This window comes from Erpetoichthys calabaricus, chromosome 2 (assembly GCF_900747795.2).
Source record: "Erpetoichthys calabaricus chromosome 2, fErpCal1.3, whole genome shotgun sequence".
Classification (NCBI taxonomy): domain Eukaryota; kingdom Metazoa; phylum Chordata; class Cladistia; order Polypteriformes; family Polypteridae; genus Erpetoichthys; species Erpetoichthys calabaricus.
In genome coordinates, this window is record NC_041395.2 from 151,205,105 (window position 1) to 151,349,283 (window position 144,179).

At 38.4% G+C, this 144,179-nt stretch overlaps 2 protein-coding genes across 10 annotated transcripts in view; one reads left to right on the plus strand and one right to left on the minus strand.

The window, feature by feature from the left end:
• Positions 1-1,355: 1,355 nt before the first annotated feature.
• LOC114645444 (inner centromere protein-like) lies at positions 1,356-74,093 on the minus strand. Its single transcript, XM_051923030.1, has 12 exons — positions 73,846-74,093; positions 66,906-67,053; positions 62,277-62,390; positions 54,238-54,289; positions 53,095-53,203; positions 40,835-40,874; positions 35,135-35,255; positions 34,880-35,020; positions 10,901-11,010; positions 5,807-6,159; positions 4,879-5,029; positions 1,356-1,898 (listed from the first exon to the last, which is right to left on the minus strand). The coding sequence occupies exons 2-10, from the start codon at positions 67,043-67,045 to the stop codon at positions 5,982-5,984; spliced, it is 1,005 nt and encodes a 334-aa protein (XP_051778990.1). The 5' UTR covers positions 67,046-67,053; positions 73,846-74,093; the 3' UTR covers positions 1,356-1,898; positions 4,879-5,029; positions 5,807-5,981.
• Positions 74,094-115,702: 41,609 nt separating this feature from the next.
• agfg1a (ArfGAP with FG repeats 1a) overlaps positions 115,703-144,179 on the plus strand; it is a 153,564-nt gene continuing 125,087 nt past the window's right edge. For 2 of the 9 annotated variants that reach the window (XM_051923022.1, XM_051923021.1), the window contains exon 1: positions 115,710-116,259. In XM_051923022.1, the coding sequence (XP_051778982.1) occupies positions 116,093-116,259 (167 nt within the window). In that variant the 5' untranslated portion in view covers positions 115,710-116,092. Of the gene's footprint in view, positions 116,260-144,179 lie in introns of all 9 variants that reach the window. The other 7 variants (XM_051923027.1, XM_051923024.1, XM_051923025.1 and 4 more) reach the window with 6 other exon arrangements.

A 144,179-nucleotide genomic window follows, 5' to 3' on the forward strand; every position in this document is an offset into this window, starting at 1 on the left:
AGCCTCCTACAGACCTACACCTACAGTCCTACAGACCTACACGGTAAACCTGGCTATAGCGGACCCCGATAGTTGGTGGCTAACTGAATGTGGACTGGCATTCAAAAACTTTGAGTACCCCTGTACTAGAGGCACAATGAGTAAGAAAAGTCTAAGTGAATATTCTAGTTTTGTGTGCAAGTTGAACTTAGAGGAGCGACATATATTTAGTCTTTGTTATTAGATAATTGTTGCACATAGAGATAGATAGAGCATGTTATTTTCTCTTCCACTAAATGGCACAGTGCGACTTATTTTTTCTTTGAGCTGTCCTTTTCATTATTGACATTTAACAGACATTTTATTTTATATTAAAGTTAAAATATTGTAGTAGTAATATTAATGCCATGATGTGTGGGGAAATGCTAATCAGTAGAATTTAAATTGTCAAGAAGTGCATAAAATATTATGCTACAATCAAATGGTAAACATACGGTTATGTTGAACGGTTAATATGCCTCAAGCTTAATTGTGGTCGATTCTATAATTTAGTCGAGTGCTCAAGTGACTAATTTAAAGGTAAAGATATCTATGGATATAAGATCTCTATTCATGTGAAAAGAAAAAATTAGGTGAAAAGTTCACAACCTTATTTTTGTATATTGTTATTCCTCTCTCTGGACTTGGGGTGCCTCATCTACTGCTAACAGGTACCCCAATAGGGGAGGCACAGTGTAAGTCATATGCACACTCACTAGTACCACACTTCATGTCATCACAGTACATTATTGGTTTAATGTTGGAAAGCCTTCTGTATGCCGTAGTAACACTGTGATGTCATCTAAAAGAACAAGCTCTTTGCAAAAGTATGGTTTTTCATTTTGCGTTTATCTTGGTAACTTTTGGTGTTTAATTTTTGCTTGTTCTGCCATTTTTTTGTTGTTATTAACTTATATCAAGTTTACTTTTCTCAGCTTTATTTCATCCAGTTGGAGGACCAAAATGTCACCATAAGATGAAAGTGCTGTAAATCAACTGTTTTTTTTTGTTTATCCCTCCAATTCTATTAAGCTTTTTTTGTAGGCAACTTTAGGACAGAGTTAATAAAGTATCACTTTATATTCACTAGTAAAGTGGCCTATTAAGAAGGGGTAAAATTATTTAGTTTCTAAGTTTTGTTTTTGGAAAATGCAACCCTGATCTTTCTTCACTTAAAATTCTTCAAATTTGTCACCAATATTGTTCTTTAAAAAAATTAAACCCTGCTTTTTATTTTTCAATAATCAAATCCTGTGGCTCTTGTTAGTCATGTGTGTACCACAATTACTTTTGCAATAGTTAACCAAGAAAAAGAAGGCACAGTCTTGCATCAGCACCTTTGAGCATATTTTTTAAATGTGATTAAATCTGAAACATTTCAACCCACATTTATTAATTGTACAGATATGACCATAGCATTGAAAGGTTAACTTTTCCTGAAGCATAACACTAAAATACTTTTATTTTTATAAAAAAATGGTTTAAAACACACACACACAAAGAACTCTTGAAAAATACAACTCAGAAGCATCACTTTATTTCAATTATGTTTAAGATTTCTTTTCCCATTCTCAGATCATATATACAAAAAAAAACACAAACAAAAACATACGTACAGATTAACTTACATTAAAACTACACAAAAATGGAGAACAGCATGTCAATTGTTTTCTAATGGGTGAACTTGTTGATGGAGGCAGTGTTCACAGATGAGAAGCAACCTAAAGAGGTCCACACAGCTGAGCTTGTTCGCTTCAAATATCGGGGCTTACTTTTACTAAAGATTTCCTCCAGATTAGGTGGTTCGATCTCACCGAATAGTTTGTCATGATCAGCAGGATTATAGTAATGATACTTTACTGCCTGGATTAGCTTTCGCCCTGTAGGAGTTGGATATGACAGATAAAAAGAAGTCTCTGCTAAATGGCACAGCAAACAGAAATAGTGAATTTTAAAATCTGCTTCCTAAAAATAAAAACATACTGATCTGAACTTAGTGCAAGATTTATACTATAACTGAGTTTAAACATCATTATAGTGAAGATAATGTGCAAGTTGCATGGCTATATAATGAACTTACCAGAATTCATTTAAGTATTGACAATACATACTGTAAATGTCCTCTAAGTTGCATTTCAAGTGTATTTATCACATCCATTTCCCAACATATTAAGTCTGTTCTAATATTCTAACACTTATGATCAAAGGCTCATAACTACCATCTTGGTATTGAATGGTTTATAAAAAAAAAATCAAACTGGTACTTGCCTACTTCTGTTCCACAAAATCCTGTTGTGTAATGCACATTATACTCAAATTGGCCTGCACAATCATTCATTTGCTATAAAATGCGAGAAAACATCAATTTACAAGTATGGTTTCCTTATCAATTAATTGTGATCACCTGTCTAAATGTCTTATGAGATATATATACAGTACTCTAGAAGAATATTCTTCAAAACTAAAAAATGTATGCATTGCAAATACACTAGATATGCAGTAAAACAGCCTTAACGTAAATTAAATTCACAAATGCCAGGTGAACCTAAGTATATGACAATTTCATAAATAGTATTTGTAGCATATTGCAGTTATATTTTGCTTCTAGGTGCAACATTATTTCATTCTACTACTGGAATTTACATAACTTTCTATTTATAAATAGCTATTTTGAACATGTTTCTTGCAATCAGTAGATAAGTATTCTACATGGAGCGTTCTCATTCTTTTGCCGTCCTCCCTTTATGTGGTTGTTAATGCTTTTTTGCGCTAAACAATGAATAAATATGCTTAGGATTTTTGGTATTTAATACTGGTGGAAGCTTTAATACTGTACTTCTATTTCCAATACTTTGCAGTGTTTGGTTTAATTTTTCACCAGTTGTAAACTGTATAAACATGTACCTTCAGGTAGAAAAATGTAAAGAGTCAAAAGGTGTTCACTTCAACTCCATGATTTGCAGTATTTTGTAGTTAAAACAAATGAACAAACTTGTACTTGTAGAATAATTAAATTTTCTTAATGACAAATAATGAATACACAAGTAATGTGATTAGAAAAAAAAAATTACATTTTCCAGATTTCACTGATGTTTGTCTGTGACATTAAACTCTTAGCAATATTAAATATTGTGGAGTAAGCTTATTGTGTTTAATTTGTGACCTGAATGTTTTGCACAATATAAATATACCTCTCTTTAGCTTGCATCTTGTCTGACAATCAATATTCTGGCTATTAAAATTTCACCTATTAACAGTGTAAAACGTTACTTATATTTTATATTAATTTTTATATACTACACTTTCCAATAACAGTTCTTCTGGACCAAGCAAAGTTCTACATTTGAGAAATTCACTATGGACTGGTTTATATTAAATACAATTTGGTAATACAGGTATTTTCTATCAACTGAAATCTTCCTCACATTCATATAATGTTGCATGTATCAGACCAATACCTCTTCTGTCACAAGTACACATTTTGCGATTCTGAAATACTAAATATTTTTATTATATTAGAGTAGAATTTCGTAATACTGTACTTGTATTCAATGTAATGTTTGATTTCAAAAAGTTTCACAGTAAGGAGTGTTTCCCTAAATTTTGTACTGAAAAATTGTAAAATACAAGTACATCTTTTATAAAATCCCTTCTGTCTCAAAGCTTGTAACAATTCAAGTTAAATTATACAGTATTGTGTAATGTTTGCTAAACTGTAAAATTTTTGGTGCAGTGTAGTATCTGCTTATGATTACACACACACACACAAAGCATGGCTACATTTAGCAGAAATGCAAAACGTAAATAATTCCTGAACAGTTTAAAAATGGATCAAATCATTTCTATTTATTGACTATCATTATGGGAATTGTGTCAAGCTGTTGCATTGAATGATACTTATTAAACTATGTTCCCTCTACAGTACTTCTAATGGGACCTCCAAGTGTATTTGAGGAATTATTATTGAAGATTGACAAAATGTCAGAAATCCACTGTATTCCAACAAAACTACCAATTCCAGGGTACACCATAGTACACAGTAGAAAGCATTTTGGCAATCCACTACAGCATCAATCTGCCCTTACCCAAGGATTCTTATCCACTGTGTAATGGAATTTTGTCTAACTGACGTCCTGGAGGCTTTATTAAAAGTAGAATGATTCCCAAGTAAACAATGTAACAGTCAAATAAAACAAAACTGTCAGGTTAACATAAAACAAGATAGAAACGATGTCCCAGATACAAAAATCTGCTACTTTCCTTCAAGAGAGTAGAAATGCTGAGCAGAATTTGTATTCCATATTTGAAACGCTGCTTAGAAAAACAAAACAGGAAAATCTGAAACACGTTCAATCTTTCCAAATGACACATTTTCTAACATTTCCATTGTGATTTTTGTTAACCAGTATTAATTCCAAAATGGTCTTTTTTTTCTTTTTTAATACACAAAATACAACAGTAAATTAGCCTCAGTGAAGGCAACAACATCATATAAGAAGAATGATCCGTCACAGGTCTCACTTTTTTTTTTAGCCTTTACACATCCATCCATCCATTATCCAACCTGCTATATCCTAACTACAGGGTCACGGGGGTCTACTGGAGCTAATCCCAGCCAACACAGGGCGCAAGGCAGGAAACAAACCCCGGGCAGGGCACCAGCCCACTGCAGCCTTTACACATAAAGCAGAAAAAAATCTCAATTGCAAAATCTCAGTTGTCAGCTGCCTCACCATAAACTTCAAGAAACGCTATAATTTAAAAGTTACTGGTAAAATTTTATGCTGCATACACAAACACTTAAATGTATAATGCTTGTAAAAAAAAAAAAAAAAAATTTCCTCAAGGAAGGAAACTTACCTTCTGCCCAGGATGGAATGGGTTTTCTTGGAGCACTTTCGTCATCAGTTGAATCATCATTCTTTAGATCCATCCCATAGTCATCTGAGTCTAACTGCACAATAGTCTTATTATGACCTTCAGGAGTCATTTCATATGACTGAGGAGATTTCTACAAAGAAAGAAAGACAGCTAACAATGATTGGATATTAATTCTGAAACTCACTTAATCCAGTTCTGGGTCTAGAGCGGTAAACAGCCTTTCCCTGGCAATACTGGCACAAGTCATATAAGCCTGGATGAAGTGGCCTGTACATCACAGGACTTAGTTATGCAAACACACACAATGTCTCAAATAAGATTATTAATTCACCTGACCCAGGCAAAGTGAGAGAAAAACCAAGACCGGGTATTTCTAATCTAAAATTTCTTTTACTAAGACATTAGTGTTGCTATAGCACCTACCGTGAAATTCATTAGTATATTTATCAAGAGGAAAAATGTCTACAACTAAAACATTTTAATTCAGAAAACTGTAGATATCAAATGTCTTATTTTAAAATGGAAGATAAAAAAGTTTAGATAAAACCTGCACTCAGTTTTAAATTAAGGCAGCAGGGATCTACAATAAAACTCACAATTTTACAATTGGAATCAATGTGGATGGTTCCTTTCACTTGTGAATTCCATGTCATCTTTTCTTCTTTCCCTCTTAATACAAGTACACTTGTGTGTCTGTTTATGACTGCAGCTATTACACTTATCTTACCAAAAAGGTTTTTGAATAATTTAGTGCTTTACAAGGAAACGTAAACTTAGTATATTTGCTAAATTTTTAGTATTTCCAAAAATGTATTGAATCTATCCCTTGGTCATCTCCACGGAACCGTTTATTCTAACAGTAGTAGTTGAGTTAAAGCTAAAGAACATGAATTCTGTGAAAGCTTACTTCTAAATCAATAGTAATGTTCAACGTCTTGTGACTGCCAGAGGTATCTGTTTTTTCCTTTGCCAGTATCTCTTGCTTCTGTTTTTCTTTGAGTTCATTTTCCAAATTAGCCTTATGCAGTTGTTTTTGCTGTTGGAAAGATATTTTCTCATTAATATATGGTATACAAAAATGCCTAATTATTTAATTTATATGCAAGAGTTGGACATGCCCTTAATTTCTCTCTTTCCACTGTTTGTTTTTGTAGTTTATCCTTCTCTCTGGCAGCCTCCAATGCAGACATTTCTTCCACTGCCCTCTTAACCTTCAACTGTACAGCAATAGCCTTTTCTTTTTCAAGAAGTTCTTGTTCCCTGAAAACAAATATAGGATTTAGATAAAGATGAAGGGGTATACATTTATGCAAGTTTACTCCCTGGTAATATTTTGCCACCTGTTTCAGGAAATATTAGAAAATTAATATAAAAATTACAAACAAAATATTCCATAATTTCTTTCATAAACTTAAGTGTACAACGTGGACAGAGACATAGCCCTGACCTTTTATATTGGATCATTTATGAGCTCAGGGCTTCATGCTAATAGATCCAGCATGAAATGGGAAATGATTTAATAGAGGATTTGAATTAACAACATTTAAACAAAAAATGTGCATGTTTTGCCTGTTGGGAGTATTCAGCTGGATGTCTTTATGTCGATTATGAGATACAAGTAACGCAAGATTTTTTTTATGGGTGTTTTAAAATTGTTTGCTGCTTTCTGCATTGGTCAGTGTGCACTTATATTAAAGCATAAACGTTATTAGCTCCATTTGTGAATGAGAATGTGATAAATTTTGTATCAGCCATAACTACAAACCACATGGGTTAAGTAACATTTAATTAAAAATAACATCTTCAAGTGGAGTACCCCTTTAAAGCAATAAAATCTGAATACACATTTATTTAAAACGTAACCATAAGAATCTAGCTGGTGACAAATTGCAGTACTGGCTTTAGTAACAAAATTAGTAAATTCACTACCTGTATCCTTTATAACATACAAGGGGGCTCCGCCCCCTGCTCGCTTCGCTCGCCTACCCCTGGCGTTTTGAACTCGTACCCGCTGGGCAGCCGCAGGTTGCTTTTGTATTGGCCTCTGTAGAAGAAGAATGTTCTCCTCAGCACCATGTACTTTGTGTGTTTAGTAAATTAGAATTTTTATAATAACTATTTCTCTAACTTGCCAGTAAGAGACGCTTTGGCTTATGAACTAACAAAAATATGTTATTCCAGGGTTCAGGAGAAATAGTGTCCACATGAATAAAATGTAAGCTGTTTCTTGTTTTCCCTTTCTCAGAGTGAATGTTTCAGGGACAAAGTCACAAGGCTGCAGAAAGTACATGTAGTTTATGCAAAGGCGTCTCTCCTGTGCTTAGCATTGAAAACACAGATAATGCTTAGCTCAACAGACATATTGTTTAACTTTACTGTTTTGATAAGGATGTTCTTTCTGTCTTATTAATCATGAGATGCTGAAGTATAAAAAACCCCTCCTGGCTTTTGATCAGGGTTCAATTGAGCTTTGCGGCAACAAATTATGCTCTTTTGAATCTCTACTTACTGTGACTCCGAATGAAATAAATAAAGAGAATTGAGAAAATATTATCTGCCTGCTTTTCAGTGTGCCTTTTTCGTCCACACCTCTCTTTCAACCTCATGTAGCATTTTTATAGACTTAGCTAAGGGGTGATTGTTTATGACCTTAGTGACATTTCTCATTATAAGCTCCGTGCATTGTTTGTTTTCAGGAAGGTTCATTTGTTGATAGATTGCGTCATCTGGATCTAAGATGTATATTTCTGCAAATTTGCGTTCGTGATTTGTTTCAGGGTGAACTGTTCCAATGCGATGTAATATTTGTCCACATACGCGAAAGCAGTACGGGCCATTGCAAGCTGGTGGCCTGATATTTACTCCGGTAGATGCAAAAGCAAATGAACCATTGTAGTATCTAATGCAGTTCATAAAGTTTTTACTTTCAGGTACATCGTTAGTTAGAAGCTTCCGTAGATATTCAGGATATTCATGTAAAGGAGGCAGTCTAACTTGACCCTTTTGACAACAACATCTAAACTCATTAGTTGTATTGCCAGTTGTTTCTTCAGGGAAGTTAATGTCCAGTATTTGGGATGTGTTGTTTTGGAGCTGTAACTGCTTTGCTTGTGTTGTGTGAGAAGCGCGTTGTAGTCGCCGGCGTTCATTGTTTTTATGGAGCCGGGCCCGTTTTTGTATCCCGGTCAGTCTTTTTGTAGCCGTGCCTGCTTGTTTTCCGGCATTTCAGACGCGCGTTGTAGACGTCTGCGTTCATTGATTTTTTCCCGTCGGTCCCGTTTTTGTATGTCTGTCACTCGAGCTCTTTCCTTTTGAACCCGTGCCTGCTTCGCTTCCACAGTTTGAGATGCGCGCTGCATGTGTCTACGTTCATTGTATCTGTCCATTTGGGCTCGTTTCTGTACCTGTGTTAGTTGAGCTTTTCGTTTTTGGAGCTGTGACAGTTTTTCTTCCGCGGTTTCAGAAGCACGTTGTAGGCGCCTACGTTTATTGTTTTTTTTCATGCAAGCTCGTCTTTGTGGTCCCGTTACTCGAGCCATATCGTTTTGTACCCGTGATCGTGAATTCATGACTTGTCTGTTCTTTATCGTTAGTAATATGGGTAAGTAATAAGGATGATCGCACTCACTGTTAATAGGGAGCGTTTTCTGTGGTTGTACGGTTAATAGTGCATCACTGTAATGAGATTCACCTATGCTGTATAGTTTGTACGTGTTCAGATGACGTATGTTTAATACGGAGCGTTCGTTTCTTCTTATTATTACCCATCAGGTGTTGCGTCTGTGTTATCTGTGGTTGTGCTGTTAATATTGCATCACTGTAATGTGATTCCAATATGCAGTGTAGTCTGGTTTCTTGTTGTTTATGTATGACGTCGGGTGTCCGCGTGTGGTTTTTTAGAAGTGCGTGGATTATGCTGTGTAGTGTGTACGTTGATTTCAGATGCGCGTTGTAGGCGAATGCTCCTATCGTAGTATCTGCCGTTTTCCGTACCACAATTCGCTTTCCGTAATATCTCGGGGTTGATGTGTGACCCTTTGTGGACTCCGTAGTCTGTCCCATTTTACTCTGGTGCGGGGGGGTGACTCCTCTTTTTACGTACCATCTCGGGCTTAATTTGTGAACCTTTGTGGACTCCATAGTATGTCCCATTTCACTGTGGGGCGGGGATAATGTGATTCAAATATGTTGTTTTGTCCGTATTTGTGGGGTTTCTGTATGATGTCGGGTGTTTGCTTGCGGTTGCTCTTTCGTTTTTGAGCGGTAATCTCGGGCTTGATGGGTGACCCTTTGTGGACTCCGTAGTCTGTCCCGTTTCACTCGGGGGCGTGGGTCTGACTCCTGTTTTTTGTGTGCTATGGGCGCGTTGCCTCATTTCTTATTTATGTTAGTGTGTGTACTCCGTAGTCTGTCCCGTTTCACTCTGGGGCGTGGGTCTGACTCCTCTTTTTTGTGTGCTATGGGCTTTGTGTGGCGCCTGCGTCTGACTCCTCTTTTTTGTGTGCTATGGGCGCGTTGCCTCATTTCTTATTTATGTTAGTGGAGGGGGGCTTTGTGTCTCATTTCTTATTTATGTTAGTGTGTGTACTCCGTAGTCTGTCCCGTTTCACTCTGGGGCGTGGGTCCGACTCCTCTTTTTTGTGTGCTATGGGCTTTGTGTGGCGCCTGTGTCTGACTCCTTTTTTTTGTGTGCTATGGGCGCGTTGCCTCATTTCTTTCTGTTAGTGGAGGGGGGCTTTGTGTGGCACCTGCGCACTATGTCTTTTGCGGGCAGGTCCCTGCGTCCATATCCGGTTTACCATTCTCGTTTAGTAATATGGATAGTTTGCTAAAAAGATTTAACAAAAAAAAAAACTGTCAGCATGTAAATAAGAAAAAACTAATTGCACTAGCCTGAGAGTATAAGAAGCTCTTTTCTAATCTATCCAACAGACATGGGAAAAACTGATTAACAAATTAAAAAAAAAAAAAATGTTGACCATGTATGCAGTCTTTGAAAACATATCCAGTCTCACAGAACTGGGGTTGTGTGTATTATTTAATATTTACTAATGTTTGTACCTGTGGTTTATACTATGTTGCGACAAGTATCAAACTTTTAACAATTTCAGTACAGGCAGGTTAAAACAAATTTACTCAGGGCCAAACAGCACGGCACATTTGGAAAGCTGCCTTGGAGTTTGGAGAACAGTGTCTTAAGCCAGAAAATCATACTCTCTGCCTGTAAGCATACAAGGCTGACTGCTCTTGATATCTTGTATGCATGCAGTAGATTATACTGGGCGGGGGGGGTTGGGAGGAATCCCACATTTTAGCTGCAATTTTCCATTGATACGGTTAGATCACATATAAAAAATGAATCCCATTAGCAAAAAAATATAAAAACTGCTGATTAGTATATTGGTACTCAAACATTTTCAAACAAATTAACAGGTGTCTATGGGGAGGGTATAATAATTCATGCAGCTGTTTCACTGTCCCAGAGGTTAAGTTTAAATTCAGGCTTTGCAGTCATGTGCAATTTGCTTTTGTAATTTGTATTTATTTCAGTACTCTGGATTTCCTTCCATATCTAAAATACAAGAACATTAACTTCTTAAACCAGATTCACGATGGTGTGTGCACATAGGTGTGATGTGTGATTGACTAATGTCTTGCTCAGTGGTGGTACCTGACATGTGTTTGGTATTTCCAGAATGAGCCCCAACTCCCTAAGATTGTACACTTGAAACGGGTTTTTGAAATTTATAAATGTGTGAATAGAGATGTTCCAAAACCCTTTCTAGCATTTCCAATGTGCTGTTCCATCACATGACCACATCAATCAAAAGTTCATGTGTTGTTGTAATCTCTAAAAAAGCCAGCACTTTAAATATATCAGTGCACACTAATTCAATCAAGATAAAATCAATCAAACCGGGGACATCAGTGCCAATATCCAGCCACATACCACAGTGTGATTAAAAGAGATTTAGTTCAGATATAGAGTTTGGATTTTTACCTTTTCATTTCTTCTAGTTTCCATTTCTTTTCATCTTCCATTTTCTTTAGTCGCTTTATTTCTTGATCTTTTTTCTTTTTTAGCATTTCAAGGTGTTGTCTCCCTTTTTCCTAGTTAGATTACAAAAAGTATTAGAATATGGTTACAGCATGATCTAGACAGGCCAAAAAGAAACAACTTCCCATTTAATCAGGAAAAGTAACTTTCAGTGCTAAGTAACAGAACTATAAAACAAAGTTGCAAACAACTATGAAGGACAACATCTAAAACTTAGACTGGAGTTTTAGTTTTCCTCTCCTCTGTTGTCAACTGGCCACGGTTCAACAATCAATTAATGGACATAAATTGATGACTTCCATTTAGGTTAATACACTTTAAACTATTTCACCTGTCCTTTTACACAAAAATGTGTCTTAATGTGAACTTATTATGCAATTAGTATTTGATAAAGTCTGTATTTGCACTTTACCTGAGAACATGCTAATACTCTGTGCCTGCACTCAGTGAAGAGCGCTATAAAAAATAAACTAAATTGAACCATCATCACCATACACAAAACCATAACATTACAAAATGAATGATGAAAACAAATGGAACGACATAACTTCATAGTATGCAGCACTTCTCTGATACAGTCAGTGGTTGCATTTGGTACACCTGTTTGTAAATGTTTAGGTGTAGTATGACTGAACATCAGATGTTATGTTTGTAATGTTGTGAGCATACAACTTGGATACCGGACAGGTGCATTATATGACACAAGTAACTTCAGACTTTTTTCAAGGACATTTCGACATTGTTTGGCATTGTTCAGCTTTGGTCCCTAGTGTTGCTAATTGTTTCAAGAGTTGTCTGTTTTCTTCATAAAAAACAATCTCTCAGTCATCAGTATAAACACAGAGTTATTAATAGACTTTAATAAAACCATATCTTATTTTCCCATATATAACCTGCACATTTTGTCTCTTTCAGTAAAAAAAATATATTTATAAGCATATAACCTGAACAAATTAACTTGCAACCATTAACAGCCTGCATGTGCAAATTACTGCACCATTTGTAACTGTTGCATTGCTCACCATATGATGTTTATTGCTGAACAATAGTGTTGCTTCATGCAAATGGCATGCTGTAATAAACAATATTTTTGATCTAGCTGATATTTTGTCAATGCTGACGAATTCTGCTCTGGCATATCTGAAGCTTAGTGACACCTACTGCAAGCCATTTGTGAAACAGCAAGTTTCACATTACTAACCAACCAACTTAACCACATGCTGAAACAGGTCCTAACTTGTGGGTGAGAAGTAATTTTCCCAGTCTTCATCTACTGCATGCTCTTTGGATTGAATATCTGCTCCCACTTGTAGCACCACCTAGCACTCAACTGGCTTACGGAGTTAAAGGTTGAGGCCAGCATGTCCTGTCGATTACCAGCAGGTTATTTATTTATTTATTTTTTACTCCTTCCATTTATTCAAGGAACTAACTATATCCTATGCTTTACATTAAACATTTGTTAGATATTATTAACTAAATCTGCCCCTAGTAAACACAGACTTTTAACTGAATTGTAAATTGCTCTAAATAAACAGACTACACAAAAATCATGGCAAGGTAGCATTGCCGAGATTTTGTTTATGTAGAATACATAAAATTTAAAAAACAGCGAGACATCTGCAGCAAGTTACAGATAAGGCTCATTGTTAATTGATGGGTACTGAACAGGATGATTTTCTATAATGGAATATTTCTGACAAAATTAAATAACTCTGTAAATAAATGTATTGTGAAATGAAGAAGAAATCAATATGTCTGTATAAATAAGTAAAGGCATCACAAAATGTGTTTTTGTTGCCTATTTTTTATATATTTATTTCTTCACTTATTTCTGTCATACTGCACCCAACATGCAATTCTCCTTGAAATCTGAACTGTCATTTTCACCCATCAAAGTTTAGAGAATGGGTTCAAGAGAGTACAAAACAGACTAACTACAGAATAAAAATAAGTTTGAAAAATGACTGCATTTAATGTGTTTTAGCAATCATGGGTGATTTTATATGCCTTTCTTATGTAGACAACTGATTAACATCACTTTGTATTCACAATTTAAACCCTATTTTTGTGAAACACTGCCTTCTATATGATATTTTATTGAAAAGCTTTGTTGTAAAAAAGGTTTTGTAAATGGAATTTTGCAGACCTGTACAGGAAAAAAACACAAACATTTTCATATTTTTCTGTCGACATGGTGTCTGTCTGAATGAAACAGCTTAGCTCCCACTGATCAGTGTTATGAGTTTTACTTTGCCCTTTATTTTTTGATGATTAGAGCACACACAAGCAGCGGGGGCACTATAGGACAGATGGCAAGTACTTCATTTAAACCCAACAAGTGAGTACAGCAGCTGGAACTTCAAGCTATACCACAATTTGTTCCAGGGATCGAACATTGTTTCTGTAATGGAATGACACTAACCAACAAGAGTGAGGAAGTTGCAGAATAACATTAAACGTGTGTGAAAAACAAAAAGCTGTTCATCAATTAGTTATATGAATTGCAGTTGGTAAAGAAACTCTTACAGTGCTACGTTAACAAGCAAGTAGACTGCAAAAAGTACAGCGGTTTTCATATCTACATTTTAAATTTTAATTTAACATTGGCGCTATTCTCACTACTTTAGCCAAAAAGATTCACAAAAGAATAATATTAGGTATTTATTCTATTTAATATGTATAGGAGATTACATTTACATGTTAATTCCATACAATTCAGCTTTAAAAAAAACAAACAAACACAAAAACAGATCTGAGAGACAAGTGTCGTACTGGCATTTAGATAGGAAGCACAAGAGGAATAAGGGCATTCCACCAAACACTGAGTTAATCAGAACCAGGACGAAGTTCTGTAACTTTGAGCATTTCACAGGCTCTGGCATTAATTGTGTTCTCACCCCAACAGTCTTTTTTAAAATGCTCCAATAGCAGCTAAAAAAACAAAAAAAAAAACACCAACATAAACAATATATAGGGGATTTTGCTAGTTCAGAATTTCTTAAGATCTACAAGAATAGGTTCTTCTTTTGCCATATTCAGACATCATATACGTGTTAATAACGACCTACAAAGCTTACCTTTCCTTCTTCCCTCTGGAAAATCTGTTTCACAGCACTTAGTTGTACTTGGAGGTGTCATTTTCAATCACTAATGGACTGACAGTACAATTGGCAACTGTTCATAAAAATGACCAAACTTAAGGGGTAGACCAACAAAGAAATGGTTCAATAATTCAGTTACTTTGTATAACGTTATACTTTGTTTGTTGTTGAGGATTAGATATAATGATTAAGCATACTTCCAAAAGGAGCATCACAAATTTTCTGTCCTATAAAGTTGCTTTCTACCACATCATTTTGAAATTTCAAAGGTTTGCCAAAGGGTAATGGCAATAATAAAAGCTAGGAAGAAGAAGGTAAAAAATCAGTTAAATACAATATTGGGGATGAGTGGATTTGGGACATGAGAGACACAGTAATTTAGGCAGCACCCATGTGTAAAAGGTATTTAAATGCACATAAAGAGATTGCATGCTCCAAATTCATTCCACAACAAATATAGAAACATTGCATATGTATACTTACTACACCTTGAGTCTGCAAGGTGAGGGACCCAAAACAGAAAAAGTAAAATTAAACTAAATATAGCATGATAAAAATAAACACAATGGACAACAACTTATTCGAAACATTAAGTGTTACTTCACTTGGTTGTATACAGTATCGATCATAAAATTAACAAACCACCCCTTTATGCTAAAATATAGTTTTTGTTTCCCTTGCTTCCAGGGAAAAGTCTTGCACAAGGTGCTTGGTTGCTTTTAAAAGTTTTAGTACAGTAAAGAGATACACAAGACTTTAATTACCTTGGTATCAACTTTGAGTGGGGTAGTGTGTTTAATGAAAGATTTGACAATAGTTGATTGACCCAGTGAGCTTGGGGTAGACATCAACAACTGGTTTCGTTGAACAGTATGAATTAATGACTTCATGTGTGGTTTCGTTGCCTAAAAGACAAACAGTGGGATTGAGCAATACATTATTACACTTTTTATATTGCCTGCATAAAGCCTTGAAGTACAATAGTCAATACTTTGTACTGTTCATCACACATATACTTACCCTGTAGCCTTTAGGAACAGTGACAACAGGCAGAGATTTCATCACTGGCCTAACTGGCTTATCAGCCTGACAATCTTCTCCCTGACTCTTTAACTCCACTCTTGCTTTCTTGCTGTGTCTTGCGCTGAAAAAAATAAAGCAGTGTTACAGAACAGAACCAGGTAGACTTAATATTTTTACAACATACTATACAGCATGTCAAAATGCAGGATTGATAATGTAAGAGTTTTACCAGTGATTAGTTTAAATGTGGTTGTCTCAACATTAAGCAGATGAAAAACCAGGACATGAAATGGCCCCGTTTCCTTTTGCAATACAGTCGGACCTCGCTGAATCGAACTCAAAGGGACCCGAAAAAAAATTCGACTTACTGAGTTTTCAAGTTAGGGAAAACGGCATAATAGGCGCGGGTTAATCAAGGACATTATTTTTCCAGCTTAATTATTATATAACCGTTTATTATATTGTCGTTTTATACGTATATATGTAGGCTACATACCGGTACATGCATCTACAGTATGTACTATCGAACAGTGCAATGAAACAGGTTACCTTTAACATCTCGCTCGACAATCTCCTCAATCTCGTCAATGAACCGAAACACATTTTCCTCAAGATCCGGAGTAGATTCCAAGAATCTGCACAGTACGTCAATAGCCTGTCTCGCTTCTTTTCGGCTGGGGACAGGCTGAGTATCGACATTGTTGCCGTATTCTTCCTTATCCCCACTCTCATTTTCCTTTTGTTCCTCGTTTGCCACCTCAGCAATAATGTCAGCGTCCGTTAGTTCTCCACAAACATTCACCGCACTGTCGACTTCGAGAAAATCTTGAAAGGACACTATTCAAGGCTCCTCCCAACAAGAGACTGACAAAGGTGAAGGGAAAATGGGTTAAAAACGTCTTTCTTGAGACAATTTGGAAATTACAGACGCCACCCGGTTGGTTATGACTCATGGAGCACCGAAGGGACGCGGATTATTCCAGCCACTCCCTTTAGTTTTCGGACATTTTTGGTCTCAAAATAGACATCCTACCCTCAGAGAGTCGCTTAATCCCTTGTGGAATGCATTAAGGTAAGACTTTGCGTCCCTTTTCTTGGTTTTCCAGACCACGTGTTCTGAAATGTAGCCTCAGAATAATAACCCAAAGGCCATAGAAAATTCGACTAACGGAGGTTGGGAGCCGAAAAGTTTTTGAATTGAGGAGATCTAAAATACATTGGTCTTATGGGATTTCGTCCGGGGACAAACGAGTAATTCGATATAGGGAGGTTTTCGACCTTAGGGAGGGTCGACTTAGCGAGGTCCGACTATCAAAATCCATTTCTGCTTCTGGTTCCATCAGTTGTCATCACACTACTGATCAACTACAACGTGCAGGTTATATAGCCTATTCAACATATAGGCACTGACAGAAATGCGAACTGAAAAACTGCCGAATACCTCATTTAAGACATATCTTCTTTTTTGGCTTCCTATCCAGTAGATGTCAATAATGAGCCTGTTAAGGCGTTCTATGGAAAAAGCACTTTACTATCTCATTGGTGTCTTCAATACTTAAATCAAACGTATGGACTTAGTATGGATTCAGATGATGCGTTGGTAAAGAACAACTGGATAAAAGCAAAGCCATATGTAAGCTATGCAACTCAGAAGTATTGTTGTAACACAACAAACGTGAGAAATCATTTATCCCAGCATCACCCATAAACAAAATCTTGACATTCAAACGAATAGAGCCTAAACAATCTACTGTACATAGGAGACAGTGGATAGCTCCAAGCTACCATTCAATTTGCCTCGTGCCCAAAAAATAATCTATGGCAGTTTTTACCTGTAAAGATAATAAAGCCCTACACCAATGTTGAAAATAGATATTGTACCTACCGCCACATCTCTAAGGTCAGCAGGGAGAGTAGCCTTATATGTGACAGCTAAACATACAGGGTACCTGATTCTTACATGACTATCAGTTATCATTACATAAAAAAAGACTTGGCACCTCTGGTGGATATGTTGCTGACAAGCACAATGAATGCCAGTCACACTGGGAGCAACCTCACTGTCTATACAGTACGCAGAGCTGCTCAGATGACTGGCTGTTATTGAAAAACCTTTCCAGCATTTCCAAAGCGCTGTTCCATTTGTTTGTTGGCAAGTCCAATAAACATTGCTTCTCTTTAAGCTTCTCTTTGTCCAGCTGTGAAGTGAGTGTGTGCACAAAGTACCCGACATGAATATCTGCATAAGCTATACCACAAAGATCATATTAGTGGCGTTATTAGTCATGATGGCTGGTTCTTTCTTTCATGTTCCATTCATCCAATGCCACTATTTAACAAGCATCAGAACTAGATCTTCATTTTAAAATACTTCATTTTTGTGTGAGGAGGAAACATTTTCAATACCTGTTAACATGACTGCTACAAGTGAGCAACTGAAGATATGTGTAACTAGTAGAAATATAGAAAGAGTCTTCCCGCTGCATCTTTAAATTTGAATAATTCAAGATTATTTTAAAAAGTCTAACAGGTGAATAAACTTAGCTAACAGTTTATTTGAAGGATGTCTACATGGAAATTCACAACACATGAATAGGTTAATGAATAATATTTAATTTAAGAAGCAATATTTGATCATTTCATAATATTACATGCAAGCTGATAGATATTTAATAAAGTAGATGCCACTGTATTGTACTAAAACAAGGAGCATCCCATAATATGTGTGGACTCTGATGTGGCAATACATACGTTAGTTAAATTATGGTGAATTTTGAATGAGTGCTAAGATGTGACTTCTTAAAAAAAAAAAAAAAAAAAAAAAAAGCAAAGATATTTTGTTCCACATCTTCCAAATACTGATGTTTACTGTTCATTAATAATGAAGTACTTCTTCTTAAATGTCATTCTATGCTTATGCATATGTTATGAGGTTACTATAGACACCCTTCAAATAAAGTGTTACTGAAATTTGTCACATTATATTAATATTCTTTATCCATGGTTAAGTAATCTGTAAAAAAAGCCAGCACTTTTTTTTTTTAATTTTATTGATTTTATTTTCATCATTCCATACAAATGGAATGATGAAGATCAATTTTTACAAAAAACAGGATTGAAAACAAATCAACCCCCACCCCTGAGAAAGAGAGCATGGCCAATGGCGTAAAATTTAAAGCTAGTAAAAATAAATAAATTGATGAGTTTAAAAGGCGGATAAAGATAAATGGAGAAGAAAAAGAAATGGGAAGAGAATCTACTTCCTCAGTGCTTTAAGAGCTTATTCTAAAATATTATTGACCAGCAAGCCCGCGATTCTCGAAAGAATCGCAAATCCAAGAATGGCAATCAGTTTCTGTTCCCTCCGATATTTGGATGGATGAAATATCATGGAGGGTGGGTGCGTCCGGGGAAATGTCATTTAATTAAATAAGCATATCTGTACTAAACTGGTTTCGTTTTGTGGAGCCGCGATTCCTTTGCCTCTGCTGACACCGACTGCTGGCACAGTGGATTACAGCAAGTGTAGTTTACAGGTTGTGTTGTTCGGGTGCTACCCACTGACTCTGGGAAGCCGCTGGGTTTGACTCTGGGGCGTTGAGGGGCTGTGCGCATGTGCCTCGGTGTGTCCTGCGACCGGAATGAAAAGTGATGGAGGGTGGGAGCGTCCTGGTAAAGTTTTCATTGAATTATAGATATTTGTACTAACATTACCAAGCTATTAAAACAAAAATGGAATTGTAATTGTCACATCATGTAAGTCCAAAATGTCTTTGAGTTGTTGCACTTATAAGTAAAACCAGTGTCCACACGTTGGAATTTAGGTTGGTTGGTTCCATCAGGACGTAAATGCATGACAATATCGCGGTGAAACAGAGGCTCACCGTCTTTACATTGAACCACAATTGCTACTTCATTAACGATGGGAACTTTGTATCATCTCGGATCGCGTTCTTTGTCCTTTATTAGCACTAAGGCAATTTTAGTTGTTGCTACACCGTCCGCCTGTGCTTTTGTATTGGCTTCTTTTTCAACCTCATGTAGCATTTTTATAGAGTTTGCTAATGGGTGATTGTTTATGACTTCAGCTACGTTTCTCATTTTGAGCTCTGTGCATTGCTTGTTTTCAGGAAGGTTCATTTGTTGATAAACTGCGTCATCTAGATCTAACACGTAAATTTGCATTGGTGATTTGGCTCAGGGTGCACTGTTCCAATCCGATGCAATATTTGTCCTCACACGCGAAAGCAGTATGGGCCATTCCCAGTTGGTGGCTTGATATTTACCCCGGTAGATGCAAAAGCAAATGAACTATTGTAGGATCTAATGCATTCCATAAAGGTTTTACTTTCGGGAAAATGGATGGATGGATGGTACACTGTTAGTCAAAAGCATACGAAAATATTCAGGATATTCATCCAAAGCAGGCAGCTTAACTTGACCTTTTTGACAATAACGTGCAAACTCATCAGTTGTACTGCCAGTTGTTTCTTCAAGGAAGTGAATGACAATGACTGCAAATGACAGTCATTACTCCCAATGAATTTTCATAAACAGTGGACTCATTATAGAATGCATTCTCAGCTAACTGGCGGAATTGTTCAGCGTCTGTCCGTAGTTCCTGTCTTTGTCTTTTTCTTTGTTGGAATATTGTACGACTTTATAGCCCTTGTGCAGTTTCTTTTTGGATCCGTGCCTCTCTTGCATGTAGTGTTTCAGAAACGCGTTGTAGGCGCCTTCGTTGATTGTTTTCATCCGTACGGGCTCGGTTTTGTATTTGTAACCGTTGAGCTCTTTGTTTTTGTAGCTGTGAGTCCTTTGCGTGTGTTGTTTCAGAGGCGCGTTGTAGGCGCCTTTGTTCATTGTTTTTATCCGTACAGGCTCGTTTTTGTATTTCTGTTACTTGAGGTGTTTCGTTTTGGAGCCGTGAGTTCTATGCTTCTGGTGTTTGTGAAGCGCGTTGTAGGAGCCTCTGTTTATTGTTTTTATCCATGCGGTCTCGTTTTTGTTTCTCTGTTACTGAATGACCGTTATGTGATTCAAACATGCCACACAGACTGCTGGCACAGTGGATTAGAGCAAGTTTAGTTTACAGGTTGTGTTGTTTGGGCGCCACCTACTGACTCTGGGAAGCCGCTGCGTTTGACTCTGGGGCGCGTTGTAGGAGCCTCCGTTTATTGTTTTTATCCATGCGGTCTATGCCACACAGACTGCTGGCACAGTGGATTAGAGCAAGTTTAGTTTACAGGTTGTGTTGTTTGGGTGCCACCTACTGACTCTGGGAAGCCGCTGCGTTTGACTCTGGGACGCCACGGCGCAGTGCGCATGCGCTTCGGTGCGTCCGCCATGCATAAATTAAACTGTGGTCTGGGGCGCCACAGCACAGTGCGCATGCGCTTCGGTGTGTCCACCATGCATAAATTAAACTGTGGTTTAGTAATATAGATTAGATCCTGCCAGATTTTGAAAAAGTTCTGCACAGATCCTCTGAGAGTTTCATTTTTTCCAATTTCAAATGGTATAAAACATCAGTTACCCATTAACTTAAAAGAGGAGTTAGGGTTCTTCCAGTTTAGCAAAATTAGTCTGCGTGCCAATAGTGTAGTGAAGGCAATCACAGTTTGTTTGTCCTTCTCCACTTTAAGCCCATCCGGAAGAACAATAAAAACAGCTGTTAGTGGATTAGGAGGGATTGTGACACCAAGGCTGTCTGAAAGGCACTTCAAAATTTTTGTCCAGAATCATTTTAATTCGTGCAGGCCCAAAACATGTGACCCAGTGAGGCTGGAACTTGATTGCAGCGTTCGCAGGTTGGATCTTGCCCTGGAAATATTTTGGACAGTTTTAAGCAAGACAGATGTGCTAGATATATAATTTTGAGTTGAATATTGTATGCATTGTGCATATGGAGCTTGAGTGAATTCTCTGCATTGCTACCTTCCACTCCTTTTCTGATATGTTGCGTGAGAGATCCTTTTTCCATTGTCCTCTTGGATCTTGAAAGGGAGGGACTGTAAAATAATTTTATATATTGCAGAAATGCTCCTCGAAACTGAGCAATATTTTTTCCAGCAGGAAGGTGCGAGATGAGGAAAATCGGGCAGGTTCTGTTTAACAAAGTTTCTAATGTGAAGATAGTGAAAGAAATGCGTTGCTGGAAAGTTAAATTTGGAATGTAATTGTTCATAGGATGCAAAAGATATTGTCTATATAAAAATCTCTAAGCAATTTTTCCAGATATTAAAAACTGCATATGTTTGCGAGGGTTGAAAAAGGTGGTTCTCATGCAGAGGTGCCACAGATAAAAGATTCTCCATCTTAAAATGCTTTCTACATTGGTTCCATATTCTAAGTGAGTGAAGCACAATTGGGTTATTAGTATATTGACGATAATTTGCATTTATTGGGGCACAAAGCAGGGAATATAAAGAAGTACTGTAGGATTTTATTTCTATTGTGGACCAAGCCTATGTATGTTCATCTATTTGTGTCCAGGTTTTTATAGCTTGTATGTTTGCTGCCCAGTAATAAAACTGAAAGTTAGGTAGAGCCATGCCACCTTCTGCCTTAGGTCTTTGTATCTAACTGCTTAAAAAATGATTTAATGATGTATATTGGTTTTGAAATAAAAAGAGAAGCTTAGGAAGAATATTCATCTTAACAACGGTAATTCTTCCAGCTAGAGTGAGATGAAGGGTTGACCATCTATGCAAGTCTTGCTTAATTTTTTCCATACAGACGGCGAAATTTTGTTGATAAAGAGCTTTATGTTTACTTGTGATATTTACCCCTAGGTATTTATACTGATCTGCAATAATAAAAGGGAAGGTGTCCAATCTAATATTGTATGCTTGAGAATTTACTGGAAAGAGCACACTTTTATTCAAATTAATTCTGAGACCAGAGATCTTTTGAAATTCTGTAACTGCTGTTAAGACTGCAGGCACAGTATTTTGTGGGTCTGATATATACAATACCATATCATGTGCATAGAGACACTTTCTGTTCAAGTTCTTCTCTAATAATCCCCTTTATCTGATAAGCATTTTGACAGTGAACTGCCAATCGTTCAATGGTGATTGCATAGCAGTGGTGACAAGAGGCATCCTTGTCTGGTACCACGTTCTAGTTTAAAGTAGTCTGAACAAATGTTGTTAATACAAACTGAAGCTTCTGAATTGGTATACAATAGTTTGATCCATGCACAAATGTTCGGGCCAAACCCAAATTTCTCTAATGTTGTGAAAAGGTAGTTCCATTCAATCATATCAAATGCTTTTTTTGCATCCAACAATAATAATATCTCTGGGGTGTTTTGACTTTGCAGGTGATTATATTACATTAAACAGGCATTGAAGATTGGAAGCTAAGTGTCGGCCTTTAATAAATCCAGTTTGATCTTGTGATATTACCAAAGGCAGCACTTTCTCCATCCTTCTAGCTAGGACTTTGGAGAGTATCTTAACATCATTATTCAGAAGTGAAATTGGTCTGTATGATGCACATTGTAATAAGTCCTTATTTTGTTTAGGAAAGATGGTGATTAATGCTTGGCGAAAAGTTTGAGAAAGAATTTGATTTGTCTCTAGCTTCTGTAAATGTTGCTAATAAGAGGGGAGCTAGCTGAGTGGAGAATTTCTTATAAAATTCGACAGGGTAGCAATCAGGGCCTGCCACTTTCCCACTCTGAAGTGACTTTATAACATCTAGTAATTCTGATAGTGCCAGAGGTTTATCCAGTTCCTCTGCACTAAAAGTATCTATTTGTAGTATCTGTAATGTGTCCAGAAATGCATTAGATTGTGTGTTGTCTTCTTTAAACTCAGTAGAATATAAGAATTTATAGTAGTCTCTAAATGTGTGCATTATATTTTTATGGTCAATGATTTTATCTCCGTTCATGTTGGTGATTGCTGGGATAGCATTGCAAACTTCTTGCTTGTGGATTTGTTGAACTAAGAGCTTATTAGCTTTCTCTCCATGTTCAAAATAATGATGTCTTGATTTAAAAATGAGTTGCTCAGTTTCTTTGGTTGTTAAGAGGTTGAGCTCTGAATGCAGAGCCTGCCTTGTCCTATGAAGAGACTCACTTGGACACCTGGCATGTTCTTGATCTTTTCTAGTAATTTCGCTGGTTAGCTCTGATACCTTCTTGGTTTCTAGTTTATTTCTATGGGAAAGATATGAGATAATCTGTCCTCTTAAAAAGGCCTTTAGAGTTTCCCAGAGTATTCATGTAGAGACCTCTGAGGATGTATTTGTCTCTAGGAAGAAACTTTGTTTTGATATAAATTCTGTACAGTTCTTGTCTGCTAATAGAAGTGGGTTAAGAAGCCATCTGCGAGATGAGTATGTGGGGCATAATGATTTTTGCGCCAAGATCAGAGGGGCATGGTCAGAAATAACAATAGCGTCATACTAGCAAGATTTAATGGTAGGCAAGAAATTATTACCTATAAAGAAATAATCAATTCTTGAGTAGCAATGATGCACTGGTGAGTAGAAGGAATATGTTATTGAGTTTGGGTTTAGAAATCTCCCGGGGTCTGATAAGTTGTGGTTAGTTAAAAACTATGTAATTGTCTTTGCAGTGTTAGATGTCATCCCCCCTGTGACAGGAGACCTATCTAAGAGTGGATTTAAAATACAATTAAAGTCCCCAGCCATTATAATTTTATGAGTGTTCACATTGGGAATGGATGCAAATACATTTTGCATGAATTCCCTATCATCGACATTGGGTGCATAAACATTTATCAAAATCACTTTACTGTTAAATAAATTGCCCATGACAATCACATACCTCCCTTCAGGATCAGATACTACATCTGATACCACAAATGAGACTGTTCTATGTATGAGAATTCCCACACCTCTAGTTTTCTTTGTAAAGCTGGAATGGAACATTTGGCCAGTCCGGTCTTTTTGCAGCTGGAACTGATCCTTGCTTAGTAAGTGGGTCTACTGTAAAAATTCTATTTTAGCGTTTAGACCTGTTATGTGAGAGAATACTTTCTTTCTCTTTAATTCGTGATTCAGACCTTTAACATTTCAGCTCACAAATTTAACTGTCCCATCTTGGAGACATTGATTCTGAATTTTTGATGTCATTTTGTAGTCTTAACTGGAAGTGAGACAGCTTTAACCTTAATTTCCAATTTTCCCCGCAAGTTATTGCCATGCAGCGTACTGTTACGTTGGTAATTATAATTATAAAGATTAAAAGGATAGATTAGATATCGCTTGCTGTCTTTCTCTTCCCCCCTTATCCCCCCACCCCCCCCATTTTGCCTCCCCACGTGAGACTGGACCCCACTTCACAAAGTCCCAGTCCTCTGACATACCCAGAGACGGAGCACATCCAAAACAAAACAAGCCCCCCAGCAGCGGCGTTTGAGGATTAAAAAGTAGAGATATCTATTGCCGATGAAGTCTAAATACTATAAGCATAAAATATAATCTTCAACAGTCTTGAAATATTAAGCCAGTAAACCCAGGGAATGGTGTTAAAAAGTGGCCAGTAAACCCTAATGCAATAATAACAATAAACCAAGGGTATGATGTTAAACAGTCTCCTTTAGAATAGTACAAAAAAAAAAAAAATACTTTAATTTCTTCCACACATACGCCTATAATTGTAATTAAAACAAACAAAAAGTGTCAGAGAAGAGAAAAGGATGTATAATTATGGTACCCATATCGTTGCAAGCGGATCAGACAGCAGGTAATATCTTCTTGCCATGCCTCTCCAATTACTTTTGAGAATAGTTCAGCTACGAGTTTCACTGGGTTTGGACTTTCAGGATTCTCAGGTAGACCTTCGATTCTAATATTATTCCTTCTGCATCCATCTTCCAGAGCCGCAAGTTTGTCTCCAAGTTTTTTGCATTCAGAATTCACAGCTGTAGCTTTTCCATCGGCATTAGATGCCAATTGTTCCGCTGTTTCAATTCAAGCCATGAATGTCTGCTTAACGTCTTCCAGCTGATCAGCAAGTTCTCTCAGTTTAGACACATTTTTCTGAATGTGTTCCTCAATTTTTCCCAGCATATTTTTCAATGTTGCATCAAAACGATTATACAGTGCATCCGGAAAGTATTCACAGTGCATCACTTTTTCCACATTTTGTTATGTTACAGCCTTATTCCAAAATGGATTAAATTCATTTTTTTCCTCAGAATTCTACACACAACACCCCATAATGACAACGTGAAAAAAGTTTACTTGAGGTTTTTGCAAATTTATTAAAAATAATAAAACTGAGAAACCACAAGTACATAAGTATTCACAGCCTTTGCTCAATACTTTGTCGATGCACCTTTGGCAGCAATTACAGCCTCAAGTCTTGTTGAATATGATGCCACAAGCTTGGCACACCTATCCTTGGCCAGTTTCGACCATTCCTCTTTGCAGCACCTCTCAAGCTCCATCAGGTTGGATGGGAAGCGTCGGTGCACAGCCATTTTAAGATCTCTCCAGAGATGTTCAATCAGATTCAAGTCTGGGCTCTGGCTGGGACACTCAAGGACATTCACAGAGTTGTCCTGAAGCCACTCCTTTGATATCTTGGCTGTGTGCTTAGGGTCGTTGTCCTGCTGAAAGATGAACCGTCGCCCCAGTCTGAGGTCAACAGTGCTCTGGAGCAGGTTTTCATCCAGAATGTCTCTGTACATTGCTGCAGTCATCTTTCCCTTTATCCTGACTAGTCTCCCAGTTCCTGCCGCTGAAAAACATCCCCACAGCATGATGCTGCCACCACCATGCTTCACTGTAGGGATGGTATTGGCCTGGTGATAAGCGGTGCCTGGTTTCCTCCAAACGTAACGCCTGGCATTCACATCAAAGAGTTCAATTTTTGTCTCATCAGACCAGAGAATTTTTTTTCTCATGGTCTGAGAGTCCTTCAGGTGCCATTTGGCAAACTCCAGGCGGGCTGCCATGTGCCTTTTACTAAGGAGTGGCTTCCGTCTGGAAGTGTATTGCTGCAGAGATGGTTGTCCTTCTGGAAGGTTCTCCTCTCTCCACAGAGGACCTCTGGAGCTCCGATAGAGTGACCATCGGGTTCTTGGTCACCTCCCTGACTAAGGCCCTTCTCCCCCGATCGCTCAGTTTAGATGGCCGGCCAGCTCTAGGAAGAGTCCTGGTGGTTTTGAACTTCTTCCACTTACGGATGATGGAGGCCACTGTGCTCATTGGGACCTTCAAAGCAGCAGAAATTTTTCTGTAACCTTCCCCAGATTTGTGCCTCGAGACAATCCTGTCTCAGATGTCTACAGACAATTCCTTTGACTTCATGCTTGGTTTGTGCTCTGACATGAACTGTCAACTGTGGGACCTTATATAGACAGGTGTGTGCCTTTCCAAATCATGTCCAATCAACTGAATTTACCACAGGCGGACTCCAATTAAGCTGCAGAAACATCTCAAGGATGATCAGGGGAAACAGGATGCACCTGAGCTCAATTTTTAGCTTCATGGCAAAGGCTGTGAATACTTATGTACATGTGCTTTCTTAATTTTTTTATTTTTAATAAATTTACAAATATCTCAAGTAAACTTTTTTCATGTTGTTATTATGGGGTGTTGTGTGTAGAATTCTGAGGAAAAAAATGAATTTAATCTATTTTGGAATAAGGCTGTAACATAACAAAATGTGGAAAAAGTGATGCGCTGTGAATACTTTCCAGATGCACTGTATATACATTTTTCCAAGTCTTTATTATCCTGCCACAGCTTCTCATTTGTCTTGTGCAAGCCATTTATGTCTGTCTTCATATTTTTCTGAATGTCTTTCTTGAGCTCATTTATGGCCATGGCCAATGTTACGATCATTTCCTTCAGTTCGGACAAATCGTCTTGGCTTTTGTGCTCCGCGAGTGAAGTGGCAACCACAGTTACAGCCAATGCCTCCAGCTCACGAGGAGTAGATGAAAGTACGGACTGCAAGGCCATTTCTAGTGTCAAGTGATCTTCTGGAATTGGCACGCTATCATGACCTGCATCACTTGCACCTTCGCTCCCATTTTCGCTCTCGACTGGAGATGATGCAGTGGAGTGGGGTCCTGGGAAGTCTGTGCTTTTGCCTGCCTGTTCCAGGTCAGTCTCTGAAAGGCCATACCTTGCACTTGGGCCTGATGCCTGTCTAGACTTGGGTGTTGCTTTAAGTTTCTTTTCCGTTTCTTTCTGACCCCCTTTCTTGTTACTCATGTTTATATACTATAGTAGAAACTCCTCTGGTTGGGTAAATACAGGATACCTCAGGATAATAAGAAATAAGAGAAAAAAATAAAGCCACTGCAATGGAGCTCCGCTTCAGACATCCAACTCCCGTAACCCAATCAGTGGATGCTAATTCATTGTGCCATTGTGGACCAAAATCGAATCCGGACATCAGTGCCAATAACCAGCACTATACCACAGTGTGACTAAAAGAGATTTAGTTCAGATATAGAGTTTGGATTTTTACCTTTTCATTTCTTCCAGTTTCCGTTTCTTTTCCTCTTCCATTTTCTTTTTTTGCTCTGTTACCTGATCTACTTTCTTTTTCAGTATTTCAAGGCGTGGTTGGCCTTTTTCCTAGTTAAGATTGCAAAATGTCTTAGAATACAGTTACAGCTATTACATTTCCTCTACATCACTGTCTGATGATCTACACAGGGCAAAAAGAAACAACTTCCCATTTAAGCAGGAAAGATAAATGTATTTTAGTGCTCAATAACAGAACTATAAAACAAAGCTGCAAACAACTATGAAAGGAAGACATCAAAAACCTGGACTGGAATTTTAGCTTTCATATCCTCTGTTGCCAACTAGCCATAGTTTAACAATCAATTAATGGGCATAAACTGATGACTTACATTTAAGTTAATATATTTCAAACTACAGTACTTTACCTGTCTTTTTAAACAAAAATGCGTTTCAATGTGTACTTATTATGCAATTAGTAATTAGTAAAGTCTGTATTTGCATTTTACCTGAGAACATGTCAACACTCTGTGCCTGCATTCAGTGAAGAGAGCTATCAAAATAAACTTAAGTGAACCATCATCACCATACACAAAACCAAAACATTACAAAATTAATGGTGAAAACAAATGGAACGATATAGCATTTCTCTGATACAGTCAGTGGTTGCATTTGGTACACCTGCTTGTAAATATTTAGGTGTAGCATGACTGAACATTAGACGTTATGTTTGTAATGTTGTGAGCATACAACTTGGATACCTGACAGGTGCATTATATGACACAAGTAACTTGACATTTTGACATTTTTTGACATTGTTCAGCCTTGTCCCTATTGATGCCAATTGTGTAAGGAGTTGTCTGTGTTCTTCAGAAAAATAATTTCTCAGTCATCACTATAAATAAACACAGGGTAAGTAATAGATTTTAATTTAAAAAACACAAAGCTTTGGGGGTGGAATACCTTATTTTCCCAAATATAACCTGTACATTTTTTCTCTTTTAGTAAAAAAAATATTCATAACCAGATCACCTGAACAAAATAACTTGCAACCACTAACAGCCTGCAAATTACTGCACCATTTGTAACTGTTTCATTGCTCACCATATGATGTTTATTACTGATTTACTAACCTACCATTCTTAAGTAAAATTCTAGAGAAGGCAGTCATTATGCAGCTAAATGACCACCTCAATAAACATGCTATTCATGATAAGTTTCAGTCGGGTTTCAGAACAAATCACAGCACAGAAACTGCACTCGTTAAAGTAGTAAATGACTTGCGGATAAATGCAGACATGAGGCCATTTATCTGTTCTCATCCTCTTAGATCTAAGTGCTGCATTTGATACCTTTGATCACAATATTCCTACAAATCGCCTTAGTCAGTGGGTGGGCCTCTCTAGCAGTGTCTTAAATTGGTTTGAATCCTACCTCTCAGGACTACCCAAAAACGACATAAATCGATTGCAACTACTGCAGAATGCAGCTGCTAGAATCCTAACTAGGAAAAGAAAATCTGAGCACATTTCTCCAGTTTTGATGTCACTACACTGGTTACCTGAGTCATTCAGAATTGATTTTAAATTACTGCTTATGGTTTACAAAGGCTTAAATAATCTCGCTCCATCTTATATATTGGAATGTCTGACATCTTATATTCCAAATTGTAACCTTAGATCTTCAAATGAGTGTCTGCTTAGAATTCCAGGAGCTAAACTTAAAAGTAATGGTGAGGCGGCCTTCTGCTGTTATGCACCTAAAATCTGGAATAGCCTGCCAATAGGAATTCGCCAGGCTGATACAGTAGAGCACTTTAAAAAACTGCTAAAAACACATTACTTTAATCCTGATGCTCTGCATATTCAATTAATTATCATTACTATTTATGGTGGCTCCAAAATCCGTACTAACCCCTACTTTCTCTTCTGTTCTTTTTCCGGTTTTCTGTGGTGGCAACTTGTGCCACCACCACCTAATCAAAGCACCATGATGCTCCTACATTGATGGATTAAAGGCCAGAAGTCCATGTGACCGTCATCATCAAGTCCTTCCATGAAAACCCTGAATACAATGAGGACTGATCATTTATGTTAGGTAGAATGCCTAGAGGGGGTGGGCGGTCTCATGGCCTGGAACCCCTGCAGATTTTATTTTTTCTCCAGCCGTCTGGAGTTTTTTTTTTGTTTTTTCAGTCCTCCCTGGCCATCAGACCAGGGGTTAGTGTTCTCTTATTTTAATTCTTACTTTTGTCTTTTTTCTCTTTCTTCATCACGTAAAGCACTTTGAGCTACATTATTTGTATGAAAATGTACTATATAAATAAATGTTCTTGTTGAACAACAGTGTTGCTTCATGCAAATGGTATTCTGTAATAAACAATATTTTGATCTAGTTGATATTATGTCACTGCTGACGAATTTTGCTCTGGCATATTTGAAACTCAGTGACACCTACTACAAGCCAATCGTGAAACAACAAATTTCACATTACTAACCAACCGACTTAACCACATGCTGAAATGGGTCCTAATTTGTGGGTGCAAAGTAATTTTTCCAGTCTTCATCTACTGCATGCTCTTTGGATTGCTGCAGTTTTATTACATACACCTGTAAGCAGTAAGTTTAAGTCCAGTTTGGATACTGTTACATTAAAGTCATACTTCACTTTGATGCATTTGTATTCGTTGAACTCCAGATAAAACTTCACTCTGTCACCTAAAACCTCCACCTGCTCCCAAAAGGAGACACTGATGTTTTCAAACTACACTAAGCATTTGGCTTCCTGTGCTGTAAGGCTAACGGGTCTGGGTGGCATTTCTAAACGGTATTTCTCTACCCCCTCCTACGCCACTGAAAAGAATATGAGGAGACTGAAGCGACCAAGTTTAGATACTCACATTAGCACTGGCAGAGATTCCTAATTGGCTGCCTGCTGTGTGCTAACCTGGCAAATCAAACATCACACTAGATTCACTGGCACTCATGTTTAGGACAAGAACAAACATATTATAACATTGTTACCAAGCAGAAAATCAGCACAAACCTTTTTAGTTCAGAAATAAAACTAAAGAACTGGGAGAAAAAGGAAAAAAAACAATTGGGTATGTCTACTAGGGCTGCCTGCTAATGAATAATATAATTTAAGTGAACAGCTGATTGTTTATTTGCAATCATTTCCGCATTACAGGTGCAGGTCATAAAATTAGAAAATCATGACAAAGTTGATTTATTTCAGTAATTCCATTCAAAAAGTGAAACTTGTATATTAGATTCATTCATTACACACAGACTGATGTATTTCAAATGTTTATTTCTTTTAATGTTGATGATTATAACTGACAACTAATGAAAGTCCCAAATTCAGTATCTCGGAAAATTAGAATATTGTGAAAAGGTTCAATATTGAAGACACCTGGTGCCACACTCTAATCAGCTAATTAACTCAAAACACCTGCAAAAGCCTTTAAATGGTCTCTCAGTCTAGTTCTGTAGGCTACACAATCATGGGGAAGACTGCTGACTCGACAGTTGTCCAAAAGACGACCATTGACACCTTGCACAAGGAGGGCAAGACACAAAAGGTCATTGCTAAAGAGTCTGGCTGTTCACAGAGCTCTGTGTCCAAGCACATTAATAGAGAGGCGAAGGGAAGGACAAGATGTGGTAGAAAAAAGTGTACAATCAATAGGGATAACCGCACCCTGGAGAGGATTGTGAAACAAAACCCATTCAAAAATGTGGGGGAGATTCACAAAGAGTGGACTGCAGCTGGAGTCAGTGCTTCAAGAACCACCACGCACAGACGTATGCAAGACATGGGTTTCAGCTGTCGCATTCCTTGTGTCAAGCCACTTTTGAACAAGAGACAGCGTCAGAAGCGTCTCGCCTGGGCTAAAGACAAAAAGGACTGGACTGCTGCTGAGTGGTCCAAAGTTATGTTCTCTGATGAAAGTAAATTTTGCATTTCCTTTGGAAATCAAGGTCCCAGAGTCTGGAGGAAGAGAGGAGAGGCACAGAATCCATGTTGCGTGAGGTCCAGTGTAAAGTTTCCACAGTCAGTGATGGTTTGGGGTGCCATGTCATCTGCTGGTGTTGGTCCATTGTGTTTTCTGAGGTCCAAGGTCAACGCAGCCGTCTACCAGGAAATTTTAGAGCACTTCATGCTTCCTGCTGCTGACGAACTTTATGGAGATGCAGATTTCATTTTCCAACAGGACCTGGCACCTGCACACAGTGCCAAAGCTACCAGTACCTGGTTTAAGGACCATGGTATCCCTGTTCTTGATTGGCCAGCAAACTCGCCTGACCTTAACCCCATAGAAAATCTATGGGGTACTGTGAAGAGGAAGATGCAATACGCCAGACCCAACAATTCAGAGGAGCTGAAGGCCACTATCAGAGCAACATGGGCTCTCATAACACCTGAGCAGTGCCACAGACTGATCGACTCCATGCCACGCCGCATTGCTGCAGTAATCCAGGCCAAAGGAGCCCCAACTAAATATTGAGTGCTGTACATGCTCATACCTTTCAGTTGGCCAACATTTGTAAAAATCCTTTTTTTGCATTGGTCTTAATTGATATTCTAATTTTCTGAGATACTGAATTTGGGACTTTCATTAGTTGTCAGTTATAATCATCAACATTAAAAGAAATAAACATTTGAAATACATCAGTCTGTGTGTAATGAATGAATCTAATATACAAGTTTCACTTTTTGAATGGAATTACTGAAATAAATCAACTTTGTCATGATATTCTAATTTTATGACCAGCACCTGTATATCACTCAAAATAAACTGGGTTTTTTTCTCTTGCACACCACTACTGAAGAGAACATCAGCCTGTTCGCATTTTTGAGTGGTTAGCTTGTGGGGTTAATCATTACTAAAACAGACAGCCTTCTGACCGTTAAGTTTATCCAGATCATTTGGGGTTGATTTCCCTTACCTCTGCTATTCCGCTCTTGCATAACAACACTGTGCATGTTCTTATTTTCCACATTAAACACAATGGGAAATAACTACAGTGGAACCTCGAGATACGATCACCTCTGTATACGAGAAATTCAAAATACGAGGAAAGTATGAGCGAAAAATTCAGATCTAAATACGAGCATTTGCTCACGTAATGAGCCATGAGCCAGGCTGTGGGTATAGCTCGCGGCTTAGCGAGGGGGCGTGGTAGCTGTAGCGAGCCGCAGGGCGATCTGCGGTGTCTGCGTTTCTCACCTAAGTGCACAGGTGGGAAACTGCCCACATCCATGAATCGTCCCGTATTTGAGAATGAAATTGCGCGTCCCGTTTTGAATCAATACGTATGCGTCCCTTATTTTTTTGTATTAAAAGTGGTAACCCTAGCAGCTGCCATGTCTTCCCCGCATATATAGAGAAGCGCGAGCCGGTTAAGGGGGAGAAGAAGTAAAAGAAAAGAGAGGAGAGGAGAGAGAACGGAGGTTGCAGGAGGAGGCAGTAATCCGCAGCAGTAGGAAGTCGGAGCGAGAGAGCGAGCGAGTACAGGCTCGCGTGTAGCTGAACAGGCGAGCCAAACAGCTGAAGCAGGACGGTGTAGAGAAGGTCAGCTGCATTAAGTGTCTCGCCTGTTGCAGAGCCCGCATGGGAGAAGCAGGTGAGACACTAACAGAGAAGAAGCACCGGGGATTGTCATCTGTTTTTTGAAGACTGCTTCCTGTTGACGTTTTAACCTCGTGTTAAAGGATTGTTATTCTTATGTACTTTAAACCTCCACTTCACAACTGTTTTAAAGATTATTTATTTAAAGATTTATTGAATGCTCTACTGCACTTTGGACACCTGTTTTGATTCTTTTAATAATCAGTTATATTATTTACCAGTGTTATTTATTAAAGGTAGACTACAGTATATATAATTTATCAGTGTTATTTGTTAGGAAAATTGATTTTTATGTTAATATATTTGGGATGCGGAACGGATTAACTGGATTTCCATTATTTTCAATGGGGACGTTTGTTCTAGATACGAGAAATTCGCTATACAAGCTCAGTGCTGGAACGAATTAAACTCGTATCTAGAGGTTCCACTGTACTTTATTTCCAATTTTCATTTTTTTTCTTCATTATAACATCACTTTTATTTTAAAGTCTTTGGCAGTGCAAAGTTAAGTTACCTTTGCCAATACCTGGTTTTACACACAGTTTGTGTTATAGCTGACAGCTCGCTTAATACGCATTGCTTAAAGTAATAAGATGTAATAATTTAATTAAGTTGTAAAGGGGAGAAGGAATAACAGTTTATGTCAGTTTTGTAAGTCAGTTCCTGAATATCTGCTCCCACTCATAGTACCACGAAGCACTCAACTGGCTTACAGAGTTAAAAGTTGAGGCCAGCATGCTCTGTCAACTACCAGCGGGTTATTTTATTATTTTTTTTAAATCCTTCCATAGTCATGGAATTAACTATAGCCTATGCTTTATATTAAACTTTTGTTAGATATTATTAACTAAATCTATTCCTGGTAAGCACACTGTCTTTTTACAGATTTGTAAATTGTTCTAAAAAAACAGACCGCAAAAAAATAATGGTAATGTAGTGTTGCCAAAATTGTGTTCATGTAGAATATATAAAATTTATAAAACGGCGAGATATCTGTAACAGGTGTCATTTTCAATCACTAATGGACTGACAATACAATTAGCAACTCTTCAGAAAAATGGCCAAACTTAAGGGGTAGACTAACAAAGAAATGATTCAATAGTTCAGTTACATTGTATAGCATTGTATTTTTTTTTTTTGATGTTGAGGATTAGATATAATGATTCAGCTTACATTCAAAAGGGGCATCACAAATCATCTGTCCTATAAATTTGCTTTCTACCACATCATTTTGAAATTTCAAAGGCTTGCTAGAGGTAATGGAATGCTAAAAGCTAGGATGAACATGGTAAGAAATCACTTAAATACAATATCTGGGAGGCAAGTGGAAGGGCATTTAAATGCACATAAGGAGACTGCATGTTCCAAATTCATTCCACAACAAAAATACAAACAGTGTATATGTATACTTACTACTCCTTCAGTCTGCAAGGTAAGGGACCCAAAAACAAGAAAAATAAAATGAAACTAAACATAGCATGATAAAAATAAACACAATGGACAACAACTATTTATTGAAAACATTAAGTGTTGCTTCACACTTGGTCGTATATATAGTATCAACCATAAAATTAACAAACCACCCCTTTCCACTAAAATATTGGTTTTTTTTTCTCTTGCTTCCAGGGAAGAATCTTGCACAAGGTGCATTGTTTCTTTTTAATACAGTAAAGATATACACAAGACTTTAATTACCTTGGTATCAACTTTGAGTGGGGTAGTGTGTTTAATGAAAGATTTGACAATGGTTGATTGACAGAGTGAGTTTGGGGTAGACATCAACAACTGGTTTCTTGGCACAGTATGAAGGAATGACTTCATGTGCGGTTTCATTGCCTAAAAGACAAACAGCGGGATTGAGCAATACATTATTATATTTTTATATTGCCTACACAAAGCCTTGAAATTCATTAGTCAATATGTTGTACTATTCATCACACATATACTTACACTGTAGCCTTTAGGAACAGTGACAACAGGCAGAGATTTCTTCACTGGACTAACTGGCTTATCAGCCTGACAATCTTCTCCCTGACTGTTTAACTCCGCTTTTGTTCCCTTGTAGCCATGTCTTGTGCTGAACAAAAATAAAGCAATGTTACAGAACAGAACCAGTCTAGACTTAATACTTTCACAACATAATATACAGTATGTCAAAATGCAGCTTTGACATTAAAAGAGTTTTACCAATATTTAGTTTAAATGTGGGTATCTCAACAAAAACATCCAAGTGTCAAGACTAAACTGATAGAAAACCAAGACATGAAGCAGCCTTGTTTCCTTTTGCAACACTTAATCTATCAAAACTCAGTTCTGCTTCTGGATCCTTCTGTTGTCATCACACTATTACTACAAAGTGCAGATTATACAACCTACTATTCAACACATTGGTACTGACAGAAATCTGAACTTAAAACACTGCCAAATACCTCATTTATAACCTGGCCTCCTCCTCCCTGATTGCCAGAAAGCCCCTCAACCTAATGCTGGTGTAACAGAACACTACCTTTCCAGCAACTTTCAGCCATGGTTTTCATTTAAAGCAATCTTTAAGAAGTTGTGGACAACTGCAGCACACTCCAGTAACTGTGAGTCACGTAGTGCAACATCCCCAATGACTAGTAACAGTGCTCTATGACAACCCACAATAAAATCAAATGGGGTGTACTGGACCTACAAATTAGCACTCAGTGGCTAACAACTCTTTCAAAATGTGCCCCCCATAAAAGTGGATGTTTTGGACCGACCAGACAGAACTGAGGCTTGTCTAACTGCTGTACCATGACAGAATGGAAAAAAAAAACAAGAAAAGACTAGCTCACCATACCTGGAAAACATTCCTACAGACACCAGTGCTGTCAAGCAGCATATTAACTAGCTGTCAAAATAATGATACCTTTGAAATCTAAAGCTACTGAAAAGTTATGAGGAAGTCAAATAATGTCATCTCCTGTGATACCTAAATATGTAACCCAAAAACTTCCGCTGTTAGGTGGAACACGCTCTCCAACTTCAAGTCATGTGGTACAAACCTTGCACAACTAAAGACTCAAAGAGGCTCAGGTAGGGAGCATATTTAAAAACACGACCCAAACTTATACTTATACACCCATGAACTTAGAGGAAAAAAAAAAGATTTTTAAAGTTTCTAAAAAATCATTAATCTAACCAATACAGTGGGGCAAAAAAGTATTTAGTCAGCCACCAATTGTGCAAGTTCTCCCACTTAAAAAGATGATAGAGGCCTGTAATTTTCATCATAGGTATACCTCAACTATGAGTGACAAAATGAGAAAAAAAATCCAGAAAATCACATCGTCTGATTTTTAAAGAATTTATTTGCAAATTATGGTGGAAAATAAGTATTTGGTCACCTACAAACGAGCAAGATTTCTGGCTCTCACAGACCTGTAACTTCTTCTGTAAGAGGCCCCTCTGTCCTCCACTCGTTACCTGTATTAATGGCACCTGTTTGAACTCGTTATCAATATAAAAGACACCTGTCCACAACCTCAAACAGTCACACTCCAAACTCCACTATGGCCAAGACCAAAGAGCTGTCAAAGGACACCAGAAACAAAATTGTAGACCTGCACCAGGCTGGGAAGACTGAATCTGCAATAGGTAAGCAGCTTGGTGTGAAGAAATCAACTGTGGGAGCAATTATTAGAAAATGGAAGACATACAAGACCACTGATAATCTCCCTCGATCAGGGGCTCCACGCGAGATCTCACCCCGTGGGGTCAAAATGATCACAAGAACGGTGAGCAAAAATCCCAGAACCACACGGGGGAACCTAGTGAATGACCGGCAGAGAGCTGGGACCAAAGTAACAAAGGCTACCATCAGTAACACACTACGCTGCCAGGGACTCAAATCCTGCAGTGCCAGACGTGTCCCCCTGCTTAAGCCAGTACATGTGCAGGTCCATCTGAAGTTTGCTAGAGAGCATTTGGATGATCCAGAAGAGGACTGGGAGAATGTCATATGGTCAGATGAAACCAAAATAGAACTTTTTGGTAAAAACTCTACTTGTCGTGTTTGGAGGAGAAAGAATGCTGAGTTGCATCCAAAGAACACCATACCTACTGTAAAGCATGGGGGTGGAAACATCATGCTTTGGGGCTGTTTTTCTGCAAAGGGACCAGGACGACTGATCCGTGTAAAGGAAAGAATGAATGGGGCCATGTATCGTCAGATTTTGAGTGAAAACCTCCTTTCATCAGCAAGGGCATTGAAGATGAAACGTGGCTGGGTCTTTCAGCATGACAATGATCCCAAACACACCGCCTGGGTAACGAAGGAGTGGCTTCGTAAGAAGCATTTCAAGGTCCTGGAGTGGCCTAGCCAGTCTCCAGATCTCAACCCCATAGAAAATCTTTGAAGGGAGTTGAAAGTCCGTGTTGCCCAGCGACAGCCCCAAAACATCACTGCTCTAAAGGAGATCTGCATGGAGGAATGGGCCAAAATACCAGCAACAGTGTGTGAAAACCTTGTGAAGACTTACAGAAAACGTTTGACCTCTGTCATTGCCATCAAAGGGTATATAACAAAGTATTGAGATGAACTTTTGTTATTGACCAATATTTTTTTCCACCATAATTTGCAAATAAATACTTCAAAAATCAGACAATGTGATTTTCTGGATTTTTTTTTCTCATTTTGTCTCTCATAGTTGAGGTATACCTATGATGGAAATTACAGGCCTCTCTCATCTTTTTAAGTGGGAGAACTTGCACAATTGGTGGCTGACTAAATACTTTTTTGCCCCACTGTATGTACTATTATACTATCCCAAACTCCGTAATATTCTATCAACTAGGGGGCTCCGCCCCCTGCTCGCTTCGCTTGCCAACCCCTGGTGTTGGGAATGACAAAGAGCGTGATGTATGAATGAGATATAGAACAGTGTGAAGGTGTAGATGATGCAAATAGAAAGCAAACAATAAAGTGTGTGGCACAGTGTAAAGGTTTATTGGAAAATTTCTTTGTACACGCCGTTTAAGTGTAAAAGGTAATTCCAGCTCAGAACTTGTAAGGTCAATGAAGATGGTTATTGTTGTGATCAGAGTCAAGTTTGTCAGAGCTTAGAAAGAGTTGTGTCTCTCCAGGAAGTAATGGAATGACTTGGGTATTTATGTTTTCCACATTAATATTTTTTGGACATAATATAGTGCGTTGTGTTAAAAGGGGCATTTGGTCTAATGAGATTGCTGTTCCAAATCTGTCTGTAACTAAGTCGTCGCAGATAAAGGCTTGAGGAATTGTAATAATATGTGGGTGAAGTCCATCTGTATTGGTGAGTGTACCATCTCTCAGTTGTAATAAGCAATTGTTATGATCTGGTTCTGGACATCGTATCTTTTTTACTAACTGTATCTTTTGAAAGCAATGCCAATTGTCTGCGTATTTTAAGGTGCACTGAACAATAGCTGAGTGCATGGCATCTGGAAGAATAGCTAATCACTATCTAAAATCTCCTCCTCATAAAAGTACCTTTCCTCCAAATCGAATATTATTATTCATAAACGTTTGTAGAAGTTTATGAATGGTGTTGAGTAAGTGACTTCATGCCATTGTACATTCATCAATAAACAACATTTTTTCAAGACGGATGTCACGTGCAGTGCCACCGTTAATGTTCATAGTGGATACCGATTTGTAGGATCTAATGCAGTTGATAAAGATTTCACTTTCAGGTACATCGTCAGTTAGAAGCTTCTGTAGAAATTCAGGATATGAATGTAAAGGAGGCAGTCTAATTTGACCCTTTTGACAACAACGTGTAAATGTATTACTTGTATTGCCAGTTGTTTCTTCAGGGAAGTGAACTGAATGACAATGATTGCAAATGACATTCATTAATCCGAATGAATTTTCCTGGTGTATGTTTTGCTTGTGCCGTTTGAGAGGCGCGTTGTTGCATGTGTAGTATTTGGGACGTGTTGTTTTGGAGCTGTAATCGATTTGCCTGTGCTGTGTGAGAAGCCCGTTGTAGCCTTCGCTGCCGTTAACATGTTTTGCTTGTGGTGTTTGAGTGCCGCGTTGTTGCATGTCCATTATTTGTGACGCGCTATTTTTGATTTTTAATTGATTCGCCTCCGCTTTGCGCAAAGTCCGTTTCACTCTATGTCGTGCATTGTTTGTATCGTGCCTTGTCCGTTTTTGTATGTCGGTCAGTTGAGCTTTCTGCTTTTGGAGTCTTGCTTGCTTGTTTTCTGGCCGGTCATATGCGCGTTGCTTTGCTCCCTTTTTTGTATGTCTGAGACGCGAACTCTTTCTTTTGAAATCGTGCTTGTTTCGATGCAGCACTTTGAGACGCGCGCTGTATGCATCTACGTTCAATGTGTCTGTTCATTTGGGCACGTCTCTGTAACGGGGTTACTTGAGCTTTGCGTTTTTTGATCTGAGACATTTTTTCTCACGTATTTTCCGAAGCGCGTTGTATGCGCCACCGTGTATTCTTTTTGTTTCATTCGTGTTCGTGTGTTTGGTCCCGTTATCCGATCCGAATCGTTTTGTACCCGTGACCGTGTATGCATGACTTGTTTGTTCCTCAGCGTGCGAAATATGTATAAGTATTAAGGAGGATCGCACTCACTGTTAATATGGAGCCTTTTCTCCAGTTGAACGGTTAATAGTGCTTTATTTTAATGAGATCCACCTATGCTGCCTAGTGTGAAGGTTTTGAGATGACGTATGTTTAATATGGACGTTTCCTTTAAATATGTGGCTTTGGGTGTCACTTCTTATTGATTTGGGGGGGGGGGGGATTGTTGTTGCGCGAGCGTCTTCTTTCTTTTTGTGTTCCTGTGTCTTGTTTGAATCCCCCTCTTTGTGTGTGTCCCGTCCCTTGCTTGTAGGGTCTGTGGGGCGGTTTTGTGTTCTTTTTTTTTGTCTTCCATGGGCTTGTTGAATCCCCTTCTTGGTGTGTGTCCCGTCCCGTCCCGTGCCTGTAGGGTGTGGGGGGGTGTGGTCGTGCCTTGCTGTTGTGCGCTCGTCTGTTCTTTTTTTTTTGGTGTGTTTAGTTTCGTGTGCAATGTGTTTCGTGCTTTGCCCGCGTTTGACTACTTTTTTATGTGCCTTTTCCTTTTTTCGGTGCTTGTTGCGACTCATTTCTGTGACTCCTTTTTGTATGTGCTCACTCCTTTTTTCTGTGGTCTTGTCCGCCTCTCGCGGCCCCTCATCTGCCTTTGTCGCCCTCTTTTGTCAGCCTTTCTCCGACTCTCGCGGACTGTTTTTGCGCCTGCGCCTCTCGCGGACCCTCATCCGCCTGTCTCACCCTCTTTTGTCCGCCTTTCTCCTCATCCGCCTCTCTCGCCCTCTTTTGTCCGCCTTTCTCGGCTCCTCAGCCGACTCTCGCGGACTCTTTTTGCGCCTGCGCAGTACGTCTTTTTGCAGCTACGGCCCGTTGCCGGATGTGCCTGCGTCCATCATCCGGTTTAGCATTCTCGGTTAGTAATATGGATTATTCAGAAAAATCAAAAAAACATTTTAGTGTAACCTTGTGAATATGATTAAGTAAATGACCATATGCTAACACAAATAGACAAAACCAGAGTCCTGAACCTAAAAACCTGATAATGATACAGTATAGCATTAAATGGGGGAAAACAGATGGATGGATGGAAGGAAGTTAGAAACTTTACCTTTTCTTGAGGTCTGTAGAATGTTCAGCCTTGCTGTTGCCTACACACACAAAAACAAGTTTCAGTATTTACTCTCTCTATAGTTAAGGAAACTACCTACATACACGTTGTACACATTCAGGACGTCATTGACAATATTAAATAGTGGATGGAGTTTGGTTATTTCAAAGAAGGTACCAAATAATCTAATTAAAAATGGCAGCCATGTAGAAGACTTTAATTACATGCTCAATTTGTTTTAGTAGTTTATATACAGTGGATTGAAATCATTTAATTTCATTTTTCTCCACATTAGACAACACTCAGTACTCCAGCATGATAAAGCAATTTCCTTCTTCCTTCATGTACAGTTGTAAACCAGTGAGTTTAGGACCGGCCAGGTTTAGAACTGTACATGAAGAAAAAAACAATAGTGTAAAAATAAATCTGCATTGTAATGTAAATTCAAATTCGATGTTTAAATGCAAAAGGAAAATGAGAAACACATTAAAAATAGCTTGCCTTAGTGCTACAAGTATCAAAAATAAAACAAGTGAGTTGAAGTTTTACAGTAGTGGAGCATAATTATGATATAGCAATGACAGAAATCTGGCTAAATAACAAAAATGGTGACGAGTATAACAGAGGGATACACATTTTGTAGGAAGGATAGACAGAACAAAAAGGAGGTGGGGTTACTGTTTATGTCAAACGTAATTTAAACACAAGTCCTATTCAGTTGAACGATGAGCCCCATCTTAGTGAGGACATGTGGCTTTGCCTGAAAAGTATTAGTGAAAGAAGTCCCATTTTAAGTGTGTTATAGACCGCCCAATGCAGATAGTAATTGCAATGCACATCTTTTTGTCAATATTAAAAAGGCAAGTTCACAAGTTTAAAGGCAAGTTTATAACCCAGCCACAGGAGATGCAGAAGGAGAAGAAGAGGGGGGAAGACATGTCCAGAGGCATGAGGAGAGGAAATAGGTAAAGAAAGTGGAACTGAGGGTAGGAACTTTGAATGTTGGCAGTATGACTGGTAAGGGGAAAAAGTTAGCTGATGTGATGAAGAGAAGGAAAGTTGACATATTGTGTGCAAGAGACTAAATGGAAGGGGAGTAAGGCCAGATAAATCGGAGGTGGATTCAAATTGTTCTATCGTGGTGTGAATGGGAGGCAAAATGGGGTAGGGGTTTATCATGAAGGTACAATATATCAAGAGTGTTTTGGAGGAGAAAAGATGGTCAGACAGAGTGATGATTATGAAGCTGGAAATTGAAGGTGTGATGATGAAGGTTGTTAGTGCATATGCCCTGCAATTTGGGTGTACGATGGATGAGAAAGAATATTTCTGGAGTGAGTTGGATGAAGTGATGAACAGTGTGCCCAAGGGACAGAGAGTGGTGATTGCAGCGGATTTCAATGGACATGTTGGTGAAGGGAACAGAGGGGATGAGGAGGTAATGGTGGTATGGTGTCAAGGAAAGGAATGAAGAAGGTCAGATGATAGTGGATTTTGCAAAAAAGGATGGACATGGCTGTGGTGAATACATATTTTAAGAAAAGAGAGGAATATAGGGTGATATACAAGAGTGGAGGAAGATGCACACAGGTAGATTATATCCTATGCTGGAGGGTCAATCTAAAGGAGAATAAAGATTGAAAAGTGGTGGCAGGGGAAAGAGTAGTTAGGCAGCATAAGATGGTGGTCTGTAGGATGACGTTGGAGATCAAGAAGTGAAGGAGAGGGAGGGCAGAACCAAGAATCAAATGGTGGAAGTTGAAAAAGAAAGTCTGCAAGGTTGAGTTCAGGGGGGAAGTAAGACAAGCACTGGGTTGAAGTGAAGAGTTACCAGACAGCTGAGAAAATACAGTATAAGTAGTAATGGTGACAGCAAGAAGGGTGCTTTGTGTGACATCTGGACAGAAGAAGGAGGAAAAGGAAACCTTTTGGTGGAATGAAGAAGTACAGGAGAGTATACAGAGGAAGAGGTTGGAGAAGAAGTGGAATAGTCTGGGAATTGCAGAAAACAGTCTAGTGTACAAGGAGATAAGTCATAAGATGATGTGAGAGGTGGTGATGGCTAAAGAAAAGGCGAATGATGAGTTGTATGAGAGGTTGGACACTAAGGAGGGAGAAAAGGACCTGTACCGCCTGGCAAGACAGAGGGACTCAGCTGGGAAAGATGTGCAGCAGTTAAGGGTGATAAAGGATAAAGATGGAAATGTACTCACAAGCAAGGAGGGTGTGCTGAGCAGATGAAAAGAGTACTTTGAGAGGTAAATGAATGAAAAGAATGAGTGAGAGAGAAGGTTGGATGATGTGGCGATAGAGAATCAGGAAGTGCAACGGATAAGCAAAAAGGAAGTAAGGACAACTATGAAGAAGATGAAGAATCGAAAGGCCGTTGGTCCAGACAACATACCTGTGGAAACATGGAGGTGTTTAGGAGAGATGGCAGGGGAGTTTTTAACCAGATTGTTTAATGGAATCTTGGAAAGTGAAAGGATGCTTGAGGAGTAGAGAAGAAGTGTACTGGTACCTATTTTTAAAAATAACGGGGGATGTGCAGAGCTGTAGTAACTATAGGGGGATAAAATTGATGAGCCACAGCATGAAGGTATGGGAAAGAGTAGTGGAAGCTAGGTTAAGAAGAGAGGTAATGATTAGTGAGCAGTAGTATGGTTTCATACCAGGAAAGAGCACCACAGATGCGATGTTTGCTCTGAGGGTGTTGATGGAGAAGTATAGAGAAGGCCAGAAGGAGTTGCACTGTTTCTTTGTGGACCTGGAGAAAGCAAATGACAGGGTGCCTCGAGAGAAGCTGTGGTATTGTATGAGGAAGTCGGGAGTGGCAGGGAAGTATGTAAGAGTTGTACAGGATATGTACGAAGGAAGTGTGACAGTGGTGAGGTCTGCTGTAGGAGTGACAAATGCATTCAACACAGAGGTGGAATTACATCAGGGATCGTCTCTGAGCCCTTTCTTATGGTGATGGACAGGTTGACAGACGAGATTAGGCAGGAGTCCCTGTGGACTATGATGTTTGCTGATGACACTGTTATCTATAGCGAGAGTAGGGAGCAGTTGAGGAGAGCATGGAGAGGTGGAGATGTGCTCTGGAGAGGAAAGGAATGAAAGTCAGTAGGAACAAGACAGAATACATGTGTGTAAATGAGAGGGAGGTCAGTGTAATGGTGATGCAGGGAGTACAGTTGGTGAAGGTGGATGAGTTTAATACTTGGGATCAACAATAGAGAGTAACAGGGATATGTGGAAGAGAGGTAAAAAAGAGTGCAGGCAAGATAGAATGAGTGGAGAAGAGTGTCAGGAGTAATTTGTGACAGACAGGTATTAGCAGGAGTGAAAGGGAAGGTCTACAGGACAGTAGTGACAGCTGTGTTATATGGGTTGGAGACAGTGGCACTGACCAAAAAACAGGAGACAGAGCTGGAGGTGGCAGAGTTAAAGATGCTAAGATTTGCACTGGGTGTGACGAGGATGGGCAGGATTAGGAATGAGTACATTAGAGGGTCTGCTCAGGTTGGACAGTTTGGAGACAAAGTCAGAGAGGCGAGATTGCGTTGGTTTGGACATGTACAGAGGAGAGATGCTGGGTATATTGGGAAAAGGATGCTAAGGATGGAGCTGCCAGGTAATAGGAAAAGAGGAAGGCCAAAGAAAAGGTTTATGGATGTGATGAGAGAGGACATGCAGGTGATGGGTGTAACAGCAAGATGCAGAGGACAGGAAGATATGGAAGAAGATGATCTGCTGCGGCAACCCCTGGCAGGAACAGCCAAAGGAAGAAGAAGACAAAGGCATGTTCACAGAGGGATGAGTTCTACAGCAGGGGTTTTTAGAAGTAATCAGTGACTGTTTTTAATGCATTATGTTAAAGCACCAATGCAGAAGGAAGCTTGTCCGGATTTAGTATTTTCTAATAATCAGGATAGAAATGAGAGTGTAAAGGTGATTGAAGCAAAATGGTTAAGTGATCATAATCTAATGCATAAAGCAGAGTCTATGTTTGTTTGTCCTCCATACAAATCTGCACCAGGTGTCCGATCACAACCAAACTGGGCATGGGGCTGCTTTGTGACCAGGAGGAGGTCATGGGGTGTGTTTGGTTGGGAAAAACATCCTTGGTCAAGCTCAGGACACCTTTTGACCGACACAACGTTTGCAAAAAGTCCCCGTACTTATCATCGACAAGATGGCCGCACGTTACAACAGACGTTAACGACGGCGCCATCTAGTGGCACATTTGGTCTTTGTGCATCCCTCTTTACCAATGTTTCTCACCAAACTGGCCATGGGGCTGCTTTGTGACCAGGAGGTCATGGGGTATGTCTGGTTGGGAAAAATGTCCTTGGTCAAGCGCAGGACACCTTTTGACCGACACAATGTTCGCAAAAAGTCCCCATCCTTATTATTGACAAGATGGCCGCACGTTACAACAAACGTTAACGGCGGCGCCATCTAGCGGCACGTTTGGTCTCTTTACCAATGTTTCTCAAGTATGAGAAAGCCAACTGCTTTCATCGCAAATATGCACCGGGCGTCCGATCATCACCAAACTGGGCATGGGGCTGCTTTGTGACCAGGAGGAGGTCATGTGGTTCCGCTAATTCCGAATAATTTACCCTTTGATTTCAAACGTCTACAATAAGGCTGAAGGGCAATCACTCAAGTTAAAGGCATCAATTTGGAAAATCCATACTTTTCACATGGACAACTCTACATAGTGGGCAATCCTCACAATTTGTTCATTTTCAGAACCCCAAGACAAAACCAAAAATATAGTGTATCCAAAGCCTCTAAAATGACCACCTATATTAACTATTACAATAAAATGTCAATCAGAAAAATGTTTGTTCGATTTCAATGTTCTGTTTCTTTCATTTTGGAAATTCACCAGTTATAGATTCCCGGAAAACGCCAGGTACTCCTGCTAGTATAATACAGTTCTCAGTGTTTAGGAAGAATGAGGATGCAAAGAATAAAACCGTTCAGGTTAACTTTGGTAGAGAACACTTTGAGTAGTTGTGCAAAGTCTAAGGAGAATATACTGGGATAAGATTTTAAGTGTGGAGACAATGGAGTAGTGGAACAAGTTAAAAAGGTTTTACATATAATGTAGGACAAATGCATACCTAAATTTGGAATTAGTAAGAAATAAAAAAAACTCTACAGTGGGTAAATAAAGAGATAAAAAGAAGCTGCAATGGAGAAGTCAGCTGTATAAGGTTTATAAGATTAATGACTCCAATGTTGATTGTAGAGCGTATGACAGCATGAAGGCAACCATTAAGAAGAATATTAGGGAGGCTAAAAGGCAGTTAGAGAGAAGTATAGCAGATAAGGCGAAAGATGACCCAAGGAGAGTCTTTCAGTATGTTAGTAGTAAAAGAACAGTCAAGGAGAAGGTGAATTGCATCAGGGATAGTAAAGGAGAATTAAACAAAAATACAGACAATCAAATAGATGCTCTAAAATCACATTTTTCTGAAGTATTCACCTGTGAGGAAGTAGATAACCTCCCAGCAGTAACAGGGAATACTAAAGAGGTACTGAGGGATTTGGAAACTGTAGAGGGAGAAGAACTACTCACATTAATTAGGCTAAAATCAAACAAATCAGCAGGACCAGATAATGTTTACCCTGAAGTTCTTAAAGGGGTTAGCAAGTGTATATATAAAACCATCACTGCACACTGGGGAAATTCCAAAGGAGTAGAAAACGGCAAATATCACTTTACATAAAATGGGTAACTGGGCAGATCCAAGCAAATATAGGCCAGTAAGCTTAACGTGTATCACAGGTATATTAATAAAAGGAATTATTAAGGATAAGATTGAGCAACTCACAGCAAGCACAGTTTTACTTAACTGTCAGCATGGGTTTAGAAGTGGAAGGTCATGTTTTACTAGCATGCTGGAATTGCATGAGGAAGCAACAAAAAGAGATTATCAAAGTGGAAGACATGATGTTATTTATCTCGACTTTCACAAAACATTTGATAAGGTGCCCCATGAGAGGTTGGGTGTCAAATTAAAAGAAGTGGGAGTGAGGTTTATGGTGTGAGGAACTTTATCAGAATTGGCTGACATTAACCTATAGGGGTCAGTGCTAGGGCTGCTGCTATTTTATATATTATATACTTGCCAACCCGAAGCGTAACATACGCCGCATAATTATGTATTGATGGATGAACACGTCCTGAAAGACACAGTTGTCCAAATGGGGTTGGTTTTGAGGATACGACTGTAGGTGAATGAAAAGATGGAACTCTGGAGAGGGCAACATACAATATAGCGTTTTACACACTGCATACAGCGATTCACATCGAAGCATAGACACTGCTAAGACCATGGGATACCCCTAGCTAACTGTTTTACGCGCTGCATACAGCGATTCACATCCGCGACAAACATGAATCTTCTTAGATGGTCCTGTCGCGTCCACCCTCGCTCTCGAAACATACACACTGCCTGGTCATGTGCCGGCTCGCAAGAGCAACTAACAGAGACCCATCCACCAACTGTAAGCGATTCACATCCGCGACAAACATGCTTCTTCTTATGGGGTGGGTTTGAGGATACAACTGTAAGGAAACTCTGGAGAGAGCAACATACAATTGTCCATGACTGAAAACTGGAGGACTGCCGCCGCGCCCCCACCTCCCAGAGCGAGGGACGGGGCTGGACGGCGGGCGCGCGCGGAGGGCGGAACAGGGTGTGAGGGGAAGGACACCCAGTGAGGACGATGTATTGATGGGTGAACAGTCATCTCTTAGTCATCGTTCAGTGCGCACTGCCTGCTCATGTGCCCGCCCCCAACTCTGAATTGTTTACGTCTGTGTACAGTCCACATGCACTTGTGAGTCACGTTGACTATTCATTTTCCAAACACCGCCTCAGTCGGTTTCGCATCTGCTATAGTCCACATGCACCTCTGAGCCACGTTGACTTTTCATTGTTCTTTTTGTCTGGGCCGGGTGAGGTTTCCCGTGTTGAGTCTAATTAAGCCAAAGGCTCCACACCTGGTGGTGCCCTTCCGTCAATTACTTTAACTTTCAGCTTTGCAACCATACTCCTCCCGGAACCCAAAGACTTTGGTTGCCCGGCGGATCATGGGAATAAAGCCGCCGGGTCGCCAGTCGGCATTGTTTATGGTCGGAACTATGACGGTATGTGATCGTCTTCGAACCTCCGACTTTCATTCTTGATTAATGAAAACATTCTTGGCAAATGCTTTTTCCCTCGCACGAATTGTTGGTGGACGGGGCTCTGTTGTGCGTGTGCCATGGAGACGAAAGTGACTTTCGCGGTGTTTGTTGCCTGGAGAGTGAGGGTGGACGCGGGCCGGGGAATAAGGAGTATTGTGTAGACAAACATTTTCCGTGTTCCTGCAGGACCATCTAAGAAGAAGCATGTTTGTCGTGGATGTGAATCGCTGTATGTAGCATGTAAAACAGTGGACACGGTCGTGCGTCGTAACCGAAAAGTCAACGTGGCTCAGAGGTGCATGTGGACTGTAGCAGAGACGAACGCGAATGATGCCGTGTTTTGTGAGTTGTTGTGACCGAGTTGGTGAGCGTGGCTCTCTGAGTTTTTTTTACATATATCATATTATAATTTAGACAGAAAGAGAGAGAGAGAGAGAGAGCAATGTTTACTGACTGGCAGACAGACATCAAAACACCATTCAAAGAGTTAAACTCAATATATACAATGGAAACTCATATATAAGCAGAAGAGATATGTTTTTTCAAATCATTTACAGTATGTTTAATGTAATTTAACAGACTTAGAGATACAGCTATTTATGAAATCTTTAAACTGTATTGTTCACTAAAACGTCACATTATTATTGTGACAAAATATACCCGATTCTGGACTCTATATAAAATGTGTATATACATGTCTATAGGATACCGATATATTTAAGATGCTTTGCGAACATTTTGAATATGGCATTTTGTTTCAAAAACAATCACAATATGAGTATGAGCCTGTATCATTCAGCACCAGTTTGATGTTTACATCAGTATATGTGGGAAACAATAGCCGGTTGACAAGACTGAATGACAGTAATATTGATGCACCAAGATAAAAATTAATTAATTAAATTTAAATATCAAACTAGATATACAGTAGTTATACTTTTCAAATCTGTCATCCTTTAAAGCTTTATACGAGTATGTAAAATCAAAATTATCCAAAGATCATCTCTCATTTAGGAAAAGAGATCTTTGTTGTGTTGTTTTCAAGGTAATCCACATAACTGATCAGTTTTTTGCCTTTGCATTGCTTACATCTGGAGACTGATGGGCAATTCAGGTAAGACTTTTAGGGGACACGATTCATCTCAGGGATCAAAAAGAAGCTAGTTTTATTTCTTAAGGACATGGGGGGGGGGGGGGAATCTGATGCATACTTTTTAAATGTGTTTAAAATTGCAACAGTTTTTAAGAGCCCCATCAAGGCATTTGAAACTCATTTCACACAAATCTACATGAAGTGTTGCAGGGGTGTCACTATCTGCATGCTAAGGTGGCACATACTGCCAGAAAAATTTATTGTGCAAATGGTAGTAAACATTCAGATAATAATGAAGTCCAGCCAAGGGAAGAAGAAGACAAAGGCAATAATGAAACTTGCTTAAGAAAGACTAGATTTCCATCTTGGATGAATCCCTCCAATTTTTTTTTGTTGAAAGAGGTTCAAATAACCAAATGTTTAATGATACTTGGCACTTGATAGCTGCACAAATTGTGGCATTATGGAAAATTCGCATCTAGTGGATGCAATGTGAATGTTTTCTAATAGTGGTAACTACAACTTACAAGCCATCCAGCATTGACATTCATAGTTAGGGGGCATTATTGGACAGTTCCTACAAGTGCATCACTTGCCTCTCTAAAAATGTACAATTTTATGACTTTCCAATTCTGTCCATTTCTCTTATCCTCAGTGTGCCGAAACTCTTCCTCATCTTTGTAAAACTATAAACTGCTACTTCATGTTAAATACTAACAAAATGATCAGTCTTGTTATTGTTTTTCTAAGGCACTTGTGTAGCTGAACCTATTGTGGAAATACAGTGTAAGTTGTGTAAAATGCCTTTAGAAAACAGCATAAGCAAATTTCATGTTCCAATATTAAAGTTTCTAACTTTATCATTTAGTAGCTAACTATGAGTAACAACTCTCCTTTGTGGTTGAAAAGGAATTTCACAAGTACAGCTATGAGGATACACAATCTTCATCAACTTTAAAAAAAAAATTTTTTCAAAGTCATAAAACCTTAAGAGTATCAATGTTTACCAGCATCTTCAAAATGGCACACATTACTTGTGTTTATATCTTAAGTTTAGCAAAATCCGCCCAAAAAGCAAGACAGTGGTGTCATGTTGCAATTTGGCCTGACCTGCAATTAAAACATTCACCACACTCTACAGTAATCCCTCCTCGATCGCGGGGGTTGCGTTCCAGAACACCCCGCGAAAGGTGAAAATCCGCGAAGTAGAAACCATATGTTTATATGGTTATTTTTATATTGTCATGCTTGGGTCACACATTTGCACAGAAACACAGGAAGTTGTAGAGAGAAAGGAACTTTATTCAAACACTGCAAACAAACATTTGTCTCTTTTTCAAAAGTTTAAACTGTGCCCCATGACAAGACAGAGATGACAGTTCCGTCTCACAATTAAAAGAATGCAAACATATCTTCCTCTTCAAAGGAGTGCGCGTCAGGAGTAGAGAATGTCAGAGAGAGAGAGAGAGAAAAGCAAACAAACCAATAGGGCTGTTTGGCTTTTAAGTATGCGAAGCACCGCAGCACAAAGCAGTTGCAATGAAGGCAGCAGCTTACACCCCCTCCGTCAGGAGCAGAGAATGTCAGAGAGAGAGAGAGAGAGAGAGAGAGAGAGAGAGAGACACACACAGAGAAAAACAAACAAGCAAAAATCAATACGTGCCCTTCGAGCTTTTAAGTATGCGAAGCACCGTGCAGCATGTCGCTTCACGAAGCAGCTGCACAGAAGGGAGCAACGTGAAGGTAATCTTTCAGCATTTTTAGATGAGCGTCCGTATCGTCTAGGTGTGCAAACAGCCCCCCTGCTCACACCCCCTCCGTCAGGAGCAGAGAATGTCAGAGCAAGAGAGAGAGAGAGAAAAGTAAGTTGGGTAGCTTCTCAGCCATCTGCCAATAGCGTCCCTTGTATGAAATCAACTGGGCAAACCAACTGAGGAAGCATGTACCAGAAATGAAAAGACCCATTGTCCGCAGAAATCCACGAACCAGCAAAAAATCTGCGATATATATTTAAATATGCTTACATATAAAATCCGCGATAGAGTGAAGCCGCGAAAGTTGAAGCGCAATATAGCGAGGGATTACTGTATTCAAGTGCTACTACTATGAAATGGCTATGCCTTTTAAAGAAATCTTTTAGAAATATCTGAAAAAAACGAGCAGATTAAGATGCAGGATCTTGAAAAGCTAGGTCATTCAATTCAGTCAAGCAGCACTGGCTACTATAAAGCTGCATGGATCAGGCTGTTTTAATCATTCATGTACTACAGTTAATTCAAAAAGTAAAAACAAGGATCATAAGTAAAAAACAAGTAAGAATGTGCACCTCCAGCTCTTATCTCACAAGCAACTTTAACAGTCCTCCTCACATATAATTTTAAATAGATTAGCCCAACACCAATGGTATCTTCACTTTCAAAACTTCTTAGTGCTTGTCTAGATTCCAGGTTGGGAACATGCTCTGATACAGGATGTACAGTTAATCCTTGTTCTCAGAATGAGCCATCCGAGCATGGGTGTTGTGGGTTTTTAGTTATAGACAATCCAAACTCAAGAATGATCTATATTCTATCATTAACGTAGCTCCACCAGCTTCAGCATTTAATTTAAAGATGAAGACTCCTTAATTTAGCATAAAACAGTTGTTCTAGGACCAATTTCAAAGATGTTTCAAACTGGGCTTTTTATTAAAAGAAACCATGGTTATAGATTTGCTATAAAGATAGCCTTTTCATGTTTAGTTTTTTTGGGTATACATGACACCACTTGGTCTTCCTTGGAGGGAAGATACCATAATGCATGATGGAACCTTTTTCAGACACTGAAAGGAACAGTGGTTAGCAGTACTGTTTTACATATTCATACTCTTTGGTTCAAATTCCATACACAGTCATTGTTAGTTTGCTTGCTTGTGGTATTTCACTGTGTTATATGAATTTCTACCCACATTCTGGAACACGTGCATGTTAATTAAAATTTAACTAAAATAATGTAGAATTTCACTTACAGTTGGGATGATAAAATTCAAGAAATCTGGTAAAAAATTTATATAAAAAAATCAGTGACTAGTAAATGTTTACATGGAATTTTGAATTTAACCCTTTGAACTCTGCTCTCACCAGCATTTTGACACTTTAACCTAAGCCTCTCCAGCAATTTTCAGCAATTATAAAAAACAAAATTTTGATTTATAAAGTAAAATTTTATGATAAGTCATAACTTTATAATAGATTGATACAATAGAACAAGATGTACTACTTAGTTTCAGTTATCATTTTGTACCATTCATTTTAATGGCAAAACTGCGACCAAAACAGTTTTCAGTGCCAGAAGAAATTTACAAGATCACTTCACATGATTTTAACCTCCTTCTAATCAATTGCCCAGCGCTTCCCATTTTCTACGGGGCCTTCGCAGATTTTCAAACAAATTCAACTGTTCTGGCCATCAAAAAGTCACCTTGTTTTTACTCAGCATACCCTTCATTAGATATGGAAACCCCTTTAGTCTTTCCAGCATACATAGTTTAAAAATTTTCTAGCTAACAGAAACTGTTTTTTTTTTCTAGTTTGTAACAAACATCAAATATCTTCTACATAAATGGTTAAGAACTTTAAAGTCGGACATTTAAAAGTGTAACACAACGGATGGAACTATATACTGAAAACTTAGAAAACAGTATTAACGGTATTAAAATACTTTTTAAAAGCTATTAAAAACACCCTGAATAAGAGTTAAAATGCTAAATAAAGAAATATTATGAGAATCATAAATTGAAAAAAAAAAAAAACATTCAGAAACCCACAGTGTGTCTGTATATTACAGTATTAATACTAAAAAATTATTTTTTAAATAAAAAAATACTTTAAAACTGTTTCTCTGTAGCAGTGTAAAAAAATAAACAGACCTAACGCCTAAACTCAGCAAGTAAATATTAAATAAAAAAGCAGTGTGTACCTTTGTTTTGATCATTAGTTGTGGTACCCTCATGAGGACTGCTACATTTTTCAGCATTTCTTTTGGAAGAACTTTGTGTAGCACGCTGAGTAATAAGAACATCTTTGGCCTTGCATGACATATCAAAAAAAAAAAAAATACAGAAACCTGTTTAAAGATCAGGGTACACTTTAGTCTTTCCGCATGGCTCTTTAACAAGCTGACTGCCCCCATGAAAAGAGGTAAATTTGCTCCTGACAAAAATGCAAAAATCAGAGTGTTATTTTAATACACTTACTAGCTGTGTTACCTGGCTTTGCCCAGGAAATTTCCCAACAAAACAGGCCTAAGTTATAAAAAACAGGAGTTAATATTACTTTACTGGTGCTCCTTACTCTTGAATGTCCTACATGCCCTGATTTTTTATACTGCATCTTGAATAATAAGAGGAAGCTGACAGAATTAGGAGTACTGCATGTACTTAAGGAGGCCACTTGCTAATCACGTCTTCTTTTGAGTTTTGCCTGTATATGGTTATTGAGTAAAACTCACACTAAAATTCTCACAAAAAATATTTTTTGTATACATATTAGAGTTGCCTTGTAGTTGGTTACATGGTTCAGAAAATTCTTTGTGTACACCTGTTGTGCAGTAACCCGGCTGAGTCTAACAAGTTAGATCTTCCACAACTCGTTGCAATTGATTGTTGCAGTATCCATTTGAATTTTGTAGTAGTAAGACACTAATCAATATTTATTTTTCACAAAAATGTACATTAAGCAAAATATTAATAATACAAAATTAACCAATAGTGAAATATTATGTTCTGACACGTCCCACACTGAATTTTCATCCATATTTCAGATGCCCACTATCCTTTACTTATATGTTGCCCACAAATATTCTCTTATTTGGCACTACTGCCTCAAAAATTGTTTACAAAATAACTCATAGAACAGGTGGCCTCAGTCTGTAGACAGCCTACTAAGGGTTAATTATTATTACTATTATTATTGCTTTACATTTAACTCATATTTAGCAGTCAACATGTTAAAATCAATGATCATGAATTATATACAGTACTCAAAGACACATACAACTATGGAAGCAGAATAATATGGTGTACAGAAATACAAATAGTGTAAGCTATACAGTTGACTTTACCTCTTCTACCACAGAAAGACACTCTGAAACAACATCAGTATCTGGCTTATCTCTGCAAGAAAAAACAAAGGAAGCACCAAATGAATTTAAAAATGAAGTGTTCATATAAAACAAGGCAAGCTGTTCATTACCTTTTTTTTTATAGATTTGAATATCTCTCTATTATATAAAAAAATCCTGAGACAAGACAAGACTTTTTTCAACAGATTTTTTCAAGTCCCGCAAGACGAGACTTTGGCCATGAGATTTTTTCAAGTCATGCCCTCAACCACACACATGGTACTCTCAAATCTCATTCGTGTGAATGCTTTTGACAGACAGTTCCTGCTCTTTCAGCTCTTATAAATTTTAACGCTTTCCTCACTTTAAGTTCCCAATCAAAGAAGACGCATTATGTCCAAATCTTATTGAAAAATTTCATCACAAAGGGTTATCAACAGAAAAAATGAGTAAACAGGCAATCCTAGCACCGAGAAACGACGAAGTCAAACAAATTAACGCCAAACATGTTGACCGGTTACACGGTAAATTGGTTAAATGCGTATCAACAGACTATGCTGAAACAGTTGGTGGTGATCATGCAGAAGATGAAAACATCAACTTACAATATCCCAAAGAATATCTACAACTGTTAACACCGTCTGGTTTTCAACCACACGAATTACTGTACAAAGAAGGATGTATCCAAGAAAGGTAATGTAGTACATGTTTCGCGGTTAACATTAGACAACAAAGGAGATCTTGATATGCCATTCATATTAAAACGTTAACAGTTTCCCATTAGAATACCTTTTGCAAGGACAATTAACAAATCTCAGAGCAAACATTCGAAAAAGTTGTTTTATTTAATAGAGAGAAAGAAACAAAATTCAATCACGGACAGTTACATGTTGCATTGTCACGATGAAAGTCCCAAACAAAGAATCAAAATTCAATGCGATACTGACAAAAATGTAATTCAAAGATTGTTTTTAATGAAGTTTTATAGTAAAAGTTTAAGTTTAAAAAGTATTTGCGTGTTAATTTCAAAGCCAAACAGAATAAAATTATATTACGTAACGGATAACTAACGTAACATTAAATATAATTTACTTTCTAATTATTACATTTTACTATTATTTAATATGGTGAATTACTCGCTGTAATGTAAAATAGTTAGTTCCATTATGCATATGTACCAATTCCCATGAAAATAAAAATCTGTTTAAATTGTACATCCGCATCCCCATACACAAGTGGCAGAACCACAAAAAAGGCTAGGGCATAGTGCAGATCCGGGGTTATTTTAAAAGTTCAAGTAGGGATTAATTAATCTTGGATTACACACAGCTCACTTACTAATATCATACAATAGTGTATTTACCACACATCTGGTTAAAACTGATTTGTTAGCAATATAATTCAACAAGGAATGAAGCATGCACATTAATTTTAAATCTAAACGAAGGGCTCATTATTCCAACTCTTCAAAAAAGTTACAAGATGCTGATTACTGTATACTAGTGTGGAAATGGTACTAATATTGTGATTTTAGTATCGATACCAGTTTTCAGACCTCAGTACCAGTACCAATAAACAGTTCAGAAGCAAATAATCGATAACTCTAAACACCACTGCCATTCCCCCCTTTCCTACTTCAGCCTCACTGGTGTGTGCCATGCCATTAAACTGTACTACACACCGCTTCCCTCCTGATAGCATAAAGCCTGCATCGAAGCAATAAGCTAAGGGTGACAGGTGGGGAGGACCATGAAATCTCAATCTCGTCAAAGACTATGGTTTTGGAATAACTCTGAAACCCACCTGTCTTCACTACAGCCTCCCTGGTGTGTTGTGCAATCACACCAATTCCTTAAAGATAGTTAATTATTCCACATATATCTTTTCCAAAGACCTTTACAATTATTTTTTACAGTATTTGACTATACAAACATAACATACAGCTAATTTTCCTTTGTCTAATTCCTTTCATAGCCAGGAATACCAGCATATTAACCTTTTCTACTTTCAGTTAATGCCCAAAGCATGTAACCACTGAACTTGACACCCTTCTGAAAAATGTCATTCCCAACTATTTTTCCAGCAACCTTTCCCTGGAGTGAAATATTTTCAAGGACACAAGGGACTGAGCTATGTAGGCCGTGACTTTTGCCATGTAGCACGCAACTGCATTAATTCTCATTCTACCTGCAGAAATCTATTGCATAACTGAATGCCTTGTTTCAGAGGCAGCTTCTTTAAGGAATCATTTCAGCCTTAAGTGCACTTGACACTCTCTCCTTTTTTAATTGCACATTTCTAATAATTTACTACATGTTTCTCTTTTAAGTGATAAAATACCAATATGAGCAAAAAAATTCTCAGATCTTCTACTAGCACTACTAGTATAAAGTATGACCAGTGTGCACACCTAAGTAAACTGGGAGCTCCTTTTTGGACTACAACAAGTCAGGAAATTAGACACCTGTACAATGAGAGATTCAGACAGGATTACATGATAATTTTCATTCTGCTTTTCCTGATCAAGACTGCCATTGCAACACACAAACTTTACTGACCAGTGATCAGGCATCTTACTCAAATCAACTACAATCTAGCTCCTCATGAAGAATTCATGCCAGTTGAGATATCTAATCTCTTTGGCACATGCAGTGTTATTTCCTCCACCTTAGTGGGCCATACCTGATACAACCCTCCAGAATGCAATGGGAACCATTGTCAGATAAACTGAAGAAATCTGCAAAACAGGAGATATGCAACTTCTAGATTCCCAAACCAATTATTCTCCAAATATTATAAACAGGAGAGAAAAAAAAACAGAAGTACCTTTGGCAAAGTCCAACAACCACACTGTATAGACACGGTTTAAGGCGAAGTATGCAAACACATCTCACTTTACAATGGAGGACATTTTACTGTTAAATACAGTATACCTAATCTTTTTAAAACTCACATAACTGTGCCATACTGCTTTAATTATTAAAAACAAGTAATACAAAACTAATTTGTTTCAGCAGCTCTAAGCAAGCCAGCGTAGCTAAGGGTAAATTTGGTTAGATAGAGAACATTCTACTCCGTCTGATAAATGTGATTCTCATTTACTAAGACACTTGCCCACAATTTTCAGAATGGTAAAGCATGCAGATATTTTTAATATAATAGGAAGCACAATAACTGCCTTTTTCAAAATTAAATTTGTGAGAATACTTAATACTTGAAGGTTGCCATATAGTTAAATTGTACCTCAGTTTCAAATGAACTAAAATAATTTGTTAGCTGGGGAGCAGAATGTTAAATCCAGATTCCTCACAGATGGAGCATCCTGGGTTCAATCCAATTGAATAACCACCAGGCATAGAAAGTTTGCATGTTCTGCAGGGATTTTCTTATGACATTGCAAAAGATATCTGTGCTAGGTAACTGGCAACTTCAAACTGGCCTTGTATGGATGTGTGCATGAGTGGGCTCTGCTGTATGGTTGTCACCCCATTCAGGGCTATTTACTAACTTGTGCCAAGTGTTGATAGCATAGCCTCTGCTTTATGCCAACATTGGATTGGATTAGTTTTCCTTGTAAGCAACTATTTCACCACAATTAATGGTTATCTTTATAGTGAAAAATGATAAAAGCAGCTTATGATTTGACTGAAAGTAAAACCAGTACAGTGTTGACCATATATCTGCTGGGACTGATATTAACAGAGGAGAGAAATTTTTCAAGGGATCGACCAAAAGTTGGTTATCAAAAAGGATATGACAAAACTGAACCACAAAGAATAAGGGACTAATTTCCAGGATTTTTTATTCAAAGATCACCTTAATTTTTGGAGCATTGGGAATGATGTAGGGAGAAGACTTATAAGTGTTTATATCAGGATGATGCACAACATTTTTAAGAAAGAGCAGAACATTTAAAAAGCTTACTTTTCACATATAAAGGGAATAACGTATCTTTGTGAAATAACCAATTACATGCAAAATATACCTTATTTGGAAATACTTGTCTATTTAGGTAAGAACTGCTGGAATATTTTAAGTGTCCAAGATGTGTGATATCTTAAATCTAGTTTTAAGAATGCCTCTGTATAAGGTATTGTTTAGTGATAAAAAATGGTTTAAACTAAGTACATAAGCAGAACTGCTACCGCACAGCACATATGCAGTTTATGACTGCACAGCTGTACTCTCTACCAGTTCCTGTTTGTAAGTTATAGAAGCCCGCCTTGCTATAGTCTCCCATTTTTATTGCTGGTCTAGGACAGGATATTGTTTGTGAGCCACATAAATAGCAAAGTTATCCTTGGGGCAGAATTACACCTATATATACACCTTAATATAATAAGTCTCTGTATGTTTGTTCGTAAATACGGAATATGAAACACAAAACCTATATTAAATAATGTAGACCTAATTGGTAGTAAGATCAAATTTGTGCATATTGTGATTGTCCAGACTAAGTGGATAGTGCTCAAATTTCTGATCAAAGGCCAGTTTGCTGACATGTCTTAAAGTAGTTTGTGAGAAGTCATCTTAATAAACAGGTATCTAGAATGTTCTGTATTTCTGCACAAAACAGCTAAGATTAAAACTGCACAATTTATTGTCTCAGCATTGGAAGGTTTATTCAGGGTCACATTATAAGGCCCTAAGTGATAATGATATTTTGATGGCCAATGATACGGACTCAGAACCTAACAGACAATAAAGTTGAGACTGTATATAGTTTTCATCTTCTAACAAAGTACAGTAATCCCTCCTCCATCGCGGGGGTTGCGTTCCAGACCCCCCCGCGAAAGGTGAAAATCCGCGAAGTAGAAACCATATGTTTATATGGTTATTTTTAAATTGTCATGCTTGGGTCACAGATTTGCACAGAAACACAGGAAGTTGTAGAGAGACAGGAACTTTATTCAAACACTGCAAACAAACATTTGTCTCTTTCTCAAAAGTTTAAACTGTGCTCCATGACAAGACAGAGATGACAGTTCCGTCTCACAATTAAAAGAATGCAAACATATCTTCCTCTTAATGCAAACATATCTTCCTCTTAAAAGGAGTGCGCATCAGGAGCAGATAATGTCAGAGAGATACAGAAAAGCAAACAAATCAAAAGGGCTGTTTGGCTTTTAAGTATGCGAAGCACCGCGGCACAAAGCAGTTGAAGGCGGCAGCTCACACCTCCTCCGTCAGGAGCAGAGAAAGAGAGAGACAGATAAAAGCAAACAACCAAAAATCAATACGTCCCCTTCGTGCTTTTAAGTATGCGAAGCACCTACACAGAAGGGAGCAAAGTGAAGATAATCTTTCAGCATTTTTTGACGAGCGTCCGTATCGTCTAGGTGTGCGAACAGCCCCCCTGCTCAATCCCCCTACATCAGGATCAGAGAAAGTCAGCGCGAGAGAGAGAGAGAGAGAAGTACGTTGGGTAGCTTCTCAGCCATCTGCCAATAGCGTCCCTTGTATGAAATCAACTGGGCAAACCAACTAAGGAAGCATGTACCAGAAATTAAAAGACCCATTGTCCACAGAAATCCGCGAACCAGCAAAAAATCCGCGATATATATTTAAATATGCTTACATATAAAATCAGCGATAGAGTGAAGCCGCGAAAGGCGAAGCGCGATATAGCGAGGGATTACTGTATAATATATATTTTTAAAGTCTGAGTAAAAGACCAGTGACCAGTCAGTGGTTGGTGACAATAGAGAAATAGACCAGTGACCAGTCAGTGGTTGGTGACAATGGAGAAATGTACCAATCAACCTATAAAAGATCCAAGCAGACCTACAGGCACAGAACAGATGACACAGAAAGTCTTTGCTACTATGAACTAGTTTGTTTTTGTAATTTGGAGACTACAAAAGAAATTTGACTCCTAAGTGTTTAATTTTGTGAGCCATTTGCTCCCAATTATTTTTTTAGTCTGGGACCCTGGTATTAATTATGTCACCAAAACTGCATTTTTTCCTTTTAAGAAATATGACACACATCCTTTAGGTCTTTAGAAGATGCAAAACAGTTGATGCATGCTTTTGTCTTTAGTTGTTTATATTACTGCAATGCACTCCTAACAGGTCTGCTATAAAAAATATTTAAATACAGTGGAACCTCGGTTTGCTAGTAACTTGGTTTTTATGAGTGTTTTGCAAGACGAGCAAAAATTTTTAATAAATTTTGACTTGATAAACGAGCAAGGTCTTGCAGTACGAGTAGTATGTATACGCTTTGTCTGCTGAGCGTCATGTGATCACAACTGAGCTGATGGTTCTTCCCTCTCTCGCTGCGGGATTGTGGGCAATCGTCTCCTATTCTCCGTCTGAGTCGGCGTGCCTCACTCATAGTAAACATCCATACGAGTGTATACTGTTTACTACAGCATTAGCATTGTGACTGTGTGTGCGTGCGCTTGTGTATGTGTGTGCGCACGCTCGTGTGTGTGTGCTCGTGCATGCGTGTGTGCTGTGACGTACGAGTCCCCGTCTTGCACACTAAAACACAAAGCTGAGTCTCAGTACTTTAGCAACACCAGCTTTATTCAGCTTGAAACAGACACAGCAGTCAGGCAGGACCCTGTACATTTATAATGTTCCTTGTATCACCCATTGACGGCAGGCGCTTATAGCATGTCCGCGATCTTTTCGGGTTCACTTTTACGGCAAACTGCTACAGCGCTGGGAGACTGCGATTGCTTTGGGACGCTCTTCCGCGTGTTGGGTGGAATCCCACAAGAGTTTAGAAACTCACTCACACCAGCCATGATTCTTTTCAAAGGTAAAGTGCAGGTTAATTTGTTTTAGGTATTTTTACTTTATATTTTGTATTAATCCTTTTTATATGAATAGTTTTGGGTTGTGGAACAAATCATCTGAGTTTCCATTATTTCTTATGGGGAAATTCACTTTGATATACGAGTGCTTTGGACTACGAGCACGTTTCCAGAACGAATTATGCTCGCAAACCGAGGTTCCACTGTAGATTGAATAGAAAAAAAAGGTGGCTTAGAATGCAGCAGCAAGAATCTTAGCTAACAAGAACAAATCTATTGAACTTGCACCAGTATTAGAATTTGTCTTTCAGAACTTATTTTAAAATACTGCTAATTATTTAAAAGGTTTTGAATAATATTGCACCTTCATATATCTACTTCAAGAGCAAAATATAAAAGTGGTGAGACTGTTTTTAAAGTATTCCATATTTTTGGCGCATTTGAACTATCTCTAGAGATACAGCAGGCTGAAGTGGAAGAGTCATTTAAATCATGTGTTACAACTTAATTTTTTATAAACTGGAGATCTGTTAAAATTTGAGATTAAGCACATTTTATTTGTTTCAGTCCTTAGTATCTGGTGTTGTCCCTGTGCCACCACCATTTGGACCAAATATCCTGAGGCTTGTGGAAACAAGAAGAATGCTGAGGACGTCTGCACAGACTGTCTTTCTTTTCTTTTTTTTTGTATTTTAGATATATGAAAGAAAACCCAGCCTGGACAGGTTTTTAGACATGGGACCTCAAAAGATTTGTTTCTCCACTGATTTTTGTTTACTTTCCCTATAGACCATCTGACCCTTAGTGCAACTGTTTATTTGTTAATGGTTTTTCTTGGGTTCCACTTATGACCATTTGTAAAGCACCTTGAAGTATACCCTTTATTGGAAGGCACTGTATAAATAAATGATGCCCTTTTTGTCTACCCTCCAAGTGTCCAAAGCTGTGAAATTTGGATTCTCCAAACACACACAAAATTATATGATTAAAGAAAAATGCCACTTTATACAACAGTAAAAAGTGTGCACAGTGCAAAGGATTTGTTGGATCAGAGCACAGGAATTTCCATACAATAAACAGATACAGGTAGCACATGGACATAATGTTGTGCATTTTTTCTCTTTTTAAATAGGTACAATGTTTAAATATCTTTACAAAAAATTGCTACATTATACAAACATTTAAAAAGTAATGCTGTTATGCTTTATAACACATAAACAAGTTATAAAATAAAGTATCACTACTACTATAAATAAAAATTGTCTGCTTTCACCTCTTTCTACTAGGAATCTGATTTTCATCTCTTCCAAAGAAAGATCTCTTCTTTTTTTCTCTTTTTTTCTGTGTTGGTGTCTTAGGCATCAGTTCTGGCTCTTCACTGAAATTACTGATAAGAAAAGCATCAGATTATGCAATTGCCAAATATTCAAACTACAACATTATGTATTAAAATTAACTACTGACAATTTACAGGTCACGAGTTGCATATCACAAAGCACACATTTCATTGTGCAATGTGACATTTCATATAGATATAAAGCACTTACTGTCCTTATCACTCACAGCGTTGCTCTTAAGAAAAAAGTCAATGTCAAGATTTTTTACAAACCCTGAAAAAAAAAATATTTAAATGAATGTTTGAATGAATGTACCATTACATAAAGGATGCATACTTAAGATTCGTGGAAAGAAACTCATCAAGGCTGTTGTGGGTCTCCCAGAAACTTAAATAGCAGTTTACTTATTTCTGTTTATGGTATATCAAAGATATGTTGAAACTGGTTATATGAAAAACACAGTGAGTACTGTCTTGCCTCAAATCTGCAGTGCTTTTGCTTATAAACTAGTCCTTATAATATCTGACACACCCTCTGTGGTTGCCCTTGCCATCTTGCCTCCATAATGGATTCTATATATATTTTTCTCCCAAGAATTTCCTGAGAGGAAAAGTTACTTGCATGTAAACATTATTAATGTGCAGATAATAAAATTATTTAGAAATTACATCTTTTAAGATGTAGATGTAAAACTCACTGGTGGGACATATTTAGCATCAAGTATGTACAACATAATACCTGTTATCATAGACACCGTACAGCTACAACAACAATGAAGCTATTAACTGATTCACCTATAAGAAATAAAGGAGGCAGAGGGCAGCACTACTGCCTCATAGTTACAGAAATCTACAGGTACTGCAAGCCCAAGTACACCTAAAAGGATGCGACAGTCAGGTTAAATGCAGGTTTAAATTGGCCAGGAATGAATAAGGATGAGCAAGAAAGTGTGCCCTGCAAAGGGTTATATATATTAAAAAACACGATAAATTATAACATTGTGCAACATGTAATCTTCCACAGTTGGATTCATAAAACAAAACAACAAGAAAATGTACATATGGCCGAAAACTTGGTTAACAGGTTTGAAATTTAAGCTTTTTTTTCTAGCTGCGTACATACCCATTTTACATTATAATGTAACTAAAATTGCTTTCAAAGACAGCAGATTCCAACTCAAATAAGAAGATTCATGTGCTATTGTTACATGCTGTAAGTGGAAGGTCTGTATCTGACTATAGTTACAATTTCTTTGGGATTGTTTGCTGCTTCCGAATATAATAGATTAGCAGATCTTTGTGATACTTTGCTGATATATTAGTGTCAAAGAAATACTGATAATAATCTTTATATAATGCAGCAGTGAAGTTTTTACTGAAGTGGAAAAAACAATTACATGTTTAGTTACTCTGCCATCCTTCATATATTTCTACATAACTTCAGTTGCTTAAATATTTAACTTTAATGGATATGACTATTATGTCACCTAACTGCTTAAATTTCAAGGAGCAAAGTGAGCTCCTATGAATGCAATTCTCACATGACACAGGGCAGCTGCACAGACAAGCCAAGAAAGGAGCAGTGGCAGATGTCCCAGTTTGTTATATAAAAAAAAGCAATACCCATGCATTCTAGCACAATAAGGGAAAGTAACTGCCTTGTTTGTTACTGTACAATGTCATTACTACAGTAACGAACAAATAAAGAATCATTATTAGCGAACTGAGTAACTACACATTTAATGTCAAACCTTTCTTATATGGTAATACTTAGTCATCTAACCCCACCTACATCTGATCCCAGCACATTCAGCAGCTCGTAAATGAACCAGTTGAAGTTAAACAGAGAAGCAAGTTCAGAAATTTTCCAATGTATTCAGTGAAAGATTTCAAAATTTTTAAAATGTGTACAGTGTGCTGTAAGAAAGACCTGAAAGAAAATTTAACTCTGCACACAAATATCCTTGAAGAACAGGTGTGCCAAGTTTCAACACAAAAAAATGCCCCACATTGTCTGTAAGAAATAACTTGGGTCCCCAGTCAGTGATGGAGTATTGAAGGAGACTTTTTTTTTTTTTTTTTTAAAGTTTTACTGTTTTACTATGGGAGCTTATTTGCACAACTCAAAATTACAAAAGCATAATTTTTTTTTTTCCAAAGATGTTGCCTACTGGGGGCAGTAACATTGTGTACGTGCATGCTCTGGTTGTGTGGTGACTAGTGAAGAAGTTAATTACATAAATAGTGTGCAATCTAGTGAGAAGAAGTAAAGAAAAGTTATAAGTATGCATGTGTAGAGGGATGAATTTAATCTGCCCAGTTCAGGGGCACAGGGAGCTAGTGGTTACACAAAGTGTAAGGCAAAAAGCAAATTCAGTGGATGGTATGCAGATCTTTTGTACAGCACAAAAGCACACCTAGTCAAAAGAGTGTGCTGCATACAATATAATGAAAGAAACCTATTAATACACTGTCAATTTAGTTTTAATCCAGTTATTTGATAATCATATGTTGAACAAGTGTGATCTGGTGGCATAGCAGCCAGTGCTCAATCATACCTCAGATCTTCAAGGGACTCACATTGGAGGACTCAATGTATTTTATTAACTGAGAAGATGTTGACCAGTACAGTTAAGCTGCAATGCAGACTATTTTATGTTCTACTGTACCAAATGCTACAACCGACATCCTAATGAACAATTGAGGTTTAAAATAAGAAGCACTAAAAGCTGCATAATAAAATAAAAAAACTGAATCCAGGTTTATGTTACAGTATCATTATGACCTGAATGAGAGTAGTAGTGAATGAAGATTCACAGATCTGCTTAAGATTTTCAACAAATACTAGCCAGCAAAATGTGCAGTTTTTCAAACAAAACAAGAAAAAGTAACACAATTACGGTATGTTTTACAGCTACTTATTATAAAATACATGTAGTTATATTTTGTAAGTAATGTGTAATATAATTGCATTACTCCCCTGCCCAACAACTGTTTGCGGACAGACATGACTATTGCAGTAGGTGCCTTTTTCATTGTACCTAAAAACAGTTACAGTAATTGTGTTCTTTGTGGGGTTCCGCAAGGCTCCATACTTGGTCCTCTGCTATTTTCTTTTTATCTCCTGCCTCTTGGCTCTATTCTTAGAAAGCATAAAATTGCTTTCCATTGTTATGCAGACGATACTCAGGTTTATGAACCTCTCAAACGCAAGGATGCTTACTCCATACAAACTTTGGTTATGTGCCTAGAAGAGGTGAAAGCTTGGATGGCAGTGAACTTTTTAAAATTTAATGAAAATAAGACATAGGTTATAGTTTTTGGTCCTGGGGGCACCAGTGGGTCTATTTCTACTTCTGCTCCTGTAGATTTGGGTCCCCTTGCACAATATGGTACGCCTGTTATTACAAATTTGGGTTTTAAGATAGATGACGATTTTAGACTGGACGGTCAGATCAGTGTGGTGGTGAAATCTGGTTTTTTTCAGCTAAGACGTTTGGCGAAGATAAAAAACATTCTTTCCAAAGATCAATTTACAACAGTAATCCACGCCTTCATTACAACCCGGCTGGATTATTGTAATTCGTTGTATGTTGGTGTTAGCCAGTCCACCCTGTCTCGGCTGCAGCTGGTGCAAAATGCTGCTGCACGCCTTTTAACTGGCACGCGAAAGAATGAGCACATCACACCTGTATTATCCTCACTGCACTGGCTGCCTGTTCAGTTTAGAGTTCATTTTAAGATTCTTTTATTTGTTTTTAAGTCCTTAAATGGGCTTGCTCCGCCCTACCTCGCTGAGCTGCTGCATCTACACTCTCCTTCCCGCTCACTCAGATCAGCTGGTCAGCTGCTTCTGGATGTGCCTAGGGCACAGCGAAAGCTCAGGGGGGATAGGGCTTTTTCCGTTGTGGCTCCAAGGCTCTGGAATTCACTGCCGATCCACATTAGACAGGCCTCCTCACTGCCCATTTTTAAGTCTGCTCTTAAGACTTACCTTTTTGGTTTGCCGTTTGATCCTGTGTGAGAAATTGATTTTACTCTGTTTTAACTCTGTTTAGTTGTTTTTACTATGTTTTAATTAGTTTTATTTATTGTATTTTATTTACTTATTTATTATTTTGTTTTTGTTTAAAATTTATTTTAGTCTTTGTTCAGCACTTTGGTCAGCGGCTGTTGTATGTAAAGTGCTTTATAAATAAAGTTGACTTGACTTGACAATGATAAAATGCTATTTTATTTTGCTATTTATAGATGGGCCACTAATAATTAGTTTTGTAAGTTTAGTTTAACTTCTTGTTTACCTTCTACTTTTTTGCAAATCTGCTTAGTTATTAGTATTGTAAAGCACTATGAGCTAGTTTCATGTATGACAATGTACTATATAAATAAAATGTATACCAGTACAACATTTAACACTAGCCCAATTTTCAATTTAATAATACACAAGAGCTCTCTCCTAGGATACCAATGTTATAACTTACAACTTTTTCTGTAACCCCAAAAAGTTAGCAAAAATAGACTAATGTACAGCCCAATGCATTAAATGTTATCAAGATGTGTACATACCTAGAAAACATCTTTGCAGCTTCTTCCAGTATTTCTTGTAACCAGACCATGTGATTATTTTCCACTTCATCAACAAACCCTTGCACCTTCTTTTCAAACATCTTCTTTAAAGAAGCATTGCTTCCTGATAACTCCTCCATGGCTCGCTCTGTAGCAAAATAAGTAATTCAGAAACAGAAAAAACATGTGCTAGTGTAAAATTTCACACACACACACGCACATATAAATAAAACAAACACAAACAAGACTATGAACATTTGCACTCACAGCCTTACATGCATTTAACACAAATAACTGAAATTATTGGTTTCTCTCCTGTTAAAGAATGAAGTATTTAGGGGGAACAAAGTAGAAAATAAAGAGATAAAAACCAGTCACAAACAACTGGACAAAGCAAGCCACAATCTCAAGTGCTTTAATGATGACGGTCTATAGCACCAACTGTGCCATGTCACTTTGCATAGTGGGTAACACATCGGCCAAAAAAAAAAAAAACGACACCACACAGATACTTCAACTGAAAATGAAAGGTTAAAGGTTACAGAGAAAGAGTGAATGCCAATGCAGTCAGAGGATGTATTTAGGTTAAATGCATGTTAGAGCTGTGTGCACGACTCTTAAGCCATCTACAGCTGCTAAACTAATCCCATTCACTAGTGTTTTCTAATTAACTCGGGTGCAGTCCTCTCCCAAATAAATAAAAAATCCAAGGATTTTTAAGGAAAACAAATCTGCTTTATATGACCCTTGTGTTCAACTCGGTTCTCTATTTTTTCTGGCCTAATATTAGGAGAAAGCACATCTTGCATCCCTCTGACACAAAACTTAGTCTGGCCATGAGGGTTTTTATACACAGTTCAGATGGCTTTAGATTCACATAGAGAGAAGGTGAACTAATTGAATCTTGCCAAAAACAGTCTTTAAAAAAAAAACACACACACAAAACAGTCCTAAACTAAACAGTATTGAATGCCCTTTGCACATCTGCCTGTTCCAGTTTCTCGATATGCTTTGACTACCAAGGTGCTCAGAATTGAACTTCCTTTAATTGTATTCAAAGCATTATTATGTATTACTAGAAAATGTTACATTCCTGGCAACTTGTCATCCCACATTATTTAGTGCTCACAGCAAATTATTTCCTAAAGGAATCAAAATTTACAGAACCAACAACTTTCATGTTGATTTTCATGGGTTTCCAGTCCTGATGCACACCTCCGATAAGCATATTCTTTCACCAGATATCTGGGAGTCATAATATACAATACTATAAACCAATATCAAGCAATCCATAACATTATGTCTCAGGCCACATCCACACTAATGTGAAACACACAATCAAGATTTTGGCGTGGATGGGCATAAACACGGTTTTCCAATATATACTGAGTATACTTTATACATAAAATATATATGCTGTCGTACCTTGCATAACTGAATAACCTTTATGGCACAATAACAATTCAATACATTTATGGTCACTACAGTATTTGGATTTAATAATCTTCATGTGGGAAAAGGCTGACTCACATAAATAAGTAGAGCCCAATAATGCAGTCAAGGAGTAGCATATTTCCTCATGTTTGGGTACTTTTCCTCTGTGAGTAAGTTCCAAAACTGTCCAAGGGCCCCAGACTTCAGCTGAATGTCATCCTGTAGTGTCAAAATCTCATCCTCCACTGTAGAGGAGTTTTAGGTGAAACAGTGTTGCAATTTTTGATAAGGGTGAATCACCCTCAACATCTTCCCTAAATGGATAGCACTTAAATGTAGCGATTGGCTCAAGTAAAGCTGAGTGACTCATCCGGAACGATGCTTCGGTGTGTCTGCCTTTGCTTTTGAATTCAGCCGCGTGAAAAATGGAGGCTATCCGATTAACTGCGATTTTAGTTCCCTCTCCTTTCTCTTTCTCAGATCACTTTTCGGAAGGAAGTCAGTTTTGTAGTTTTTATGAACAGTTCAAAAGTGCCTTTCCACATTTTCCTTCTTTGGAATAGCAATGATAGATTGACAGATCACACAAACGCACTTCGATTGTGACATTGTGAATAAAAAAACCCTCTTCCAATTCCACATCCAGCCCATACCCTCCCCAAACAATTTTTTTTTTTTTAATCCCTTCTTTAGTCGATATAAATTGGAAGGCTAACTAGATCAGAACCGGAGTTTTGCAGTAGCTCAAGCGTTTGATCGTGCGTGCGGGATGACCAGTGTGTTAGAAGAAAAGAGATCTCAGACTGGCCGCCCTGTATGTCAATCAAGTGACAAATGCCATAGGGAGGATATATGATAGACTAATGTTAAAAAAAATTTTTTTTGAACGCAACGCGATCTACCTGCACTACCTTTGCGATCTACCGGTCGATCGTGATCGATGCATTGGGCACCCCTGGGCCTTTGACTTACAGACGAGATCTGAAATTTATGAGAAAGTAGAAAGCTGAAAAGAGGAAAATGAGTGAATAGGTGGATAAAATTCAAATGAAGTACTGGAGGAATCTGTACCAAGAGACTGTTGTATCCTCTGGATTTCTTCATTAAAAAAGGACATAAGGGAATTACAAAAATCAGTTGAATAAAGGTGAGAAGGTAGAGAATCTGGGGGTTGTGTGATATTATTAAGCAGTGAAAACAATGACTTGGTGTTACCTTTACTGGAAAAAGTATGTGAGTATAATAGCTTTAGTCATATAATTTAACAAAAAAAACAAGAAACTCTCGTCTATCCACTGGGAGGTTAGGCTAATTAGCGACACGGGGCTAACACTGCTTGTCCAAAACGCAGAGGAGGCTTGCAGTAGGCTGTGGATATGTTTTTTCACGGAGTCGTGTAGTTTAGGCAGCTCCGTGTCAGTCATGTAGCGGCGGCTTGGGACATCATATCTGGGCTCCAGAACATGGAGGAGACGCAGGAATCCCACATTTTCTACCTCCGAGAGTGGCTGGTCACTCAATGCAATGTACTCGATAATTGCCTGTGTTATTTTCACAGCACGTGGATTGTCTCTGGACATTTTCTCTCGTCTTGCAAGAGTTTGCTGCAGCGTGGGTTGTGTTGGTTTAGAAGCGTGGGTAAACTCTTTGTACTCGTTGTCATGTTGGGATTTTAGGTGCTTGATTAAATTACTTGTGTTAAATGCGCTACCTTTTGAGCCTCCTCTGGACAATTTCGCTGAGCACAATTTGCAGTCCGCCTTTGTTTTGTCGTCTTCATTCACTTTGAAATAGTTCCACACGGCTGACATGTCTCGCCTCGCCTTCTCCCCGCTCTGAGCTGCAGCCAGGGCCTGGGGGCGGGCACTCGGCGCCTGTGATTAACCCCTTACACGCCGCTCAAACATAGACATTTCTCAGACCGTGGTATCGGTCCCCGGTATCGGGGGGACTTTTAACGAGTACGAGTACTTTAGAAAATGTGGTATCGAGGCCGATACCAGATACCCGTTTCGGTATCGGTGCATCCCTAGTATATGGTTTTTATACATGTCTTTGTGAACAAAGAGTCCAGTTTTTTTATACAACCGTTGAAGTTGCCGGCCTTTACCTTTCAAAATCCAAAGTTCCGGCGTGAACCAGGGAGCAGAAAAAGAGAGAAACAGATCTAGTTTTTTAAAGGAGCAAGGGAGTTAAGAATACCATAGAGTCCAGTGTTATTAGTGTAGGACCAGTTCTTCAGAAGTGGATAAATTATGAAAGTGAATCAATACTAGAGGAAAGAAAATCCAAGTTAATATCTCTCTATTTATAAAAAAAATCTTCTGGGAAGCAAAAGCAAGGCTACGATACGTGATCTTCTCAAAAGACATTTAAAAGACCTGCGAGACTTGCCATAGTGTGTCTCACGGGGACTGTAAACATGAGTCTTGGTGCCAAGAGATTGTCCCAGGGCCGTAGCAAAAATGACAGCGGCTGTAGCGCGACAGCAGCCCCCCCCGCCGACAACATGAGCAGCGTTATACGTCCTGCAAGAAAGAATTTAACCACGCCCGGGACCAGAAATAAAGGAAAAGGTTTGTTTTCACAATGTCACGCGAGACCAGGCAGTGAGCCATCATTTAAAAAGAGTCCACAGACCTCTAACCAAGCAGTTGTTGGATTGCTTTGGCTGACAAGCATCATGTGCTCCCAGCTCTTAAAACAACGACATGCAACAAGCAGAAGAGACAGCTCCCAAGCAGCAGAAAGACAGCAAATGATCCAAAGACATATCCTTAGCGTGTATTCAGATGCCCCCCCCCTTCACAACACGAGCAGCATTATATGTCTGGCAAGAAAGAGATGTAACCACCGAAAATAAAGGACAAGTATTGCTTTTACAAAAGTTTTTAAAGTAAATATGAAAATAATGCATATGTAACAATTCCCAGAAAAATAACAATCTCTTTAAATTGTAGATTGCCTGCCTAAGGTAAAGTCTTCCCTGATGACTGGGGACGTGGGAATGAGGGGTCCTTTCATCGGATTAGCGCTATTTCAGATGTGGAATGGCAAAATGGGGGAGGCAGCTTGATGAATGAGGTCTCCAGAACTTAAAACAAATCCAAATCATATTATGTGATATCATCTAATGTGAAATTCTACTCCGTACTTCTAATACTGTATTGAGGATTTATTCTGTTCTGTGTATTGTACTGTGTTGTATTGATCCCCTTCTTTTTGACACCCACTGCATGCCCAACCTACCCGGCATGGGGTCTCTCTTTGAACTGTCTTTCCCAAGGTTTCTTCCATATTTTCCCTCCAAGGGTTTTTTTTTTGGGAGTTTTTTCTGGTCTTCTTAGAGGGTCATGGCTGGGGGCCTGTCAGGAGGCAGGGCCTGTTAAAGCCCATTACGGCACTTCTAGTGTGATTTTGGGCTATACAAAAATAAATTATATTGTATTGTCCTCACAGGTGGTGCAGTGGTAGTGCTGCTGCTTTGCAGTAAGGAGACTGTGGAAGATTGTGGGTTCGCTTCCCGGTTCCTCCCTGTGTGGATAGCGCTTTGAGTACTGAGAAAAGCGCTATATAAATGTAATGAATTATTATTATTATTGTATATCCGGTAAACCGAACACGGGGGTGGGCGAGCGACGCGAGCAGGGGGCGGAGCCCCCTAGTTCTTAATACAGTACAGTGGAACCTCTAGATACGAGTTTAATTCGTTCCAGCACTGAGCTTGTTTAGCGAATTTCTTGTATCTAGAACAAACTTCCTCATTGAAAATAATGGAAATCCAGTTAATCCATTCCGCACCCCAAATATATTAACATAAAAATCAATTTTCCTAACAAATAACACTGATAAATTATATATACTGTAGTCTACCTTTAATAAATAACACTGGTAAATAATAACTGATTATTAAAAGAATCAAAACAGGTGTCCAAAGTGCAGTACAGCATTCAATAAGTCTTTAATTAAATAATCCTTAAAACAGTTGTGAAGTGGAGGTTTAAAATACACAAGAATAACGTCGTGTTAAAGGATTGTTAAAACGTCAACAGGAAGCAGTCTTTAAAAAACAGATGACAATCCCCGGTGCTTCTTCTCTGTTAGCCTCAGCGTCTCATCTGCTTCTCCCATGCGGGCTCTGCAACAGGCGAGACACTCTTAATGCAGCTGACCTTCTCTACACCGTCCTGCTTCAGCTGTTTGGCTCGCCTGTTCAACTCACTGTTCAGCTACACGCGAGCCTGCACTCGCTCGCTCTCCCGCACCGACTTCGCCTGCCTGCCTGCCTGCAACCTCCGTTTTTCTCTCTCTCTCTCTCTCTCTCTCTCTCTCTCTCTCTCTCTCTCTCTCTCTCTCTCTCTCTCTCTCTCTCTCTCCCCTCTCTTTTCTTTTACTACTTCTCCCCGTTAACCGGCTCGCGCTTCTCTATATATGCGGGGAGGACATGGCAGCTGCAGCCCATCAGCAACAGGAACAATCATGGATGTGGGCAGTTTCTCACCTGTGCACTTAAGTGAGAAACGCAGACACCGCAGATCGCGGCTCGCAACTGCTACCACGCCCCCTCGCTAAGCCGCGAGCTATACCCACAGCCTGGCTCGTGGCTCGTTACGCGAGCCAATGCTCGCATTTAGATCTGAATTTTTCACTCATACTTTCCTCGTATTTTGAATTTCTCGTATACAGAGGTGACCGTATCTCGAGGTTCCACTGTATTACGAAAAGACAGCATGCCAGGGCGGATTGCAGAGGTCTTGAAAAAAGAAAGGCCAACACTGCAAACACTGACTCTTTGCATAAACTTAATGTAATTATCAATAAAAGCCTTTGAAACTTATGAAATGCTTAAATTATACTTCAGTATACTATAGAAACATCTGACAAAATGATCTAAAAACAATGAAGCAGCAAACTTTGTGAAAACCAATAATTGTGTCATTCTGAAAATTTTTGGCCACGACTATATAACTTTACCAGAGTGATACTCGGAACTAACGCTTATACCACTGTATTTACAGCCTGAGTGTCGCTCGGGTCAAACGCTAAGAATGAAAATGAAGAGATTATAACTGCAAACCAAATTAAACCTTTTAAAAGGTTGGTGACCATACGAGCTTCAAAAAATTAAGTGCCTGCAGATGCCCACACTCATTCATACAAGGACAAAATATTCGCGTAAACTGTGGCTTTTTAACCACGTTGATGCTTAACATAGTTAAGCAACTAAATATTTAAAATGTCAGAAGTGAAAATGCTCAAGATATACTGTAAATTATATAATAATTCGTTAAAATAAAATTAAGGTTGCCCGGATTTCGACAGCTTAGTAAAACATGGAAATTTTGAGTCCGTTATTATAATAGACAAGTTAATTATAAAAATATACTTTTCCCGTTTAGAAATCAACGATATGAAAATTTTACAAAAATACGACAGTACCTAGGCCCACGATAATAATGAAAAGTGCTTAAGAATTAATAAAATAACAAAAAGTAGCTTTTCTTACCTTGGAGTTTCGGCAGCAAACTATCGACACGATGAAAATTAGAGAATAAATACTACACTTCTAAGTCTCTACAATTTTCACAAAGTATTCTGTATATTAAAATATTGAACCAAAAGAACAGATTAAAATCCGTCCACAGCATAAGAAACCAGCCATTTTAAGTTTTACACCATCAACCCACTAATTAACCGCTCAAAACTTTCAACATTCAAAACACCAATCGTTGGCCGGTAGCCTGGGGCAAATATTAGCAGTCATGTGTCACGACCAACCACCGCACTCAAGAAAAAAAAAAATTCTGGTATAAAGTAAGACTATGATTGGTTGTCTACTGTGAAGAAACATTCCCCTCTTGTCGTTGCATACACCCCATCTGCGTTACTTGTGTCATTGTCGCTGAGCGCGAGCGGCGCTCGCGTTACGTAGAACTTTATTTTACGACACGAGTCCCAATCCGCTGTGTTACCAGCCCTCCGTTTTTCCATCTAGATCTATGTTTTTCTGTTCCTGTCTATGTTTTGGTCCCCTGAGTCTGTTTTTTTTATCACAATCATGTATTTCTTTTAACACAATTCTTGAACTACAATTTATTGTGTGCATAAATGTATTGTTTCGTACTTCTTAACAAAAACTGATCAACTCTGCGCATCTCTAAAATGTAATTACTTGGCTATGCATAATCACATTTACTTGGTGATTGTAATTGGTGACGTCACATCCTGCATAGTGGACGTGCTTTAATGGCAGTCTGTCATGTGCTGATAAGCAAAAGAGGTCATTAAATATCAACTGCTACCCTTGGGAACCACCAAAATCTGTCATCGAGAACGTTAAAGAAGGACGGTGCCCTAAACGATGTTGTGAGACACTGTAAAAGTAAAAAACAGGAGAATTTTAAGTTAAAATTGTTGAGTTGAGTGAGGACGAGTCCTGTTTAATGTTCTGCTCCCAAGCTTGTATTTGACATTTCTTGCTTATAGGTCTATAATTTTTTTGACACTTAGATTTATTTGGCAGACATGTGCTGCAGTTGTATTTAATTAGAAAATTCCTTGTATACCTTATTACACATGTCTATGTTTTTCTGTGTTTATTTTGTGACATGGTCTATGCTTTTCCTGAAAGTTAGAGTGGCAGCACTGTCCGTCCGGTTTTCTTTGGGCATACGCTCTCTGCATAGTAAAATTAAGTTACACGCCAAATTTGAATTGTACTTGCGAGTCATTTTGCATTGCTCTTTATCTCGTTATATGTTGGAGTCGTCGTGTACAATCGGAAAAGTCGGGAAATTATGAATTTTATAACGTCTTGAAAAAATATTTGTCACTTGAAAAATGTAACTCCAGTCGAACGAAGGGGGAGCGAAATGGAATGCGACGCTTGTCTGTGAACTTTTTTATTTTGTGACATACGTACAGTTGTTTCTAAATACTTTGTATTGATGAAAAAGGCAATAAGAATTTTCATTTTCAGTTGTAATACGACCTTCGTAATCCCGTGGTTTAAAAGTAAAACAGTACTGTATTTTCGGTATTAGGGTTAACGAATTAATGGAAACATGGAATTTTTTCATAACACCCTATTAGCATTTGTTGGAATGTAAACATTTGACCACAATTTTTTATCTTAAAGAGCGAACTTCTTGCTAATTATTAATTAAAACAATGTAATCTAAGGGTCAAATTTGGAGTGCATGTCCGACTCTAGACTGGTGTTAAGTGTGCCCTCAAAAGCAATCAGTATTGTTTTATGTTGATACCACATTACATGAATACAACACTTTATCCATAATATAGTTAGCAAATATATAATGATGAAGGCTAAAGTATTACAAGAAAGAGAGATGCAGAGAATGACATGACAAATTGTTAATAAAACCGCGCAGAATCTTGCACATTTTAATTGCGTTAGTGTTTTTTCAGTTTTTTAAAGCTATTTCTAGCATATTGATTGAAAATATTGAAAAATGTAATAGAGGTTCTAACGTTCTGAACTTTACACTTATGTATGTGAAATTTAACAAGCAAGGAAAGCAGTTACTATATTTTCTAACATTTTGTTTTCAAAATTGCATACAGAAAAAAGAACAGTAATTAAACAGACGGTAACAGAAATAAATCGTTCAAACACATTTTAGAATTGGAGCAGAAGTAATGTGAGAGGGATTCATCTTCATTTGTGAATAACTACATTTTGGTGATACATAGATAGAACTTTATTTGTCCCCTGAGGGAAATTTGGCTTTTTACAGAGGCTCTTTAAATAAATACATAAATAAATAGATAGATGAATAAAAATAAATATAAACACACATTTTGGTTTGAACACACACTGGAGTTTCTATGAAGCAATAAAATAAAAATAAAAAGTTCATGTCTTGGCTGTATCTGTACCAGTGAGGCATTATTGCTATTGGTATATATATATATATATATATATATATATATATATATATATATATATATATATATATATATATATATATAATATGTATATTGGTATATATTTGTCACAGAGAGGATATGCAGCATTGTTCATAATGGCACTCATTTTTGTTTTACTCCTCTCCTTTGCTACAACCTCCAGGGGGTCCATTGTATGTCCTATAACTAAGCTTGCCCTTTTAATTAGTCTGTTGATTTGGTGGGCCTCTCTTGAAGTGATGGTACAAGCCTAGCACATCACAGCATAGAAAATAACACTGCCCATCACAGAGTTATAGAATACTAGCCAACCCGTGGCGCATAATTATGTATTGATGGGTGAACACTTCCTGAACGACACAGTTGTCCAAATGGGGTGGGTTTGTGGATACCACTGTGAGTGAATGAAAAGATGGACCTCTGGAGAGAGCAACATACAATTGTGACTGAAAGCGAGATCGTCTGTGACGATAGAGGCCACGCTGGTGAAAGTTACTTCGTCGGTAGGGATAAGTTTCAGCACTTGTTCATTAAGGTGTAGCGAGTCTTCGTTGTTGACGCTTAATATATCTTGCATACTGAGTTGTTCCGGAGTCACAGTTGAGAAATACTTTTTTAATGTCTTTTAAGCAAGGGATGAGTTTCGCCGGCATTAATGATTAGGAATCTGGTTGGAACAAAACCCTGCAGCCACAGGGGTTCACCAGGACCGAGTTTGGGAAACACTGCTGAACAGACGAAACCAACTCAGGTGAAGAGTTGGGGCGGGCAAAGTAGTTGCAGCTATTGATTATTCAGTGTTGTTTGCCTGGGTGTCTGATCTGCTCAACGGGATCAGAAATAAAAGGAAAACAATGTGAAGGCAATGTCACAGGTGATCCTGTGTTATAGCGGGTCCACAGCTCCCCTTCAAAAGGCCATTTTTAAATAAATAATCATCACACTCACAGCGTAGCGAGGGGTGTGGAAGTGTGACTGAAATGGTTTCCGGGTGGAGTCGTGCTGTGGGCATTTCTCCCCTGTGCAGTGTGCGAGCGAGTGAGGAGAGAGAGAAAGCCGGTACGTTAAGAGTGAGCGAGAGCAGGCTCGAAGGCAATGTCACAGGTGTTCCTGTGGTATAGCGGGTCCATAGCTCCCCTTCAAAAGGCCATTTTTAAATATGTCTGATCTGCTCGACGGGATCAGAAATAAAAGGAAAACAATGTGAAGGCAATGTCACAGGTGTTCCTGTAGTATAGCGGGTCCACAGCTCCCCTTCAAAAGGCCATTTTTAAATAAATAATCACCACACTCACAGCATAGCGAGGGGCGTGGAAGTGTGGCTGAAACGGTTTCCGGGTGGAGTCGTGCTGGGGGCGTTTCTCCCTTGTGCAGTGTGCGAGCGAGTGAGGAGAGAGAGAAAGCCGGTACGTTAGAGTGAGCGAGAGCAGGCTCGAAGGCAATGTGTTCCTGTGGTATAGCGGGTCCATAGCTCCCCTTCAAAAGGCCATTTTTAATCAGGCGACTGACAGTAGTGGAGTCAGGCACAGAGAAGGTCAGCTGCTGAGAGAGAGTCTCGACTGTTGCAGGGCCTGCATCGGTGAAGCAGGTGAGACGCTAATGAAAAAGAGGCACAGGGATTATTGGTTTTTAACAACTGCTTCCTTCATTGTGTTTTAACCTCAGTTTTAAAGGATTGTTTTAAGGATCCCATGGGATACCCCTCGCAAACTATTTTAGACGCTGCATACAGCGATTCACATCCGTGAGAAACATGCCTCTATGAACAGTCAACGTGGCTCAGAGGTGCATGTGGACTCTAGCACAGACGAACATAAATGACGCCATGTTTTCCGAGTTGTCGCGTCCGAGTTGGTGGGCGTGGCTCTGCGAGTTGTTGTCGTATCCAATGGTCTTACAGTTGGTGGGCGTGGCTCCGTCCTGCGTGCGCCATGGGTGTCTTACTTGTCGGCGGCTTAGTGAATTATATATATAGATGGATGTAGAGAATGTCACTTCCCACATTAAAGGAATGCAGTCTCCTAAGGTAAAAGAGCCTTTTCTGCCTTTTCTTACATATTTCCTATGTGTTCCAAGAACAGTCCAATTTGTCATTAATTTGGACCCCCAAGTACTTACAGGAGTGGACCACCACTCCCTGAATAGTCACTGGAAATAGAGAGATTCAATAACCAATTTCTTGGTTTTGCTGATGTTAAGTTTCAGACAATTCTTTCTGCACCAAGAAACAAACTTCTCCACCTGACTCCTATACTCTGTCTCATTCCTCTTATCAATGCACCCCATAAGTGCAGAATCATCTGAGAATTTCTGCAAGTGACATGACCTGCTATTATTTTTAAAGTTTGAGGTGTACAAAGTGAAAAGGAGACAGGACTGTTCCTTATGGTGCTCCAATGTTGCTCACATCCATATCAGAAATACAATCCTTGAGCCTCACAAACTGCAGTCTGCCGGACAGATAGTCCATTATCCAGGACACCATAGACTCATCCATCTGCATATTTCTGAGTTTACCCCTTAACAGGAATGGCTGGATAGTATTGAAGGCACTGGAGAAATCAAAAAACAATCCTCACAGTGCTACCAGCTTTGCCAAGGTGTGAATAAGCCTTGTGGAGCAGGTACATACTTGCATTCTCCACTCCAATCTTTGTACGATAGGCAGACTGCAGTAGGTCCAGGTGGTATACCACAAGTGGACTCATACAGTTAAGAACTAGTCTCTCAAAGGTCTTCATGATATACGACATAAGTGCCACTGGTCTGTAATCATTAGGTAAAGGGGTGTCTGCCTTCCTTTGGAACAGGAACAATGCAGGATGTTTTCCAAAGCAGTGGCACTTTCTGGAGCCTTAGAGACAGACTGAAGAGATGACAGAGGACACCACAAAGTTGGTCAGCACAGGCTGTAAGAACTCTAGGACTGACTCCATCTGGTCCCGCAGCTTTTCCTGTGTGTAGCTTCCTCAGTTGTCTCCTTACTCGGTCTTGGTTATGGACAGTCCACACTGATGGTCAGAAGTGGACTTGTCACTGGCCATTCCAGTTGACATAGTAGGAGTTGTTGATGTAGTAGGGATGGTGTGGGAAGGCTGATCATTAGAAGAGGGTGGAATTGGGAAGGAGAATCAATTCAACAATTGTTTCAGGACATTAGCTTTGCCCACATCCACTTTTATTACCAGAGCCCAGGATCGCTTAAGTCCTGTAATTGTGCCCAGTACATTCCAGACATCCTTCATGTTAGTCTGTGTGAGTTTGTTTTCTATTGTAGCTTTGTAAGCTTGCTTTCCTTTACTCAGGTTTTTCTTTAGCTCACACTATATGTCTTTTTTCTCATTCAGGAGACCTTTAATTTTCTTTAGTAATCTAGGGCTTGTTGTTTGGAAAGCAATGCACTGTTTTTGTGGGTACCACTGCATCGACACAGAAGTTAATATAGTCTGTGATGCAGTGACAGAGTCTGTCATTTGGAAGCAGTCATTCAGTGCCATTTCAGCCTCCAGGCTCCACTTCCTCACTGTTCTGGTGGTAACAGGTTGCCGTCTAATAATAGGCTTGTAACTGGGAATAAGGTGAATCAGGTTGCTGTCAGATTTGCCTAAAGGAGCAAGTAAATCACACTTAAGGGCATCTTTAACATTTGAATACATTAGGTCCAGCTTGTTATTTCCTTGAGTGGAAGACGTCACAAACTGATAGAAATTTCACATTATTTGTTCCAAAGTCACATGGTTAAAGTCACCACATATTATGACTACAGGGTCTGAGTGAGTCATCATTAAAGTGTTGGTGACAGAATGAATCATTTTCATTGCTATGTCCACATTTGTGGAGGAAGGAATATAAACATTAACAAAGATGATGTAATTTATCTCCCTGGGCAGATAACATGGATGAATTCCGACAGCCAGAATTTCAATGTCTGAATTACAAACTGTAATTTTTAACTGTAATTTGCCCCCTTTTACACCATTCCTCATTCACATAAATAACCAGTTTCCCTCCTGTCTCTTTTCCACACTTCACTGGGTCTCTGTCTGCTCAAATAAGATGAAAGCTGTCCAGCATTAAAACAGTGTCAGATATATTGGGCTTAAGCCATCTCGCCATAAAGCAAAAAAATTTCACTATACTTTAATGCTGCATGGTGTGTTATAAGTGTTGACGATTCATTCATCTAATTTGACAGTGATCTAATGTTTCAACAGATGGTAAACCAGTTTTAAAACCTTTTCACTTCGCTTTCACTCTCGCACCACCACGTCTTCCTCTATCTGTGGAGAAACAACTCCTCTGGTAAAATGTAACTGAGCTGCATAGGCACTCATGATCGCAGTGCAAGTAACTAATTATGGGAGTGTTTAATACATGCGTAAGACAGACTTTGGGCCCTCTTCGCAACTCCATCAAAGTTTGCAGCTTGTTTGAAGTGCGGTCTTGACAAGCCGGCACCTGGGTTACGTGCATTGCAGTTCATCTGTAAATTTGAAATTCATTTTAAATCCATTTATCCCATGTCTAGTAGATAATATCAGTTTCTTTAACCTTGTTTGGTAGAAAAAACTTATCTAGCACAGATCAGGCAATTTAAAAATTTATATCCAGAGCCATCAGTAAAGTGTGGTGTTTGTCTGACAGGGCTGGACACTTGCTGTTGTGACATTTCATTATCTAATCGTTTAAGCTATTGGTTTAGTAGAAGTACATACACATACATTTAACTGAAATATAATGGAGATGCGTTGCTCAGTAATAATAATGTATTGCTGCAGTTAGAAAAACAATGCCACTTTTTTGTATTTTTTTTCTTGATCCTACAGTATACTCGGTGTTAATCAGCCTTCCAAGTGGCTGAAGAGATGCCTGTGTATGCAAACTTCAAGACATAACTAGATTTCCTTTTCTTCTGCTTTTAAGATTCCCAGTTTGCAACGATCCACACTTAGATGTGCTGTTTCTAGAGATTAAGACTACTGAAGCTTTCATTTTTATAAGTAAATTGTGCACAATTCTTGCTAAGACTTCCCATATTTTGTAATATGGGACTTCCCAAGATTTGCAATATTTTGCTGACTTGAATACTGTCATTTGTATTTTCTTATTCTGTCCAGTAATTAACACTGGCTTTTTAATTTTAGATAGGAAAATCTCAATGTGTGAATCCTTACAAACACTGTGACTGAGGCACATCAGCACCAGCAATCACAAAACAGGTCGCAAAATAAGTTTGACTTGATTGTGAGGAATGTTATCTGCTTCTAATTAAAGTCAATGAAAAAATGAAAAAAACTTCAACTAGCACACTTTTCTAATTTGGCTTTTTCTTAATTACTTGCATCAGTTTTAATAGATTATAAATAGCACTCTATACAGTTTGTATAATTTGTATTTGGCAGTAATTTCTGCTGGTTTTTCTCTGTTTTCTTTTACCAGTTTTTTGTGGTGGTGCCCTGCGTCTCAGCCATCTGTTAAGTCAAATCCAACTGCCTGTGATGCTGGAGTGAAGAAAAGTTCACAAGATCATCCTGAAATGGAATTGTGATTGGACTGAGATGGACACATTTACGTGTCTGCTGATGTGCTGGGGGGGCAAGCGAGCTTTGGGACCCCCAGAATTTATTATCTCCAGCATACTTGATACCTACAAGTTGTTTTTCTCTCTGGCCATTTGATTATGCAATATGTTTATTACAAAGGTCAAGGACCCATCCATTTGCTTGTTATTTACTTTTATAATACTGTACTTTCAATTTTCTTTGTAACTGTATATTTTGTAGAGCAATTTCAGATACACTTGTAAGAAAAGTTGATATATAAATGTTATTTCTTAAGGAATTTTAAGGAACTGATTAGGAAAATGCCAGTTTAAATATAATAAGATTTTTATTGCATATTTTTGGATAATAACTCTTTGACTCTGATTAGTATCATTTTGAAAGTACAATTTTATTGTTCATAAAGCTAAAGTAGCACCCCCCCCCCCCTTATTGTTTTCAAAACCTTGGCTAGCATTTTAAAAAATAAATAAATATCTTTTTGTTCCCTTTCCCTAATAGTTTTAACACATCACTATCATTGGCCATTTTCATTGTATTTGTGTTCACATTAAATGCATTTACCATTTATACATCTTTATGCTTACGGATTATTCTACTCATTTTACTCTAACTGGTAGTTATTTATATTACAATTTTTTTTTTAGAAACACTGTTCTCACATCTTTCAGTTTATTTATTCATTAAAAATGTATGAAAAAGTGTATATCCTTTTTTTGGTAAGTTATAAAAATTAACAGTAGCACTGTATTAATTTGGGTGAATAAAAACATTCCCATTAGATGAGAAGTTTGCACACAAAAGATGCTGGTGATGTTTTGTGTTGATTAGGCATTTAAGAAAGAATTTCACTGCACTCTGCTCACATGCTGTTAATCATAAAATTAACTATTTCATGCTATTTTAGTTTTGCGCACTCTAAAATATTTTTATTTTGCAACTGTTAAATTCAGTTAAATTTTATTGTCTTAATTGGTAAGTTTAGTTTCTTCACCATGACATAATATTAAAAATACATCACAAAAAACAAACTTATTACAAATAAATATACTATAGCAGCATGCATTTACTATAAAAATTAGATCAAACATATTATACATACAAATTGACATTTAAATTTGACTAATGATTGATTCAGATCATAACAGTTAATTTCCATTATTTAAGTCAGTAAAGTTGAACTTTTTGAGAACAACAACAACATTTATGTATATAGCACATTTTCATACAAAAAAGTAGCTCAAAGTGCTTTACATAATGAAGAAAAGGAAATAAAAATAAAAGACAAAATAAGAAATTAAAATAAGACAACATTAGTTAACACAGAAAAAGAGTAAGGTCCGATGGCCAGGAGGGACAGAAAAAAAAGAAAAAAAAACTCCAGACGGCTGGAGAAAAAAGATTAATAGCAGAGAAAAAGAGAAGATTAATAGCAATTGGAATGAAGGAGGATTTGAACAGGTGGGTTTTTATTCTTGAATCCTTCAGCGTGTGAGCTGATTGCAACAACTGAAAAACCCTTAACAAGTGGGCAGTCAAAGTTGACACTGGCATAGGAGACACAGTAATCACGATGCCATGCAACACAATGTTACATTGTTTTCTTTTGTTGAAAAATGACCATTTATTTCTATAAAACAAGTGGGCTACATTAGGTTTTGTAAACCTAAGGCCTCGAGACAAATACCAATTTTATTAATAATAATTCATTTCTAAAGATATTTTTAAACAAACACAATTTGTCCATAGAGGGGAATTAGTACAATAGATCTAAATGGAAAGGGAACTTTTGTATAATTCATTATTTGACTGGAAAAATAAAAAGACTACAGACTTTCATATATAATATTTCCATAATATTCTCAGTATGGTCAACAAATCTTCTTCTTTCAGCTGCTCCAATTAGGGGTCGCCACAGTGGATCATCTTCTTCCACATCTTTCTGTCATCTGCATTTTGTTCTGTTACACCCATCATCTGCATGTCCTCTCTCACCACATCCATAAACCTTCTCTTAGGCCTTCTTCTTTTCCTCTTACCAAGCAGCTCTATCCTTAACATCCTTTTCCCAATATACCCAGCATCTCTTCTCTGCACATGTCCAAACCAACGCAATCTTGACTCTCTTACTTCGCCTCCAAATTGTCCAACCTGAGCCTACCCTCTAATGTACTCATTTCTAATCCTATCCATCCTCGTCACACCCAGTGCAAATCTTAGCATCTTTAACTCTGCCACCTCCAGCTCTGTCTCCTGTTTTTTGGTCAGTGCCACAGTCTCCAACTCATATAACATAGCTGGTCTCACAACTGTCCTGTAGACCTTCGCTTTCACTCTTGCTGATACCCGTCTGTGACAAATTACTCCTGACACTCTTCTCCACCCATTCCACCCTGCCTGCACTCTCTTTTTCACCTCTCTTCCACAATCCCCATTACTCTGTACTGTTGACCCCAAGTATTTAAACTCATCCACCTTCACCAGCTCTACTTCATGCATCCTAACCATTCCACTGACCTCCCTTTCATTTACACACATGTATTCTGTCTTGTTCCTACTGACCTTTATTCCTCTCCTCTCTAGAGCATATCTCCACCTCTCCAGGATCTCCTCAACCTGCTCCATATTCTTGCTACAACAACATTTATTTATATAGCACATTTTCATACAAATGATGTAGCTCAAAGTGCTTTACTTGATGAAGAAAGAAACGTTTATAAAAAATAGAAATATAAAAGTAAAATCAGGCAATACTAAGTAACAGAATAAAGTAAGGTCTGATGGCTGCTAGGAGTGAAAATACAAAAAAAAAACTCCAGGGGCTGGAGAAAAAAAAAACAAAATCTGTAGTGGTCCTGGGGCCATGAGACTGCCAAGCTTCACCTGGGCATTCTACCTAACATAAATGATCTAAATCAGTCTTCACTGTTTTCAGGCTTCACATGAAAGAACTTGATGAATTTGATGCTACAGATCACAATGTCATCAGCAAACATCATAGTTCACAGGGATTTCTGTCTAATCTTGTCTGTCATAATGTCCATCACCTTCACATTGAATGCATCTGTCACTCCTACTGCAGACCTCACCACTGTCACACTTCCCTTGTACACATACTGTACAACTTTTACATACTTCTTTGCTACTCCCAACTTCCTCATACAATACCACAACTCTTCTCGAGGCATCCTGTCATATGTATCTCTAGGTCCACAAAGATGTAATGCAACTCCTTCTGGCCTTCTCTATACTTCCCCTTCAACACTATCAGAGCAAACATTGCATCTGTGGTGCTCTTTCCTGGCATGAAATCATACTGCTCCTCACTAATCATCATCTCCCTTCTTAATCTAGCTTCCTCTACTTCTTCCTATAACTTCATGCTGTTGCTCATCAAGCTTATCCCCCTATAGTTACTACAACTCTGTATATCCCATTTATTCTTAATAATGGTACAAATACACTTCTCCACTTTTCAGGCATCTTGTCACTTTCCAAGATTCCATTAAACAATCTGGTTAAAAACTCCACTGCCATCTCTCCTAAACACCTCTGTGCTTCCACAGGTATGCCATCTGGATCAACGGCCTTTCCGTTCTTCATCCTCTTCATAGCTGCCCTTACTTCCTTCTTGCTAATCCGTTGCATTTCCTGATTCACTATCATCACCTCATCCAACATTCTCTCTCATTTTCTTCATTCATCAGCCTCTCAAAGTACTCTTTCCATTTGCTCAACACACTCTCCTTGCTTGTGAGCGTGTACCCATCTTTAACTTTTATCACCCTAACCTGCTGCACATCCTTCCCAGCTCAGTCCCTCTGTCTAGCCAAATGGTACAGGTCTTTTTCTTCTTCCTTAGTGTCCAACTTCTCATACAATTCCTCATACGCCTTTTCTTTAGCCTTCGCCACCTCTCTCTTCACCTTACGCCTTATCTCCTTGTACTCTTGCCTACCTTACGTATTTCTCTGACTATGCCACTTACTCTTTGCCAACCTCTTTCTCTGAATACTCTTCTGTACTTCCCTATTCCACCACTAGGTTTTCTTTTTCTCCTTAATCTGTACAGAAGTCATGCAAAGCACCCTTCTTGTTGTCACCCTTACTACTTCTGCTGTAGTTGCCCAGCTGTCTGATAACTTCACTACCACCCAGTGTCTGTATTATCTCCTCCCTGAACTCAACCTTGCAGTCTTCCTTTAAAAACTTCCACCATTTGATCCTTGGCTCTGCCCTCCCTCTCCTCCTCTTCTTGATCTCCAACGTCATCCTACAGACCACCATCCTATGCTGCCTAACTACACTTTCCCCTACCATCACTTTGCAATCTTCAGTCTCATTCAGATTGACCCTCCTGCATAGGATATAATTTACCTGTGTGCATCTTACTCCACTCTTGTGTCACTCTATGGTCCTCCCTCTTCTTAAAATATGTATTCACCACAGCCATGTCCATCCATTTTTGCAAAATCCACTTGTGACGATGCAGGTTCTGCTCCATGCTCCTATCCAGCTTCTGGGGGCTCTTGAACCCAACACCGTTAGTAATGTCACCGATGAGCTGGACAGTGAGACACAACAAAGCAAGGGGATGGTGCAAAAAGTACAAAGTGCTTAAATTAAAATCAGCAAAACCAAAAACAAAATGTCCAAATAAATAGTGCAGTGCTTCAAATCCTCTTTAATAAAACCCCTGTGTGCGTCCAGTGTCCGTGTGTGTCTTCTGGTTAAGTGCGGATGCGCGGGGCACGGTGTGATGCTTCAGAGCAGATGCTTCAAAGGCCGCCTGACGCGTCACACAAGACAAAGAGGGTGGGACCTATAAAATATCGCGTGGCCGATCCAATCGGCTTTCGGAAAATGAGGTAAGACCTAAAACATAAAACACGAAAAATCCAATCAGGTACTGAGACGCGGAGACCAGCTTCCCCATTGTTGTGCAAGTGTACACTCTGAGGATATCAGATTTGCGATTAAGAAGCTTGGCCCAGTAAAGTGTAAAGTGTCAGTCATTGAAGGGGTTTTCCTAAATATACGAATTTTCATGATATTACAATACGATGACTTTTAATAGTAGATTTATTTTCGGGCACATCAGTTGCTGGGGAGAATCTGCTGATTGCCCACTGTTGTGACAGAAAATTAAACGCATATTATGGATAGCAAAGCCAGTATTACTGTCAGAGAAAATTACAGGCATTTTACGGAAAAAAATTAGTGAGGTAAAAGGTCCCTTGCCATTTAATATAGACTGTTCCTACTAATGTTTATGGACTACTGTTCTAGCGCCCGTTATTGTAACGGGCTTAATGTCTAGTAAGTCAATAAATAAATAATCCATAAAAACAATTGAACTGTGGAGGTTAAAAACACAATTGAAAAAAAATCCTTTAAAACAATGAGGTTAAAAACAATGGCTGAAGGCAGTCTTTCTTAAAACTAAAGCCAGGTGCGTTCTTCTACTGGCGGCTCCCGTGCTTCTCCCATTCAGGCCCTGCAACAGGGGAGTCACCCTACCAGCAAATGCAGCTCCCTTCAATTCTGGTCCAGTAGCCCTCCGATCCCCATCTACGTCAGGCTCCAGCAGGACTGTGACTTGGGTTTCCTCCCCCAGTGGCCAGGGCACTCACGCTGGGGCTCAACATGCCCGAAGCCTCCTCGACTCCACTTCCTTCAACGGCCAGTCGACCCCTCTGCCGGTCACTCCAGCTCCTCAAAATTGCTCAGCTGGAGCGACCGCTTCAATCTTCCCCCTCCGAGAGCTGGCCAAACACTCCTCTGGGGCTCTCCTACCAGCTGCATTTAAACTTCAATGAACCTGCTCTCTCTCTCACTCTCCCACACCGGCTTTCTCCTTCCTACCGCCTTCTTCTCCATTAACCTCCCGTTCCTCCTCTCTCTTCCTTCCTCCCTCTCCCATCCACCTCGCGCTTCTATTAAATATTACAGGGACATGGATCAGGTGTGGCAATTAGCAGCTCCCAGCAACAATTACGGATGCGGACGACTCCTCACCTGTGCACTTAAGCGAGGACCGTCCGCATGACGAATCACCCGGGAACCACTCCGGCCACATTGCCACGCCCCCTCTCTAAGCCACGAGGGCAGCGATTATTTATTTAAAAATTGGCCTTTTTGACTTGAGCTGTGGACCCGCTACACCACGCCACTATCATCTGACCTTCATAATTCCTCTCCTTGGCACTATACTTACCCATCACCTCCTCATTTCCCCTGTTCCCTTCACCAACATGTCCATTGAAATCTGCTCCAATCACCACTTTCTGTCCCTTGGGTACACTGCCCATCACTTCATCCAACTCATTCCAGAAAACTTCTTTTTCATCCTTGCACACCCAAATTGCGGGGCATATGCACTAACAACCTTCATCATCACACCTTCAGTTTCCAGCTTCATAATCATCACTCTGTCTGTCCATCTTTTCTCCTTGCTTTGTGAATCCCCTGTGGCTGGGTTTCATTATAGTCAACAAATGTAGAGCTGAAATGAAAATACAGTACTGTCAATCGACATGCACATTTCAGATTGGGCCATGATGTAAAGTGTAATGTTTGTTTTTTATTCTTCATTACGCGCATCCAGAGTGTGTCACATCGGGTTGGTAATGGCATCATCACAAACACTGTTAATTGCCCAATCTGTTTTACGAATGAGTGAACAATTTACGCCATGTAGGTTTATGAATGCATGAACAATTTACGGCATGTAGGCTTTCCACATACATGTAAGCACAGATTGGGCAGGCACACAGAGTAGGTACGTAACAGTTAAAATTCTGAGCATGCGTGCGTGGATCAGGAGGCATTGTGCACATGCTTACACTGATTGGGCAGGCAGCACAGATCGGGTAGTGACAGTCACTATGTTTCTGAATTTAATGCCTTAGTGTTTGCCACGTAGGGCAACCAATCCCAGTCTTAGTTTATGCCAGAACTTTTTTTTTTTGAGTGCGCTGGTTGGTCGTGACACATAACTGCCAATATTTACCCTGGCCTATCAGCCTAGAATTGGTGGTGTGAAATCTGAATTTTTTGAGCAGTTAATTAATAGGTTGGTGGCGTGAAAGGCTGGTTACTAATGCTCTGGACAGATTTGAAGCATTACTTTTTATCTCTATTTTTTTTTAATTTATTCTGTGTGTTTTATCATTTATATAGTTTACTACCGAAACTCAAGGTAAGAAAAACTTTATTTGTTACTGTAGTAATCCTAAGGTGCACCTTTATTATTTCTGTGGGCCTCGGTACATTTTTGTTCCTTCAATTTCATTGTTCCTTTGTAAAAGTGACAATGACAATAAAGATCTATCTATCTATCTAATTTTTCATTTTGTTGAATTCTCCATGGTGAAAGTACAGTTTTGCAATTAGATCTAACTTGTCTGTAATGTAATAGCAGACTCAAAATATCCATGTTTTACTTACATTTTCCAAATCCAGACAATGTCTTTTTTAACAAATTATTATTTTGAGCACATGTCAGTTCTGACATTTTAAATGTTTAGTTCCAATGTGGTTAAATGGCCGCAGTTTAAGTGAATATTTTGTCCTTGTATGCATGAGTGTGAGCAACTGAAAGCATTTAATTTTATGAAGCTCATATGGTCTCTAACCTTTTAAAAGGTTTAAATTGGTTTGCAGTTGTAATCTCTTCATTAAATTAGAAGTTTTCGTATTTCAGGCGTTGTGTAGCTATTAAGAAAAAGTGCATTAAATGCTCTTTATAGACTGTGCCATGTACTCTGGAAGTTTGTGTAAAAGTTGTAATAAACAAATTTAAATTACTCTGGAAAACTTGACGTGCTTCATAGAAACTTATTAATTAAATAGACGAGACTGAAATGTTCTTCCCCTTCAGTGTCTCCTGTAGAATGCAATGTTGAAATGTTTGTGGCTTTTGTATGTGTCATTCTTCGCAACAGTATAATTTAGTTCAGCTAATTGAATAAAAATGCATTTGCACTGTATACTATACTAGACAAAGAGCCCGTTTCGACAACGTAAGATGAAACGGGCACGAGTGGAATAGTAACTAATAGGTATAAGCACCACAAACCTGATATAGGTGTATTGAATGAATGTGTAATTAGGCCTGGAGCTGTAGTCGAAATCGCCTTTCAGGCCTCTAGAGCTTTAATGGAAGTTGTCTTTCTCTTTGAATTTTTGCGGACGTAAATCCGCCGCCTGCCGCGATGTTGGTCGAAGTCGCCTTTCTTTTTGAATTTTCGCGGCCTTAAATCCGCCGCCTGCCGCGATGTTGGTCTCGTAAGGTTTTTCGGGCAGCTGCGCAGAAGGCGACTGCGCATTCGGCTTCGGACGGACCCTGCCGCGATGTTGGTCGAAGTCGCCTTTCTCTTTGAATTTTTGCGGCCGTAAATCTGCCGCCTGCCGCGATGTCAGTCTCGTAAGGTTTTTCGGCCAGCTGCACAGAAGGCGACGTGCGCATTCGGCTTCGGACGTGAGTGAGTGAGTGAGTGAGTGAGTGAGGAGACTGGCAAATTATATATAAGATAATAAGTGTCTTAATAGCTCAGTTAACATGAATGCTCAAAGATGTATTTAAATATGACATTATATCATTTGGCTATATGAACAACCCCTGACTGCCACAGTTCAATAATAGTTTTTTTTTCTTTGGTGTTCGTGGCAGGCAAGTGCACTGATTACTGGTGAATCTGCCATTGAACACCAGAATCCACATGCCTCACAATGCTGATGCAGGTGCGGGCCCACATTACCCTTGCATTGGAATAAAATTGTTTAGTGTGTAAATGATCATTGGTCTTCATACGAGGTATATCAGCATCCTTCATCTCTTGAGCATTGGAATTTCAAAGGAGGGACTATGTGCATAGGATATCTTGTAATAAGGAACATCTTCCTGAGATGCTACAGTCTGATTAAATCTTGACATATCGAACGTTTACTGTGTAACTTACAGGATTTTCTCATTCATCTGATCAAACTTAATCTTTTAGTGCTCAGGTTGGTACTTAATAGAATCCTTCAATCAGACTGAACAGTCAATGTTTCCTTGTTTCAAAATGTTTCTGTACAATTGACTAACATAGGATTTTCAGAATACAAGACTACTACATGTTTAAGTACTTTTTACTGTTAGGGTGCAATTTGACCGTTATGTTGCCAAGGTTAGAGTTAAACTTAACACAAGCAGTATGGTCCTTTTTATTGTTTTTCAAGTTGTACTGTTGGTTCCTAAATAAAAACCTAACCTAAATTGTTTCAGGCACTTTTCTTGTTTTTTTTAAGCCAATGTGTTGCCAATTATAAAAGTAACATGACATAGTTGGTGCTGTAGTTCTTCTTCATTAAAGCACTTCAGATTCTGACTTGCTTTGTCCAGTTTTTTGTGATACTTTTTTATCTATTCATTTTCTACTTTGTGTCCCCCACCCAAAGTTTATTATTTAATAGGAGAGAAACCAATAATTTCAATTATTTGTGCTAAATGCATGCAACACTGTGAGTTTAAATGCTTAGAGTCTTTTTCATCACTTGTTTTGAGTGTGGATGCATGTGTACCAAGAAAACATAACCAAGAAGACATCAAGACGCAATGCTGTTTAGCTGTGGCTTGTCTGGCAGGGGCACAGGGAACTGCACCAGGTTGGCAGCACCCTTAGTGAGAAAGTAGCAACTAGGCTAGGCAGCCAGCTGAGGTGGTTGAAATAAGGAAAAGAAAGAAATTAGAATGAAAGGGTATGGGTGTTAAACATTTATTAAAACCAAGACCTCATTTGGATTAGATAATGAAAGTGATCTGTGATTGGCCAGCACCAGCCCTGCCCCTTCCTGCTGACTGCACCCAGGGCAGTCAAGACAGATAGATAAGCATAAGGTACTTCCTCTTCCTGAGACCTAACCAGGGCTTCTTATAAAACATTTTAACATGTGTTTTACTTAACTATCTGCCTGCCAACATAGGTCTTCATTTGTTAACAGACTGGTGGGACATGTTTTTTGGAACTACTCCCAGAAACTCTGCAATTCCAGGAACCTCATGACTCCCCATGCTCTCCCAATCCGTCTACTGACTTCATAGAAGAGTCATCAGAGACATGATTGTCACTGTCGAGGTAAGTAAACCTCTCGACAAGGTTGACACTCTCTCTGCAGACAGACACACTGCTGATAGCTGTGCCTAAGAGGTCATTAAAGGCCTGGATCTTGATTTTTATCCAGGACAGTCGCAAGCCCAGACACTCAGAGTCCACGCTCAGTCTCTCGAGAGTCCTGATCAGAGCCTCCATTGACTCCGCGAAGATCACAGCATCGTCAGCATCGACAGGAAAGTCTAAGACTAGTGGATCTTTCTTCACCAACAGATGCCCCACAGCCACTGGACCCCACAACCTTTTCCAACACCCAGCCCATGCAAGCATTGAACAGAGTAGGAGCAAGAACACACCCCTGATGAACCCCAGAATCAATTGGGAAATACACAGAGTTTCTGCCTCTACTCTGCACAGTACTCTCAGTACCAGTGTACAGGCCAGCCATGATATCCAGATTCCTTGAGGGGATCCTGCGAAGTCTCAGGATATCTCACAGGGCATTTTGATCAACTGAGTTGAACACTTTACGAAAATCGACAAAGGCTGCAAAGAAAATCTGCCGACATCCGCGTTTGGGTTCCATGAGAACCCTGAGTGCCAGGATGCAGTCAATGATAGACTTCTTAGGCATAAAACTAGACTTCAGGTCCATCAAAATTTCCCAAGTTTTCTCTTTTTTGGGTAATAAACTACCAGTCATCAAAGACAAGAGTCTCAACAGTGTCTAATTCTTGTGCCCATTACTACCAATTATTTGAAAATTTGTGATTTTTTTTGTCACTGATTGTGTTAATGCTGTCAAAGTGTGTAATAATTCTCTTCAATAAACTTGTGCAAACAAACGCTCAACTCAAAAGGCACAACACGCTCAAGAAAATTGAGAGGAAGGTCTGGTGAAAATCCAGTTACAGGGTGGAAAAAAGTCAAATGTTTACTCAATACACATTCAGCTTTCACATCACTGACAGGCTGAAGACTGTGGTTTGTTTTAACCTGAGTGATAAAATCATCATGCCCCTGTTGTGTTCGTGCTTCTATGGTTTGAATGTCATTTAATGAATTTAAACAGCAATAACAGAATTTGTCTACCTTGAGGATCTCCTGAAATCCTGTAAGACTGTGTCCATCAAGATTATAAGCAGAAACAGCAAACGCAGTTCCTCTGATATTTCCAGAATATTTACTGATATACAAATCTTCTTGTTTAACCATCTTTAAATATTTCAGCAATTATTCAGAAAAAGCTTCATAATTCTTTTACATCTGTACTCTTGCTTAAAAGTGCTAACTGTATTGAATTGAGATTACTATGAAATTCTGATGGCCAGTTAAAAAGAACCCAGTATACTGCCAAGTGGATTGTCAACTTCAAAATCATCAATGTACAAAGAAATAGAAATTCCAAAACTCACCACAACCAAGAACTTTCTATATAAAACTTTTCATCAAGATATGACATTTAATATCCTGGTGTCTCCACTGCGTTTGTGTGTGTCCTGCGGTGGGTTGGCACCCTGCCCAGGATTGATTCCTGCCTTGTGCCCTGTGTTGGCTGGGATTGGCTCCAGCAGACCCCCGTGACCCTGTGTTCGGATTCAGCGGGTTGGAAAATGGATGGATGGATGGATGTCTCCACTGCAATTCTCAATGTTTTCTCCAAAACATCATCGACCCAAAAAAGTAGGGGGACATAAACAAATGACTTGTCTTTTATTTGGCTGAATAAACTCAACTCAACAAACTTAACTTTTTTTTTTTAATAAGCCATTAGCACATGTTCCTCCTTCACAAACTGTTAAAATGGATTGCTTTTGTAAATGGTGTCCGAAATATTTGCAAGCTCAGACTTACCAAGAGTGCAGCCATGTTTCTTCCAAGTGTCCACATCAATGTGTATGGTTTGGGATTCTGAAAGTGCAGTGATCGCTTTAAAATTTTTAGTTAACAGTTTATGAAACACGGAGTATAGTTTGCATGCATAAAAAGAAAGTAGCAAGCTTGTGTTCAATGGCTAAATCTAAATTCAACATTAGTACCTGTGAATAAGTTACTGCTACATGCTTCTTGTGTGTTTTCACTGCTACAGTTTTACTACCAGTATCCTTTAGAGCTGGCCTATTCAAATGGCGTGGGCCACATGCGGCTCAGACAATCTCTGAGTAACCCAGCACGTGGTCCCACAAGAAACACAGAGAAAAACCAAGAAAAACACATCTCACAAGCCTTCAGAAATTCATACATAAATTCCTACCGTAGTACAGACCATGAACGCAATACTCTGCATAGCCTAGCAGCATTCAACCCACAATGCAACATGTTTTTGTGTGTCTAGAAGTGGTGGCAGTAGACTATAATACCGTGATGGCATGTTGAATAAGACACACAGGAGTTGCTTCTCTGGGGGAAAAATGCTACAAAATGCTAACAGGTATTTTATTTAGTGTGCCATGCTATAAATGGTGCCCTACCACTGCTTGCCTGTATCACTGGAACACCTCCAAAAAAAAAACTTTTCTGCCTCTTCCTGCTCTTGTACCATTCGCTCCCCTTTCACCCTGATCCTGTCACTCAGCTCTCTCTAGGGAGGTGCCCAGAGCCCTCACAAAGTGCTTTCCCCATAGAATCCACCCCCATCAGCCCATGCAGTAGCAGGACACATTACAATATGAGAGTAATGAGGGATGTGTAAAAAAGCTGCTGCCTAAACACACATGTGGTGATTTAAAATGAATCTCTGTGCAGTAGACGTTGTATTCATGTGTGATAGTTACTGTTATCACTTGTTATGGGGTTTTTGTGCTGTTAGATTTGATAGATCTTTTTTATTCTGTTAAATACACTTTTTGATGTGCCTGGGTCATATAAGAGCAAAATGTTTATTTTATTTCAAAAGGTAAACAAATACTATTGCTAATACTGTGCAGTATTTTCTTTTTCTGTACTTTGAGATGTGCCTAGGTCAGATATGACCAAAATTTTTATTTTTTCATTTCAAAAATGGAAAAATGTATTGCTACTACCTTAGATTCTGTTCAGTTATAGCTTTATTATTGTCTTTCATGCACATTTTCATGTGCCTCTGTCAGATGTGATCAAAATTTAAAAGGGAATCAATGAATAAACATCACTTGCTTTTCAATACATTAATTTGTATTAGTTTATAAATTACCTGCTGCTTACCAGATGCTGAAAATGTCTGGCCCAGCTAAATTTCTTGGTTTGAAAATCTGGCCAACTGAATTTGTAATTGAATAGCCCTGCTCTAAAGTATGGCTAGCTTCACTTAATTCATCCTCTGTAAGTACCACTGATGTTCTAATGTCCTTCAAAGAGTAATGTGCCCTCAGCTTGTGGAAAGAATGTTGCTTTTAAAAGTACAATTAGAATATGGACATTTCACAGTTTCATAGTTTATCAAGTGCCTGCTCATTTGATAAGTGCCTTATCAAATGTCTTTGAAATTACATTTTTTACAGTTAAATAAGGCATACTGTGATTTACCACTTTTAGAATGCACACTGTTTAGATGCATTTTCAAAGCTCCAGTGAGGTTACATAAAGCTAAACAGTCAAGGTACAAACACTGCACTGTACTGTTGCTTAGATGATGCCAGTGTTTTAAGCTATAGGTCTCATTAGAATATACTGTTTTTCCAGTGAAAATTTGCAATAACAAATTATGGATGGCATGGACATTCTTTTGTTATATACAGACACATTCATTAGCATTTCTGATATGAAAAGACAACATGAATTGTGACTATTCAGTATTTTTGGCAGAAAAATAAATAAGTACAACTTCTGTGAAATTAAGTTAACAGCTTAGGTATTTAAACACAATTCATGGCCCACGTTGTTAGAATTCCTCTTATATGGCAAGACAATTTTTCATGAATTGCCATGAAATTCACCACCACTTTTAATTCAAAATGTTTATGCGTCAGTGAATGTCATATACCTCAGAACTCAACTCCATGAAAGTGGAGTCCCTTTCCTTGATCCTCCAGAAGTGTAGATGTAACACAAAGTTTTATGTTTACTTTAAAACAATATTTGAAATGTGCTGAACTTGATGTAAGATTTTGTGTCAACTTCACATCCCACAAAAAGTTATTTTTATAGCATTCCAGAATGATTTTTAGGTGTATATTTTTACAGTGTATCCAAAAAGTGTTTGCTCCCAACCATTTCCTTAAAAACTATAAATTTCACATAGGCTTATGCATTTTTAATGAATGTGGTTTACATAATAAGAGTTAAAAAACAAAAAAATGACCTGAAAAAAAAGAGAAAAATGTGCCATTTGTTACTGGATGTCAATTCACCAAGGTTCTGGCAGACACCTCTAAGACACCTCTATTATTTTTTAAGTAAAACACATTTTTTTACCTATTATTTCTTTTATATACTAGGGGGCTTTGCCCCCTGCTTGCTTCGCTCGCCAACCCCCGTGTTTGGTTTTCCGGATACACACTTTTAAGATTTTTTTTTCTTTGAATTGTTGCTATTTCATTAGTTTCACTTTTATTTCAGTACTTCTGTAAAAACAATATTTGTAATCTTGCGAGTCCCAATATGCTGAATCTTTTTAATGAGGTCAGGATAGGTTTCTCTGTTTGGAATTTCAGCACAGACAAAACGATCTATATCATCAGCAGTTAATAATTCCATCCATCCATCCATCTTCCAACCCGCTGAATCCGAACACAGGGTCACGGGGGTCTGCCGGAGCCAATCCCAGCCAACACAGGGCACAAGGCAGGAAACAATCCTGGGCAGGGTGCCAACCCACCACAGGACACACACAAACACACCCACACACCAAGCACACACTAAGGCCAATTTAGAATCACCAATCCACCTAACCTGCATGTCCTTGGACTGTGGGAGGAAACCGGAGCACCCGGAGGAAACCCACGCAGACACGGGGAGAACATGCAAACTCCACACAGGGAGGACCCGGGAATCGAACCCAGGTCCCCAGATCTCCCAACTGCGAGGCAGCAGCGCTACCCACTGCGCCACCGTGCCGCCCAGTTAATAATTTTTTTTTACAAAGTAAAAAAGTAAGTAGAGTTCTGCATTGGACTCCTGTCTGTAAAGTCGTGCTATTTTCCTCTCACAGTTCCAAAGGTACATGGGGTTACCAAGGTGGTACCCCAGCTTTTCTCTAGGTTTTTGTACAAGGGCTAGACAGAACGTTTTTGACTCCTGGGGTAAATGTAGCTTTTTAAATAAGCAGACAGATAAATATACAGTATATACACTAACAAAGTAACCAATAAATGCATGTGTGGTAAACTCCGTTTTTGAAATTCTCAAGATTCTTTATTTGTCACATGCATAGTTATACAGGACAACACGCAGTGAAATGCATCCTGATCCGCTTATCAAAAACTGTGCAAAGTTAGAAGAATATCAGTTAAATTAACAAAAAGTCATAGATTGAAAGATAACAGTATAGTAGAACATAATAAATAAGTAAAATTATGTGAATAAAGTAGAATTAAGTGTTAAGGTGCAATAGTGTAGTAATTATTGTGCAAAACCAAAGTTAGACTGGTGCATAGTTAAATGAGGCAGTTTGTTTGTTTGCGCTACTGCGATCTTTACTTTCTTTTTTTTTATATTTTCTAATTTTCCTACTTTCATATCCTTTAACTTTCTCCACATGTGTATAGCGCTGTTTTTTTTTTGAGACTTTCTAATTTCACTGGTTTCATAGTCTCTAACCTGCTCTGCATGTGTTTAGCGTCAACATTTGTAAACATCTTATGAAGTTCTAGTTTGTCATTTTATTCATTGTCTTTTAATTCTGAGCCGTACAGTACAATACATAGTACAGAATAAATCCTCAATACAATATAAAAATAAAAATTCTAGAAGTACAGAGTAGAATTTCACATTAGATGATATCACATAATATGATTTGGATTTGTTTTAAGTCCTGGAGACCTCATTCATCAAGCTGCCTCCCCTTTTTTGCCATTCAACATCTGAAATTGCGCTAATCCGATGAAGGAACCCTTCATTCTCACGTCCCCATTCATCAGGGATGACTTTACCTTAGGCAGGCAATCTACAATTTAAAGAGATTGTTATTTTCTTGTGAATTGTTACATATGCATTATTTTGACTTTTACTTTAAAACCTTTTGTAAAAACAATACTTGTGTCTTTATTTCCTGTCCAGCGCGTGTTTACATCTCTTTCTTCCCAGACGTATAATACTGCTCGTGTTGTGAAGGGTGTTGCGGCTGAAGGTACGCTAAGGATATGCCTTTGGATCATTTGCTGTCTTTTTGCTGCTTGCTAGCTGCCTCTTCTGCCTGTCACATGTCGTTGTTTTAAGAGCTCTGAGCACATGATGCTTGCCTGCCAAAAGCAATCCAACAACTGCTAGATTAGAGGTCTGTTGACTTGTTTTAAATGATGGCTCACGGCCTGGTCTCACATGACTTTGTAAAAGCAATACCTGTCTTTTATTTCTGGCCCCGGGTGTGTTTGAATTCTTTCTTGCGGGATGTATAACGCTGCTCGGGTTCGTTTGGGGTAGCTGCTGTCGTGCTGCCCTTCGATCTTTTTAAAGCTTGTACAGCCGCTGTCCTTTTTGCTATGGCCCTGGGACAATCTTTTGGCACCAAGTCTCATGTTTACGGTCCCCGCGAGACACACCGTGGCAAGTCTCCTTGGTCTCGCGGGCCTTTTAAATGTCTTTCGAGATTATCACGTATCGTAGCCTTGCATTTGCTTTCCATTCCAGGATTTCCTTTTATATATAGAGAGATATATATAGAGAGATATATATATCCGCCCTCTGCTCACTTTGCTTGCCCACCCTCAGGTTTGGGTATCCGGATATACAATTTAAAGAAATTGTTACTTTCATGGGAATTGTTACTTACTCTTTCGATTCTATGTTGCATCGCTTCTCCATGATCATAAATATACACCTGACCAAATTGTGGTTTCTTCGAAATTAAACTTGTGGTAGCTTTAATTGTTGCAGGACCACAGATTCTCAAAGCATATGGTCCATTATTGTGTAAATCTATGTTTTGAGCATTAAAAGATGTGAACGCGAACAGATTATTGTAGACTCGGATATTTTGCCTGTGGATTTCACGTTCACCAAACAAAAAATCTTTTAATTCTTTTCCCTGATGGCAACACACATTTGATGATCTACAAGTCTCCAACTTAAACTTTAAAGCCTTACAATATATATATACTTCTGATATATCACTTATGTCCATATATTCAATCTCTTTTTGCTGTTCCGTTATTTCACCGAGTAATAATTTCCATTTGTTTGTGCTAATGCAATCTTTACTTTCATTTTTTGATATTTACGAATTTTACTACCTTCATAATCTCTAACATGCTCTGCATGTATATCGCGCAAATGTTTTTGAACGTCTTTATGAAGTCTTTTATTTCTGACCCCAATTGGACCAACAAGGTTTTCAGTTCCACTTGGTCCAGGCTGATAATTACTTTCCTTATTTTAAGAATTTGCACATAGCTGCTCTTTCTTCTTTGCTTAGTCATTGATGTGCTATCTAGATACATTTTTTAAGAGCTGGGAGCATATGAAGTGTGTCTGCCAAAAGCATTCCAACAACTGAGAGATTAGATGTCCGTGATCTTGTTAAAAATTGTTTGTAAGTAGGGCGTGATGTGCAAAAGTGACAGCCTCATGGGTCTTGCTTCCGAAGGTTGTAAAGTCTAGTCACACGGGATGTCAAAGTGTCTTTCCGAGAAGATTTATTAATATTAAAAAAAAAAAAAAAAAAAAAAATATATATATATATATATATATATATATATATATATATATATATATATATATATATATATATATATATATATATATGTATTGTCACACACAAGTGCTTAGGAGGCAGCCAACAAGCCCTAAGGTGAATGAATTTTTGCAAGATAAACGGTTATTATTAAGTATTAATGCCTCGCCTCTTCTCTCACCAGAAATACTGCGTAGAAGAGGGCGCTCGCCACAACCGTCTGATAGAACATCTGCAGCATCTTATTGCAGATGTTGAAGGACGCCAGCCTTCTAAGGAAGTATAGTCGGCTCTGTCCTTTCTTACACAGAGCATCAGTATTGGCAGTCCAGTCCAATTTATCATCCAGCTGCACTCCCAGGTATTTATAGGTTTGCACCCTATAAATATTCCAAATAAATAAATAAATTCCCAATAAAAACCACCTACTTACTGCTATATGATATGAAATGTCTATGATATTTGATCAAAATAACTGATTTTTTTTGCATATCTTCTGGACATAATATGGGACAATTCCCCAACTCTTTTCCAGCCTTCTCGTCTTGTTTATTTCATCACAATATATATAAATATATATATACTTTTTTGTTTTTCACAGTGTTCTTAATTAAATATAAATGCTTTAATAATTTGATTGAATTTAATACAGGGTATTTCCTAATATTACTCAGTTTAAAGCAAAGCAGCCTTTTCTTCTTTTTTTTTAACAGTTATTAACTACAATGACAACTGTTGGTTCATTTGCACAGACCTGAAAGTTCTGTGTCTTCCTGTGTTAGTAGTCAGTGAATACAAAAAACTTGGAAACTTCATGCAAGGAGACCCAAGATACTAACACTTGTCTCATTACTGCGAACCAGCAGTGCTACTACCCTGTAGCACAGTGCCGCTTAGGAGCAAAGAGGATACTCACATCATACATGGTGATAAATTTTGGAGGATGATATTGTAATAACCAATGGGACAGTAGTAACGACATACACACCAACTTCAGCAAAACCGAACTAGGAGCTTGATTTCACTCAGCTGAACAACAACTCCAAACATGAGCTAATCTGGTTAACCTCCGAAGCTTCTGCATTGTGACTCACGATGTGCCACTTAGTGCAAACCACTATAAAGGAGTAATTAAAGTACACTGAACTCTTTTATCTGTTAATGTTTATTTTTAACAAACTGAAACGTTAAAACAGAAAAAATATGAGTGCTCAAAATCTGCCGGTACAACTCCCCCTCTCACTCTTAACACTGGGAGAGGCTCACACTAATGATGTAATATAACACAGACAACGAAAGGATTTGTGAACCTGTTAAAGGTTCAGCATCCATGAAAGCAACAGTAATAATGAAACAAAACAATAAAATAAAAAAAAAATACAAAAACAGAAAATCTACACAATGTGCTATGAATAGTGAGAAAAAATTATATAAAACAAACAATTTAACTTAAGGGACTTATTATACAATGCTATACGGTCGGGTTTGAATACATACACCAGTCAGTCTTACATCCAGATCGATTTACGACTGACCGGTCTGTCTGAACTGAAGGAAATCGACAACTACCTATACTTTGCTGTTCACATGGGTTTGTGTTTTCTTTGCATTCCTATAATGATATTTTTATTTTATTTATATGATTTGTGATGCGTTTTTTTCATTTTTATTAAAAGTCTTCGAAATGTCTTTGTGAAAAATAATTCAGCAGTAAATAGTTGCATGAGATATAGGATATCTATTTTATATTTGAAATAAGAGTTCTAGGTGATATAAGGTAAATGAATATGTTGCTGGGGAGATTTTTCTTTTACCATGACTGTTGAAAAAGTGTTAAATCGTTTTTGTCTAGTGCACTTTGGACTATTGGCTGCAAATTTGATTCAAAACCTTGTGTTTCATTTTGGTGTAGTGCTACAGTGCTGTGTCGGGCAGGATGACATTCTTTTCTATAATCTGTTGTGTTTATGTGTATTGTAATTGTGCACCCCATCCAACTGTGAAAATGCAGTGCTAATTGTCGTTCTTTACATCTTTTGTCTCTGAACATGTGGAAAAGCACAATAAAACACCAACTGACACTTGCAGCTGCAGCGACTGGAGGTGCATCTGATTGGTGCTGCACTTTTAAGTTTCTAATTTGGGTTCAATCCCTGTTGTTGGCATGTAGTGTTTTAATTTAAACCATTCATTCTCATAGTCAATGTGTTTCTGGTAAGTGAAATCTGTTGCTCTAAAGCAAAGCAATGCTCCTTGTCAAAAATCCCAGGAGTTCATGAAATCCTTTTCACAGGGCTATTTCACAAGGCCAAAAAACAGGGGTTGGTCGATCCCTTGAAATGGAGATAGGGCTTCATATCCCAGTCCTGACACACCCATTCTTAGTGGCTCATGGCATGGGAATATATTCAAGCTCCCAGCCCTCATTTTGGACGACAAAGGCCTAAATGATAGGAATCTATCAATTGAAAAACTGCACAATCAAAATAGACACAATACAAAGAATAGGACACGTCATGCGAAAAAAAGTTCGGTCAGTACCCACCGGCTGCATCAACTTCACAACTTTATGCACCACCAAACCAAAGGTCCTGAAAGTAATTCTTGGCTGCGCCAACAGGAATAAGTAGATGGAGGATAATTTTGACAGGGCTGGCCCATACATCTATTTGGTTCATAAGATGACTAAGCTTTACCTTGAAAGCTATGCCAGTTAATCCTGCACTTTTACAGTATGTCTTCAGTACATCAAGGGCTAGTAAAGGTTCCTGCATGGGTGAAAACACTGAAGACTTGATTCAAGAGGGTGATGGCTGAGGACTCAATTTCAGTCGTTTTAGGGAATGCGTGATAATGAGTGTTCTGTAAGCAGAATGAAAAGAAAGGGCGAGAAATAGTAAGGAGTTGAAGTAATTAAAGCATGTCTTCAAGTGGCACATTGCAACATAATTTTAAACCCAGTCCATTGTGGGTTGAGGGAGTATGAAGGGTATTAAGTCAGAGGAATGGGGTTTCTAGCCTGGGCCCAGAATGCAAAACTAGACATAATTTTATGGAGATTCTGGCAGACACCTTTAAGAGCCCTGGATAAAAACTGAGCACAACAAATGCCTTCATATTAAGTGCATCGCTTCAAATTTCACAAGTGTGGTTGTACTGAAAAATCAAGCAAAATGACACCTTTTATTGGCTAACTAAAAAGATTATAATATGCAAGCTTTCAAGGCAACTCAGGCCCCTTCTTCAGGCACCTTCTTCAGGCACCTGAAGAAGGGGCCTGAGTTGCCTCGAAAGCTTGCATATTGTAATCTTTTTAGTTAGCCAATAAAAGGAGTCATTTTGCTTAACTTTTCACTACATTCAACATGGCTAACACGGTACAACACCCTAGTACTACAAGTATGGTTGGAAACAGATAGGAATATAAGAATTTGAAAAGACAGTTTTAAATAGTTCCTTCAATAAAAGTGTAGTAGAATATGTGCCCAAAATTCTTAGAATCAGTTTCAATGGAGTCTGTGCATTCTCCATACATCAATTGAAGTGGTGTAGGCACAGTGAGCAAGAAGGTCACATTAATGCTAGTAGGAGCCCAGTGTTATATTAAAGGATAATTATAAAAAATTATAACTGATGTAGAGACATGAATTTTTAATGTTAAAGATCTTAGTTCATAAAGCAAGTTGGAGTGGAAGAGATTTCAGATAGGCAATAATGAAAATAACACCAAGTGAAGATTTTAAAGAAATATCAGAAGAGGACGATTAAGTACAGAACAATTCAAAGTCACAATAGGAAGAAACATCCATCCATCCATTATCCAACGCGCTGAATCCGAACACAGGGTCACGTGGGGCCTGCTGGAGCCAATCCCAGCCAACACAGAGCAGGAACCAGTCCTGGGCAGGGTGCCAACCCACCGCAGGACACACACAAACACCAAGCACACACTAGGGCCAATTTAGAATCGCCAATCCACCTAACCTGCATGTCTTTGGACTTGTGGGAGGAAACCGGAGCCCCCGGAGGAAACCCACGCAGACATAGGTAGAACATGTAAACTCCACGCAGGGAGGACCCGGGAAGTGAACCCAGGTCCCCAGGTCTCCCACCTGCGAGGCAGCAGCGCTACCCACTGCACCACTGTGCCACCAGGAAGAAACATTAATATTTAAAATGTAATTTGTGTATTTAGTCTTACTTGTTTTTCTTATGATAGGACAGTGCTTTAAAATAAAGGTGAAAATCTTTAACTAGCATATACAGTATAACTAGTTAATGCGTGGGCTTCATAGGATAAATATGAAAGTTACACTATGAAAAGTTATAAAAAATCTTGGAGATTAAAGAAAAAACTTGAAGAATGTTTGGGTTTAAAATTGAAAAAAGTCCGTAGAAAGGTCCTGGGAACAACAAAACATTAAATTCTATTATCAAGACTGTCAGTAGATCTGGCACTAATAGAAAATAAGTCTACCAGAAAAAAGTAGGCATGGAATATACGCAGGGAGCACCTAATGGGACTGATCTTTATCACCTTAGATGTAATAAACCATGTTTGAATTTATCTTCAGGATCAGGATCCAGCCATGGTAAAATGAAGTAGTCAGACAGGTAAGGTCAGACAAAACAGGACCAAGAGTTGGAATGTTGAGATAAAGTAAGAGTTGGAGCAGAATTTTGGCAGTCCACTGCAGTCAGGTGGAATAAGAAGAAATCCATGAATTGGAACATTGGAACAAAACAAAATGAAATAAGAACAGTGATATTGCCACAGGGGATGTATATTAAAAGACTAAGTGCCATCCTGTTCTGATCAGTTCTTATTCTTTTGATAGTGACATCCTAGTCCCAGTACTGACTAAGGCCAGTAGGGCACAAAGAGCAAGACTGGTGGGATTAAACCACAGATCTGATGGGAAAGCATGGCACAAACTTGGTTTTAGATGTCGACTGTGCCGGCACTTTCACAAAACAGATCATCCTAAGGCACTCTATAGATCACAAAAGAATACTACTCATAGCAACAAGGTAATACAATGCAGCACAAGGTTATTCAAATACACAATCAAGTACCTGCAGTGAACTGGTGCCCTGTTTAGGACTGTACTGTGCCTTATACCCAGTGCTTACAGGTTAGGCTCAAGTCTCTGCAACCCTGCATTGAATTAAACAGGTCTGAGGATGAGATGTTATGTTATATTATGATAAAGTATATGGTGTGACCCACAGCAACAAAAAAGGAATGTTGGAGCACCAATTGGGTCACCCCTTTTAATAAATTCATAAAAATAAATCAACATAGTGCTGTGGGCGCAATAAAAATGGCTCTTCTAATTCTACTCTCTGCAATGTGAAAATAAGGCTTCATCAGGAGCTCTGTCCACAGCAGACCTATTCTAACGACATTTTTCATCTTGCACCCATTTATATAGTGGCTTCACAGGAAGGGTGGCTGGAGCATGGGGAGACCTTTGGATCTGGATTGAGGCAAGAGAAAGGACATTGTTAGCAACAGCACCCACTCTTGTCCCGGGGTGGTATTGCTTACCTTGTCAGAGCTAGGAAGGTGGTACCCAGGCATGCATGCTTGACAATGGGAACAAATGAAAGAAAGAAAGTGTCTACAAAAGTACTATGAAGAGATAATCCCTTGGGGTTAAATAAATCATATCTATCTATCTATCTATCTATCTATCTATCTATCTATCTATCTATCTATCTATCTATCTATCTATCTATCTATCTATCTATCTATCTATCTATCTATCTATCTATCTATCTATCTATCTATCTATCTATCTATATGTGAAAGTTACATGTAATAATTAATAAACAGCTCAATGATGTCTACATCACCACAATAACTACATAAGTGTCAGTTAGAAATAAAAAACAGCAGAGAAAGAGAGAGAGAAAAGATGCTATTCATGCATAATTTAAATGTTAACATGCAGTAGTCAGTCAGCGGCAACAGGGTCAACTCTACTGTAAGCAGGCGTAATGGAAAGGGGTTACAACTGATGGTTGGAATATCAGTGAGAAAAAAGTATTAAATAACCCCTGGTCATGGAGTCAAGTTTCAGGGCTTGTTGTTAGCTGCAGACTTTGTTCTAATTTGCACTTTATTATATAGTCTTAATTTTCTTTATAGTTTCTGGACATTTATTATATTTTTTGGTATTATGGTATTCTAAAATTCAGAAAAAGGTAATAAATGGGAAGGTTTGCTGATGATACTGCTCTTGATGGAACAACTGAAGCTAAGTTGAGTCTGCATACAGGAATAAGGCATCGTCAGTGGTTAGATGGTGTAGACTCAAGAATGTGTAATGTGGAAAATGAAAAAAACAAATTATGAACTTTATGCAAGGCAAAGGAACACGCTCACTGTTATCAGACAATAAACAGGTTTTAGAAGTAATGATACATTGTGAGTGCCTGAGCTCCACTATTATTATCACTTAAACATAGAAGTTTAATAGTTGAGTTATAGTCACAAAAACTCACTAGAGATTTCTCCATCTCCACTAGTTAAAGAAACTCTGAGCATCAACGGAAGCAATGACAGGACTGTTATCGAAAGTACTTTGGCCTTCTTCATTAATGTTTTGGTAAGGACAAAAAGTGTCTAGAATGACACTCTATCTATGAAATCACTGATTTTCACCTCTAAACTTGGACTGAAACACAATGCATTAAACCTTTCGTTGCACCCAACCCTCTCTCTGTTCTTTCTCCTCCTTTCTGCTGAATGGCTCAGGTTTATTAAGACCAGGACTATCAGCGAATACCCAAGCTATGTGTGATGGATCATCTTTAACTCTTGACAGAGTGCTTTATATTTGTCTGAAGATTTAGATTAAGTAGTTGTGGATTCTAGGGGAATGATGATTACTGGTATCCTTATGATGCTTGTTTGTAAAAATGTTTTACTATATGAGCTTTACCAGTTAAAATTTTATTCATCTAGAATTTTTATTTCAACAAAGATTACTGGCATGTGGAGAAGAAGAAGGCCTAAAAATGGTATAGTACTGTCTTTTGAAAAGCTGTGGATAAAACAAGAGATAATTAAGCTCATGCTCTCTTTTGGAACTCTATTGTGCAGAAACATCTTTTCAGGTCTAGGGGTCCGTGTTTAGTATTGCCTGGTAACTATGCCACACAGTCTAGCTATCCATCAATTTTCAAACCCTCTTAATCCAAATTCTTATTTCACTGTAACTGCAGTTGTTCCCAGTATCCTCATCTCTTTCTGATGATCAGTTTTATGTCACAGGCTCACCATTTAGGAAATGTGTAGGGCTCTGCCGAAAAAGGTGCAAGGACTTTTCAGACAACATCACCTTTTTTAAAGTGTACCCATGTTGGTATCTATAGTTCAAAAACATTTGCCAGGTCACTAGTTACACAAATCAACATGCATAAGAAATGGGCCAACATTACATTGTTATTTAAAATAAGTTATCAGGGTTGAATCTGTTAATTAAAGGCCAGTTAGCTTAACTTGTAAATTAATGAAAGAGATTATTTAAGATAAAATAGTAAAAAGGCCCATTGATCTTGATCTGCTTTTACAATGAACAAAATATGCAGACACTAATCATATATTTAAAAAATAAACTGATTGAAACAAATAAAGATTTCAGCAAAAGGATTTTGAATTTGTAACAAGGCTGAGTTGTGAAGTAGGGGTTCCTAAACATAAAACTTTCAAAAAATCACTCAAAATGCCCACTAGATTGGGGGAACCATCGAACCCTGGGTAGTAATGAGGGGGCAAACATAGAATCTATATAAATAAAAACATTTATTATACAAAAACTAGTCATTTAGCCTGTTACAATAACGGGCGCTAGAACAGTAGTGCATAAACATTAGTAGGAACAGTCTATATTAAATGGCAAGGGACTTTGACCTCATTCTTTTTGTTGGTCGTATTTTTCTTTCTTTCAGCCTTTCTTTTGTTGATGTTTACTTGCTGACCGTTCTTCATGGGCTGCCACCGTGTATTGTGTGTCTTTAATTTTCTGTGACAGTAATACTGTCTTGTACGTCCGCTGGCTTGTACGTCCGTAATATACCTTTAATTTTCTCTGGCGGTAATACAGGCGTACGTGTCGGTAATATGCCTTAAATCTCCTCTGACAGTAATACTGGCTTGTATGTGGCTGTAATATGCGTCACTGTATTGTGTACCTTTAATTTCCTCTCGCAGTAATACTGGTTTGTATTTCCGTAAAACGCCTCTAACTTTCTCTGACAGTAATATCGCGCATTGCACTGTGCCCCGCGCATGCGCACTTCACCAGAAGACACACACACACACGGACACCTGGACGCACACAGGGATTTTATTAGAGAGGTTGCTCTGTGGACAGTGACGCTCTGAAGAGCATAAAAGGTCCAGCAGGGCGTGGAAGAAAAATAAGCCACAATATTTTAATTTAAGAAAAGGAGGTCTTTATTAGCATTAATGCTGATCCTGAACTTTACCATTAAAGTCCTGAATACCCTATTAATACAATATGTACTCTATATAGCATGAAAATCATCCCCACTTCTCTTGTCATGCCTTAAATCAATCCCAAATTGCTTAGTTCATACCAAAAAAGACTTAGGTCATATCTGGTTACTTTTTGGTGACCCTAAGTTAGCAAACATATTATCAGCTTTATTGCTTACAGAGATCATTAATTGTCTTATCAGTAATAGCCTGTCCTTAATAGCGTCCCTGCCAAAATTTCCTTCCCCCTGAAAACCCCACAGGTTTTATCCCCTAAGGTAATGGATTTGAATTCCAGGTCCTACCTGCATTTAGCGCTTTGAGCAGTGAGCTATCATTAATATTATTATTATTATTATTGTATAACAAAAACACAAACTTGATTTGAGTCTGTAACAACTGGTGTAAATTTATGGTACTTGCAAAAGTTAGTGCAGAAGGGATAAAAGCAGACACACAAATGCAGGTGAATCATTTCTTCTTGGTAACTTATTGAGCAAACAAACTGCAATGTCTATGGAGTTAGATTACTGCCAAAAGTCTTTGTGCGAGGAAAGACCTGTGACATCCAAATATCAGGCAGTACAAAATAAAGATGTTTGCATGCATGCGTGTGTTTGCGTCTTTTACTTTCAACTGGTGTTAAATAATATGATAAAAACATACTATAACAGTCTATTTAAATGTATGGTACTTGTGTCTGTTAGTGCTAAAAGTCAAATTATTTATCAGTGCCATTATAATTACCTTAATGTGACATAAGCTTGATATATACATAACAAATGTGTCACAAAAGTAAGAACGAAATTATACTAACAGTGTAAGATTGTGGGGACTGTGAATGTGGTTCGAATGTGTTTTGCATGTAGTTTTGTTTCTTTTATTTTGCAGTGTGGCATTGACATCATGGACCAGAAGGCGCATGCTTATTCAGTACATGCGGGATCATGCAGGTGGATGGTAGCCATGTTCTACAACATGTTACACCTGGTGACCTCCCCCAGGAAAGAAAACTCAGTTCCAGGTGCTCCTAGGCTGCAATAGGAATAATAGGAACACTGTCCTGATAATGAGTGTCCAAAATGGCAGCAACCATTAAATATGCATGAATAACCTAAAAAAGTTATACTACTGTTAAAGTAGATGGAATAATAAAACAAGAACAATAGAATACATTTTGTGACCCCAAAATGGGTTCCAAAACACTCTAAATGCTTAAAATAAACATACTGTATACTGTTAACATATTTGGAGATTTCAAATCATAATAATATGTAGTTTTTTGAACCGAAGGAGGCTGGGCCAAATGATCATGCAGCTAAAGTACTGCCACAGATAGTAATTAAAGGGTAGCTCCAGTTACACTGCAGCTTTGGACTCTGTTCTGGCTTGATTTCTGAGTTTAGGTGATTTTTGGATTTCCTGGATTTTAACCCAGCTCATATGGAAAGTACTATTTTTGATTAACGATTATTGGATTTGTATGCTTTTAGGTTTTTACACCCTTCTTTCTATTGCCTTTGTTTTGAAATATTTTTAGTTATCTTTAAAAATGTATAAATTTAAAAGAACATTGTTTTATCGTTGAACAAATGTTCAACAGTTTTCCTCTTCTCCAATTTTGGAATGATTAGAAACTGCTATGTTTTGGGCCAGTGCAGGTGGAAACCTGCTATTTGAGCTAGGGTTAGGCTGCCTAGGGTGACACCTGCTCAGTGGGTCCAGACCTGCAAAGAGAGCAGGTGCGTCTTTTGTTAGTTTTGAAGTCTGCATCACAGCATAATGCATAAACCCTACAGCTGCTTATTGAAGCAAGACAGAGAACAATGATGTCATGTGAAATTCTCAAAAGGGGAAACACTCAATGAAAAAAGTTTTTTAAATGGAGAAAGTAAATCTGAACAAACTAAGAATAGCTTTGTCTGTATTACATTTTGCTGACCATCCTGTGATCTTCTTTTTTACATTGATATGTAAGCAATCTTTCTTTTTCTGTCCTAATGCTAATCTTGTTCTGTTTCTTAAAACAAGCACTGATATAAGTCTAACAGATGGGAATCCTGATCCACAGAGAAAGGTAAGGCAAATACATTTTGCAACTGACAGAAAAGTCTTACTAGTTATTGTCTTTACCAAATAGAGGACTATAACAAATACACTGAATGACACCAGTCCACCATTTATCCTTCACAAAATACGCACTGAAATTCTTCTGAGATGTGGCACAATCACCTTCATCATTGGTTTAGTGGCTATTTTTAGGGTTTACCATGTAGATAATTTAATGAAATTTTAAACTAAATTCTGACCTTGAAAATTCAGAAATTCTTTATAGAATGTCTAGCACTATGAGAATTTTAGTAGAATAGGTTATACAAAGGAGATCCTGGTTTATCAATATGTTTAGAATTACATTAACTTTCAAATAATGGTTTATAAAATCCCTTGTAACAGGCAGACCATCAAACTATAGGAGCAAGGAATTCAGAATATGTTAAGGAAATGAGGCATACAACTGGGTAATATACAAAAAAAAAAGCAAGTTGGAGTGAGAGGCTTTTATTAAGTAGATATCAAAAGCTATACTGTAGTTCTTTAAAGTTATAGATTTTATTTTTTAACGCAATACAGTCATGGCCAAACAATTTGAGAATGACACAAATATTCATTTTAAAAAAGACTGCTTCCTCAGTTTTTATGATACTCTTATGATATGATACTCTTATGATATGCTACTCTTATGATCCAGCTCAGGTCCAGCAGGTTACCACCTACTAGGAAAATTAGCCTGGACTTAGCCAGATTCCAACACCAGGCTGTTTCTAATGAGTTTGCACGCAGTTTGCGTGAGGAACTTGCAGATTTGGGTGTGACTGCTGATCCTAATGTGATGGGGAAGACAAGACCCTGAAGGTTGCTGGGGGTTGTGTTGGTGTTACAGGTGTTCCCAGAAGGAGGTGTTTCATCTTGCAGGGCACCCTGGATATCATCGAAAGGAGTTGCAGCGCATGGCTTAATGGCAACCCTGGTCTGTACTGGGAACTGAGAATGACAGCTGCAAGGGCTCTTAGGGCAGATAAAGAGGCGTTTGTTAGAGGAATCTGTGAGCAAGTGACACACCATCTGTGGTCTAGCGACCCACATCCTGCTTACAGAGGAATCGAAGCATTACGCACATCCAAATCTGTTCCTTGGAGAATCGCAGTCAGGGCGGCTGATGGAACGGTCCTTACGGATGATGCTGCAGTTGTGACCCACTGGGCTTGCTACTTTGAGCAGTTGTTCAAAGCTGATCCTCTGGCTAGGACGTTGGATATCTCTGGGTCCACGGTTCTTGAGGCCGATCCTCCAATTAGCTGTGAACCACCCAATCTCACTGACATTGCACAGGTGGTGAACCAGCTAAGGGGAGGAAAGGCTTCAGGGATCTGTAGTATCTGGGGTGAATTTTTCCAGGCTGGTGGTAAGGCTGTCCTCCTGGCATTGCAAGCAATCTTTGCTTCCATTTGGGAGACTGGCATCATCCCAACTGACTGGAAATGGGACTTGTCATCCTTATCTGGAAAGGGAAGGGTGTTCGCCTGGATTGCGGCAGCTACAGGGGGATAACACTGCTCTCTGTGGCGGGTAAGGTCCTTGCTAGGGTTGTCCTCAATAGGATCCGTGATCACTTGCTCACCTACCAGTGACCGGAACAGTGTGGTTTTATGCCTAAGAAGTCTACCATCAACCGCATCCTGGCACGGAGGGTCTTGTGGGGTCAATGCAACAAAGAATTAAAGCTGTTTTGAGAGCAAAATAAACCTTACCCAGGTTTCCTGGAAACATTTGAGATTCTGGTCCATATTGATATGGCTGCATCACGCAATTTCTGCAGATTTGTTAGTTGCACATTCATGCTGTGAATCTCCCATTCTGCCACATCCCAAAGGTGTTTAACTGGCCACTGAAGAACGATGAGTTCATATCATGTTCATAAAACCAAACTGAGGTGACTTTTGCTTTGTGATAGGGTGTCTTATCATGCTTTATCAAGCCATTAAAAGATGGGTAAATGTTGTCATGAAGAGATACACATGGTCAGCAACATTATTCATGGCATTGAAGCAATCATTGATTGGTATTAACAGGCCCTAAGTGGAACAAGAAAAAACACCTCACACTAATATACTATCACCATCAGTCTGGACTGTTAAAACAAGGCAGATCGAATGCATGGATTAGTGCTGTTGGCACCAAATTCTACCTACCTACCACCTGTATGCCTCAGCAAAAATCAAGATTCATCAGACAAGGCAATGTTCTTTCAGTCTTCAGCTGTCCAGTTTTGGTACACCTGTGCCTCCTGCAGCCTCATCTTTCTGTTCTTAGCTGACAGGACTAAATGTGACATGGTCTTCTGCTGTTGTAGCCCATCCACCTCAAGGTTCGATCTGGTGTGTATTCTGAGATGCTTTACTGCTAACAACAATGGTACAGAGTGGTTATCTGAGTTACTGTAGCTTTTTTGTCAGCTCAGACTAGTCTGGAATTTCTCCTGTGAACTTTCTCATCAATGACACATTTCCATCTGCAAAAATGCTGCTCACTGGATGTTTTGTGTTTTTTGCACAATTCTGAATAAACTCTAAAGACTGTTGTACACGAAAATCCCAGGAGATCAGCAGTTACAGAAATACTCAAGCCAGCGTGTTTGGTACTAACAACCTTGCCACAATCAAAATCACTGAAATCACATTTTTCCCCATTCTGGTGTTTGATGTGAGCATTAACTGAAGCTCCTTATCTGTATCTGCATTATTATATGCATTGTGCTGCTGCTCCATGATTGTCTGATTAGTTAATTGCATAGATAAGCACGTGCACAGGTGTTTTGAATACTTTTCTCAGTGAATGTACACTATTCATATTTAGATACTCATAACTGACTAATCTCTAGTCACTGTCTGAAGTTTGCATAGAATGTGTTTTCCTTCCACATCCCCAAGAACGTAAAAACAATTTTGTCGAGAACTGGCCATTTACCTGAATATTTTTTTCAATCCTTTCTTACCTAACTTTTGCAAAATATCAAGATAAGATTTGATGCTCCTCAAAGGCTGCTATTTGCCACTCTACTTGATAACTTACACCACTTGTTTATAGTTGTCTATGTGAAGAAAACACTCTGTTGAGGCCCCAAATAAATGAGTGTGGGTAAGAGTGTGCCTTGTAATGGACTGTCACCCTGTCCACAGTCATTTCCTGCCTTCTGCTCAATGTTACTTCATATCCCTAAAACTGAACATGTGGGTTGAGAAAATGAACAGGTGGAAGTATAATTCATTAATGATATTATAATTTCTTATACAAAATGTTCATGTTTTTTAAGATGGTGTAGACAATATTTAAAATCTGATTAAAATATGGATTTAAACAGCTATCAACATTCAATTTGCTGATTCAATTTTACTTCCTGAATACCTTTGGGTGTATCTTCAGGATTTTTGCCAGCTGATCACAAAAATCACCTTAACATTTTCTGGTCACATGCTGTTTTTTTTTTTGCAAATTGCTTATTTTAGGTGCATCTTATATTAATAACAATAATTAAAGGAACAAGTTATTGTTTCACAAAATATCTATTAACCTATATTGATTAGCTCAGAAATATAACAACATATACTGTATACAAACACCAATGTGAGAATATACAAAGATATAAATCATAATATTACAAATAATAAATTCTCTTGTTTAAAGGCCCAATAAGCCAATGTCCAGTTATCCATTTGTGTCCCTCTCATATTATAAATATTCACATACAGTTCTATAACTACAACTGGAATATCTGTAGTGACTTTAAAAGACATAGAACAACTACTAGGAAGGTTGCTCAAATATACCAAGTGCTGCTGTATCAGTCGTGAATGAGACAGTGTGCTAAAGACTTGTTACATTAAAAAGATCTGTCCACTCCATAATCACTTGGTTCCATGGGAGAAAGTGTGGCGCAATAAACCACATGTCAACCCAACAAAGATATATTTTCGCCTTCTCTTTATACAAAGCTTTGACTGTTATAAAATTGTGTGACAAGGAAGTAACAAGGAAGGTGAAGAATTTCAATATCTGAGAAAGATGGTCCCAAGAAAAACTGATGACAAGTTTAAGTAAGGATTTTTTGTTGGAGCACAAATCAGGCACATTATCAATGACAAGTGGTTCAAAGATTGGCTAGTAATCCTGAAGGAAATTACAAGGAAGGCATTCAAGGATGTTTTTGAGAATCCTCTTGGTAACTACAGAGTACCAATCAATGTCCAGCTGGTCGGGACATGCTTCAGGTAAACAAAACCACGACCAACATGTCGCTAAAGATTAACTTCTGCATTCGCACTTGGACTTCTTCCCTGCTAATCATTGATGCAGTTAGTGATGAACCTGGCGAACGGTTTCACCAGGACATTGCAACAATGGAAAAGCTGTATCGGGGCAAGTGGAATCCATCAGTTCTGGCTGATTATTGTTGGTCACTGAAACAAGAAGTATCAGATGCGGAGTACAAATGAATATTAGAAGCAAACTTATCTTTAGCTCAACTGAGTTAATGCAATGTGTCAGCATTATTAAGTGATTCTTCTTCTTCTTTCGGTTGCTCCCATTAGGGGTTGACACAGCAGATCATCTTTTTCCATATCTTCCTGTCCTCTACATCTTGCTCTGTTACACCCATCACCTGCATATCCTCTCTCACCACATCCATAAACCTTCTCTTAGGCCTTCCTCTTTTCCTTGATTAAACATGCTAAATTCAGTAAAGGATAATTTTACATTCCCCCAAATTTCTTTGTGATACAGGCAACCTGAAATGCTGTTTGTTCTGGAGGCAAAACCTTTGAAAGCAAATTGCTGTCTAGTGTAATGGGTGGTTTTTCATTTCATTTCAGTTTCAAGCTCCAAGAAAATGTTACATTTTACACCCATCTAATTTATGACATCTATTGTACAAGACAGTGCCATTTTTAAAAAACCATTTGTTATTAAATGTGTTTCAAATTCCAAGAATATATGACAGATATTCTTACATTTTTATAAAAAGAATAAAGAAAAAGAAAGGAAAGAATCAATACCAAAAATATTTACATTCAATGAAGCTGAAAAACCTTAACAAATCAAAAGCCTTATTTATTTATTTTATTTGTTTGTTGTTGAAATTGAAAACTTATTAAATAGTTGTATAATTCAAAAAATCAGTATGTACAAAAGGTATGAATGATATCCTCCTGGACTTCCCTATCTTATGTATTTAAAATCTAGTTTTAATAATTATATTAATTAAATACTGTAGTGTTCACCAAAGCTAAAGAAGGCATGACGTAGTCTCGTGAGGACGTCACACAAAGAACTCAATGACTCTGTCTGGCGTCACAGGTCCTTGTATCCGCGAGAGTCACGGCTATACACTCTCGATCTCTTTGGCATGCTAATGTAATGTAGGCGGTAGTTGTGCTGCCGCAGGGGGCGCTCGACTGCTCACGGAAGACGCCTTGGCGGTAGTGTGCGTCGCAGCCTCCTCTTGTCGCCGCGCCCCTTCTCCTTGTTCGTGGAAACTAGAGGCCGTTGCGAATTCCGGCTCGTCTCATTCAGTGGCCCAGTTCCCTCTCTGTTTTTCCATTTCTGCTTGCATACGTGAGATTTCCGGTAGTTTTAACTGTTTAGTTTTGTATTACTATTTTCGTAGTTCATCGGTGCCCAGGTTTCCGGCAAGATCTGTTTCCTGACGTGAGGATTTTTTTTTTAAATTTTGGGAGCCTACCCCTCTTCTCCACCCCTTTCCCTACGTTGTAAGACACGGTCCGGCATCGGCTATGGCGGCGAGTGCGAAGCGAAAACAGGAGGAGAAGCACCTGAAGATGCTTCGAGAAATGACGAGCCTGCCCCCCAACCGAAAGTGCTTCGACTGTGACCAGCGCGGCCCGACCTATGCCAACATGACCGTGGGCTCCTTCGTGTGTACCTCCTGCTCCGGCATTCTGTGAGTACATTCCGGGGCAAGTGACAGGCCGCTGCCGCCAGCTTGTACTTCAGTAGAGCACAGTTTAGCTGAAGGTGCGGGAGGGCCGATCACGGATTTGCTGCACTCTCACATCTGCAGACCACTATCCTGGTGTCGAATGATGTGCGCATCGCGGTTGTCGCGTGGATCTGTTAAGAGGATCGCAGCACAATGTGTGAAATGCGGCGAGCTGTAGCAGTGCCCGCACTCCTTGCTTAATTTGTCAGTATTTAGGAGCGATCCGTTTTTGTCATTCTGAGAGATTAGCAGACAAATATTTTATTGAAATGTCGTACCTACGTGATCGAAAAAGGTATAACATCAAAGGATCATGAGATTATTGCTAGACATTATCAGATTGAAGTTCTCAATCAAGGGCTGCATATTTTCAATGTAAACGAGCGGTTAATCCGTGATATTTCTATTTCGTTCGTATGACGGAAACACAGCGACCTGTTGGACATAATAATAGAAGCAACATGTGTGTTTTAGTTACAGGGCTGGATAGGCCAGTTCCGTGCGACATGCAGGATATGAATCTTGTATGTACTGTAGTGAACTTGATGGATGTTCGAGGAGCGTGATCGACCGTTTGGAACCCCGTTTAAGAGGTTATCTCGCCCCCAAACCTTATAGAGCTCGACTATCATTTTGGTCCACGCTTCATTTCAAACTTACCATATTGTTTTTTTAATAGAAAACAGTTGTAGGCTACAGTTAACTCTTGACATTGCTACAGGTTTATTTTTAGCAATAAGATGCACACTGAAATAAAAGTCGGATGTTTGAACATCAGAGCTTCCTTCATTTTCTGATTTCAGTGGGCCTGTTCAGGATACAACTTTGGGATTACAAAATACATGGGTGGTGTTTTGGAGATTTGATCAAATATTTAGGATTTGGAGTACTGAATACGTTTTAAGTAATCGAAACATTTGACATGAGCAGGCAGTTTGTAGAACTTATTGATTGTGGTTATAGAGATCTAGATATAGCTATATTATGTGTAGCAACAATAGGTTTATTTTAGTTAATTAGACAGCCCTTATGAAAAATTTATTGCATAGTGCTTAATAATAAAATAATAACACATTTTATTTTTATAGCACCTTTCCTATTCTTAGAGGGCTTTACAGAAATTCAAACTGAACAACAGGGTGTATACAATATTGGATACAAAGAACATCTACATTAAACACTAAGTAAAGATTAATACAGGAAACACTAAAGCTGTGAATTAGAATAAAAGACAACAACCCAGAATAAAAAGTATACAGTACAAAAAGAAAACCCTAAACAAATAACTTTATTTGAGAGACAAATGCAAATCATCCTTAATGCCTAAATAGTGATTGTAAAATGATCGGCAGGTTAAGTTAAGTGCTTTCCTGAACAAATGAGTTTTAAGTTTTTTTTTGTTTTTTTTTGGCTAAATGAATAAATTGACTCGGCTGATCTCATTCATTTAAGGAGGTTGTTCCAAAGGCTAGACAATATGGAGCTGAAGACTGTGTCACCCATAGAGCACAGATTAGTTAGATGCACAATGAGATCAGTAGGCTTTAGTGGGTGAACAGAAGCATAATGATGGAAGAGGTTACTGATGTAGTCTAGTGCAAGACCATTTGAAACTTTTTAGGTTAATAATAAAAAAACATTTTTGATTTAATACCATCCATTGTACAGTGCCCTTGGAGCAATTTTCAGTTAAGTGCCATGCTTAAGTGCCCAACAAAGTAAGATCCCTTGTGGCAGTAATGGGATTTGAACCGGCAAACATTCAGATCTTCAGCTCGATAAGGTACAGAAAGCAAGTGAAGATGGAGCAGGGTGGGTGTTATGTGGTCACTGTTGCAGGTCTGCATAAGGACTCTTGTAGCGGAGTTTTGAATCAGCTGGAGCTGTGATAACAAATTGGAAGGGGCACCTGCCAGTAGGGAGTTACAGTAGTCAATGCAGAATGCATTAAACGCTTGGACAAGTTTCTCAACACCAGAAAAGGAGAGGAATGAGCAAACATGGGATACATTACGGAGGTGGAAGTAAGAGGTTCTTAATGTGATTTATGTGTATTAAATGTTACTTTACCTGTAACTGTTCATATGCTAGCATAGGTACCATAAACTTGAAAAATAATTAAGGCAGGAGTAAGCATTTGGTAATTAATGTGTTTTTAGAAGAGCTTGAATTTTAGTATAGTTTGTATATAATAACATTTTTGAGCAGGGATTATTATTTCATAAAACTCAGTCAATAGAGACTGCATTGTATCATGCAATGTACATACTGTGAAAGACACTATAAACTAAAAATATGAAATTGTAGTATTTTGCTATTTTGTAGCATTTACATTGTTGTCATTCACTTCAGAGTATAAAGGCTCTATATAAATAAAATATTATTATTATTTATTAAATGCTACATACTTTTTCCTCACTACTTATGCAAAGTTTTGTCAGTTAGTCCCTTGATCAATTCAGTGATTTAATTTTTAGGATTAAAAAATCACATAAGGAAAATCAAATCAAATTGTAAAGTGATTTATGCATGCCTTTACTAACATTGACATTTGTTCATCAACAACAAAGAGGAATTATGTTTAGTTAATCTGTCAACAAATGACATTGTGGTAAACTGGTTTATTGACAGTCCTCAACTTGATGTATAGTATGTATGTTGTTTCAGGGGAACTGAACACAAACTAGTTAGTTGATAATTGAATTTTTGTTTTTAGATATTATTTATTGATTCATTAATTTCCTAGCTGGGTTACGGGGAAGCTGGAGTCTATCTCAGAAAGATTGAATTTATTTATATCAATTGTTTTTACTGTAGCTGATGTATTTGCTTTTCATATATAGCAAAGTTAATTCTGTGTAAAAGTGGCTTTTCCTTGTTATTTGTTTATTAACTATTCCCAACAAATAAAGATCTATCTGTCTATCCATTATGTTTTTTTTGTTCAGTTACAATATAGGGTAATTAAGTGTTACCTATGGAGTGGGAAAGGCATTCCACATATCAGTTTGCATTAAGTTGCTGTTTTAATATCTGTTTAGAAAAATAACAGAATAATGCACAAATAGAAAATTAATAACATGTGAGACACAAAAGTCTTTGTTTTGGCTGTTGGGTAAATATTATTCATTTGTCTGAATAGTACCAGATTTATTCATATTCATATTGATCTTTTTATTCATATTGTGCTTGTTTTGACATAAGAATTTTACAAGTTTGCGATTTACAGACTGTTTTGGCATTTTCATAGCAGTAATAAAGGCAAAGGGTTTGTTTTGTTTAAACTTTGTAACTTGACATTTTTATTTTTTAAATTTTGCATTACTGTAATTCTCACTGGGGCCCATTGGCAGCACCGATTCTATTCTAATAGTTGTTGATTCAAGAAAAGATCTCCTTCTGGACTCTATACAGTCTGAAGTAGTGAAAATATAGCATAAGCAGTCAAAGTAGGCAGTATGTTTTGGACTGTAGGTGGTTATACAGTGAGTGAAATGTCTATATATGAAATTGTTTCTAGAGCAGAACCAAGGGCCAATGTTTTTCACCTTATTTAGGATTTTAAAAAGTATATAATTCATTTTTCAAACCCTCTTATTCTCTATTTCCAGAATGTGGTTGCAGAGGGCCAGATTCTATCCTTGCAGCAGTTGGCAGAAGGCTGGAAATCAGAAGTTCTAACTTCTGCAGTGCAGTAAATAATAATCAGCCAATCACATTTCCCCAATTGTTTCAGTTTATCAAACTGTAAAGACTTTTTTCTACACTAGTTCAAAGGGGTCAAAATTTCAGGATAATGTCGTATTCAGGCATGCCTATGATTTGTTAATCACTTTAAAATTATATTTTTTAAGGAGCAAATTAATTAATTATTGAATTCACATAATCCATTCAGGGTTGCTGAGCCTGTTTCAGCCGCTCCTAACATAAAGCAGGAACTAAATCTAGCCATGTACGAGTCTGTCACAGGGGATAGTGATGCAGACACATTTTTATGGGGGCAATTAAGAGTTACTAATTGAGCTAATATAGTTGTTTTTTGATTTTGGGGAGGAGAAAACATAGTACTCTGAGAAAAAGGAGAAATACATAAGTAGACTATGCAAAATTCAATCATTGAACAGCCTGGGGATTGAACTCAGGTCTGTTCAGCTGGGATGTGGCAGACCTGAGCAGTATACCAGAGTGATTTCTGTTTTCAAGCCTGCTTAACCCCCTTGAAGATCCTGCAACTAGAACCTGTCCTAGCAGTTTTTTAAAAAAAATGCAAGGACCGTCTCCAGACAGAGTGCCACTGTGCTGTAAAGTATCCATATATAAAATAGTCTTTTTAGTCATTGCTCATTTGTCTACAGATTCAAAGGCTGCATTTAACATTTCAGTTGCTTGTTGATAGTTGTTTAGCAAAATAGGTCTCATGAATAAAGAGTAATGAGGCAAAGTTATCTGTTTTACATATGGTGCTTATGTCTGGTATTTTTAAGCCAATTGCATAACTTTGTAATAATCCATCCATCCATCCATCCATTTTCCAACCCGCTGAATCCGAACACAGGGTCACGGGGGTCTGCTGGAGCCAATCCCAGCCAACACAGGGCACAAGGCAGGGAACCAATCCTGGGCAGGGTGCCAACCCACCGCAGGACACACACAAACACACCCACACACCAAGCACGCACTAGGGCCAATTTAGAATCGCCAATCCACCTAACCTGCATGTCTTTGGACTGTGGGAGGAAACCGGAGCTCCCGGAGGAAACCCACACAGACACGGGGAGAACATGCAAACTCCACGCAGGGAGGACCTGGGAAGCGAACCCAGGTCTCCCAACTGCGAGGCAGCAGCGCTACCCACTGCGCCACCGTGCCGCCCAACTTTGTAATAATATAATTTTTATAATGAGGAATTATTTCTTAGAATACAGAGCAGAATATGGTTTATTTTGTGAGTAAATAAACAGCCAAGTGACTAAGAAGATGTGTCACACAAGGTTTTTTTTGGTTGTGGCTCCAGCACAACCTTAGTGTTTAAACTGGAGTATAGCCTTCAGACTGTATTCTTTGTAGCAGTTTTTGCTGTTTGTATATGGCATTTCTGAATGGTATCTACCATGAAAGGCATTATATAAACCATCATTTGTTTAAGGGATTTGCAAAATGCATAGCAGTGATGTTTTTCTTAATTAAAAAAGTTGAACTTTTTGTATCTCTTTGCTTTAATAAGCTAGTTCTGAGTTTAGTCCTACTAGTTTATTATGAACATGAATTGTAGACACATTAATATTGTAAACTGATTTGAGGATTGTTTTTTTCTTAAGACATTTTGTCAGATAATTGTTCCTACTGGATAGTCTTTATACAGTATAGGCGATTTATTACACCATACAAATAGAGGCCATAATTTGTATGTTATTTTTTCTTATCAAAATATTTTTTGGTCATCTACATAAACAAGTATAGGAGAAGAAAGAATATTTTGTGTCTTTATAGTAAGGTGCAGATCACAGATGGGCTCATGGGCTATAGATGTGTCATTAAAATAAAAAAAAATCATGAAGTTTAACAGTAATAATCACATTTATTTTCACAAAGAAGGGCTTTCTTAAACATATCAATACATGGCAACATTATGTGATTGCTTTTATCCAAAGACTTAATGGGCTTGTTACTTGCCAAGTCAGAGGCTACTGTGGAGGTTTTTACCTAATATCTATATCTGTGAAACAAAATCGTCATAAATAACACACAGTCTGTTGCTTCTATAATGTAAGAGATGTTGGTACGAAGTAGTTTAGCTGGTTTGCAATGTAAACATGTGCTTCGCCTGAAACATTACCAAAAATGTTTGTGCTTAAGAAAATAAGAGTGTCTACTTGTTTAAGGAAAAACTGGGTGTTCTTCCTGTTTCGTGTTAAACCAGCAGTCAAGAATGCACTCTTCAATGCCAGAGATATGAAAAGGACACACTATTAGCTTTTAGTTAGGCATACTATTTTTATTGTTAACTCATTGTTTTCCTTTTCCACATGTTTGAGGCTGTATTCTGGATGGTGGAATAAATTAAGTGATCAATTAGAAACCTTTTAAGTAAAGTTTTATTATTCAAGCATTAATGTTACATTTGCCTCAGATGTGCAAATGTCATGGTCTACTTTGCATGTTAATATTTATAAAAAGAGTACTTTTATTTGTCTACAAACCCTGAAGATGTAATTTACTGCAGTTCTTTTTAGTATGGGAAGATAGGAGACAATTGCTTGTTCTCTAGGGTGAGCCACTACTGTCAAATATGTTTGTCTTCAGAAGCGGGGGTGGTCTATGGCTAGTTTGACTGTTTTTCTAGCTTGTTGCTATATTCACATAAATAAAGTTTTAATTTGATCGTTAACTTGTTGTTTCAGGGCTGACCAGATGGAATCTATGATGAGTTTTAAATGACTAATGGTGTCTGTTGATAGACAGTATCATCTTTAGCAGAGTAATGTGATTTTTGTTTCTGTATTTCATGGCTTAACAAATGACATGGACACACATGAATACTGTATAACTGATTAATATTTTGCTTTGTTTATACCTTGCTTAGGCATTCACCCTTTCATCTTTGCAAGGTATAACTTGGAGCGTTTTATCCATATACCCACTACTCCCTCACCCTGAGCATTTTAAACATATAGGTTCACTCACTTTTTTTTACAGGCATTATCTGTGGCTGTAGCGGTGGAGTAGCTGAAATATTAGTTCTAAAGTGAGGGAGCAGCCTGATTTGGCTTAAAAATTAAAAACTTTACAGTATGGGAAACACTGAATTGTCAGATTTGTGGTTCCTTTTTTGTGTCTGATTTTTAGTGTTTTACTGTGATGTAAGAAGAATCCAAAACAATACATAGAGATGAAATGGAAAACATTTTAGTGGTGCAGGGTGTGGTGAATAAGGCAGTTTGGCTGTTTGATACTAACATTATGACATAGGCTGGTAGGCAAGGATTTTACGTGAGTTAACAATATTCATGTTTATGCTTTAAAATTATGTAAGTGCGTAATGGGCTTATATATCTTAATGATTTAAACATCACTTTGTTCAGGTAATATGACTGTTTTCTTGAGGAAGAAACAGTGTGAAACACTACATTAATGGATTCCTATATAGACTGTGGCTCACCATTATTTCATTTTCCTATCTCAACTTCATTAGGTACACCATAAATTAATACACTTCCCTTGTGTGCATTACATCATTCTTATGTCTCTTTTGGTTATTTGGAGTTTGCAGGTCAGGACTTTTCTATTTATATCTGGTGCAACTATTTTTTCTTCTTCACTGCTTTTCTGTTAGGGGTTGGGTTGCTCTATTGCTATTTTCCACTCCTCTGTTTGTTGCGAAGTTGCATATCTTTCTCTCATCTATCTTCCTTGATGCATTCCATCTGTCTCTTCTTTGGTTTTCCTCTTGCTCTTAGCTCTTCCTCTTTCTGATGTGCTTTCCATTTTGCTAAATTTTCCTCCACCATTCTTTGCACATGCCTATACTATTTCAGCCTTGATTCTTGAATTTTGTTTCTAATAGTAATTGCTTTCACTTCCTGTCTGATTTCTTCATCACACATTTAGACTTTTAAGATTTACACCCTCAATTGCTCTTAGGCACTTCATCTCAGTAACCTACGGGTTTCTTATTTGCTTTTCTTTGCAACCTTGCCTCCCTGGCATTTTCTGTTGGTAGTTCTCAGTCTTCAACAATTTAGCTTCAAAGATAATTAAAAGATTTCTTCTGCCTTTATTTTTTCCAGCTTCATCCACTCTGTGTTTGTTTGGTTTGCTATCAGCTTTTACCAGCATGAGCTCTGTTTTACCCTTTCTCATGCACACTACATGGACCTGTAGCACTTTATTCAAGGCTTTCATCTTCCTCTCTGTTTCCTCCTCTGCACTCCCTGTTAATGTGATGACATCTGCATACTAGGGAGGCTACGATCAAGTGTTTTTAGGGCCAATACTGAACACCAATATCATGTTACTGGATTGGCAGATTTCAATACCGTTTCCATTTTTTTTGTTTCTTTTTAAAAACTTGTACCTGAAGGTTATGTTTTATATTAAAGTATTGTATCTTTGGTATCACATATATATTTCTCTTCTGGTTCGTCCTGCTTCCACTTCAAAACTGGTCCCGCCCACACGCAGCTGACACGGCATTTCTCGATTTCTATTCGTCCTCTTCCAAACCCTTCCCCATGCTGCCTGTGGCTCCTCTTCAAAACTGGTCCCGCCCACACGCAGCCGACACAGCATTTCTCGATTCCTATTTGTCCTCCTCCAAACCGTTCCCCACATTCTTCCAGTGCGATTTCTGCAACAAAACTTTTCAAACGCGAACCTCACTTGCTAAACACAAGAAAAGGCATTCTTCCCAACAACTATATGAGTGCCAGAAATGCAGTAAGAAGTTCACTACACAGGATTGTCTGACTAAACACAACAAAACTCATTCACAACTCTTGCAATGCAACATCTGCAAAGCAACGTTTCCAAACCAACAAAGTCTCAGCAGACATACACACAATCCTCTTCCTGTTACCACAGGTACATTTTCACCTAATTCCTGTCTTCCCGTCCAAGAGTACAACATTGGGACTCCAGACCAGCAGTGCAAACACTGTCATACACTATACTGGCCTGCTGAGTGTAATACATCCAGCAAGTACTCGAGGTGCTGCCACAACGGTAAAGTAGCTTTACCACCTTTACGGGAGCCACCTGTGTCTTTACAACAGCTTCTTACACAGCAAACATCAGAAGCTAAAAATTATCATGAACACATTCAAGAATACAACTCTTCTGTAGCGTTTGCTTCCATGGGTGCACGGATAACTCAACCTCCTGGCCACGGACCATACTGTTTTAAAATACATGGGCAAATTTATCACCAAATCTCTCCACTATACGCTAACACTTCTATTTCTCCAGGATATGGACAGTTGTTTTTTTTTGACACAGCGGAAACTACTGAAGTACGCTTACAAAATAAAGCAAACTCTGCATGCAGCGAAAATTTACTTCTCCAGCTAGATGCCATGCTCAGAACCATCAACCCCTTTGCTAAATCATACAAACACATGCATGAAATCGATCAGTCCAATCCAACAGCATCTGTACGGATGGTTTTCAAGGAAAACCCTATACAGGATTTATGATGATACAATGCTCAGACATGTCACACCGATGTTGCAGCGATTTTCGTTGGAGAAGATGGCGAACCGCCTGCCAAAAGGGACATTTGCATCTATCCCATAGGCAACTCCTGTAAATAGATTTCCATGCTCAATATGAATTGTGATCCTATGGTTTACCCATTTTTATTCTCTTATGGACACATTGGCCGGCACAAAGATTTACAACATGTTCCTGATAAAAGAACTGCCAAGCGAATAAGGTGTACTCAATGTCAATTTTACGCGTACAGATAATCAACTATGAATACATTTAGTATTTTGCACTCCAGTGGCAAACTATTCCAACAGTACGTCGTAGCTGCGTATGTTAAAACATAGGGCGCGCGTCTCAACTATCTCAGATTACATCAACAAGATCTGCGCATGGAACAATACAAAGGACTTTCAGATGCACTGCAAGCAAACACTGAAAATAACGTATGTGTAGGCAAAATGATCATATTACCGTCCACATTTCCAGGAAGTCCAAGATATATGCAACAAAACTATCAGGATGCCATGGCCATAGTACGTAAATTCGGAAAGCCTGATTTATTTATCACTTTCACATGTAATCCTGCTTGGCTGAAAATTCTACATGTACTGTTGGATACCCAAAGAACAGAGCACAGACCTGATATTGTAGTACGAGTAGATCTTTTGACTCATTATTTGTTGTCTCCACCAAAACACCTATTCACAACTGCATCTTTCAGGAAGTATTTATTTCTTCTTGATTTCTGAATTCCTTTCTCACCGTTTTCCGATCCTATTGTTACACTGTTGTATGCTACGGCGGGCTTCAGCTAGTTTTCATAATTAAGCTATAGATGACAGGTGTTACCTGTTCATATTTTATTAACAAAACGAAATTCTGAGGGGGACAATAAAAATACTAAAATAAAATACAATCCTCTTAAATACATATTTTTAACTAATAATAAAATATGTAGAGAAAATATTTATCCATAATACATATGGCATTAAAGATAATTAGATGCATCTCATAATTTCAGGCTGTTATATTGTTTAATTTCTTCTGTCATACTTATGTGAAATAAAACTTAATTAAAAAAAAAAAAAAAGTACTTTTCGCCAAAGTAGCTTTTGTCTGTCTAACAAAAGTACATATACTGTATAGTTCTTGACATTGATTTAGTTAATTGAATTTGGCAGTTAAACACTGGTTATGTTTAAAAATATATGCACTTAGAGGTTTTAATCATTTTTTTTAATCATTTTTAGTTATTAATTGCTTTTAAAATGTACAGGGTGGTCCAGATCTAATTATGCAATTATTGCATTGCATTAAAAGTTGCATAGTTGGATCTGGACCACCCTATATAGTACATTTACTATATTTATATAATTGTTTTAGTGTACCAGCTCCAAGAGGTTTTAATCATTTTTTTTTTATCATTTTTAGTTATTAATTGCACTTCATTTTTTTTTTGCTTTTAAAATGTATAGTACATTTACTATACAGTGGGGCAAAAAAGTATTTAGTCAGACACCAATTGTGCAAGTTCTCCCACTTAAAAAGATGAGAGAGGCCTGTAATTTTCATCATAGGTATACCTCAACTATGAGAGACAAAATGAGAAAAAAAATCCAGAAAATCACATTGTCTGATTTTAAAGAATTTATTTGCAAATTATGGTGGAAAATAAGTATTTGGTCACCTACAAACAAGCAAGATTTCTGGCTCTCACAGACCTGTAACTTCTGTAAGAGGCTCCTCTGTCCTCCACTCGTTACCTGTATTAATGGCACCTGTTTGAACTCGTTATCAATATAAAAGACACCTGTCCACAACCTCAAACAGTCACACTCCAAACTCCACTATGGCCAAGACCAAAGAGCTGTCAAAGGACACCAGAAACAAAATTGTAGACCTGCACCAGGCTGGGAAGACTGAATCTGCAATAGGTAAGCAGCTTGGTGTGAAGAAATCAGCTGTGGGAGCAATTATTAGAAAATGGAAGACATACAAGACCACTGATAATCTCCCTCGATCTGGGGCTCCATGCAAGCTCTCACCCCGTGGGGTCAAAATGATCACAAGAACGGTGAGCAAAAATCCCAGAACCACACGGGGGAACCTAGTGAATGACCTGCAGAGAGCTGGGGCCAAAGTAACAAAGGCTACCATCAGTAACACACTACGCCGCCAGGGACTCAAATCCTGCAGTGCCAGACGTGTCCCCCTGCTTAAGCCAGTACATGTGCAGGCCCGTCTGAAGTTTGCTAGAGAGCATTTGGATGATCCAGAAGAGGACTGGGAGAATGTCATATGGTCAGATGAAACCAAAATAGAACTTTTTGGTAAAAACTGTACTCGTCGTGTTTGGAGGAGAAAGAATGCTGAGTTGCATCCAAAGAACACCATACCTACTGTAAAGCATGGGGGTGGAAACATCATGCTTTGGGGCTGTTTTTCTGCAAAGGGACCAGGACGACTGATCCGTGTAAAGGAAAGAATGAATGGGGCCATGTATCGTCAGATTTTGAGTGAAAACCTCCTTCCATCAGCAAGGGCATTGAAGATGAAACATGGCTGGGTCTTTCAGCATGACAATGATCCCAAACACACCGCCCAGGTAACGAAGGAGTGGCTTCGTAAGAAACATTCCAAGGTCCTGGAGTGGCCTAGCCAGTCTCCAGATCTCAAACCCATAGAAAATCTTTGGAGGGAGTTGAAAGTCCGTGTTGCCCAGCGACAGCCCCAAAACATCACTGCTCTAGAGGAGATCTGCATGGAGGAATGGGCCAAAATACTAGCAACAGTGTGTGAAAAACTTGTAAAGACTTACAGAAAACGTTTGACCTCTGTCATTGCCAACAAAGGGTATATAACAAAGTATTGAGATGAACTTTTGTTATTGACCAAATACTTTTTTTCCACCATAATTTGCAAATAAATTCTTCAAAAATCAGACAATGTGATTTTCTGGATTTTTTTTTTTCTCATTTTGTCTCTCATAGTTGAGGTACACCTATGATGGAAATTACAGGCCTCTCTCATCTTTTTAAGTGGGAGAACTTGCACAATTGGTGGCTGACTAAATACTTTTTTGCCCCACTGTATTTATACAATTGTTTTAGTGTACCAGCTCCAATTTTTGAGGAGTAATTATAAATATGGATTACATTTTTAATTGTGCAGTACTTGTTTCTTACCAAAACTTGTACTGAATGTCACACACACAGACAAATAATAAACACATACAAACCTTTAAAAAAAACCCCACAAATCTGTCAGTTGTTCATCAGATATTTATACATTTATAGATACAAGGCTTACATGCTTAACAAGTTTATAAGTCAGACAAATTTTGCTGTTACACAAGCAAACCTTTTGTTTGATAAACAATTTCAAATTCTTCTTTATCTTCTCTAATGTAAAGGTTAATATTCCAATCTTCTCTTTCTCTCTCTGATAAAGTCTGTAGCTGCCAGTTTTCAGGAAATTTGCAACAAAAAAAAAGAAATGCACTGAAGCAGATGCTGACAAAATCTTTTTTTGTGTTTTGCAAATGTACCAATCACAGATGAAGTATTTTGTAGTGAAAAATTGCCCAATTAAGATTGGTGCATCTCTACTGCACACAGAAGTCAAGTGGCTTTATTGTCATACCATTCATACACAGTATTACAGCATGTACAGTGGCACAAAATTGCTTTCAGGACAAGTGCAAGACAGTTGAAGAGCTGTAAAATACTATAAATGGATATATAAATAATAAAACATTTGTTCAGTAACATTTTAACATTTGTTTTTGGGTTTCTATAAAATTTCATTACTATTGTGATCAGTTTTTCTGGTACTTTGTACCATCTGAGATGTTGTGCAACCACCACCTTTGGCATCTTATCATACGCCTTCTCTAAACACCACAGACACCCGTCTAGTTTCCTGCTGCAGCTTTCTCTTTCTTTTGCTACCTCTACCACAACACTCTTTTGAAATAAAGAACAGGAAATCAGCAAAAGTTAAACATTTACTTTTTTCTTATATCCAGGTCTGGAAGTAATGTCTGTTTGTTAGGAATCTTAGATCAATGTATTTGTTCATCAACAGTTATTCATAATTGAGTTACTTGACATAATGTTTGCAAATTATCTATATTACTAAATGAAGGTTGTATATATGCATGGATGCCAGATGCTCCGAAGCGCACTGCGCCCCAGAGTCAAACCCAGCGGTTTCCCAGAGTCAGTAGGTGGCGCCCAAACAACACAACACAACCTGTAAACTAAACTTCACGTCACAATACAACCGCCGCCCGAACGCGAACACCACCACATATACAACCTTCTTTTAGTGATGTTTATATACAGTATATTCAATAAAGAAGCACCGAAAACGCCCCCGAGTCAAACCCAGTGGCTTACTAGAGTCAGTAGGTGGCGCCCAAACAACACAACACGACCTGTAAACTAAACTTGAGGTAAACCGCACACACCAGGTTGTATATATGCACAGATGCCAGAGGCCACAAGCAAGCCGTACACACTACCACCACCGCCCGAACGCGACCACCCACACCACCGCATATACCACCTTCGTTTAGTAATGTACCCCTCCAAGCCTGGGTCCGCTGCCATCGTCACTTCAGCACACGAATCCACCGCAGTCAGCAAATGACTTCTAGCTAACGACACAGCCATAGAAAAACAAAAACGAGACCGCATTGATAAAAACAATAAACGAAGGTGCCTACAACGCGCTTCTGAAACATCAGAACCAGATGAGTCACGGCTCCAAAAAGAAACCGCTTTAGTACAAATATGTTTATTTAATTAAATGAAAACTTTCCCAGGACGCATCCACCCTCCATGATTTTTCTTCCTTCCAAATATCGGTGGGAACAGAAAGTGATTTCCATTCTTGGATTTGCGATTCTTTCGAGAATCGCTGGTTTGTAAGAATGAAGTGTGGAATGATAAATGAGGTGTACAAGTGTAAATCATTTTATTTTGTAGAAATAGAGTTGTCTTTCATAGTATCTAAAGGTTACATTTTGATGCATTGCATGAATACAAAATCAAAATATTCTAAAAAAATACTCTACGAAAGTTCTGGACAGCTTAAATTATTTTGAAATATTTAAGTAACTTTTCCTTGGGGATAGGAAAAATGCATACACTCTCTAAATATAAGCACACAAATCTTTGAACAGCCTACCTTTATGTTCTCTCATCATATCACATCATGTCTGTAGATGGTAACAGAACATGAACACATGTCATAGCTTAGTTTTAAAGAACAGGATGCTCATTCACATTTTCAGAATGCGCAGATTTTAACATTTGCCTGACACTTTTCTAGTTCTATTTTTGTTTAGGGAATCGGAATGAAGTAACAGTGTAAAAAATATTTCATGCAAAATGTTGATATTTTTTGAAAAGTGTCACGGTAACCAATAAAATATCATTTTTTGCCAAACGCATCTTTTTTTTTTTCCTCTGGGTTTTTTAGATGGACTTAACACTGTAGTTTTGCTGCGAAAAAAAACAACTATTTGCTTTTTCTGTACCTTTTGCTGAAAAGATTAATGAATGCCATCACACATATTTAATGGGTAAGCAATTTAAACATAGAAAAGTAATTAAGATACAGCAGTACCCATGTGCTGGGACTGTTACTCACACCAAAGTAAGAGGTATCCTTATATGCTCTATAGCACCAAGACTTTGGAACAACATCCCTAAATCAGTTATATCAGCTAATTCAATAAATTCTTTCAAATTTATTCAGGAAGGCATTTAACTTGCCCTGATTTTCGGACCTTCTTTCAGTTTACACTCTTTGTCCAGATGTTAAGGAGGATTTGAGACTGTGACTGATCAGAGAAATTGGGAGAGTAGCAAATGTGTGTCCCCTTTAAAATATGTTTGTGTTATGATATGTTAGTCAGCACAGTACAGAATGTTTCACAGCAATGATTAACAGAGTAATATTTTTCAGTGTTATGGAAAAGAAGTTAAAATTTTACATGCAAAATAATTCTGAAACTTGATTTCACCTCATTGGCTGCTTCAAAACAAGTTGTTTAATAAATGCTGCTTCAGCTCAGAGTTGCTGGGGAAGTGGCAGGTGTAAAATGCTTAGTAATTTGGAGAGCTGCACAAATGTAATTTAAAACAAGTGACCCTTTTATATTGTACTTCTTAAAGTTGTATCTCCAGTAGTCCTTTTTTATACTTGAGGTAACCATACTAGTTAGAGGGTGAAATACAAAAACATTTCTTACAGTTTACTGGCACAATCAGATGCAGTAGACTTTTTAAATGGATGTTTGACATTTTGACTTTTAAGTTGATTTATCATTACTCTTGCTGGGGAGAATCCCAACAATTGCTGTAATTTTCTGCAAAATGTTTTAGATCTTTTATACCCTTTCTGCAGTTTGAATTTACAACCAATATGTTAGGCTTATATCACCCTTTGGAAAGGAAGATTTTATTGTTTGTAATCTTTTAGTATTTTTTTTCTGGGAATGGTATCGACAATACTTAAAATTGGTATTCAGGTTACATTTGTAATTTTTACATATTAAGTGTGAAAATTTCATACTTGGTGCAAAAGAATACTTGAGATAAGGGATTATACTTCATAGTGATCCTTTTTGAAAAATGTTTTGCCTAATAATTGTTTACAACATATACACCCAAAGCTGAACATGGCAGAGTTCAATTATAATAAATATTTACGAGTGTGTCCCTATATACTCTGACATGGGTTACTTTCTTTCTGGTGGTTGATGCTCCTTGGATAGGTTCTGTCTTCATTGCAAACCCTCAGGTGATTTATCCAGTTGGCAAGTTTTACCAGGAGTTTAATTGTATTCTGTTACATTTATTATGTTGACAGGGCCTAGCAGATTGAGTTTTCTTATTGCTTTAAGTAGCAGTGCCTGAGGAAATGAGGTAATTCCTTGTGGAATTAAATTACAGTAATTTGTATGGCACAAGAGCTTTTAGTGACTCTGCATCCTTACTATAGTTCCTCAATCACTGATACTTATTGAGTCCGATGTTATTGTTTGGTTATGTCAATAAAGATAGTTTATGATGTATGATGTATGAATTTAAGAGAGTAGACAGGTCTAGCTTTCACTCTGTACATCTTTCCATTCTCCCCTCCATCTAGCCAGATTATTTAACTTTCCCTTGCGGTCTGCCTCATTATACAAAAGCCTGCTTTGAGACTGCATAATTTACATCAATATATCGTGCTTTAAATATTTTCCAGCAGTTCAGAAAAACACCCCACAGAAGCATATTTGGAATATTTCATACAGAATTTTGTGTCTTAAACCTGAATCTTTGTTTTAATTTTTTGACCTGTGTTGATCTAAAGCTTGAAAACTTGAAAGATTAGCAAAAACAGCTCAATCCAATTTAAGAAATATAATGTATTTTTCGTAATTTCATAAACTTATTCTGCTTCATTGGTATTAAAATTGTATCTTTGCAGGTTGTCATTGCATTAATGAATGTCACTGAAGAAAGTATTTTTGCAAAGGAAGAATAATTTCTGAGCTATTTAATGTAGATCATGTAGCAAGAGTAATAAAAATATCTAACAGATGTTAAATTATTTGTGACTGCTATTAGTATAGAAAAACTAAATTTTATACCTGTATGAAATGCATTAAAAACTTTGTACAAGATGCTTTTTTATTTTTAGTACAGCATTGTTAACCCTTCAGGAACGTGATGGGCTAGACAGTACAATACTAGATTAACCTAAGAATGAAAAAGTTTGGAGAACAGTTCATGCATGCAAGTAAAAAAGAAAGGATTATGCATCTCTATATGCTAAATTAATAAAACACATTTTTTTGCAGAACAAATATTTAAAGTGACATTTTTAGATGAATTAAAGCAACTTTGTTTACATATATGCATATAGGGTCAAATGTGCTTAATCAAATTCAGGGTTGTAAGGGCTATGGCATGTGAAGTTCATGTTTTAACAGTGTAGAAAAATCCTTTGAATAGGTACAGAATCCCTATGCTTCAGATTAACTGCAATAAAAAAATAAAGTGTTCATTGAATGATTTATGCCAAAACAATTCTGAAATCAATAGCTGATAGGCTTAGATTAGTGAGCTGGAGCAAGCTGTGTGTCTGTGTAGTGGCTTGCCAAACATGGTGCAGTTCTTAATTCTTTCTAATTCATTTTATACTTCAGTAAATGTGAATATACCATAGACTTTCTGACTAGAAATGTCCTATAATTGCCAATCATGTTGTTCATTAGAACTTCACAGACTAATGCATAAGTGATCCCTCACTATATCGCGCTTCGCCTTTCGCGGCTTCACTCTATCGCGGATTTTATATGTAAGCATATTTAAATATATATCGCGGATTTTTTGCTGGTTCGCGGATTTCTGAGGACAATGGGTCTTTTAATTTCTGGTACATGTTTCCTCAGTTAGTTTGCCCAGTTGATTTCATACAAGGGACACTATTGGCAGATGGTTGAGAAGCTATCCAACTTACTTTTCTCTTTCTCTCTCTTGCGCTTTCTCTGATCCTGACGTAGGGGGTGTGAGCAGGGGGGCTGTTCGCACACCTAGACGATACGGACGCTCGTCTAAAAATGCTGAAAGATTATCTTCACGTTGCTACCTTCTGTGCAGCTGCTTAGTGAAGCGACATGCTGCACGGTGCTTCGCATACTTAAAAGCTCGAAGGGCACGTATTGATTTTTGCATGTTTGTTTTTCTCTGTCTCTCTCTATCTCTCTCTCTCGCTCTCTCTCTCTCCCTGCTCCTGACGGAGGGGGTGTGAGCTGCCGCCTTCAACAGCTTTGTGCCGTGGTGCTTCGCATACTGAAAAGCCAAACAGCCCTATTGATTTGTTTGCTTTCTCTGTCTTTATGACAGTCTCTGCTCCTGACGCACACTCCTTTGAAGAGGAAGATATGTTTGCATTCTTTTAATTGTGAGAGAGAACTGTCATCTCTGTCTTGTCATGGAGCACGGTTTAAACTTTTGAAAAAGAGACAAATGTTTGTTTGCAGTGTTTGAATAACGTTCCTGTCTCTCTACAACCTCCTGTGTTTCTGCGTAAAATCTGTGACCCAAGCATGACAATATAAAAATAACCATATAAACATATGGTTTCTACTTCGCGGATTTTCTTATTTCGCGGGTGGCTCTGGAACGCAACCCCCGCGATGGAGGAGGGATTACTGTATATATGCATTTTCTCTGCTGGTGCTCAGTTCATTTTGTTTATTTCATGATGCAGTGGGAGACTCGCATCTCAGTCAGTATTAAGGAAGAAATTATATAAACTGTTAGCTGCTTTGATATTCCTCTGATTTCAATTTTCTAACAGCATGGATTGCACCTATAACAGCATTACTGAACAAGATCCATTGGTCTTATGGTCTTGATGACTTTTTAAAGAACTGTCTAATTGCTTTTATTCAGTAAACACTGGATTGTTAAATATGAGACCGCTTACACTGCATAGTACATATCTTTATGATTTGCTTTTACATGTTTTATTTTAGAGAAAAGCCAAGCAAAATGACACCTTTTATTGGCTAACCAAAAAGATTACAATATGCAAGCTTTCGAGGCAACTCAGGCCCCTTTTTCATGCCTGAAGAAGGGGCCTGAGTTGCCTCGAAAGCTTGCATATTGTAATCTTTTTAGTTAGTACTACATGTTTTATTTTATAACCATGTATGTAGTACATTTGGTTGAAACTTTGCAGACTACCTTGAATTTATTTTTAAATTATTATTTACATTTGTCATATAAGATTGTGCCTCATACACATTTTTATTTTTTTAATTTGTCATTTTGATGCGGTTGACCATAAAAACATGTAAGCTCAGTCACAATTTTACAGGTAACCATAATTATCTGTAGGGCTGTGATAAACGATTATTTTGTAAACATACAGTCTATCAACTATTTTATCAATTGATCAATTAATCTTTTAATCCAAATAATTCAAGTAGTCTGAGATCCCTAGGGAGTGTATTTGGATCTCAAAGCCCAGACACAACTGTAGCACTATAGTCACAGATTCAAACGAAGTAATTTTTTTATACAACCAATTACCATAAAATTCTACGTTTCTGAGTCTGGCAAGGCACAATACAATATTTTTCCTTTACTTCCTTGTCCACCTCTTCCTGACTCCAAATCCCCAAATGATGCAAGGCGTATCCTTTTATGCATGACACAAGTACTTCCGGTGCCACATTATTACACATGGAAGCACTTTTGGGTCAGACAGAAGCACCTCAAAACAAGGATAGCTTTCCCCTAGAGCTCCTTCTGGCAGCGCCCTTGGTACTCAGCAGGGCTGCCCAACAGGACTGCATTTTCCAGTGGGTGGATACATGATTGTACCAGTCCAGGAGCACTGCCACCTTGCATGTTGGTAGAGTATACAGTCTTGGATGGCTATCTTCCACAGTCAACCCATGTTGTAGTTCCATCTGGGAACAATGCCTGCCATCCATCCTGGCTGGGACCTCAGTCCAATTATTACAAGGCATGTGAATGTGTGCTGTATATTTAAATATTGAATAATTTTAACTGTTGGATTTGAAAACACCAGTGTATGAAAAAACACGACTAAAATAACTCCGACTCCAAATCTCCTAAAGGTGAAAAATTATATTTTTGATTAATAATGGACTTACTAGCAAAACTTCATGTCAGAAGTCCAACTTGAAATTTGACCAGATAATTTTTGGGGGCTTTTTTACACCCCAGTATTACAATAAATCCAGTCTAAGACACATTTCACATATATTTTTGAACTTGAGGTAGGTGTTATTTATTGACATCTTGAAAATAGCTGCTAGGCATTTTTGGCCTAAAATGGCCTCGTAAAGTTTGTTAAATGATACCAATTGAAATCATATTGCAGGAGATGAGCCGCTCGTATCTTATGAAGGGAAAGACTGAGGTAGCAAAACCCACCATTCTCTACTTTTGTAGCTGCAGAGCATTAAATGATAATAAATTAAACTTTTCAGTAACAGTTAATTTTTGCATTGCTGACTTTGATACAGCGTTGTACTTTGTTCTGAAGGAGCAATGGCTATATAACAAGCATTTTCTAAAATTTCTGTTGCTTTTTATTGCCACCTTCACATGTAAACTATTTATAAAAATGATAGCAGAGATAACAATACATGCATAAATATGTGGGCAATTTTTCATCTTTTTATAAGCAAACCATTAGTAGGTTACCACGTATGTGTGCATTCATAAAATCCTGTGCAAAATGTTCTGTGTAACACACAATTGAGTTCACACAGAACAGTTTTGCTAAAGAATTGCTTTTTTGTTTCAAATATACAAGGTGGAGAAAAGTGGGTATAACTTGCATGTGGCTTTTCCAGGGCACTCTCTTCCGGTGATAAAATGGCAGCGGGATGGTCATCAGCCTATCATCGGAGAATGTGGTATGGACACCAGGGGGCGCACCAGCTCCCCAAACCTGACACAGACAGACGCAGACACAAGTTCCATGCACAACACAGGCTTTTATTCCACTGTGGGAAACTCTTTACTTTGTTCCCCTGCTGCACAGCCAACACTGTACACAAGCACAATAATGAAAACAAGCCTTTTTCTTCTTCTTGTCTCTTTCTCTCTCTTCTTCCGCCTCCAATCTTCCTCCAGCAAGGTTCGTCCCTCTTCCTCCTGACTCTGGCTCTTGAATGAAGGCTGGTGGCTCCTTTTATGCTGCAGTACTCCCAGGTGGCTCAGTAGAGAGGTCTGGATGCACTCCAAGGTGTGGTGGAAGCCCGCCAAAGTAAGGCTGTGCAGCTCCCCCTGGTGGCCCCCACAGAACCCAATAGGGCTGTGCCAAACTCCAACTCTCATGGAGCTCTGGGGGAATCTGAGGTACTACTGCAACCGAGGGGGCTGCCATTTAGCGCTGTGGGGTAGGCAGTGCCCTGTGCTTATCTGCTCCCTTGGTGCTTCCTTTAAGAAGGTGTCTCAGCAAGGTAAGGTCCCTGGCTGTCCATTACCCTGGAAAGAGCCCAGAAGCTTTTTACTTAAAACATGCATACCTTTTTAACATTGAAACCAGGATTTTACTGATCTGCTTAGTCTGCACATTTGGCTGTCTAAATTTTCTTTTCAAAAAAAGAAAAACTAAAAAAAAAAACAGGCAGACGCACATTATATAGTTCATATCTAAATGTTGTCATTTATTACTAAAACATTAAAAATGTTTCTCTTTTAACAATGTGTTTACATAGATTGTTGTAGACACGGAACACACATGAAATTATTTACCTTATACAACTCTAGGTAGCTCTCCCAGATAATCAAGGCTTGAGCTGGGAGAACTTCTTGCCCTTTCTATGGCGGTAGGGGGGATGGTATAGCAGGCTGCTTGCTGCTTGTGTTGATCGACACATTTACAAGACAAAAGACACTGATGGAGAGGTGTGAATGAATTTAAGGTGGGCTGGAATTGCGAGTTTTTTTTTCATAGGCTTGGGTAATTATAGTGTTAAGTGTAAGTGGGTTACTTATGGTACTGTTAGGTTTTCCATTGCTTTACTTCCAGTGTGCTTCCACTTCAAGTATTTGTACCTTGAGCTAGTGCTTTTTTGGAAGACCATCTGTTTTTTACACAATGAACAACCATTTTTGGAAGAAATATACCCACACAGTGGAGAACTTTGCCTGATATATGGAGGAACCTTCTTCTACTAAATGTGGTACAGGTGCCACTATAAGCCTGCTCAAAAACAGTACAGAGAGCCATAGCATAGTCATATTATATACACTTATTTTCTTATTATTTAATTGTTGACACATTTCATAATATATTTTAGTTTTGTCTGAAATATTCTTCCATACCCCAGTTTAGCCTCTCCTTTCATATTAGAATACTATGTTTAAATGATCTGTCACCTCCTCAAAGACTGTGGTTCACAATCGTTTTTTTTTTTCCTGTACACCCAGTTTTATCTAATATTGGTTGGTGGTGACCCTAGGAAACATTTAATAACAGCGTAATTTGATGTAATACTGTACTCACTATGTTTGTTTTTTTCTTTGTGCTCTTTGTGACATGATACACAATTGAAACTGGGTCCTGAATAGGTGTAATGACCATATGACTTAGCATATTTAATATCTGTTAATGGGCAGGGGTGTGCCTGTCCCTCTTGGTGTGTGAAGCATGTAGATACTGTCTGGGGCAATATGTTAGGTACTCAACAGCTAAAACATCTTTTTTTCTTTTTTCTCTCTAACCTTTTTTTCTTAAACCTAAGCTGGTGAGCAGTAAATGGTGCCTCGAGAGCCAAATGGGGACAGTGGCCCTCCAGGTTGAGAAAGACCATTCTAAGTGATATGCATATTCCTAATACATAGCATATCCATCCATCCATCCATTATCCAACGCACTGAATCCGAACACAGGGTCATGGGGGTCTGCTGGAGCCAATCCCAGCCAACACAGGGCACAAGGCAGGAACCAATCCCGGGCAGGGTGCCAACCCACCGCAACATAGCATATTGATTTATATTATATACTAGCCAACCCGCGGCGTACCATACGCCGCATAATCAGGCCGCTTTTTAAATGATTTTTAAGCACAGGGAAAAAATTAACATTTGAAAAATCCGGAGGAGAGGGGAAGGACGCCCATTACGCCCCATCCGTCATGCTAGTCTGCTGATTTCTCGTTCAGTAACCTGTGAGTAGTGATGGGTGGAGTGAAGCCTCACGAAGCATTAACACGTTTGAAGCAATTGTGTTGGAAATCGTATCGAAGCTTCGAAGCATTTGACACTCACCTCTCTCGTGACACCTCCTGGCCATTTTCTTTAACGTTACAGAAACTTCTGATACACTTCAATGACGTCTGTTAAAAGTTGTATTGCTTTTATTTTTTCGTAGCTACAGACTGACAACGAAGAGAAGGGTTCGTCAGCAGCTTGTAGTGTGTGATGTCTAAAAAATATAAATATAACGCCGACAGGCAGAATGCACTATACGATAGCAAGAGTTAAACAAAATAAGACGCCTCACCTCATGCATTCCCGGCTCTTTCAATTAGTATTTACTTTTGCACTGTATCATTATAATCGCTCTTAGTATTATAATTAACCCTGATCTTTTCTTGAGATCACATTTAATAGCCTTAAATGTTTTCTTTGGTCTGTCTTAATTAAACTGGAGTAGACAGAAAATAAAGGTTTATCCCTGTACTTTGCCATGACATAGGTAAGCACATTTGAGAAAGAAAATGTGAAATCCTTAAATCACAGATGTCATTATTCGATCAAGTATTAAAATCTGCAGTGCTTCGAAAGCTCGACACAGTGTCGAAACCTGAGTATCGAGTGGCCCATCACTACCTGTGAGTCACGTAGAGTTTTCATTGTTGTTTGCGATTCTGGCCGCTTTTCGCGTACTGAGTTGTTCTGGAGTCACAGTTGAGAAACAGTTTTTTAATGTCTTTTAAGCACGGGAAAAAATGAACATGTGGCCTGGTGCATTGTTTAACTGCCTTGTGGCGCTGTAGTAGTACGAATGCTTTGCAGTAAGGAGACAGTGGAAGATTGTGGGTTCGCTTCGCGGTTCCTCCCTGTGTGGATAGCAAATTATCCGCGACAAACAAACTGTTTTACATGCTGCAAACCAATCCACGCCGCTTTTTCAATGTTTTTTAAGCAGAGGGAAAAAAATGAACATTTGCAAAATCCGTAACGCTGCTTTCAGTAAGTACAATGCACATGCATTTAATTTGTCAGCCACTTTTTGCCAGCTGTCTTTTCTGGTTTTGGCCGCTTTTGCAGTGTTACCTCTTGTGTATATTATATCTTGAAATCCTTCGAGTTGCTAATTAACTAACACCCACCCACTCAGCTTGTGTGAAAAAAATGTGCCCGTTCTTTCATCATTTTGTTGCAGCCTATCAAAGACTTGCTGATCATGTTTTGTAGACTCAGTATATATTGGCTTTTCACTCAGCGTGAGGGCGCGCATTCATCTCGGATTATTACATCTTGCTAGACTAATCTGCTACACGGCTGCGTTTGAAAAACCGACTTATCCCGGATGAGTTTCACCGGCATTAATGATTAGGAATCTGGTTGGAACAAAACCCTGCAGCCACAGGGGTGCACCAGGACCGAGTTTGGCAAACACTGCTGAACAGAGACGAAACCGACTAGGGTGAGGAGTGGGGGCGGGCAAAGTAGTTGCAGCTATTGATTATTCAGTGTTGTTTGCCTGGTTGTCTGATCTGCTCAACAGGATTATAAATAAAAGGAAAACAATGTGAAGGCAATGTCACAGGTGATCCTGTGGTATAGCGGGTCCACAGCTCCCCTTCAAAAGCCCATTTTTAAATAAATAATCATCGCACTCACAGTGTAGCGAGGGGTGTGGAAGTGTGGCTGAAACGGTTTCCGGGTAGACTCGTGCTTCGGGCATTTCTCCCCTGTGCAGTGTGTGAGCGAGTGAGGAGAGAGAGAGAGAAAGCCGGTACGTTAGAGTGAGCGAGAGCAGGCTCGAAGGCAATGTGTTCCTGTGGTATAGCGGGTCCATAGCTCCCCTTCAAAAGGCCATTTTTAATCAGGCGACTGACAGTAGTGGAGTCAGGCACAGAGAAGGTCAGCTGCAGAGAGAGCATCTCGACTGTTGCAGGGCCTGAAGCAGGTGAGACGCTAATGAAAAAGAGGCACATGGCTTATTGGTTTTTAAAGACTGCTTCCTTCATTGTGTTTTAAGTTCAGTTTTAAAGGATTGCGCGGCTCTCTCTTGCGCTGCCTGTGTGTGCCTCTGTCTCTCTGTGGCGCTGCCTCTGTGTGTGTGCGTGGCTCTCTCTCGCGCGCTGCCTGTGTGCGCTTGTCTCTCTCTGGCGTTGCCTCTGTGTGTATGCGCGGCTCTCTCTCTCGCGCTGCCTGTGTATGCCTCTGTCTCTCTCTGGCGTTGCCTTGTGTGTGTGTGTGTGTGTGTGTGTGTGTGTGTGTGTGTGTGTGTGTGTGTGCGCGCGCGCGCGCGCGCACCCCTCTGTCTCTCTGGCGTTGCCTGTGTGTGCGCGGCTCTCTCTCTCGCGCTGCCTGTGTGTGCCTCTGTGTGAACCAAGATTCCACTGAGGTTGACTAATGAAAAGTCAACGTGGCTCAGAGCTGCAAGTGGACTGTGGCACAGACAAACATAAATGACGGCATGTTTTTCGAGGCGTCGCGTCCGAGTTGGTGGGCATGGTTGTGATTTTTTTGTCGTATCTAATGGTCTAAGAGTTGGTGGGCGTGGCTCCTTCCTGCGTGCGCCATTGGCGTCTTACTTGTCGGCGGTTTAGTGAATCCACGCCCCTTCCGGCGTGCTTTCCATGGGTGGCTACTTGTCTCCCGGCTTAGTGAATTATATATATAGAAGATTGTCATGCTTGGGTTACACAATTGCACAGATTCATTCAGGGTTTTCAAGAAACTTAAAGTTTTTGTAAACAGCATAGTAAAGCATAAAGCAGAGGATGTCTGGGGGAGAAGTGAGACAAGGCAATAAGCAAATGTTGGCAGTGGCCCTCCTGGTTGAGAAAGACCATTCTAAGTGGTATGAATATCCTTAATATATAGTATATTGATTTATATTATATATTGTCATGCTTGGGTTACACAATTACACAGATTCATTCAGGGTTTTCAAGAAACTTAAACTTTTCGTAAACAGCATAATAAAGCATAAAGCAGAGAATGTCTGGGGGAGAAGTGAGACAAGGCAATAAGCAAAAAGGACAGGTGCTGTACAGGCTTTTAAATATATGAAGCGCTGCACGAGAAGCATGTCACGTGACACAGCAGCAGCCCAGCATCTAACGGAACAAAGCGGAGGTAAACTGTTGTATCAGCGTTTAAGAGGGGGTTTCAGAGGATTGACCGCGTCTTCTAGGGGTGCGTTCAGCCCCCCTCTTCACAATATAATAAAGCTATATACTTATTAATGTGATGAAAACACTACTGTGTCGAGTAGAGATTTATATTTAGATTTGATGCTGCATGAAATATTCAGTGTTGTTTCATAATATGAAATACTGATTTTTAAATTCAAGAATACTCTTAATGGTAAGCATGTAAATTATAACTAAGTTCCATTGATTCCTGAGTGAAATGTGTTTATTACCATTAACTGTATATTAAAATATGCCCAAGAATAGTACCTGGTGAGAACTGAATAGCTGCAGCAGCTAAGAACTGAAAAAGACCTTGTTTTGCTATAGAAACTGTTTATAACATTCTCAAACTTGCCTAGTCCAAGGAAAACACCCTGAAGTTCATCTGAGCTCAGTCTGAATTATGAAATATAGGTAGACTAATTCGGAGAGTTGAAATAGCCAGCAGTGATGCATTAACTGACCTAGTCTTCATCGGCAAATGTACAGTATGTTTAATCATTGAGTGTGATATATGTGGTTGTTATGCTAATTGTTATTGAGGAGTTATGTTTTTGCTTATGTATTGGTTAAGAACAAAGCTTAATGTAACTTACAAACAGGAAAGGCTGAGTGTAGTACATACTAGATGGAAAAAGTCTTCCTTAATGAATTTAATTTGTTCTTTGAAGTTCTGTCTGAGGCAGGGTCAAGGCTTTCACTTCCTTCGTTTCTTTCTGTTGTTGAGTCTTGGCCTAATGTTGATATATGAATCTCCCCCTATCATATTTTTTAACAGCATTGTTCTGGTTGCCCCCCATTGCTCTTTTTCTACTTGTAGTCTACCCTTAAGTATTTTTTAACATCAAACATTTTCCTTTTCGTTTTTCCTTTTTAGTAGTGGAAACATATTCAAAAGTATTCTGTCTTCAATTAGTGTACATGAGACATCCTGTAGCATCTGTCTCTTTAATGTTGATTGCATTGTTTGCTTGATCTTTAAGCTTGTATCCTGCTATGCTGCAATTTCCTCCTCAAAAAAAAAAGAAGAAAAAAGTGACAGGTTTTTGAAGCAATATTTGAAGTGTTAATGGTGCCTTCTAATGTAAGGGTGTATGCAAAGTAGTATACATGTACAGTACAGTATATGTTTATATGTGTAAATATATCAATGTAAAGTCTTGCATGTGTATTTCAGTTCATTTAGTTACAACTCTTCAGATGTTTTCATTGAAGTCAGCTTTATTAATTTTATGAAAGACTTTGTGTGTACATATGTGTGTATATGTGTTACATGCACACATACACACACACAGACATATATCCAGTAGTGTGAAAAATGCTATAAAGCAGGAATGCTTTTGAAATAATGCCATGAATAGTGTTTAAAATAAAAAGCAAATTAAATCAGTATTCGGTGTGACTAAACTTTGCCTTAAAAACCACAGCAATTCTTTTACGACAATCTTTGTGACCTTGCCACATTTCCACTGCAGACTTTAGTTGTCTTACTTGCTTCTGTCTCTTGAAGTAATCCCAGAATGCTTGATGATGTTGAGATCAGGGTTCTGTGGTCATCGCACCATCTGTTGCAGGATCCCCTGGTACTGTTTTCATGGCATATAGTTTATGATTTTGGTGTGTGTTTGGAGTTACTGTCATAGTGTAGAATGAAGTTAAGACCAATTAGGCACCTTTCTTGATGGTATTAGTGGGTCTATATGAACCTTCATTTACTGTACTTTACAGCAGTAAAGGAGCTTTC

Excerpts from the sequence above, each read along its gene's own strand:
- LOC114645444 (XM_051923030.1), bottom strand. The coding sequence starts at position 67,045 with ATGGAGGAGTTATCAGGAAGCAATGCTTCTTTAAAGAAGATGTTTGAA. Across the intron at positions 54,290-62,276 it reads CAGATTCCTAGTAGAAAGAG|AGATAAGCCAGATACTGATG; the intron begins GTGAAAGCAGAC and ends TTTTTCTTGCAG. Across the intron at positions 35,256-40,834 it reads TCTACAGACCTCAAGAAAAG|ACATGGCTACAAGGGAACAA; the intron begins GTAAAGTTTCTA and ends GTTCAGCACAAG.